Source organism: Melopsittacus undulatus, chromosome 4 (assembly GCF_012275295.1).
Source record: "Melopsittacus undulatus isolate bMelUnd1 chromosome 4, bMelUnd1.mat.Z, whole genome shotgun sequence".
NCBI classification, from domain to species: Eukaryota; Metazoa; Chordata; class Aves; order Psittaciformes; family Psittaculidae; genus Melopsittacus; species Melopsittacus undulatus.
In genome coordinates, this window is record NC_047530.1 from 54,648,002 (window position 1) to 54,759,612 (window position 111,611).

At 43.0% G+C, this 111,611-nt stretch overlaps 1 protein-coding gene across 2 annotated transcripts; it reads left to right on the forward strand.

Moving 5' to 3' along the window:
- The first annotated feature begins 10,767 nt into the window (after positions 1-10,767).
- On the forward strand, positions 10,768-73,266 carry LMO1 (LIM domain only 1). 2 transcript variants are annotated; one of them, XM_034062122.1, is made up of 4 exons: positions 10,768-10,797; positions 56,123-56,336; positions 68,179-68,304; positions 72,839-73,266. In XM_034062122.1, exons 1-4 carry the CDS (start codon positions 10,776-10,778, stop codon positions 72,942-72,944), a joined length of 468 nt encoding a protein of 155 aa, XP_033918013.1. In that variant the 5' UTR covers positions 10,768-10,775; the 3' UTR covers positions 72,945-73,266. The 2 variants fall into 2 exon arrangements, with proteins under 2 accessions (XP_033918013.1, XP_005153315.1); XM_005153258.1 differs by lacking the exon at positions 10,768-10,797 and adding an exon at positions 15,642-16,201.
- Positions 73,267-111,611: the final 38,345 nt, after the last annotated feature.

Consider the following 111,611-nt stretch of genomic DNA (forward strand, 5'->3'; position numbering starts at 1 on the left):
TCTAGTGTTTTAGCTGCAAGACCTCCTGCCTCATTCCCAAAAGCTTTATTATATCCCCTTCTCCCCAGAATTTGTCAAAGTCATATATGCTTGAGAAAAGCATTCATCAAAGAAAGGGCATGTGAATCACTACATCATGTTATTACATGTGGCAAATTAACTTGTCGCATGTTGGAGAAAGGAAATCCTGGACTTCATTGCTCTTGCCTGAAAATGAACAAACTCACTTAACATCCTTGTGCAGACTGAGTCTCTCTTGAATGAGACCCCCTCATGTGATGCCACCTGCATTATTTGGGGCTTAATTACAAGACTTTTTTGTTGCTTTTTGCAATTATTTGCTCCCGAGTATGTCAGATTTCCCTTGCGTGCTTTCTTTCTTCAGACTTATGCAGTGCTCCTGCCATCTTAACAGAGACTGTTCTCAAATCATTCTTAAATTATGATGCATTGAAATTAAGTTAACAGCAAAATTAAGATGCAAGTTTAATTTGGCAACTTCCACTTAACTGATTCCTAGTGTATAAAACATGCCTCAGTTAAAGCACTTAAGATTACATTTAATTGGTCCTGAGCATCATACTACTCTGTGTAAAAATCTCTGTACTCTTTAAGTGCTTTAATCACTGTCTTTCAGGCAGGGTAGACTTCTTAGGTATATAAAAGCTCTAAAGCGGCACTGACCAAGAAACTTGCTCCAAACTGCACAGCCGTCAGTGCTTCTTTGTACCTTTTGCTAAATCTTAGTTGGAAAGAACTCGAAGAACTATCAGGGATGGTTGTTGCAGATGTGTTTTTTAGCTCTAATTACATGAGGGTAGGGAAGCACCAGTAAATAAGCAGCTGGAGGAAATAAGGAATTATCCTTGCATCTGAGGAGACCTTTTTTAAATGTGCAACTGGTTTAGCAGACTCTTTGCTGCTTTCTGCTTATCCTGCACAGTTATGGCTCACTAAGCTGAAACTGGAGTACCAGACAAAGAAGTGGAAAGGTATCCAAAATTGCTGCTTGTTTAAAAGTAATATATACGTTATTGTTAGTCATTCCATGGCATTAGATCTTACAGCTACATTTCAGTTAAATGTTCTTCTATGGGCACTTTCTCTCTCTGTTTATTGGCAGTAGTACTCTTTTCTAGCAATATTTTAGTGCTTAGAATTGATGGCAAGCTATATTTTATCCATGTAATGTTTAATTTAATAAGGCAAAATGTGATTATTTAAATTAATTAGAGTGTGTAAGAACTCTGTGTAATGTACTTTTGATCCTCACTTTTAAACGCATGCTTATATCTATTGATTTATAAATATTTGAGGTACATTTATGCAAATTTTATATACTAGCAATACAGGGTATTATAGATCATTTGCAAGACTGTTGTAGTGTGAATTCACATTTAAGCAGTGAGTGGTGCTCATTAAATGCCTGTGATTCAGTTGTGTGTTTGCATGGTGGTATTTTTTGTTTTAAGGCTTAGCTATTAAATCCATTGTAAAATACTGTGGAGTTGTATCTCTGCCTTTTAAAGTGATCGCTTGACTCCAATGACTCTTTGGTATGGAAGACGTAGTTAAAGTATGTCTATTTAAAACAGATGTAGTTATTAGCAGGCCCTCTAAACTGTGCTTCTTCTAAGTCAAACCATCTCTTAAGCAGGTTAGGAAACAGATGATTATTGCTGCATGTCACACTGCCATGTGTGAAGTGTAGCCACACTGCTGCAGTGGCAAGGGGCTATCTAGTGCAGTAGAAAAAGGGCTTATTTAGTTAACAGACAACTTTGCTGCTATCCATGCTCCTCATTCTGTCTCCTTGATGCCATTTAAAATTGAAGCTAAAATTAATATTGCTGCTTGCTTATCAATAGGCATGGTATGGAATTTTACTCCCCTGAATGCTACCCAGGGTTAGATTTGGTTGGCTATTTGTTGCATCAGGTTGCAAAGCTATGGACTGCTACAGGGAAGAAAGATCCTTTGGGTGACTGTGATCCTGGAGAAGCTGAATGTCAGTGCCTAGGGTGAAATTACCCATAGCATGATGAGCAGGAGGAGTGGGCTGAAATAATCTGCTGTGAGAGAGAGAAAAACCAGAGCCTGGGCAAGGCCTCGCCAGTAACAGAACAGAAACAAGATTGTTTTCCAGACTGCCCTAACCGTGACCTTAGGATAGGGATTTCTGACTGACCCTGAGCCATGAAGCATTAAAACCACAACAAATGATCCACTGGGCTCTCACTTCTTGACCTCTCTGCGAGCAGAGCTTTTCTAGCTCTCACTCAGAGAATGATACCATTTCAGGAGCTATCTTTACAGCCTTCAGACTGAGTTTCTCACCTGCTTAAAGAGAACTGTGGCAACCACTACCATTTCACTCCAGTTATTTACTTGTTTTAGGACAGCAGGTCTTACACTTCTGTCATTTGCTGATGGACCACAAGAATGTGAATCTGCCCACCTGATTTCAGTAATGTTCTCCTAATTTTTTAAGGTAATTTGTCATTTTTTCAAGATATCTAACACAACTCCACTAGGGGGGTCACCACCATTGCACACAGGGAGTAGGCATAAAAAGGGGTAATTTCTCATGGGGAATGGACAAGGGCAAAAATCTTTCAGTCTCTCTGCTGTGGCTCTGTTATAGCTGTCTGTCATGGTTTGAGCATGTTTTGAGGGTGTTTTTGTTCAAGGTTTTTTCCAGCCATCCTGTGGTTGTTTCCACCATGGTAAGCACATAGCGCTTGCCTCGGCGAGTTGGTGGGAGTGTGATATAGTCAATTTGCCAGGCCTCCCCATATTTATACTTCAGCCATCGTCCTCCATACCAAAGAGGTTTTAACCGTTTAGCTTGTTTAGGGGTTAGGGTTAAGGTTAGGGTACCCTGGAAAAAACCTTGAACAAAAACACCCTCAAAACATGCTCAAACCATGACACTGTCACATGCACACCCTTCCTCAGTGGATAGCATCACAAAAGAATAAAGGCAGTCGAGGTGGGTTTACGTAGGTCTGGATAGAGGAGTTGGGTGCTCTTCCCAAAGCGTCTGTGTAGGTAATGCCCTGCATGATGCTAACAGGTGTTGCCACCTACAAATGAGTGTATAGGTATGTTACAAGTTTGTTGCTGGTGTTACTGATTTGGGTCTGATATGGATCTTCCATCACCAAGTTGAGCAAATGGTGAAACCAAACATACCACTGCAGCAGAGTTCCAGTTGTTATCCTCTTTGGGTTGTACCCATATATATGAAGCTAGAGTTTGTCACTATCACTCTGCTGGGCTCCCTGCTGCCTGGTATATTATGATTATTCTGTACTGCTGTAGTATAGGCCATTGTAATTAGCCTCTGGATGCTCCTAAATTAAAGCAGATCATCTTTTACTCCTAAGAAACCTCCAGAACCCAGCTGCAGCCATAAAGCTGCTATCAAATGCAAGCTGGCTGCAGTTCAGAATTGGGGAAAATATTTTTAACAGCATGAAACTTTGTTGTGGGTCATCTGGAAGGTTTCTGTGTATGAAACATTGAACTGGAGCAAAATCAAAACTGAAGTCCTCTGTGTGGAAAAACAGGTGAAGAAAATCTTGACTATGTTTGGGAAGACAGATGCATCCCTTGTACTGCAGATAGTGTCTGATAACATTAGCGTGGAATAAGTTGTATCTTTCTTTACTGTTGGCTTGACTTAACAATGGCATGACCTCTTGTCTGAGCTGGCATCTAGTAAAACATACTGGCCATATTAATCTAATCAACACAATCAAAAAATAACTTGATATTTTATGTTAGGAATTAAATCATAAACTCTACTCACTCTTTATGGGCCTGTCCTTCTACATGTACTTTCATATTGTCATTGGTGGCTTTTTGCTTGCATTACAGCAACCTGAGGGTAAAGGCAAAACAAGATCCAAGACAGGAAGGCAAATTGTTTTGCAAACATGGTAGAGAAAGTGTGTGAAATCAAATGCCAATATTAATGCATGACATCTGCTCCCTGTTCCAGTTCTGAGTAAAGTAATCCAGCCCTAATTACACACTGCTGTGTCCCCTACCAGCTAAGGAGAATGGTGCAGCCATTCTTAGTAACAGTATATACATTTCTTTCTGGATCTGATAGATACATTAGATGCAGGGCAGGCTTTTCATTTTTTGGCTGTCAGTTGCTTTGGGTAGCACAAAGAGAGGGGAGGAGAAAGGTTGCAGCAGGAAAAGATCAAAATCTTCCACAGAGAACTCTGCTCCTAGAATAAAAATTTTTCCTAGAGAATTTTCCCTGCAGACCTCAATCAATATTATTCTCATCTGAGTGCACATATTATTCATTAAGAAATGTTGGCAAGATGTGCACTGTAGTGTATGCCTTCATTAGAGCCTCCACCTTCCTGCTTTTATCAGATCTTCAGTGACTTTCATCTTTATTGAACTTGTTTCTGTCTTTGGATTTGGAAAGAAACCTTGTAATTTCACAGCACGGATTTATTTAAAAAATGTAAAATATTAATTTCTGGTTTGTGGATGCGTTCTCTCCTCTCACAGATTAATGGAAGAAGATTATCACCATTAGATTCAGACTGAACGGCATGCTGATGAAATCATGCGCAAAAGATAGTCCAGTGCAACAGACCCCCACTGGATGTGTGACGTGGGAGTAGTTGGAATTCCTCCACTGTGTGTTCAGCAGCCGTGACATTATCTTTTTTGTGCACCTACTGCTATTGTGTCAGTCGCCATTTTCCTACAGAATCAACATTTTTAGATGATATGTTGTTAGAATGATGCTTTGAAGACCTGGCAAATGTCACCCATTCCAAGCAGAGTCAGGGAGAGCCACAAAACATGGGTAACACTGGCAGCATCCTAGGATATTGTCATCACGAAGCAATATGAGCCTGATATTTCAATTTATCTTTTCAATTCATGTATTTCCACCTCAGGCTATTCTTTATTAATTCTGCCTGGTCTCTTCAGCAGCAAGACAGTGAAGAAAGCATCATGTTGAAGAAAGGCACTGAGATTTTTGGACAATATGCTGTGGTCTAGTTCCATGGTTGGGACCCCTGTGTGCTGCTGCAGTATAAGGAAGATCAACAGTAACAGATTATGAACAGCCAGCTCCATGACTCTGCCTCTGTTCACCCATCTCACATTTGATTAGTCTCTGCTTGACATCAGGCTGGGAGCAATAAACTCTGATCGTAACAGTGGATGTGGCAACAAGCCCGAGAGCTCCATGTGTCACTCCAGAACCAGGCACTGTCTCACTGCATTCCTCCATAAAACAACTGAAGCAGATGTCTGGATGCCAGATTTGTTTTTCAGGCGTACCTACTGCACGGACAAAGGTACGGAATAATAGGCAGGACAACCTGTAGGAAAACATTGCAGTAGCAATGAACTTTGGAGAATGATGTACAGAAAAGTCATAACTAATAAAGTTTAGGGTGGGTTTGAGGGGTTTTGGAGGGTGGTGGAGGTGGTGGAGTGAGGATTCTTTTCCACCTACTTGAAAGGACTCTGGGAACTCTGCATGGATACTGCTGTGTGAAGAGGTGGTGGACTCACAGTCCATGTGTTGACCTGCTCAGAGAGTCAGGGCTAGAGGTGCATTCCTGAGCTTTTGCTTGGCTTCAGTATGAATTGAAATTTTACATCACTGTTGAGAAATATTGACCATACAAGTGGAAGAACACATCTCACTTGATCCTGGGAAAGTTTTGAGAAGTAGAAAGGAGGCTTCTACTAGAAAAGATGTACACTTTCCCTGGAGGGACGTAGGTTCCTCTGCCTTAGATCTGCCCTTCTCCCCAGCTGTATTGGTACTGGAAGATGCTGATGGATCTGCAGTGTGTCAAATCCAACCTGATCCTCCAGTAGTTTATACTTACTCACAAGACCTTTCTCATGCCAGCTGAGCTGTTCTAGTGGGCAGAGTCTGCCCATTAAACTTCTTATGAAACAAGAAGCAGACCAAGAATTTAGGTCTAAATACTTGTATAAATAATAATAATAATAATAAAAGAATTCTTTCTAACTTTGTACTATGGAAAGCAGAAGCAAAACTTCTGAATAACTAACTTATCTGCTGTAAATTTCTCTAAAAGGTCATTACAGATTGTAAAGCCTAATGGCTTAAAGTGCCAGCCTTATATCAAGGTGGAAAAGGACTCACTCTCTAGAGGTATTATTTTTGAAGCTTTGCCATTTCTATTCTATTAAAAGAAATGCTGTGTTTTTAACACACTATTTTCTTTAAAAAAAAGAAACAACAGCTGTATTTATGAAAATATTTAACATTCATTTCATGCAAAACGCAGTAGTAGAATTGAGTGATTTATTCTTAGAATGTACAGGCAGAGAAGTTAAGTATATCAATCCAGAGTTTAGAAATAATTGAGGTCTGTAGATCTCAGGTATGTATTAAAGTGGTTTTTTGAACTGCAGCCCATGTTCTGTGTGAACATAACTTTTTACAGCACTTGTGATTTTCCTCCTTTACAGGACTGCTGAATTGTGGCACAAGATCAGGCCCATGGTCACTCTCTTCTGACACTAGCAAGGTATGTGCAAGTGATTGTGACATGGTTAATAACATGGAGATCTTTTGTAGCTAATCTAGTATAGAGCTGTGCAAACTGTCTTGGTTATTTGTGTGAATTCAAGAAATAAAACCCAGGTGTCTAAATTGGCAGGCAAAAGTCTCATCTGCTCAGAAATCTGACTCTGAAAATAGCTGCTAAATCGACCATGTGCAGCAGTGGTCTTTGCTATGGCCTGATACTGCCTTCGCTGTGGGATTCGGACTGGCACATGACTTAATCACCTTCTCTTTTTTGTTTGGATTTCTTTTTCTCCTGTCAGCTGAAAGATAAAATAAAAAACATATTAACCTCCCTGATGAAGCTTCATAATTCCCAGCACTGAAACATTAACCAACTCCTTAATTAAGAGAGACTGAAAGTAGAAAAATGCTTTTATGTCATTAGCTGGTTTTTGCTCCAGTCATCTGCCTCATTCAAGCATAGGATAATATGAAACCTCACGGGTCTGCTAAAGGCTTGACTTAAGTATATTGCTGACTTCCTTTGCAATTTAATAAGAATGGCATATTATTCTTAAGAAACTTCATTTTCTAGTGCTTGTGCACAAGGCTAGCAAAAGAAAACTAAGAAGAGCTAGTGAACAAGCACCTCAAGTCAGACCCAGAGGCCTGAGCCCTAGCCCTTACGGCAGCACTTAGGTGTTTTTATTCCTGTGTGCCTCTTCCCTCTTGCATGAGGAATATCAGGAATTAGTATGAGATCAGAAGCTTTCCTGGGCAGAGCATAGCTGTTCTCTTTTATCTGTAGTTCCTGCAGTATTGAGCATGATGACTTCTCAGAACTGCCTTGACAGGGTGAGTGTAAGGTACCATAACTGAATGAATAACAGCACACATTAATGATAAACTGGCACCTCAGTGACCGTGTTGTCTGGTCCTCCTTTAAGCTCCTGCTTTAGCACTTTGTTCCAGAGAACGGAAGGTCAGGGAACTGAGGCTTATTCCCAGTTCTGCCACCGATCTGTGTCAAGTTTTCCCAGTCACTCATTATGGTGCCCACTACCTACGTAGGCGCTTTTTGAAGGAATGATCTAGCTGTTCCTCTTGAGTGCCAAGGTACTAAAATATAAGTGTGGTAAAATCCTTTGTATGAGATTTCTAATCTACTGGGTGAAGGAGGCTCAAAAATTACTGAAACTTGCTCACTTCTCTGACATTACTCTCTGAGCAGATATAATTGAAAACCATGCAGAACAATGCTTCACCACACTGTAAAAAAGTCATTTACTTAAAGTGGGGACCTTTACATGGGGGTTCATCCCTTCATCTTATTAAAGCTGTAAAACTAAAAATCCCTACCACTGTAACTGTAGGACTAGAGCAGAGTGTTCAAACTGCAGGATGTGTGTTTGGGAGTGAAATATTTTGGGGCTTGTACTTATTTTCTCCCCTGTGTGACTCTCCCTCACATGCATGCACACGTGCAAATTATTCTCTTGCCTTTTACCCTCCATCTCTTTCTTTTTCATCTCCAGTGATCATATCTCTGTCAGCATAAGTGTGAGCATCACTTCTTAAGAACAATACCAAAGTCAACATCTGTTTCCTCAGTTTCTTCCTCATCTACTCTTGGCATCCCAACAGTGACTTTGCATGGAGAGAAACACCTGCTACTTGGTGAGTCTGTGTTGAGATGAAACTACATCATCCCTGCAGGATTAAGGGGGGCTCAATTAAGGCAGCAGAATTAAGGCTCAAGAGTTGTATACTAAGGTCCTGAGATACTGTTTGCACCCAAAAGTCTCCATGGCCACAGTGAGAAAAGGAATGGGCTCAAGGACCAAAAGCACTCTCACAAATGAGTCGATGCATGATGTTCTCAAGGGTCAGTATTTTTCAAGTACTGCTGTGTTCTTTCAGGGGAAAAAAAAAGGCAAAACCAAAAAAAGATTCATTGAGTTAGATGGACCAAGTTCCTGTGGGTGCAGTATGTGCCATGCAGCAGGAATAAAACATCAGAGAATTAACAGGGTTTGTGTGTAACAAAGCTAAAGGCATTTTATCCTTATATGCGGGTACTCACAGGAAACCATACTGCACTAATGAAACGCAATTTTATGTTCCCTGTCATATTTATGCTTGCAAAGAATGAACATAGCCCAGTAAGTTTGTTGCCAAGCAAGCTTAGCTATAGGGTGCTGCTGAAGGAGCAAAGGAGGTTTGTGGGGTTTTTCCTCCCCCTTGACTTTAAGTGATGTGACAAGGTGTGCTTTATTGTGGGTATTGTCGCCAAACAAGCAAGTTGGATCACGGTTGTCTGGACATGGGTGAAGGTGAAGATCGGGAAATGAGGAGGGAACAGTTCCCATGAGATGATCTGCAGCATTTTCTCCCCTGAAATCTATCAAAAATTATTTGTCTCCCCTCAAGGGGAAGAGGCCTGAACAAAAGTCCGAAAAAAGGCTACATGGGGGAGACCTAAATAAAAGCTAATACATGAGCTGAGCTAATATTAGTTTCCTGATATATAAAGCCAAATGGATTAATGGATCAGCTCATGCATTGCCTAAGGAAACAAAAAGAAAATCTTCAATACTCCATGCACATTGAGGACATGAACAATAAAGGTCTTTAGAAAGTAAAAACCTAATTTGGGGGAATCAATTACTTCTTCTTTTTTCTTACCCTTTTTCTATTTAAAGGAGGTTCACACAGAGGTAAAATTTGGGTAACACACAAGCCAGAAGTCATGCATCTCAGATACTATAGTGATGGTCGATCTCGGTTTGCATCAGTCTTGCCTAGGCTCTTTTTAGCATTCCAGCTTCAGCTAATGGAAATCAAGCCCATTATGGTAAATGTAGGAAGCAAGTACATTAATAGTGGGCACTGACATTAATTCAAATGGCAAACAATTCAGAACTGTTCCCTGTACACAGTAGATCATGTATCATCTTACTTGCTGCTTCAGAGGGCCGCTTCCTTCACAGGTTTTTAAAGTACAGGAGACTGTCTGAGGGAGTTTTCTGCTTTGGTAAACAAAACTGTTTTCAGATTCTGCTTCGCTCCCGTTCAGTCCTACATACTTTTTCCTTTCTGGATTTGGTTGCAAGCACTTTCACTCCAGAACTGTCACCCCTGCAATGCCCATCTGTGCTTTACTTAAGGAAAAAAGGGGTGCAGCTGGGGCAGGTTTAGTGATGGGGAGATGCGGGAATAATCTGAAGCAAAGGTAGGAAGAAAATTGAGTTTATTTATACAGTAACACGTGTGTTAGAGTAATGCTCCCTTCCTCAGCTATACGCTCCCCCATTTTCTCTCTCACACACGTATATACACACACACTTTAACTGTGCTTTTGTGTTTTGTCAAAATTAATGAGAAAAGTTCCCTTGCCCTAGGGGTAATTAGTGTCCTTGGAGTTAAATAAGCTAATACTTAGACACCTCTGGCACAGGCAATTATGTTTGTGTATTGAATAATTGATTCAAAGAGGGGGGGAAGGGGCTGCTAATCAGATCTGAGCATAATGAATTGATTTAATTAACAGGGGAATCTGAGGGTCCCTGGGAAATGTGTGCATTTATTCAGCAGCAGGAGAGAGTGCAAAGCACATAAATTGAGAGAGAGAGCGAGTGAGCGAGGCAGGCGGCAAGTGCTTTTGCTTTCAGTGATAGGTTCACATCTTTCCTCCCTCCCACCCCCCTTCCTTTGAATATAATTTTAGATTTAGAGTGAAATCAAGAGAAAAGCACTTTAGAAGCCTGGAAAGCTCTTGCAGTAGCAACAGCGAAGGGGGGAGAGGTTGTGAGCGATCACACGCGATTACATTAAGACAATTTTTGACAGCGCAGGTTGGGAAAGGACGGAGCAGGGGAGCCAGCCCTCGGTATTGTTCCTCTCCCCCCCCACCTTCCTCCTGCTTTTTTACTAACTAAACTGGCCCCCGAGCTGCAGCGGCGGGGCCGGGGGGGGGCCGGCTGCTGCACCAGCCCCGCTCCAGCTCTCCGCTCGTAACCGGCCGCAGCCCCGCTCCGAACTCGCGTCCCGGGGCAGCGCCGGGGCGGCCGCACTGCTGCCCTCGGCCTCGGCAGCGCCCCGCTCCCCGGCCCGGCTCAGCGCGGAGCCTCGCCTCCCCCGGAGCCTCGCCTCCCCCGGAGCCGCACGGCGGCGGCTGGAGGGGGAGCGCCCCAAGGAGCCGGAGCGGCGGCGGCCGCCCTCGGCGCCCGGGACAATGGTGCTGGACAAGGAGGACGGTAGGTGGGAGCGCGGGAGTGCGGCCGGTTCCGCACGGGGGCCCTGGGCAAGGGAGGCGGCGAGCGGGGAGGGAAGGACGGAGGGAGCTGCCCCGAGCAGGGGATGCCCGAGCAAGGCTCTGCTGCCCGGCCTGTCCCGCACCGCCCCGCCGCTCACCCGTGTGCTGCCTCACAAAAGGGTGCTGGGGCCCGGCGGGCGCTGTCGGGACGGTGCCGCTTCACTGCCCGGGGGTCGCCCCCTCGAGGGCCGCGTTTCAAGGCCGGGTGGTGCGGAGCCCCTGAGCCCGGGCGTGCCTGGCAGGCTCGGTGCGGCGGTGACCGCGCTGGGGACACGGGCGGCAGCGGCGGCTGCTTGCGGCGGCCAGCGGGGCAGTGCCTGACGCCGGCAGCCCCGTCACCGGGCCCGACATCAGCTCCAGTAGCCTTAGCGGGTGTCGCCGCCGGGCCAACTTCGGTGGCATCCGAGGCCGTGCCGTGCCGAAATGCCGCCGCGCACTCCCGTTGCAGTCGGTGCTGCCTTGCGTGATTGCGTAAATTGCCATAAGATGTCTCTGTGCCGGACTGGTGGGGAGCTTTAACTGGGAAAAGTGGATACCAGGTTAAAGAGGAGAGGGGGAGATGCTTTCCTTGCCTGGGGTTTTATTTTCCCTATTTCTCAGCCTCTTTCCCCTCCACCCTCCCCTTCTCTTTTGATCTGGAGTTTCTGCTTCAGAAAGGTGAGAGTCCACCTGCCACGACCCTGCCGAGTCAGATGGGGCACGAAGAGAAATCAAGGCTCGCTTGTGCGATCCAGCAGTGTGGGAGGGGGCCACAGCGCTGCCAACTAGAAGGTTAAATGCTTACTGCCCCAGAGAGGTGCGTGGGGAGGGAGCTCACTGCAAGCTCGTCACATGCCTCTGGGCCGAGATTCCGTCTCCCGGCGTCTTGTCTTTCCTCCAGTTTCTTGAAGCCCTCTGAAGTAAACCGATGTAGTGTTATTAATGGGGTTTGTAATGCTCCAGTCGAAAGCCCGTGTGCTGGAGAAGAGGGAATAAACTTACCTGACTGGTCAGCAAGACATAACAGTAGAAACACTCTCCTCATCCCTCACCTCCTGTGTGCAAAGGTAAAAGGCTTAAGTAGTAACAGAAAATCTCAGTGAGGGTAATGTCTTACTGGTATGCAGAATAAGGCTTGTGTTTCTCTCTGACCTCATTTTCGGGGGTGACCTGTGTTGTAAGGGTCCCCTGAATTTTGCTTGCCTGCTGGACAAAGAGGGAGGAAGAGCTTTTAACATCTCCATTAATGCCCTTTAGTAGTAACAATAACTGGGTGATGTCTTAATCTCAGTGACTCTGTCAGAGGGTGCCTGCCAACCTGTATCCGTTTCAATCTGATTGACAAGCTAACAGCAGGACGCTGCCTCCGTCACAGAAGTGAGAGGCACAGGTAAGCCAAGAGGAAAACCTGAGATCTGAGGAGGGCTTCCTAATAGGGGTGTTTGTGTTCTTTTAGGTATCACAGACATACTCGTTAAACACAAGGAGCTCGGGGCCTGCATGATGGTGGTGTAAGGAAATGAAACTAGAACCACTGATTACTCAGACAGCTCCCAATAGCCTCCTTCCAGGAGATCTCATGAGTGGTTGTATAAAAGGGAACGATGGTGATGATGGTAGAGGTAAAAAGGAAATTAGTGAGGGGTGCACTTAAAAAGGAGTAAAGTAGGAAACAAACCCCTGATGAGAGGGATGTGGATATCACAGGAACAAACTGCAGTAATGCCTGGGAATCTCTTCTGCTGTTGATGGAATAGTTGTGCTTGATGAGAAATTATGCTCACTTGTAAAAGTGTGTTGGGGAAATTGTGGACAGGAGGTGCAATTGAGAGGAGAAACTTTTTATGAAGAGGTTATTTTACCTTTGTATGCCTGATTCAAATGGGTGCCACTTGCCTGCTCATCTGTGAATGTTAAAAGGGGATGCTGGACCTGCACAGGTTACAAATAGACAAAAATGGAAACTTTCACTAACTAAACCAATTCCTTTTGAAATCAAGCTTGAATGAGCCTGTTAATAAAATTGGGTCTGTTTTACTCCCATAAATGGCTGTCGTTTTAGGATTTTTTTCACCCCTCGCTGAGAGTGGTCTGTTTTCGACCTTCTGAAAGTCCTGGCATTGCGGCTAATAACCAGTTCTCCCCTTGACTTCGAGAAGCTTTGCCATGCAGCGGTTGGGGTTTGAAGATTTTTCTTCTTTTGATGTCTCAGGCAGCAGTGGGGGTATTCATAGCTATTACTGCATGGAGAAGGCAGGATTTCAGACAGATCTCCCCCTGGCCAGTAGCCCTGCTGCATCACAAGGAGGACACTTGCTGCCTGGTAGGTAGAGGTTGCAATGTGCTCCTTGATTTTGCATCCCTGAAGGCTACTTGGCAAGCCAGATCATGGCTATGGCCTCAGAGGGAGCTGCCCACTCTTCTGGCTCCAGGCTGGGGCTGTGCCGGTGCCTTGGGGGTGCATGCTACCCCTAGTGTGACACCAGTATCATCCATGAAGTCTGATACAGCTTTGCGAGTGAAAAGCTTCCTTGGCAAGCATGCTCCGTGGTGCCGAGGGCAGTACAGATGCGATAATACTTTTCTGTGATTTCTACAGGTATCACTGAGGATGAAGGGGCAGACTCAAAAATAGCAACAATAATAATGTTTTTGACTTGATGTGTTGCAGCATCACGTCAAGTTATGGCAGGGAGGTAAAATCATTTCGTATGCTTGAAGTGACATGATATAGCTTGACTGATGCAACGTGATTTGATATTAGAAAATACCATTTAACAGTGGAGCTTTGGCAAATATTTTCCTAAAAAATGCTTTAGGAGCTGAGAGATGGGGGTAAGGAAGAGAAAGGTTGAGACCAAAAAACTTCAAGGCTTGCATGTTAGTCAATTCCACTGCATGTATCACTGCTGAGTTTGCTGTGGGCAAGCCAACCTACGCACCGTGCAGCGCATTTATAAGTTTCAAGATAACGACAGTTAAGATATTTGTCAAATACATAAATGTTTTGATTGCAAAGATCAGATTTCTGCTTAAAAAAGTAAACTGACATCAGGTACCATGATTAATTCCAACAGATTGTGTTAATTGTGTTAATTGACTTTAATTGCTGTACAAATGTGTTGGGGGTTAGAAAACTCTTTTTATTGTTGGTATATGGAATAAGTAAGCAGATAAAGTGTTTCAAAATACCCGTTTGCAAGGGGAGTAATCCAGCCTCTCTGACATGATGAAGTAAAGGAATAAAACGCACATTGATCTGGTACTTCATATATTTTTACAAGCACGTTATGTCTGCTAGTTTGCTCTGCTATGGAAGTCAGCTGCAACAGGCAATGTCCAACTTCATTTTTATCAAAAACCTGCCTTTCTTGCAGTTACTGGGTAGCGTTAGTTCAAATGTACCACATATTTTGGGGTAAGTTTGTCCTTTTTGAGGGTAATAGGGTTGAAAAGTATGCAATCAGAAAGATGGAACATTTTCTAATGGAGGCCAGTAGTATATTAGAAGTATAAAAATACTTTCAATTTAGAAAAACCTGTATTTCTGTTATTTTTTTTGCACTGATGCATTTAACTATTAGACTTTAGTCTTTAGGATAAAGTCCTCTTCCTTCTTAGCTTGTGATACTTCTTAAAAGAAAATGCTTATTTATGGTGGTTGCACTCTTTTGCTAAAATAGGTATTCAACACTTGAGAACTAGTATCACTAGGAAACAGGAGTTGTTGGAAGTACTAGATGAAAACGGTTCAATGTAAAATGATACATCTAACATCAAATATGCTCAAGGACTGTTAGGATTAAGTATTCGGAATGAAAGGGGAAGGAAAAACCACTTCAGCTGCGGATAAGGAATCTAATTAAAAATAGGTATTAAGGATATATAACTTGAGCCCGTTATCATGCTTTTTAGAGTACCATTGTATCAGTTGTAAAGGGAAGGAAGAAGTATCATTAAAGCAGGAAGGAAATGTTTTCTGGGATTAAAAGACAGAGATGAGTGAAATGGTGCTGTTGATCTTGGTAGCGAAGCGCCTGATCCCGCCGTCCTTCGGAGACAACAGATGACATGTCTGAATAAGGGTTGTGAATTGCAGGAAGAAGGATAAAAGATGTGGGCCCCAAACTTGCCAATTTACATATGGGAATCGATGGCATTTCTGAAAAGTGAACAAACCTGTAAGGGTCTGTTCTGCATTTGATAAATTCATTTTAGCATCAACCTAGTGAAAGTGGAGCTATAGTCTCTAGAGCATTCCCTGAAACTAATATTTAGGTGTGAAAACAAACCAAAAATATTTGTACAGAAAATTAGTATCAAGTTTTAGGTCACAACAGAGGTGTGAACGGTAGCTCTGAGTAGCAGGGCTGGTGTAAGGCAGCATAAAGTAGCCGGCATCAGCTGCAGGGGGTTTTGAGTCTCTGACCTGCCAGAAGCTACTGGCTGGTTTCTAACAAAAATCCTCGTTCTTACGATAGCAAATCTGGAATAAACGCTCTGGATGGAGGCATTTATAAAGGGAGAGGGAGCAGGGCTTGTTTCAGAAGCAGGCTGCGAGGCTCCGCTCTGGGGCTCTCCCCACGCCGCTGCTGCTCTGTCCCTAGGAGCTGAGTGCGGGGCCCGGCGCTACCTGCGGGTGCAGTTGCGGATGCGGGTCCGGGTCCGGGTCCCGGTCCGGGTGCGGGCGGCCACTCCGGGCTGCAGGTGGTGCTGCCGAGCTGGGAAGGCTGCTGCTTGCCAGAAAACCCTGACGGGAGAATGAGAGGAGAGGGGTCCCTGGGAAATACGTTCGTTTATTCAATAGCAAGTGTGCAAAGCTCGCAAATTGAAAGACGGAGGCAGCAGTAGTCGGGCTTAGGTATTGCACCCTCTCTGAATATCATTTTAGATTTAGATTCAGCTTAAATCCAACGGGAAAAACACTTTATAAGGTTGAAAGCTGTGTAGTTGCAACAGCCAGGGTTATGAGCTATCAAATGCAATTACGCTAAAATAGATTATACTGTGTAAATTGAGCCATTTAGAAGGTGAGAACCAAAGAAACAGCTCTGATCCCCCTTCTCTCTAAATTGCAGTTTTAGTTCCTTGCAATTCTGAGGCACAAAAGTAGGTGAGACTGCATTTGTATCTGCAAAGTGCTTTATTTCTGAGTGTAATTCTAACTGAGTGCAATCTAGGTTAAAAGCTGGACAACTGGGTAATTAGAGCTCACTTGCTGCTAAAGGACGATCAGCTGTACCATAGCTCATTTGTGTTCCCAGAGACTTGTTCTCTTCTCCCCTGAGCGGAGGCTGCTGGAGAAGAAGCATCTGTCCCCGGACTTTTCTTGATTGCAGAGATGATGGTGCTGGACAAGGAGGACGGTAGGTGGGCTGAGATTGTATAAACCTGTGCTCGGTGTCTTCTGTGCGCTGCTAATGTGGAAATAAATAGTTTTGAAACAGATGCACACTGTGCATATCAGCGTGCTCTGCTTTCAGCTCCTGATATTTTTCTCTTGTGTTGGTAAAAGCATGCTTGCTCTTTTTCTTTAATGTCTTCTCTGGCATGATAGAACCAGTCAAGAAGGGTTTATTCCAGGCTCTTTCTGCTGAAGGACAGCAGAAACAACTTGATTTTGGGTTGTTTTCTGGTTTGTTAGGTTTTTTTTGGTTGTTGTTTGCTTGGGTTTTGTTTGTATTTTTAAATATTTATTTAGATTTTGCTTTTTACAAGTTACTACATACATCCATTTTACCCTGTTTATTTTAATGGCTTTTATTGTAAATCTAATTTTGACAATTTCCTTCCTTTCCATTGCATCTCATTTGGGTATCTTTAACGTGTGCCTTTAATATCTGTTTTTCACAGCTTTTCTTCATAGCTATAAACATAATGACAATAAGCTAATAAGCTGCTCTGGCAAAAAGGCATTGGCTTATTTTAAGAATTTACTCCCTTCTATAAATGGAGGAAGTGGAGGTTCATTTGGGAGGTAATTTAAGGAATGAAGCTGAAGGAGAGCTTGACTTAATTTAGGACTTTGCATATACTTATTTTTTTAAAGCTGCCTATTTCTTATCAAAGATGACTAAGGAGTACGAACTGATGTAAAGAATGATAGAGTTGGTTAGTTAGTAATTTGAATGACCTGATGCCTTCTTTTGCACATTGCCTACCAGGGCACACAGCTTAACTGCGCGGTCACCAGTAGTTTCTAGGACAAATGTGGTAAGTTTAATCACAACTTTTTAATAAGGTTTTCTTAGGCTGCTTTTGGCATAGGTCTTCCCTCATAGCTTGTGCACTGAAAGCAAAGACTAAAACTGAGGCAGTGCAGAATGCTCCTGTAGCCACCCAGATGGACTTCCATTGACAGCACAGCCTCTTGCCAAGGACCTTCAACTTGGCGGCACTTTTTGCATTGAAAAAGGGAACCATATCTTAACTTTTAATGCACATTTGTAGCTATTTTCCCATTGTTTTATTTCACCTGTATACATGGATGAAGCGTGCAGTATAATGGGCATGTTTCTAGATTCTCTGATCTTTAACATTTCTTTTTTTCTTTGTCTTTTTTTTCTTCCTGAAATCTCTTTCTGCATGAAGTCATAGGCAGTTGTCATTTGGAAGTAGCAGAAATTACCGAGTATTTGCAAGACTGTATACAAGATGTACCTTTTCACGGGGAGCCAAAGAGCTTGGAGAAACTGGAAGCTGAGCATTTTGCAGTAGCATTGATTTTACTTGAATATATGTATTGCTTTTTAAAATATTTATGAGACAAATAACTTGTAATTCGAAGTTCCTGTGTCAGACTGGTGCTAATCTTGTATTATGAATAGCACTGAAAGCCGCCCTGTGCTAACAGGTTGGAGCAATATGATTTTTTTGTGCCCCAACCCATTTATGTCTTCTGGTATTTTAAAACTGAATTAAGACTGTACTGAAGAATAATTAGGAAAGAAAGCTTCACTATTGAAAATAGTGGGTGGATGCTCACTTTTAACCAGAGGTTTTCTACTGAAGTTTCTTTTCTTTTTCTCCCCTTCTCGCCTTCCAAAAAAGGGTGATGGAGGAGTACTACCCAGTATTCTGCATCTAACATTTTGACGTGTTTAGCTCATTATAAGTTTGATTTCTAAAACTACCAATCTGGTGTATTCATGTGCGGAGAATTTGAACCTAGATTCTGGGATGGATTCTGAGGATTCGTTTCATTCTAATGAGAAGCATTTGGCAGAATGAAAAAATGTGAATGGACTTTTCACAAAGATTTCACACCTTTAAAATATGAGACCAAACAGAAAGGCATCAGTGTCCTCTTGTATGCAGGCTTGATCCAGTTCTGACTAGGAGTTGATGCAATGTGGCGTCAGTGGCCATGTATAAGTTGTCTTGCCCTTTTGAATTAGTTGGCATCCTAAAACTGTGAAATAATCTTATTCAAGGAAAAAAAGATAGATAATTCCTGGGCTTTATTTTTGTTGAGATTTTATCATAAGTTTCTTTGTTAACACAGTAGAACTTAAAAAAAAGAGACATGAAGCATCTGTTACGCATCTTCTGGATCAGCCTTGGAGTTGACTGGACTGTGGATAAAAGACACGCTAAGTGGTTGAGTATTGCTTAAGCTGGGAAAACAAATGAAGCTAACAGGGTTTCAAAGGCTTTGAAGCAGTGTCGCTCTCAAAGGTGTTCAGTTGTTTTCTTTGGCAATAGAAGTTGAAGCAGCTAGTTTACTTTATTAGAGGTAAAAGGCTACTCTCGTAACCTTCCTCTAAGATGAATTTGGCTGACTGACCTGATTTCTTTCTGGACCACATGTGTTGTGCTGGGTTTGGGGGCTTTTTGGGTTTTTTTTCTCCTCTTTAGGACTTATCTTTTTTAAGGAACATTTAAATCTTCCTTTTCAATTTGTGTTTTCTTATAGAACTATGTTCTGCTATGATAGAGCAATGCAAATCAAGTAGAATAGCCCAAATTAATTCTTCACATTGCCGGCAGTATGATTGCCTGCATGGAATCAATAATGCATCATGGAGGGATCAAATTTTGGAGTATAATGTGTGAATAATGCTTGACACAAAACAAAAATTCAGTCATCATAATAGCAATTAGCAAAAAGCTGCAGCTTATCCCAGCTGTAATCTCTGCTAACAATGAAGCACAGCCTGGTAATCAGCATGTATGGTATGAAATGCACTAATAGAAATCACAGCTCTTTGTTATGCGTGTGTGGGGTGAAAGTTTCCTTTTAGCTAACTTGTACTGTGTTAACTAGACATAGTATCCTTCAACCAAATTACTGTGTGTGTGTGTGTGTGCACTTGTAAGAACACTGATCAGCTGTGTGTTTGTCCCGATGTTTGCATAGGCAGTAGCACCCCAAATCACAGATCCTTTGTGCTTTCAAGCAGAATTCTGATTAAAGAGATCTCAAGAGTAAGCCAAGTAAATAATATATCAGAGGATTCCATTAAACCTGTACCTGTATATGAACCATGGGTTTTATTTTAAAACATTTACATAGTTCATTTAAAAATGAAAAGAAGAATAGAGATAGTCTGTGGTTGTGTGCATTGGGGTTGGAGAGTGGGTCTTAGGTTGATGGGAGGTATTTAGGGCAATGAATATTAGGTAATTTGAAACTGGATTAGGAGCAGCAGTTGGGTTCCCTGTTTTGTAAGAGCACATCTTACCCTGCACAGAAGGAAAGCAGCATTTGGAATTAGAAAAGCAGTGAAATTGACTGTATAATGGCAGTTACAGGAATGGTACCACAGGGCCCTAGCCAGGACAGCAGAGCTGTGGATTGGCTTCACTAATGAGTATGCCAGCTGCCATATGGAAGTACCTATGGACAGGTAGATGGATAGGGAGAGAGATCTACCTCCAGCAAGATAGGTCCTGATGATCCTTTCCATTGATAAAAAATTTTACACACAAAAGTAAGGCACATACAGGTTGTACACAGGCCTAATATATATAGTGCCTTACAGGAAGAAGAGCCTTGCTATGAGCTGCTGGTAACTTGTGTTTTCTTTATAACATACCTCTCTTGGGTATACCTATTGAGGAATCACACAAAGAGAAAGGAGGTGAAATGGCAGGGTGGAATTTTCCTCACATGATGTGGACTTCATTTTTTTGTTGTTGTTGCCTAATATTCCTGAATTTGCCTTTTTTTTTTCCTTCGTTTTTTCTGCTTTTTGTATTCCTCTATCTTGGACCTTCTCCATGTTCCATCACTGTTTTATTTTCCATGTAAAATGAACCACTGCACATAGAATCATAGAATCATAGAATAGTTAGGGTTGGAAAGGACCTTAAGATCATCTAGTTCCAACCCCCCTGCCATGGGCAGGGACACCTCAAAGAATGTTTGATTCAGGTCACCACAGATCCTGTATTTGCCTATTTAGCTGGGTTACTGTTGATTTTTTGAGGACTTCATCTTAATACACATAGTCTTGCTGTAATTTCAGAGGTTTGGTCTGGCTTTAGTTCATGAGCCAGTGTCCTTTTGTGACTCAAATGTACAACAATGGATGAATATATTTATGAAGAGGAGATGGAAGGTTGTAAAAGCAAGAATCTGAGTAAGACCCGAGCACATTTGGCAGCAAAATAAACCACGAGACTTTGGTTTCACCAGAAATGACTAAAAAGTAAAGCTAGAGGTAGTCTTCCTAGAGGTGCCCGTGCCCCTGGAAATGGCAAATACAAATGGCATGAGAAAACCATGAGATAGTAAACTAATTGCCTAAACCTTTTCAAGAAATAAAAAGTAATGTAGTTGGAGCACTGATAAGCTAGATCTCTATTTAATGAAATCTCATCCTATGGGAAGTATGTGAGTGAAAGGAGTTAGCAGGCCTAATAGGAGCAAGCTATTTTGTATGGGAGTATTCCTGCCACACAGTCATAATAGTTCTTAGTGTTTGGTCAGACTCAACAGCTGAAGGATCTGAGTAGGTATCTGTATAAGATGTCATTGTTTTTCATTCCCAGATACTGGTGACACATGATAGTTGTCTCATTGACATAACAAGTATTAAAACACTGTAAGAACACTTTTCAGCTTAGTTAATGTGGCAAAAGAAGAAGCTGGTTCCTGGAAATTAGTTTGCTCTAATTTTGGTTTAATACAGTAGAAAGTATGCTTGATACCCTGGCAGCGGAACATCATTTGTCTTCTTTGGAGTTAGTGTTAAATTTTATTATCTTTAATAGATACAATGTGAACATGTCAGCCTGTTTGTCATAGCCATTCCAAAAATGCTCTCTTATGGTAGAATCTTCAGAAAAATTCCTTTTAAGAGCAGTGCATTATTAATAAAGTAATCCATTAAGTCTGGTGATAAAGGGTCACAGCAGAGTCTGAAATAGGTTTCTTAAATGGTTAAGAAATTTATCATGGTTGGAGGATTAATTGATTTCATTTGGAGGCTTTCTTAAGGTTTTTAGGCTGTATGTGTAGAGATGGTTTTACTGCATTTGGAAATGTGCTTGCTGCTCAAAGTTTTGTTTTGCTGTCATTAGCATGAACTATTACATTTCTGCTAAAGGCAAACTGTTCTTTTAACATTATGACTGATTGCATCTGTGAGGAGTCTTACTTAGGTGAAGAATATGAAAGTTTATGGCAAATAAGTTATTTTACTTGAAATCAATTCAAAATCAGAATAATGGTATCAAGCATTAAGTGTTGCGGCGTAAGAATGAAAAAGGCACTGCAGATGATGCTGAATGCTGAACTATAAAACTCTAATGGGTCTATATCTTTTAAAAATTGGACAGAACTGTCGTCATTTAGAATACATAGACATTGTTTTAAACCGTATAAAAATCACTGCCCCCAACTTCAATAATGTGCATAACTGTTGCCAGGGAATGATTTATTCAGTGAATGTAGCTCCTATTCACTGAAGACTTGGGGGTGGAGGGAAGGGTGAGTTAAAATGAAAGTTGCTCACTATTAGATTAGCATAATTAAACCTATAGATGGTCTGAGAACAATTCAGCGTAGCCACTGTTATTTAATTCTCAGTGTATGTGTGTTTTCTGTGTCCTCCAACAGGATGCCTCCCGAGCTGAAGTTTTCAAGCTCAATGTTGGGTGCTATCTGTGCAAACAGATGCTCAGTTCTCCAGTGAACGTTCTTGCAAACTCGTTTCTTCGTATATTGCGCATCAAAGCAGATTGTGGATGCTGTTTTCCAAATTTAGAGGGCTTTTTTAATTTCATTGAACATTTCTGAATTCTTTATACCAGTGTTCGGAGTTCCTTGCATGCTAATCAAACTGTGAAAGGGTGATTTGAGCAGTGAAAGTATTATTTGCCTTATTTTTAAACTATTGATTTCAACAGTTCTAGTTTCTCTTCAAGAAAAAGTGGATGATTGTTGCATATTCATGACTGAACTGCAGAGAACTTGGACCAGAATTAAACAATTAACCCTCTCGCCAATGCAAACATCCATTTGAGTAGAAGCCAGGGATGTTCCTACTTGGTTTACTATGGATCTCAGATATAGAAATGTATTCCAGAGGACTGTGTTTCTAATAAATAAAAAGGCATAATGAGAATGTAACTGGGAAGGAAGACAAAAGCAGCCATGCTTTAAATTGTTAATGATGGTGCCAGTGGCTGCAGCTTTACCACAGCTGTTTAAATTGATCAGCTAGTGAAAATGTTTTGTTTTGGCATTTTCCCTGCATGTGCAACTCTTTCGAAGGGACTTCTGGAAGCTTTTCAAAGGAATCACGATTTTCTTTTTTTCTTATTTTTTTTCCTTTTTTTCTTTTAACCAGGCTTAGAACACCAGAGTTTCCAGTATCTTGGAATCCTGTATTTAAGGATATAGTTCAATTTTCTTCTGTTGTAAAGTTTTTGTCTGATAAGCCATTGCTTCCCCTAATTTTTTTCTTTCTCCTCCAAAAGTATTGCAAATTACTCGCTGCCCTTAAGAAATGAGGCAATAGCACAGTTCCTAGCTGTCCTTTTTTCCTCATCTCCTCTATTTTCCTGGTGCTACTGAGCTTGATCAGAAAAGCAGAAAGGTGTGATGTCAATTTGTTATGCATCTTTTGGTCAAGCATCCAGTGTGAAATTGTTCTGTAAAATGTACTTTTTCAGAGAGAACTTGCTAGTAATTTGTTTGCTGGTTGGCTCTACCTTGCAGCTGATGTGGGTTAACCAGTACCTCTTTAATTCTTCTGTCATTTTCTTCCGTTCCAGAGAGGTTGCTATACGTTTCAAAACAATGCAGTGCCTTTGAATCAAGTAGGCAGGGGAAGGTTGAACTTTCTGTATATTGACAAGTGACATGGTAGAGATGTATGGGTAAATGACTGGCTTGAGCCAGTGTGCTTGCTGGTTGAGCTAGTCAGCATTGGTGTTTTTGGCAGAAAACCTCTTGCCGTGGGCTCCCACCTGAAAAAGCTCATGAGCAGACCTGTCTGGGACCTTGTTTGAAGCCTGTTCCTGGCACTCTTGATGTCAGGTGTCTTGTGGATAGGCCAAGCCTTAGATAATGTTGAACAACCTGGTTTATTCCTAATGTACTTGCAGTGGGGGTGGGTACTGAACATTATTCAGAATCCATTATATATTTATCTTTATACTCCTTTGTGGAAAATGATTTCTGTAAGTAGCCTGTTATGGTTATGAAAGCCCAAACAAGCATCAGTCTCAAACCCTTTGACCTGTCTGCACAGAATGGAGATCTGTTTTGAAAAGGACTCCTCTATATCTGTTTTTACTCCATGCCCTTCCATTCATTTGCCTATACAAAGCAATAAAGGGTAAAACTAAAGTAACATAAATTGGTCTGTCTTCCTGAATCCATGTCTCGCTAATGTACCCAGATTAACTCAACTGTAAATTGTCTCCTTTGGATGTCGTGTCTTGCTAAAAGTTTCCTATATGATTCATGATTTGGATTGCTTTTAACAGCTATTGGCTAAGCAATATGGTAAATGTACAAGGTGATGCAATTGGCATTAGTGAGAGGATGCACAGGAGCATGTAATGCAGTCAATACTACATTAACTACTGATGCCCAATTACAGAAACTGGAAGAGTGGCTTTTAGGAGCATTAGGACTTGCAGAAGAGCTGAGATCACCTGCCGCTCCTTGCCTAAAAGCTTCACCCTTTATGCGCTGGGATCAAAGCAAACATTTAGTTGTTATTTTGTCATTTATAACAACGAAGGTATTTTTCCCCCTTTTTTCCCAAAAAGTGTCACATTGATGCTTTTAGCACATGTAAAATCCTATCTCCATATTTCAAGATTCTACTTCTATCTCCTGGGGCAAGATTTTATTTGAATAAAAACTCTTTAACCACCCCTGCACTTACTGTTTCTCTGAAGCTTACTACTTTAGCCATTTTTTTTTATTTTAAAGAAATACAAAGTGCAATTTAGAGTGTCCTATTTCAATTTGTCAGACAAGGTTTCCCTTCGCTCCCCCCCAGCTCCTTCCATTTTCTAATCTGCGTATGCTTGTTTGTGACCTCTGCTGGCTTCAAGTCTCTAGAAAGACTGTTTTAAAATACAACCAGATACTGCATAAAACAGGATAGTTGAGTGTGTGACCTATCTGCAGTCCGCATTCAGATTAAGCACACATTGTTTCCACCATTGCTTTTAAAACCCATTTGCAGTAGACAGCAAAGGACCACATTACACTAAAAGTGCATACTTCTAGATTGAGCTGACTGTGATCACAGCTACTAAATCTATTTGAAAAACAATGAGCAATGTCACTCCTACGTGGCAAAACTAACAACCCACAAAGTTCCTTTGGACTTGGAGCAAGATGGGAAGTTAAGCAGCTCTAAGAACACTGAAATATCTTTATATAAAAGACAGCTGGCAGGTGGTTTATTGCTCTTGTAGCAGCATTTGCCTTTACTTCTAGCTATGATACTTGGCATATTGCTGCTGCTTTTAATCCTCAAGGCATTTTGCCAGTATTAATGAGTTTGTACACCCTAAGTTAGCATTCCCTAAAACTAGGGCCTGGGTTTCTGAGGGAATGTGCCTCACATCCCTGAGGGGTGAGCAGGTATCTATTCAAGTTGTTCCAGATTTGTTTTGGTCTGCTTTCTCTCTGTGCAGCCCTTGCTGCCCTGCCCAGCCAAAGAGGAGGGTGAGATCCGCACTGCTGTGTCTTGTGGCATAGTGGGTCCCACCTTGCCTGCTCCCCCATGCTGTGTTTGGAGGTCAGAGCTCCACTGAAGAAGAGGGAAATAACTTGTGGCTCTCATGTAAAGGAATGGAGCACTACTGCAACAGATGTTCTCGGAGTGTTCTGACTGTTTTAGGGCAGCTGCGTTGATCCCCTCTCAATAGGCTTTTTGCTTTTTTGTTCATTCTAATGTATGCCCCTGAGGTTTAGTCCAAGGAATTGCACATTTTTTTGAGGAAAGACTTTTGCTAGTCTATCTTCTTGCCATAATTATGAGCATAGTCACATTCCCCTGTGATTCTTGCTATGATTGTGTCAGTTGTGTTCTCCTCTGCCATTTCATGTGTGCAACAGAAGGTAAGACTGTACCATAAAACATCCTGACAGTCTACAGATGCTTATTTGGCAATGCTGTTTTGGTAGATGATGCCTTAACTTCTTAGCCAGCTGATCTGCTGGTACTCCATGAGATTGCTCTAAGGTCCTGCAGAGCTCAGCCCTGTTATCTACTGATTGTCTGGGTATCCAGCTGGTTCAAGGCTGTTTGCTGTGGCCAGGGGAAGGAGGAACTGGAAGGGCAGGGGCAGAGGCGGAGCACTGCTATTTTTAAGAGGACTGTTGCTTTCAGTTCCTGATCGATGCTCTTTTGAACGTCCGGCGGGAGGGAGCAGAAGGTAACCTGCTGGTTTTCCCCTTGCATTAATGTGTTTAAAAGGTGGCACCAGCAGTGGAGGCGTGGGGGAGCTTGACTGAGCTCTGCCTTTAGCGCAGCTTCAATGCAGACAAGTATCCTGTGCTTGATGCACTTTCCAAGCTGTACAAACAATGCTTGAAATGTCTGAAGTACCCAGCAGGGCAAGTCAAAACGTCCTTGAGCAACTTTGTACTTAGACAATGTTTTCTCTTTCTCTTTGATCAGGAGGGAACAGATGTGTCTCTTCTGCGCCTGTTTGCGCACACCCCCGATGCACACGCATTCCCTGTCCTTGTGCAGGGGGTGCAGTATTTAGGGTAGGCTGTTATTCCTCTTTGTTCCTTCTTATTGCTGTTTTCTTCCAGGGAATCTAACTTGGAATTTAGAGGGGTCAGACTAAACAAGGTTTTAACTTACTCGCATTCATCTCTTCTCTCTCTTTAATTCGGATAGCATAAAAAAAGAAAAAAAGATGTAATAAGGCTCCCTTTAAAAAAATGTATGCATATGTATAATCGATTCATTGACTAGTCTTTTGGGGGGTTTTTAAGCATTCAGTCTAAGTGGGCTGCTCAGTGAAATTTGTACATTCATAAAATAGCTGATTGAAAAGCAATATTTCAGATAAATACAAGCCAGCGATCTATCAGCAGTTGTAATAAAAGCTGGGCTTCAGGCTGTGATTTTATTTTGAAATAATAAGAATTGCTTTATTCTTTTTACTTGAGTTACCATGGTAATTCTGTCGTGTAGCAGTGTTATATTGATTTAGAAAGTGGACAGTAATATTTCTTTTGTGTTATTCTGTTTCTAGGGGTTGATTTCTAATTTCCACTTGGAGATTACTTTTATAAATTTCTTAAGTCCTTCCACTTTTTTCTCTAGCAGTGTAATTTTCCTCTCACACATTGCTATTTTCTGAGCTTATTGGTTTGCTCTTATTTTAAATTAAACTTGCTGGTTTCAAATATTGAAATGACATCTTTGTCTGTGTCTGTACTTTGGTTTAGCAAAATATTACAGTCTTCTGTTTTATGCTTAATAATTTAAGGGAAGCTTTATGTCTGCCATCAGTGGTTGTTGGTAACTCATGACTAAACCAACATAGAGCTTAAATCTCTGACATTTTAATACCGTGTAATGGTGCTTCCACCCTGCACACTGCCTCTTTTATTTTAATTTGCTCTGTGTGTGTATGCTAAAGAAAACAATTAAACTCTGCAGAGATCAGGAGGAGTTTTTAGGTGGAGCTGGCTCTTTGTATCGCCTTTGCACTTGAGAGCACCACTGGGTTTGTCCATCGCGCAGGTACCATTCCTGGTTACCCATCTTCCTCGTACAGTTAAGAAGCCTCAAGCTTTCTGTAAGCAAAACTTTGCCTTGTAGAAGTGCATGTACATACCCCATGGCTGCCAAAAAAATAACACGCTGCTTTAGCTCTTACAGGATTGTTATACCTTAGCTATGGAGCACTGCTCTTAGATTGCTGCTGCTCCAAGAAATGACAGCGTATGCAGGATGTGACTGTTCCTTGTCGCATCTCTTTCTTTTTTTTGTGAATGAGAAATAATGCTTCTGTTCCAAACCTGTGAGATGGGGAAAATGAACCTCAAGCATCAGTTCTTTCAGAAGTGGTAGTTTAGATCCTGAAACCAAAGCCATGAATTCTGCTCTCAAACAGAAGAGGATTAGTTTGCCTTTTAGTATAGAGGGTGGGAGAGCTACTTCATGAGCATTAAGTACAAATTTTCTGATCTCATGAAAACACCACTGAAAGGTTTTGCAGTGCAGGTAAATGATGGGAGGGGAACTGAACTCTTGTTCTGTCGCCTTTTGGTTTCTTTCCCATGTGAAGCTCACAACCATAAGAAAAAGGATCCAGGAGCCCTAGCTGATCTCTGCTGGGATCAGTGCTACAAGCAGGAATTGCCATTGGCTGGAAATGGCCAAAGAAGAGGGAAAGGGTGGCATGGACAGGTGGTGGTTCACCCCAAATGGACTCAGGTATGAGGTAGCTGGAAAAAAGCAAATGCAATCGTGGAATGGATTGAACAATAAACTGCTGGTAATGATAACTGTTAATAATGCTAGAAATAGGCACTGCTAGACCTTGTCTATCATGGGTAAACCATAGTAAACCTCAGGGACAGTAAATCCATGTGGAAACAGGGGCAGAGGATGCTCATGAAAACTGAAGGATCCACACTTTAACTTGTCTACCTTTGGAAAACAAAGGCTGACTGCTCTGCCCTGTATGAGGACAATGGGAGGGGAAACACCAGCCAGGAAGGAAAACAAGCTTTTTACCCCAAAAGATTTTGTTGTCATTAGAACAACTAGTTGGAAATGGCTAAGAATATTTCTAAGCTAACAATTTGGAAGCTTCTGGGCTTCAGAATAGTTGGTCTCTATATCAGCTTTCCCCAAAGAACAGTGGAAGAATAAAGCTGGATCATTTGGGTTAGAGAAAGAGATGGTATGGTACCCTCTGGCTGCAGGAGGTGGGACTCACTAGTCCTCCTCAGACGTCAGTCCATGCTGAGGCATTTATGTCACAGTGTATGAAGCTCTGTCAGTGTTTCCATATAAAACCTATATTTTCATGAACATTCATTTATGGTGAAAGTCTGCACATAAGATCCTGCCTGAGGATACCTTTTCTTTCCTATTAAAATTTTATAAACCCATCACTTGGCTGGGCTTTTTAGTTCCCTGTGAAAGTAAAATAGAAAGGGGGCCCTGATGGGGAAGCATGAAGGATATAGTGTCATTTTCTTCTTCAATGCTCCCTTAAAAATAGAGGTACAAGCTTACAGGTGAACTCCTAGATGGGAAGGGCAAAAGCCATGTCTGTGGGTTCCAAACTTCTCTTCAGTGATGTGATTTGGTTTGATCTGAGTGTGAAAATGTATAAGCAGCTGTTGTTCCCAGAAGTCTCCCCTACCTTTTCTGCATGCAGGTGTTGCTTGTGCTGTTTGGTTTGAGAACAGTGATCCACAAGCTTAAAAACCTTCAAATAGGTCTTGACCTGCAAGGCTGTAATGGCCCTTGGAGCCTTTCTGGCCCATCGGGTGATGTCTGTTACACATTAGTCTGTAATAGCTCCAGAATAAATAACTTGATTTTTTTAAAGTCAGTAATTATATCTCTCCACAATGGAGTGCAATGGCTCCGCATGCTAAACTGCAGTTTGAAAGTAATGCAACAAGAGACTCTTTAATGTCTCTGGGAGTCTCGGTGCTAAGCGCAAGTCTAAGCTCTCTTTCTCCAGCATTTTCTTTGTCATTGCTTACTCGTATTACAGCATATCCACACTACCAGGAGCTGATTCCCCACATTCTCTGTGATATGGCAAACAAATACATGATGCTATGGGTCTCTGCAAAATAATGCTTTGGTTTTTCCCCATCACACCTGCTTTTCAGGAAGAGTTTCAGCTGATAATTTGAAGTCATCTTAGTAGGGCACTGTGCTCAAGAGAGCAATCTTGCCCTGGTAGGAGAAAGGACTAGATGATTTAATAGACTTTTTTTTATAAGCATTTCTCTCTGTAGATGATCTTTTCACAGGATACAGTGCTGCTTGCATCCTAAGTTGGGATTTGGGTTTGCTACCCCCTACCTAAAATATATTTTCTTTCCCTATGGTTCATTCAATTATAACTCTAGGATATATCTTCTGGGACTGAGTAATTGGCTAGGTCAGAAGTAATCTTTATTTTCACTAGAGAGATGTTTACAAACTGATGCTGTAGTATCTCTTTAAAACCCACTGAGAATCTGATTAAAGGCCTGAGGATCTTCTGCAAAGATTGCCTGCTCCCAGTTGACTTGAAAGGGTCAGCATGCTGTCACAGTTTCGACGACTAAGAATTAACTTAAGGCTGATTCAAATGCTACTCTCTGTGTACAGCATTGATTGGACTGCTTTCAGATGGCAAGAGGTAACTTTATACTGTAGCATGTGTGAACTCCATTTAGTTAAATAGGAAAGCTGAATGAATATGGTTTCTTGTGGCACAGGAGCTCAAAGGTGAATGTGTTATACCCCTTCTGCCCTGAATTAAATACTTTGGGGAAGGTGGGAGAGAAACATAATGCTCTCCCATAGGTAGCATGCTTGGGACAGTGAGTGCTGCAGCTGTTCTTTACCAAGTGCAGCAACTAAGTTTCACATAGTCTTCTTCTTATCTTCCATTACACAGGGTCCACCCTGTAGGCTTGACCATAATGAGATGGGATTGCTTGTAGCGGCAACAGCAACAGTGCTCTTTTGAATGGCAGAAAAGATGCAGACCAAGTAAGATTGGTTAGATGCAGTATTATCACTGCTCCTTTTTCAGGAATTAGTAGTAGCACTGAGGTTTTTAACCTGGGTTCATGGAAGCATCAGTGCTCAAAGGCATGGTGCATTGATGTGGGAAACAGCTGGTTCTGGTTCGCACAAAGCTGTGGGGTTTGTGGTACCGCACTTCCAGTTGCGAGCCTTGGTGTAGCTTTTATAAGGCCCTGCTGACATAATGATGTGCTCTGTGAGAAACAATGCCAGGCTGCAGACTGGCATATTTCAGCACTGTCAGTGTGTGGACCAAAGCAGCAGTGCTACTGTTTTTGCTGCAGCTGAGTCCATCATGTGGAAGTTCTGCTGAGCACCTTATGGAAAGAAAATGGGCTGAGCTGAAGTGCACTCATGAGGGCTGGCTTCTGCCTTCTTCTCCTTCTTGCTCCATCAAGCCAGTGGGTGCCTCTAGCTGATGGAGCTACCAGGGAAGGTGCCCCACCAGCATCCTCCTTCAGGGAGGATGCAGGGGCCAGCTGGTCAGTGAGCATCTTGCTGCTTAAAAGCAAAGATGGAGATTCCTGATTTCTTTCCTCATGTGATGTATGGTCAGCTAAAGGCTCTTTTGGTGGTACTGTCACAGCATCTAGGCTTTTCTCTGGGTTTCATAGGTGCATCACTGCTGTCCATGAGTGAACAATCTCAAGGGGTTAGTGCGTCTATGTTGAAAGGGTTCAGATTTCCTTGGGTAATTTCTTCCTAGTCCTGCAGTGAGTGTGGTGTAGCTGTAGGCTGAGATCTTAGGCTAACCTAAAGCCTTGGTGTGGGTTTTTGCTCTTTCTTGCCTTTTATTTCCTTTGTCTTGCAACTGTTGTAATAAGCCCAGGAGGAAGAGGTGCTGGAAATGATGACAGGCTCTGAGTTAGAGTAACCAGAGAGGCTATGCTGCAGTCACATGATGCTCAGCTTTAATTGTGCTCAATGCAATTTCTGCATCCTCATGGGCAGTTACTGTGCAGTGTTCCTGTGTGGTGGCCACACTTGCATCCAGAGTTGCAATTTGCCACTGGTCTCTCTCAGAAGAAAAATATGCACTGGTACGGTCCTGAGAGAGCTGAAGGCAATAGCAACTGTGCCAGCCAAGGTGGACCATTTTGATATCTCTTGTTAGACACCAGCTATGAAGTCAGGCAATTTCTATCTGTGAGAACTGGTAAATGACACCAGAGGCTGACAGTCTCGTCCCTTCACCATTCCCAGACTGGAGAAGTTTAGTTGTGGCATGTTTCACTGTACACAACTGTATCCATTTTCTATACAGTAAACAGAGCTCTGATTGCTTCTTGGGATGAATATTTTTTGCTGTCTTTTGCCATAATAAATTTTTTATCAAATTAAACAGTGCATTCAATTAAAGAGCTATGGATGTGTCATGGTAGTCCCTGTGCTACACTTGATGGATACTTCTTTTCATCCTGTCTCCTTTCTGCTCAGAGTGCATGGCTCTTTCCTCATGAATGATCAAGCTCCATGTGCTTAAGTCTGAAATGATGACTTGTTTCCCACCCACGCCTCTCATCCCAAGGAACTAGAGAAAAAATTGAGCTCAACAAAATCTTTGCCAAACCCTGACCTATACTTAAGGTTTCTCAATGTGTGCTGCTCTCATTTAGTTTGTAAGCTCACAGCAGTGACTCTCCAAAGGACACTCCTTGGTAATGCGTAGTCAAAGAAAGCAAATGTTTCTTGGTCTTGGTTTCAGTTTCCATTAGATTTACAGGGCAAGCCAGTTATGAAGATTATTATGCTGCTTCCTGCTACAGGAGTCATGTGAGTTGTTACTACAGCATCAGCTGTGAAAAGTGTGACAAGTCTCATTTTGTTTCGATTAAATGAATACTCTTCAAATGGTATTAACCTAGTTAAAATGCTTATCAAAGCAAGATCTGTAAAGCAAGCTGGGTAGGTGTGTATTACTGTTTGAAGCTGTATGAGAATGCAGGAGGAGGAGTTGATTTCAAACTTTCCTCACGCTGCATATCATGATCAAGTGCTTGAGGCAACTCGAACATCTGAATTAGTTTGTCATTAAAGGAGGAAAGGAGGAGTGTTGATAGCAGGGCTGTGTTTACTCAGCATTTCCCTGCAAGCTCTCAGAGCTCTCCTTCCACTTAAGTGTTTACCCTTGAGTTTAGCAGAGTTGCCTACCCGGTGAAGGAAAGGTCTTACACATCCTGTGGATGCTGACCAACAGTATTTACATGAAATAAATGCTGAAGATGCTTTTTATGTCCTGGAAGAAACCACTAAGAAATCATGTAGGAAAAAAAGCAACAAACCCCCAGGACTTGACCCTCCATGTGTTTGTATTTGTTTGATACTGTGCTATGTAAGACAGAGTACACATGCAGAATAGCAAAACATAATCTCTTAAGTTTAAATGTTTGAATTAGACATCCAAAAAAAGGTTGAGAAGGGTAATATAAGTAAAGTAGCTTTACTAAAATAGCATTTTGGGATCTGTGGTGGGATGAAATTCTGGTCTTCACATCTCATCCCTTAACGCTATGTGCTGAATTGCAAAATAACATGCGAGTTCATGCCATTCTTGCTTCAGTACCATACCCAAGGGCAGATCAGTGTGGGTGCTGGCTGTCAGTCTGTTTCCAGTTTACTTTGAGAATAAGATTTCATGTTACACTGTGTCAAATGCTAATCTGGCTAAGGATTTCTGTATCACTTATGCAATTTAATATGTCATCCTCACCTTTCCCCTTGCTGGATTTACGCTACTGTATAATACGTAGTATGGCAAAGTGGTTTTCCCCTAAAATAGAGAGAAACAATTTAGGAATAATGTGCAAACCAAATGAAACATGCTTTACTGGAAGGTTGGTTGACAGAGATGTTTTTAAAATGTTAGCAAGGAGATACACTATAAAGCATGTAAGTATCTTTGGAATTAAAGTAAACTCGGTCTTCATGTATGGGAGAAGTGTAGTCCCCTGGTAAGGGAAGAGGAAGAGAAGGCCATGCATGATTTGGAAGCAGGACAAATACTAGGAGTTTATTTGTGGGTATTACTGGCTCCAAGTGGGAAGAACTGATATAGAGGTAAACTGAACTTGTGTGGAACCTGCCATTTTTTAAGTGTGCACAGAAAAATATTTCAAACTACTTAAGGGTTTCTCAATGTTTAGTCTTTATTCTGCATGATGACTGATCAGCCTCTCTTCTCATGGGTCTTGTGTGGTTTTGTCTGGTTTTGCATAGATTGCCCCATTGGCACTGGATCCAAAGAGAGAAATGGAAGGTGGTGACTGATCCTCTTTGTGCTGCAGTCCTGTGCAGAAGGCTCAAAAAGATGATTTCTGTGGCCAGCTCTGCTGTGGGGCATCAGGGTGCTTGCAAGCACTCCGTGTCTTAGGGCCATGGTAGCTGTTCTGCGGGACGCAACCCAAAGGGAGCTGATAGTACTTGTTAGCACAGAGCTGGAGATAGGACCTGTGGTTGCAAGCCATGGGCAATTGAAGAGCCACCATGGGCAGACCCAAGCCTGTGTTTCTAATGCTCTGACCAGCTCTATCTCACCTGAGGTGCTTGGCACAGAGGCTGTGTCTTCTTCAGGTGTGAGAATGCATGGCTGAAAGGCATGGTTTGATGTGTGGAATGAAGAAATGAAGAACAGAGACCTCCTGTTTGCCCATGTACTGGTTGTGGTACAAACCTACCATCTGTGCTTCATCTGGAGTTGCAGCCATATGCCTTCTGCATCTGCAGAGCACATCCTGCTTTATGCCTCCATCTTCCTGATTTCTTTCAGGCATCCATGTGGCTCTGTACTCATCCTGCCTCTTAAAAAGATAGAAATCTTAATTTCTGCCCCCCTTTTTGAAGAACTGAGATTCTTGAGTCCTTGAATCATTTGACTTTCCCTCTGCTATGCTGCCTTTGCAGCATCCCTTTATATAATCACCACTGCTCACAGTATTCTATGATACAGCCCCACTCTGCTCTCTAATAGACTGCAATGATGTCCATGACTTACATCCCTGAATTTTCATTACTGCTACAAAGACTTTTATGCACTTTAAAGGGGAACAGATGGATTCTTCCCTATTTTGGAAGAGATCATTCGTGCCTGTCCACCTTCTCAAGTTCACCTATTTTCATTACGTTAACTTAAAATGATTTGTGGAGCCTTCTGAGCTCTCAAAATTAAGCTAGAGCCTGAATAAGATTTGAACCTAGATTTTCCTCATCTAACCTGAAGTAGATGATCGCTTCAAGGGAAGACCTAGAGAACAGTTCATTTTGGGTATAGTTCAAAACAGTAGTCAGTCTGTTCTATCCCACTGTGCTCTTTCAGAGTTGCTCCAAGGAAGCTTACAAAGAGCCCTTCTGAGATTGAAGTGGGAACAAAGTGCTAATTGTTAAATTATCTTTTGTCCCCCCAAACCTAAGGAAAATCATCTGAAGGATGTTAGTTGCATACAGAGTATTTCTGTCTCCATCCAGTGTTAAGTAGTCTGTTTTAGAAAACCTTTATGTTTTGTCCTTTGCAGCTCTCAATAGGCTTTTGCACTCAAACAATATGGACTCTAGCAGGTGGCATTTTTGGCAAATGACCTCTTCTCAATGCCAGGATGTTCAGAAGTTGGCCTTTCTCATCTCTTTCAGAGCTATTCAAATAGGAGGTGAAGGGCAAATGTACTACTAATAGGGTGAAGATGCACTAAGATCTTAGACTGGAAGAAAATCAAAATATCGGTTTCCAAAGAGCTCAGTAACTGGTGAAGAGCGTGGTCTAATAGCTGGGTACAGTAACTAGCAGCACTTCTCTCTAGAAATAAATGATGCAAGCTCACAAGAGCAGGTCTTCTGCTGTGGCAGAGGTTAATTATACAAGTGGTTCTGCAACTTGAAGGTTTTTTCTTCTGTGCGCTGCTCACATTTGCCTTTCTGACGTGAACTGCAGTAATATGCACAATTTATGTGTCTCTGTCTGATTTTGGTTAATTGTAGTAGTAATTACTAATTTCCAACCCTTGACCTGCTTTTTTAATCGCATTTTTTAAATGATCTTTTTGTGCCATTTTAGAATTTGGTGTTTGGTTTTTAATTTAGATAAATTACACTAAAATGTTCTTGAGAGAGCTGCACGCTAAGGTCAAAAGCTTTATCTGCGCAGTGCCGATTTTCTTTAACCTATTTTAATAATCGTAGCTGCTTTCTTTAATGGGTAGCTTTTGTCTGAACTATGCTAAATCTGTCCTGTTTAGACCAGTCTGCTGATGTAGCAGTAAAACAAAGTGCTGCGCAGTGGCCCTGAGGCTCTGGGTTCGCCACGTGGGTCTGGGAGATCTGGGGCTGGATTTCCCTCCCTTCCTCTGCCTCTCCAACATACCCCTCAGCCCCACAGCTCCCCTAACCTGCACCTCTACGAAGTGCCCAGAGATGGACCATGGGCCTGTGGTGCTCGGCAGCCACACCAGATGGTATCTTCAGTATCCCACCATCAGTTCAGCTGCACTTGCACCTTGCCAACCTTGCTTGAAAGCCTTTCTCTCCCTTTTTGCCCCTAAGCTGTAGGCAAATGCCTGTTGCTGCTGGCACTGTCCAGGGTCCCTTCCTATGCCAACTGCACCATGAGCACATGTGAGCTGTGGGAGAGCTGTCTGGGATGGCCAGTAACATCAGCAGGGTGAGCACCTGCCTGCCCCACAGACTGCTGCATCCTCTGAGCTGGGGGGGTTAAGGGAAGGTGGTACTTCACCCCATAGTAGAGCTACAGCTGGATCTCATCACGGACAGCATTTGGCAGCCTTCTTGTGGGAGGGTTGTCGGTGTCTTTAGGAAGGACACCATTTTAATCCCTCTGATGTACGAAAGGGTCTATGTGTTTGCAAGTAGAGAAGCAGTTCGCTTTGGCTGTTTGTAGTAAAATAAACAGTGCTGATTTTACACAGACCAGTTTTTCTGCCTTTCTCTCCTCCTCCTTTTGCTTTCAATGGGAAAAGTTTAACAAGGTGTGACGTTTTCAAACTTGGAAACAGGTATTAAAGAGCAATTAGCTGGCCAGCCTCCCTGGATAGAACAGAGAAAGCTTGCCAGAGATGATCTTGTCTTTAAACATTTGTACAAATCTTTTGTCAAACACAGAAGTAATTGCCTTTTCCCTCCTTTCTTTTTCCTCTCTCCTCAACCACCTTCAGTCCCCTATCTGGTTTAATATAATGGGTGTTTGCATGAATGGCTTAGTTAGCCAGGGTGGTAATAAAACACTTTAAATTTATTGTGACATTTGGATTTAATTAAAAAGTACACACTTAGAAGAGTAAAATATAATGTGTAGAGGGAGTCAGGAAGGTTTTTCTCCTTTTCTTCCAAAAAGCTAATTAGAGTTGTATTTTAAATTGTTTATGTGCTGCTAATCATTATAATAAATCATTTATACTGAGAAAGACACACTCTAATGTGCTTGTGTAACTGTTTATGTTCTCAAGTTTCTATCATGAACAAATTGATCTGGAAGTGAATTTATTAACCACTAGGGAAGGAATCATTAGTGCTTTCTCTAAATATTCCCTAGGTACACTTTTATTATAGTAGTTTACTGTTTTAACTAAAAGTAACGTTACAAGGCCTTGGTTGTAATTATGATGCAAATTGACTTTCCGTCATTTAAAGGGAGGGAAAACTGCCTTTTTGTGGTAATATATATCTATGTTGTGTATTCCAGAGCACCTCACAGGTTCCAAAGGGGTTTTCCTGAAAAGAAATGTAAACTCCTGTGTTCAGAGGAACTAATTGTGGGGACTTTATGGAAGTTTAAAAACAATCCAGTGGAAAGTTTATTCTCTTTAATCTACCTGTCTGCCTGGCCTTTGCTAAAGAATCTTAGCACAAGGTAAGCATAGCCTGTCACATTAAATCTTTTGCATCTGGCAGCACACTTAAACTTGTACAGCAACGTGGTGCTTTCAGAGTGCTGGAGACCACAGAATCAGAACAGTTTGGGTTGGAAAGGACCTTAAGATCATCTAGTTCCAACCCCCTGCCACGGGCAGGGACACCTCACACTAAACTGTGTTGCCCAAGGCTCTGTCCAACCTGGCCTCAAACTCTGCCAGCGATGGAGCATTCCCAGCTTCCTTCGGCAACCCATTCCAGTGCCTCACCACCATCACAGTAAAGAACTTCCTCCTTATATCTAACCTGTACTTCCCCTGTTTAAGTTTCAACCCATTACCCCTTGTCCTGTCTCTACAGTCCCTAATGAAGAGTCCCTCTCCAGCATCCCTGTAGGCCCCCTTCAGGTATTGGAAGGCTGCTATGAGGTGTCCGCACAGCCACTTGAAATCTCTTAGAGATAACTGGCACGAATGGTTCCCTGTCACCAGTGGAGGCACCAAAGCAGAGATTTTCATGTGGAAAATCAATAGCAGAACTGCATTTCTAATCTGGGATTTTCTAGTTCATGATGCAGTTCTTCATCCAAACTGGGTAGCTGCTGGCATCAACCCTTGGGTTTTTAAGGTGAGCTTGTCCTGTGAGTCTGGAGGTGGTCATGGAGCTATGTGTGAGGGCATAGGGAGCTGCAGTCCATGAGGATTTGCAGCCCACTGACTGAGGCTGAGGAACAGCTTTTATATCTGGAGGTGCTGCTGAACTAGTTTTCAACACACATACTTCCCCCTTGGTGGTAAGTTGCATTTCCCACCCTGCCCAAGAAACCCTATCTGATCATTGAAACTCCAGTTAATGCTAGTAGGTTTTGTGGGTGCTTTTTAAATTTAGCTGCTATTATTTGAGTACTGAATTATTTATTTACAGGTCTAGCATCAGGCCACCAGGCGAGAATACCCACAACATGTAGATTTATGTAGCTCAATAGGTGGTTAGGCATTTTTATTTGAACTCCTCAAAACTACAATGTAACTTGACAGGGAGGTTTCATTATCCATGGGATATTCTTAATTAAACAAACAAAAAAACCCCAACAAAGAAAGAACCCAACCAACAAACATCCCACAAAACTAACCAGTGTTCCAATTTCTGCTAAAGCAAACAGTCTGCAGCTCTTTCCAGCAGAGAAAGGAGAGAAATATGAGTAAAATTGTTCTTTTTAATACATATATTTGGAGGAGGTGACGTAAAATGGAGAGCTAGGAAGATGCATTTGAAGTCCATGGGAGGCAGCTGCAGAACGCGATGGCACCAGGAGAGGAACAGAGACAGGAAACCAGAAACCAGAACTGCTTCCACCTTCAAACAGGAGCTTTCCAAAATCACTTGCTGTAGAAGCTGCAAACCACCATGCTGAATTGCATCTGTGATTTCAGCTTGGTCCACCTGTGCGCTCCCACCCTTCCCATTTAAAGGTTATGTTGGTCCAGGTGAGCTGTCTCTGTGCTAGGTGGAGGTGTATTGACTGCTTAACAGCTCACATCAGCATTTCAATGGATGAGAGTGTTTGAAGGGCTTGATGACTGTGTGTGAGTGCAAGTATTCGAGAAAGACCTCCTGTTGCCTCGGGGAGTTAGGCACTGGAATAGCTTTGGGCATTAAGTGTCTGCAATTTTATGTTTAATTATTTGTTTTTAAACATGGTCCTTAGCTTCTCACGGTTGAGTTAATGTCATTTTCGATTTTTAGCCTTAGGGGGATTTAGAAGTGACAAACCCTCGTAACAGTCCTGGCCATATGTATGCAATGCCACCAGCAACCTGTGGGCATGCGTGTGTGTGTACAAAGAATTTATTGGTGCTTCAATTACAGAAACGTCACTGAAGTGGTTTCCATTTCGAGGTTTTCCCCCAAACAGATAGATAACCTTGTTTCATGAGATCGAGATGTATCCTTTCAGACAGTACTTCTGACGTGTTGGTTTAAAGTCCAGAAACAATATGCACATTTTGCTTGCAAAGTGTGATTTTATTATTTTTTTTGAGATTTCTAGCTGTTAATTTTTTCCCAGAAGCCTACAATACAGTGTTCTGCCACATTAGGTTTCCCTAATAATCCATGGGAAGATGCAATCAAGATCTATTACTGCCTCTCGATGTGGAAGTCACTGAATTCTGTGAAGGAGCTGTAGTGGCAATTCGCTTTGCTGTTTGCAGGCGTTTAAATCTGTATTTGGAAAGCCTTGTTGTACTAACCAGGCTTCAGAACTGTAAAGAATATCAAAGGACGTCTTGTGTCTTCTGGAAAATGTAGGGTTTTTTTTCTTTTGTCATCTTTAGATCCCTTTATAGTGATTTTCAGAGGTCTTCAGTCATTTTGTATTCTGCTGAATCTGACACTTAGAAATGTAAACGTGTCTATCAGAATGCCATTAATTGAGAATAATAAATATCCCTTTATATGCAAAGTCTTTATATAGAGGTGACTCCTGCTGCGATTCCTGAATGCATTTTTCCTTCAAAGCACAAATATATCAGCACTTAAAGCAGCATTTGATATCCCCTTGCCATTGCTGTGGCTGCTGCGGCTTATTTTTCTTCTCTCGACACTTTACAAGGTGTGCCGGATCGAAACGTGGACTTTCCCTGCAGAAGTGTCCATGAATTAATGGAGCTCAAAAATAGCCAGTGGCAGTTTTACAGAGGCACAAAATCCAGAACTGGCTTGTTCTTTGGCAAAGAGAGGGAAAGAGGCCAGCATGGCCATGTAATGATTATAGTTAGAGGAACAAAGTTGGTGCCCATTTACCCCAATAGAGCTGATGAGGACAAGTTGTTCTCTGGCACCACTTGCTGTGTAGGTACACCTTTTGTCTGCAGTCTGTTTATGCTGACTTCTGAGTTTGTGTAAAAGTGTTGAAGCATCTTGAATGATACAAACTCTATCTTCAAGCTACTTAAATGGAGAACCAGGTGTGTATGTTTTTAAGTAGAGCTCTGTTGCAGTTTCAGACTTTCCTAATAGCCTTGGCACATAGTGGGCTTGTAAGATTTAATACCTCCTGTATAAGTTTCCATTTGTCTCCTTGTTAAAAACTCCTTGAAGCTGGGCAAGAAATTACCCAGGTTGACCCTTCTACTTGTAAGACTTTTAAGATGCTAGCATGCTGAAACAGGGGGACAGTGGCTCTTGTGTGATGTGGCAGGTGCTTCTCCTGGGTGTGCAGGAGTGGTTCTGGATTGCAGAAGCACCAGGGGAAATTGACACTTCACAGTTCATGATGAAAATGAGTTAAACCCTGTTCACTGTTAGTAAGAGAGTAATGATTTTGATAAATTAAGGCTGTATAAAAGGTGGGGGGATAGGGGTTGCTCCAATTTTACCATGTGGAATGGGAAGAAGTGGTCCATTGGTTTAACTCCTCGCCACCCTCAAAAGAGGGTAATGTGCAGGTACCCGTGCTGATCCAGACCTCAAAAGGGTGATATATTGTGTTGCAATGTATTGGTTCAAGTAAACCCACCAAATTAAACTGTGATGAAGCCATCCATGAACTAGATATCAAAGACAGATCGTTCTCTGGTGTTGATAATGCAGAGCATCTGTCTTAAATGCTAACTTCCAAAATATTTCTCTGTGTGCTGATAATGTGATGCTAACTGTGGGATGCAGCTTTACTATTTTTCATGCTCTGTAACAAAAATAATGAGCTCAGGGGTATATTAGTATGATCATACATTAACATAAAGTGCAACTTCTTCCTGCAAAAATAGGCATTCTTCCCACCACAACTGAAGAGCAGAGAGGATATTGTCTGTGGAGGTTTGCATATTGTACTGCAAGTGTATTTTGACACTAGAAACTGAAGAAATGGGAAACTAGATATGTCTGGGGAGTAACTACTAATCTAAGTGTCAGGTTTGATACTGTCAGACTCTGTGGAACCAGTAGGTCAACTCCCCAGAGGGATGGCAGAGCCCTTGACCTTCGTAGCAGCAGATGAACTGTTGTTATTGCTGAGGGTTGATCTTGGAGAGAGGGATGGGCAAATCTTAAGCATGTAAGTGGTGCCTGTTTTGTGTACATAAGGATGTCTCAGAGCACTAATACATAGGAAGGGTTTCCCCTGTTTTCGTGGCTGCTTAAACAGAGCTCTCTGCGTGCTCTCCATTGGCTTCACTTCCCTCTGGAGATGGCCATGTTTCACCCCTCTGGTTGTCCATGGTTGCAGGATGGAAGTCTCTAGGCGAAAGACATAAAGTGTCAGTATTGGAAGCATATTCTTAAAATACCAGTTTTTCTGATTGCCAAGGCTGTAGAAATAGCTTGTGAAGAACCTCATAAAAAATAAATAAAATAGAAAAAGTAAGTATTTTGGAAGTGTCTGATTTGTATCGTTGGTGATATATAAAAGTGACAAGCTTTTGCTTCCCAGAGGTGAGCGTGTCAATTGTGAAATCAGCTGTAGGCCTTTGAACACAAAGGTAAGTGTTCATCGCTTGAAGTTGGCCAGATGTTCTACTGGAAGACTAGAGAGAGCCTAGCAAGTCCAGTGTCAGCCCAACACCATCTTAGTGGCAGTACTTACAGGGAAAGGCTCAAGGAATTGAGTTTTCCAGCCTGGAGGGGGAAAGGCCACAGGGAGTTTTTATCATGTGTGTTGAGAGATAACCGAGCCAAATTCTTCTCAGGGGGGAATAGAGTCTCTCACCTGGGAGACGAATTCACACCAAGCACTTCCATGGGAGAGTAACCCACTGGATACAGTGATGGTCTTGCTATAATGCTGGGAGGAGAAACAAGCCCTGGCTTTCAGCACAGATCTGTCACTCTTGTGTTGCCTGATGAACCTGTTCGGGACGGGGGCCGGATTTCAGCTGTGGTAGGTTTGGGAATAAAGTGAAAATAAGGCAGAACCTACATAAAAAGCGAGAAGTCTCTGGAGAAGTCTTCTGCTGTTTAATTCTGCAGAAACAGAGTGGCAATTGCACACCTGGCAGTTGCTGTGAAATTGCTGCTACGGATAACACAAAATGGGGTAGCTTTTTTTGCTTGAACATTGGGGTGCCTGGAATGTAGATATTTATTCTTTTTCACACAATTCCTGTTTGTGAGCAGGTCAATTAAGGACTCAAGTGAATCTTGGGTTTTGCAAATACTCGTTCACATACTTCTATTAGATCTGGAACAAATGTTGGTTTTGCTCATCAGATTTTCGTTCACTGTGAATTGGGAAGAAGTACACTAGGTGTATATAAAGATGAAGCAGGATTAAATTAAGATGTTCACATTACCACTTCAAATACTGTTTGCACCCAAAAAAATAAAAAATAATAAGAAAAAGACCTCCTAGCACTTGAAGTAACAAATAACTCATCTCATGCTTTGCTGTGGTGGATCATGGATTGCTTTAAAGTAACATCCTTTTTTCCTGAGCTTAGATAATTTAGACACTCCTCAGAAAACAGGTACCACATGGAGTGCAGTACAGTTGAGGTAGATTGGAGAAAAGGATTATATTTTGCATGTGGAAACAATGAATGTAAGCTGTAGATAAACAACATGGGTTTAGAGCAATCACTGCTGCTACAGCTTGATTATTTTTCTCAGGGACAGGTGCTGCCTCTCTCCTTCCTTTGAAGAACTACTGTACTTGTGTCTACACCATATTTTATATAACATTCTGTTCTTCCACTTCCTTTCTGCTTCCCTTTCTCACCCAAAAATAGGATGCTGTGATCCTGTTTGAATTTTCAGCAGTGGCAACAGGCTGCTACAGCAGGTTATGGCATCCTATGGCCTATGGAAATAGCCATAGTATGTACTTCAAGCATATAAAAGCATTTGTTCCCGAGCTTTAAATATTAGGGTTACAGGGAGGCTGATGTGGTCTTGGTAGCAATCGGAGGTAGGAATGACATAGGAGTTGTATAGGCATGCTTTAGGTTAATAGGGAAATGTTTGTACCTCTTTCTTCTCTGAAAGGTATGCTAAGAGTGAGCTGGGATTGTTCCCTTGACCTGTGCAGCAGAGGAGGTCGTGGCAGATCTGGAGATGTGTGCTGGGAAACCAGAGCTTGCTTTTTGTGTCCCAACTAGATGTCCAAACACATTTCTCAAATGCTGCATTCTAGGAAAAGCTAAGCCAGGGAAAGAAGGCATCTAACATGATTTGGAAGTAATAAGGTGGACTTTGTAGCAGCCCTGCCCTTAATGACTTTTATTCTCACAAACCTGGTTTACAGATATTTATAGTCTGTGAGTTTTTCTTGAAATATCAAAATATTTGTAGCTATTTTCCTTTTTTCTTTTGAGCAGGCATATATTACCTGGTGTCATTTGACATTGGTGGATATGTTTGTTTCTTTGATAACAAATTTTCTTTAGATTCAGCTCCTTGAGCTCATAGGAAAATTGCATAGGTTGAAATGTTAAGACGTAAATCTAAATAGCCAGTGTGAGGTGAAAACGCTCCCTCTGCTTTAATTGGTGTGGCCTGGTGAAATCCAGCTCTTTGGCTGCCTCCCTTGTGAACTGCCCAGCCTGGTGGCAGATTGACATAATTCCCCATCCCTGTGGAACCATCATAGAGCACTCCCTGAAGTGCTCAAAATCCTGAAGGAATATAAGGACTTTTTGTTTTTAATGGGGTCTCCGAAGTGCTTGTGTTCATCCAAAGCACTGTGGCTATTAAATAGAGGGGGTTTTAAAGGTTTTTCTAATTGCCGCACTTCCTCCCTCTCTCCCTATTTAAGTGTCTTTGGACAGTTGCAGAACTTCGATTTAAATTTGTCTAATCTCTTGAGATATCTGGGTAGGGAAAACTATTGTAACTGAAAATGCCTCTGGTATTTTTTTCCCCCTTTCTTCTATTTTAATAGATATGTTTAGTCTACTTTAAAAGCTTTCTAGAGAACCTTTTATAAATGGCTAATTTAAGCTTGTCAGGTTTTAATTATAATCTCTCTACACACAAGTTAAAACGCCTAATGCTAGTGAAAAGTTCTGAATACAAAGCAAACCTGTGTCAAGTTGCAGAGCATTCTTACCCATCTTAATTGCTTCTGGTCTGAACTTTAACCTTAACTCTCCCATCTGTCTTACAGATTCCCTTCCCTCATCACAACCACTTTCTTTCTGTAGAGTGCTGAGGATCTGTCTTAATTCTGCAGGATTTTTAGTCCAGCAAAAAGTGCCATCAGCTCCTTCCTTATCCCACTGCAGCATGATACATGGTCCTGGAACGCAGCCCTACTGCCCAGAGCATGTTCTTACCCCTGCCACAGTGATACTGCTTGTGGAAGATGGGGGACCTCAGCTATAGAAGTGCCTTGGATCCCAAATGTTGTGACAACTTCTGGTCTTATTTAAAAATCTCTTCTCAACAGCATCCCCAGAGCTTTTGTTTGCAGTTTTACAGGGATTTCTTGTTTTTTAGGTCGTTTATTCCCTCTTAGGACTGTTGTCTGTCTAATTTTCTAGCTATGACCCATTTTTTGTGGCAAAGGTTAGTTCCATCTTTTTCTTAGACAAGAATGAGTTTCATTCAAGCTTAGAAAATTAGCCTTGAAAATACTAAGTCAGTGCAGATTTTTTTCTGGAGAGTGCATTTAAAAGTTTGAATCCAAAATTGATTTGGAAGTACTCTAATCTAAAATAACCCTGATGTTAGCATTGCTGTCTGCAGCTCCTGCTAGCCCTGGCGTTCTGGTTCAGTGCGTTGGCACACAGTTCCCTGATGCTGTGAAATTGAGACTCATCTGGAGATACAGACTTGTCTAAAAAGGATTGCAAGGCATTTAAGTCACCTTATTTCATTAGTTCAGTGAAGGAGTTCTTTTCAGCGGGCAGGAATCTGATGACGAGGTGGACAAAACCTGAGCAAATCAGGCCATAGAGACTCCCATGGAAAAGCTGCTCGGTAAGTTTGTTGGCTGAGAAGTGTAGGATTTTTGGAACTGAAGGTTACTGGTTTAGGATTTCTTTTTAGTCTGAGGTTTCAGGCAAAGCATTAGTAGATGTATATCCAGGCCAGGCTTCAGGAGGTGCATTTCAGGAGCATTTCAGGTCTGCTCACTGGGCTAGGTCATATGATTATTGTTTTTCCCATTGTTTTTAACCAAGTGCAGCCATCAGCATCTTCACGTATGTTGGTGAGAATTAAATGGAGCATGAACAACTGAGCTGAAGAGCAGACTTCCGCTTTAAGGGGATTGGTTGCTGCACAAAGCAGTGGTAATGATCCTGAGGTGCAGGACGCATTGAGGAAGAGAGTAAAGTGTGAGTACAATCCAAAGTGCAGGCAGCAGGTCATAAATTCTTGTAGTGGTGGTGGTCTGAAATTCAAGGAATAGGATTAGAGAGCTACTGTAGGTTAATGAAAACAGCTCCCTTAGGATCAGCTTGAATTCAACTCAGTGGTCAACCATAAGAAGAGAAATGTCGTGTGCAATTCCAACTTCTCATCCATATTCTGTATACTGCATTGCTCCTGAATGCTTAATAGAGTAGAATATGCTCTGTTACAGTGTATTTCATATGACTTCCAAGACGCTTTAATGCAAACTAAATGTCATGCTAACTTGCCCCAGACCCTTAGTGCTCACTTTACTCTGGAATATATGGTGAATTACAGCAGAGTTTTCAAAGCTTTCTGGGGCATTTCACAGAAAAAAAGAAACAAAAGGGAAAAAACCAAAAAGTCTTGCAATTTTACTTGGGTCTTTCCTGTTGTCCAGAGTAATAGTGCTCAAAACCTGCCTCTATACGTCACCTAAAAGGAACTCATTATAGAATGAGCATGCAACAGCTAATGCCAAGAAACCACTTTTAATTCTTATCACCATAGTTTTCTTGTAAAGAGGGGTAGCATTAATAGCCAGCTGTGGCTTGTGAGCCCTGACTTAATCAGTTGTGGATGGTGAAATTAGTTTGAGGCGTATAGTTACTAGCCAACTGCAGCTATAACAAATGTTTAATGAACAGTGTTGTGCTGGGGTCTGTATGCCTTTCCCTGTGAATGAAAGAGGAAATGCCCAAGAGCAGGACTTTCTCTGTCGTAATTGTACTAGTGAATTGCAGAGTAAAATCTGTCCATGGAAGCAAAGTGTGGCAAAGTAAGGCTTAAGCTAGAACCCAGTAAACAGAACAGTAGCAATGGAAGTATTTAGCCTCTGTTTTCTCTGTCTTCTCTGTCTTTGTGGTATTGAGAAAACAGCAACTTTGGTTGATATTATTTTCAAGATACAGCAAGTTCTTTCTGACAGACTTCACCCTATCCTTTTTCTAGTCTTGAAATACTAAGCTGCCTTTGCCAGAGTACTTGAGTGAGAAGGGTGCTGTGCTTTCTAAGGTCAGTGGTGTGGGAAGGATTGTTCCAATTGTTAGTGGGTTATGCTTTGTATAAACATCTAGGGTCTTTGTTAAACTGCACATCAAGCCAGGATATCCAGGAACCTCTTATAGTCTGAGCATCTGCATTACAGAAGCCACGGCCTTTTGTCTGGTCATTCTCAGACAGGAGCTGAAACTGAGCAGAGCACACTCTTGTCCCCTTTCTGCTAGAAAAGGTAAAACAGTGCTGGCTTACTGTCAAGCTCAAACTGTCCTCTCTGCCTCCTAACCACCTCTGGGTGTGCAGAGGAGTTTGGAAAGGAGCACAGCAAAACCTTTAGGAGCTGGTAGTAGAACTTTCAAGGTAATTTCTGACCCGAAGCTTTGTTAAGCTTGTGTTAACTGCACTTGTGGTCCAAATAAATCCAGTGAAGTTGCACTAGATGTGAACTATTTTTGGCTCCTCTTCTGCGAGTTGCACATGTACAGTTGAAGCTTACCAAAGCAACTCCACAAATTGCATGGCTTACATTGCCAGCTGTTCAGGAGGTTGCATACTGTCATTCAAAACTTCAGGGCTTGCAAAAGGTTAAGGTATTGCATATATCCACAATGATACAAATTCCACTTCCTAAATCAGTAACTATTTATTGGTTACTTGTGCAGTGATCACCAGTACAAAACTGAAATTGAGAGTGTCCACAGCCAGAGACTTAACACAGGCACTTGGAACTGTGACCACCCCAGGCCCCCTCTTATGCAATGGGAAAAACATACCACTTTGAAATACTGGGGCAGGAGGGGTGACAGGATGCTCTCTTAACCTTGGTTTTTCTGCACTACTTTCATGAGACAAAATTCCAGTCTGCTTTATTTTTTAAGTCAGCAAACTGATTATATATTGTAAAAGATCAGTGTTTTCATGGGTGAGTAGTAATTACTGAGTAATGGCTTAAAACATTTCCTGAAGGAACATAAAGCTGTTTTTAAAAGTCAAGAGTACATTAAAAGGATTACCATGTAGATTTGATTTTTAGATAACACTAAAATGGATCCCAAATGGACTTATGAAAAGGGATGCTATCTCTTTAATGGAAAGTGCATGGTCTGACAGCTCAGCATGCAAATGGTCCTGCAAAAGACTGTCTGTTGTGTTTTTTCCTTTCAATAGGAAGAGAAGGAAATAGCTCTCCTTGCCCTTCTTTCAACTTTTAATAGCAGATAGGTTGGTCTGGTTTTGCTAGGAAAGGGAGAAGAGGATAGGTTTGGGGAATAACTGCATCTTTCTGAATCACTAGGAAGGTGTATTTCACAACTTCTAGAAGGTCAGCAGCAATTGCATCTCTTACATGTATTGCATTAAGTAGAGTGCCTCTGAATTCTCTCTAAAGCTGCATCTTTACTTGTCTCTTGGAAATGAAAAAATATGCAAATAAGCTACAGTCCTTGTATATTTATTGTATTACACTTGTGCAGGGCATGAGCATCAATGCTTGGCTTTGCAGCAGATTTGGAGGGGGGCAGGAGAGGCTGTTATTTTCATACTACAACAACTTGCCATCACTTTAGTGTTTGCTATTTCAGAGTTGCCAGCACAACTTTCTGGTGATTGATGGTGTAAAATATGCTTTTGGCCTGAGTAGGATCTCTTCTAGAAACATTTAAAAGAGTCTATTCATTTTTCATTAAATACAGAACACTAGGATTCCAAATTCTTTTGTGGTATTGCACAAATTATTATAGGCTCCAAAAGTCTTGAAAAATTTCTATAAGCCTGTGAAAGCTTTAGATTGGATAGTCATCATTGCCTGCATTAAGGCTTGTGACAGATTGCTTCATCAGTGTACACAGAGCAGAACATCAAATGGCCATTTGGCAGTGGGCACTGAAATTCTATTAAGGTTGCCGAAAGCTTAGGTTGACATTGTATATGTCTGCAAAGAGGCAGAAGAAAAGATGATGATTATGAGCATGCAATGATATAGTTCTATTCTCCTTAAAATATTCACATATATAGCAGACCAAATCCATCAGGGTGATGTTAATGTTTCACTGCTAAACCTGAGCTCTGCTACATCGCACATCTTTGCCTGTGTCTTGAATACTCAGTAGTAATATGTTAAACAGTGCATTTTAACTGGAAGATGAGAATTGTGTAGTACTACAGGTGCACCTGGAAAGAATTGACGTGAGTTTTTACTTCCTAACACTCTTTGGCATTTTCAACTTGATACAGAGTCTTTCTGATTTATTTTCTTTCCTTTTTGGAAAAGGGAAGGATGGAAAACTCCCTGTAATTTAAAATCAGAAAATAAGTTATTCTTAAATGTGCTAAAAAGTAACGGATGAGTTCTTACCTTTCTGACCATTTAAACTCAGAGACTGTTCTCCCATTGGTTTGCTTTGACACCCAGACCCCCTGATCATAAACCTTTTGAGCTTAGTGTCTTTTCAGTGGTCACCTGCAAATTGGTGGAATATTGAGAAATATGGGACAAATTCCAGGCTACTCATCCATAATAATGGTTTTTCTCATCTATGATGTTCTTGTACTACTGGAAAGGTGGTTTGAGGGTAGTCTCTCCATTGTGAGATGTTTTTGTAGTACAGACACTGGAGGAGAGAACTGGCCACCTAAAATCAGAACCTTTGCTAGGCTGTAGGGTGCTGAATTGTGACTGATTGAGAAAACCTGATCAGAATCTTCTCAGACTAGGTTGAAGGTGGAAGAAATCTGTGCGTCTTTTTACTGTTCCCAGGGCTTCAAGCAGTAAAAATGGATTTTACTGAAACACTGCTAAGAATAAGCCTTGGACAGATGCCAATTATGAGCAATTAAAGCTCAAAGAAGCATATTTTATGAGCACAGGGAAAATGCTGCTTACTAGAATGATTTATAGAAACTGTTTTGCAGCAACAATTATTATGGTTTGTGTTTGGTCCTGCTGCCATGTGTTCCTTTATAGCTACAGGTTGTCCTCTGGTAAAAGCAACTCTGTAATAGAGAGTCTTAAAGCAGGTAGTGGCAAACTCAACACTTTTTGGAAATTAAAATCTAGATTCTACCTCTAAACCTTATGTGCTGAATCAGGACCTATGTTACCACAGATTCAAATGATGGGAATGCTGGTTTATCTGAGCCAATGCATTGAAAACAGAGTCTCTGCAATGTGAGATTGGAAGGGGGTTTAAGCCACTCATTAAGCTTTGGGTCACTTTTAGGCAGCTAAAACTGCCAGGGGACACTAGACTCTAAAATGTGTTTCTCTAAAACTTGTTCTGAACTGTAGGGTAAAAACACTGTGTTACTGGGAGCAGGACTATAACATAGTTGAAATAGAAGAACTGATCAAAATGTTGTTTCTCCTACTAACTGCCCTCTCCAACTACTTTTTTTGTCATGCTTGGGAAATATGTTCAGTAATGATTCAGAAGAGAGAAAACCACAAATAAATTGCTAGAGCCACTGTAAAGATCACCTGCTGTATATTGCAGCCTGAAACAAAAATGAGAAGATTGTTGTTACCCATTGAATAATTCTGATGAATGATCCAAGTCTTGTTCATAAGCTTTTAGCTGCAAGTACTCGGTGTTCCAAATGTAACGTTTTAATTGGATATACAGATGATATGATGAGTTTTACCCTGCTGGCTGTAATTCTTCAGATTAAATTCTTGGTGAAGATGCCTCAGACAGTGTACTCTCAGTTCAGTGGAAGTGCATGGTTTAACTTGTTTCACAGGGTGTAATATTCATAGAAGGTGAGTAATAGAATACTGGGAAAGCAAAGTGAGTTTCTTTTTAAGGGAATAAAATTCACTGCATCTCTTTGGCAGTGACTGTCTGCATTTACTTAAATGGGTGATGCAGGACTGTAATGCTTTTAAATGATATCAGATCCTCTGATAAAAGACATAAGACTGCAGCTTATTTATTGTGATGAGACAGGAGTTAATAAGATTACTCCTACTCTTCAGTTACTTTTTCATCTTTTACAGCCAAAAGCTGGGGATTTTGTTAGCAGGCAAAAGGAGGTCAGCTCATTTAAAGAGTGTTGATGCTAGAAATAAACATTTCTTCCCTCAAGTGGAACTCTGAAACCTATGCTCAATTTCCCAACTGCCAAAAATCCAGTCTTCACACCGGAACTGCTTCTAGCACTGGAATCCCTACAACTGGGGTCTTTGGCAGAGAGGCTGTTCAAGACGTGTGGTAGCTGTGTCTGAAAGGCATTGCTCAAGAAACAATTTGTGATAGAGAATAAAAACACTATTCCAATACTATGCTGTGCAAGGTGCCATACAACTGCACAGGAAGCGCAGTACTGGAGTAGTTGTGGCAAACCTTTTGGAGAGTAGATGCATTTTGTGTGTGTGCAGTTATTTGCGTTGTTGTTGAGCAAGCTTTTATGGTGAAGGTAGCTAATCTGAGGAAAAAGTTTGGGGTTTTTTTAAAACAACAAAAAAGCAATCCCCCCAGAAAGCCCCATCGAAAAACTTGCAGAGGGAAAGAGTTAAAGCCATCTGCCTGAAAGCATTGTGTAAAACATACACACAATGTTGGGGAAATAAGCCAATTATGTGTGCTTCACAGGAGGTGGGGGACTGACCTTTGTGTGTAATTAGTTCTTTTATTTAAAGCAAAGATTTTGAATAGAATAACTAATTAGCTGTCATAAATGGCAAATTGAAGATTTTGGCCAGATTCCTTGGGGAGTGTGGGAGGACATCCCTCCTCTCAGCCCATACTGTATGCTCTGGCTCTTCTCCTCATTAGGGTTGTTTTTAGTTCTCTGCAGTGGTAATGAGGAGTGCAGTGGCGGCACTTCTCAGGCCCCCCTTAACAAGGCATGAAATGCAGGTGGAGGAGAACCACCTTCAGCTCCTGCCGCTTTCACTTGGCACATGTGGATATAAGCAGAGGGCTTGGGTGGGAGAAAGGGAGGCCAAGGGGGGCCTGAAAAGTCCGGGTGATATCACCTGTGTTTTATGCTCTGGACTTGACTGTATAAAACACAGGCAAGCTGCAAAGCCTCGAGGCATGTATCATTAGCTAGCAGTCCCGCATTACTCTTTCAGACCAATTAACCTTTAGAGTTGCATTAAAGAAATTAGGTGGTGAGCTTCTATGCTTTCAGAGGGGTCCAGTAGCTCTCTTGCAGACCAGAGCACTGTGGAGCTGTACGCCATAGGACCACTGCAGATAACTGTTATTTAAAAGGTCTACCATTTATAAAAAGTTCCCAGGCTCTCTTGGAAACGAGGCTTTATGAACAGAGCCCTTAGAGGAACTGCGGCTGATTGCCATGTGAATAGAAATATCAGTAAAATGGCTTAGAAAATGGAGAGGTGTACTTAGTGGACACTTCTGTTACAAAGCCAGCTGAATAATTTTATGGAAAGACCCTGACTGAGAAGATACAGGCTGATTAAAGCTTGTTTGTCTGGCTGTGAATAGAGGTAAAGTTTAGATTACTCACTACAATAACAGCCTCTTTAGACACAGCCATAAATTTCAGTATGTCCAGAGGTGGTGTCTATAATTTTTTAATGTGCATTGGAGCTCCGAGCACTCAGAACAGGTTTTGTTTTGTATTTACCAGCAGCAAGTCTATTAAGTTGTAAAGGGCAAAGAAGGGACTGTAGGTAGCCAAAAATAGAAAGGCTTCATCTACTGCTAAGAAAAGCTAGCAATATGGATGGCTAACAACAGAAGAAGAGAGAGCAACTTGATGGTACTTCCAGAATTTGACAATCAAATAGCATTGAGTACTGTGTTCAGCTCTGGGACCCTCAACATAAGAAGTACATGGGCCTGCCTTAGTGGGTGCAGAGGAGGGCAACAAGGATGATTGGAGGACTGGAGACAGGCTGAGGGAGGTGGGCTTGTTCAGCCTGGAGAATACAAGGTTCTGTGGAGACCTTAGAGCAGCTTCCAGTGCCTAAAGGGGCCTGAAAGAAATCTGGAAAGGGACTTCTTACAAGGGGATGTAGTGACAGGTCAAGGGGTAATGACTTTGAACTGAAAGAGGGGAGATTTAGATTAGATATTAGGAAAAAAGTCTTCCTTGTGAGGGTGCTGAAGCACTGGAACAGGTTACCCAGGGAAGCTGTGTCCACCCCATCCCTGGCAGTGTTCAAGGCCAGGCTGGACAAGGCTTTGAGCAACCTGGTCTACTTCAAGGTGTCCCTACCCATGGCAGGGGGGTTAGAACTGGGTGACCTTTAAGGTCCCTTCCAACAGAAACCTCTCTGTGATTCTGTGATTCCCTTTGTGATCATGTATTGAAACAGATGAGTGTTCAGATGTTACTTTTTCTACTTCTGCAACACTACTTCTCATTTCCTAATCCTCACCCACGCAGCACACACAGAATTTGCCCGTGGTGAGCCTTTGTTTCTTGACAGCCCTGGTTAGGTGTCACATGCCTTTGATCAAATGGAACTAGGTACCTTAGCAGTTTTTGTAAGAACTGGGGGAAAACCTACATGGAGAAATGAAGCAGCATCGCAGTCCTACGGTCTTCCAGTAGGGAAATTTCCCATCAGAAAGAGATCTTTCCAGGTGGTTGCTGCCTGCAAACCCGAGGCAGAAACCACCTGGCTGGGGTTTGCTGGAAGCAAGGCAGGAGGAGGCAAATGGGATTTGGTGTTTGTGTGCCCTCTCTGTGCAAGCCTCTGTCGATGGAAAGGGTTAAGCTGAGATGCTGCTCTCTTGTTGCTTTGAAATGACGTGGCAGGCGTTGGAGGAACCTTGCTGATCAAGTTTGGCAGTTTTTGAGGTTTTGTTTCACGCCTTGCCTGCTGTGTCACCTCACCAGCTAATTGCAGCTGCAGCCTTCTGTAGTGGTGTGTGTGCTCCGTGCAGACCGGTTGGTTGGGATGTCAGAGGGAAGCCTCGCAGCCCAAAATGTAATTTCAAAACACTGAACCTGACCAGCAGAGGCTGACCTTGCTCGTTATTATCTGAGTGGGAATAGCAGCTTTGAACATTATATGGTCTCTGAAATGGTACCTTTTTTCATTAGAAAGCCCCCTGCTGAACACTGACCAAATACATAGCTTTTTTCCTTGCTTAAGGTACTGTTTAAAATATATATATCTGTTCCTTTGCCAGTTATTAGAAGAAAATCAAAGTGTTACATTCTCCTTATTCGTGGAAGCCTCTCATAAGACAACGGTGTGCTTGCATCCATGGGGAACTGAGATGGCTGCAGCGAGTGAGGGCTTCCAGGGCCACAGATGGAGCAAGAACCACAGCTACAGCCATCCCACAGCTGTACAGGTCAGCTTGCCACCTCAGCAGACCCTCCAGACCTGCCATCTTGCCCTTACTGCTCACACCAACCTCTCCTAATGGTACAGTAAGGGTTTCATAGCTAGGCAACTGCCCTTGTGCTTGACCATGCTGCTGTTACAGTGGATCTCTCACTCCAGATGGGGGCAGCTGTAATTCTGTATGTGCACTGGTTTCAAAGGCACTCGAAGGTCTTGGGAAGTCCCATCCAGCTGAAGATCTTGTATTTCTGAATCACACAGATAATCTCAAACCTCACCTATGCAGCAGTTCTCTTGAAAGGGCCTTTAAGGGGCTCTGGTTGTCTAGAATCTGCATTTTGAAATCCACAGCTGCTCCAGATGCAGGATCCTCAAGTTACCTAGCTGAACCTTGCAAAACCATTGTATGATGACCCTCCTAGTAAGAAATCCTCTTCTGCCTTTAAGGCTATGCAGCTCACATTTAGAGAGGCCGTTTGGGGGGTGGGTAGTGACTCACTGGTGTCTAGTCCTATCTTAAAGTATAATTCGCACATTTAGGTCTTAGTTTTCATAGGTGTGAACTATTTTCTTTCATCACTGATGCTGGATCTCACACAGTTTGCAAATGCAAATTCACGTATTCACCCTTTCCTGCCTCAGAATAAGCAGTATCTTCTCACGATGTGTGGTTTCCCTGGCATGGAGCTGGATTGAAGGCTTTAGGTTTTCTGAAAAAGGAATCACTCAAAAAATGAAGCTTCTCTTTGCTCCTGAAATGTACCTTAAAAATGAATACATAAATAAAGTGGTTCTGTGTCCAGAACCACGGAGCTGCTTCCCTTCCTCCTAGAAGAAACTGTCACCAGCATCACAGGACTTGTGTGATCTGACCCCCAGCACCTTTAGTACATTACACTTCTGACACCTCCCTGTCTTTTCCCTCTTTCCAAATGTGTGGGTGTTTCTCTGTGGCCGTGTATGTAGAATTTCTCTCAGAAGCGTTATGAGTTGCATATGTGACAGTCAAACAGAGATTTAAGTTTTCACTTAATTATCGCATATTTGCTGCTGGCATCAGAAGTTTGCTTGTATTGACTTTGCAAGTGGGTTTTGAGTGTGTCACAGCAAAAGGCAGGGGGCTCTTTAAGCCTCAAGAGTTTTTGAATGTTGCTTGACCTGTCTCTGTGCTGCTGAGACCACTTTGATAAGAAATGGATCAATACCTCACTGTTTGTGTAGAGGTGTCTTAAGTGCTATTGTCGTCTGCTTGAAGCTCTGACAAAGCAATTATTACTGTAGGAGTGGTGGGTTTTACATGTGCCACTGTCAGGTCACCCTGGCTTTTAAGGAAAGCAGCAAATGTCACCTATTACAGTGGCACTGACTCAGTCCTCTCTGGTTAAGGACTGTTAATAATTCCATTATCAAGCTGCTACTTTCCAGGACAACCAAAGCTTCTTATGGAGATGGTGGCTTCACTTGTGCACGAGTATATAACCAGTAGCACCTGCTACTATAGACAGTGTTCCCTCCCCTCTGCATTGGTTATGCCCAAGGCATGCTTGTTACAGGCCCAGCATTGTAAAAATGACACTAGGAAAAGTAAAAATCAAGGTTCTAGAGAAAATGGGATTCTGGCATCTCAGTGAGTTTGTGTCTTCCTTTCTCATCTTCTGTCCCCTTCCTCCCTACAATACATCCTTGTTAATTTTTCCACCTTGCCTGTTGATTCCATAAAATCATTCCCTACCTCGCTCTTAAACTGAGAAGGGTGGGAGGTCTCGCAGCCATGTAAGTGCCCACCATGGGAGGCACTACCTGCTTGGAGGAAAAGGCTAGTGATAGCAGTGGACAGCAGGAAGGTGGACACAGCAGGTCTGCTCCAGCCTACTGACTTCAGTCCTGTTACCACCTCAAGCCTAGCACATGTTTGCTTTGCAGTCTTAGCAGGGGTTTCTAGGGAGGAAAAAAAATGGCTTTTTAGTACCTTCTCCAGTGGTACAAGATAATGTATTGCTTTGTTTAAGGAGCATGGCTTCACTAGTGGTAGTGGGGCACTAGTTGGGTTATTCTAAGCGATCCTCATGGGCTTTTGAATGACATTTCTTTTAGAGCAGCCTCTGGGCTGTTCTAACTTTCACTGAGGCCTCTATGACCCTTAGATTTCACAAGAGAGGAAAAACAGTGGCATACCACATCTTTTTATATCCACTCCTCTCCTTTCCCCATCAAACTTGATCCATCCAAGATGTTGGACCGGGGGTACGTACGGTGATAGCCCTTCTGATCTTCGTAATTGCCTGTGGCAGGTAATTAACCACACAAGGGTACTGGTAATGAGGGAAAAAGCAAATGTTGAAATTGCAGCTAGTTTATTCTCCTGCAAGATGCTAATTAAAAAAAGAAGTGTGGTGCTTTGTGTCAGTCCTACCTTTAGGGAAAAAAAGGGCTGCGTTCCCGATGTACTCCCACTTAACCTGCAACAGTTTCTTGCAGCGTGAGCTCCTTGTAATGAAACCAACAGCAGTGTTTGCTCACAGATCTACCTATAGCTCACACAGCTACCCCAAATGCAGGCAACCTCTTCAAGCTGTTTGGATATCTTCTAAAGAAAATGCTTTGTTTGCATGCAGGTGTGCCAATGTTATCTGTACAACCCAAAGGGAAGCAGAAGGGCTGTGCTGGCTGCAACCGGAAGATCAAGGACCGGTACCTGCTGAAGGCTCTGGATAAGTATTGGCATGAAGATTGTCTAAAGTGCGCCTGCTGTGACTGTCGTCTTGGAGAGGTTGGATCAACTCTTTACACAAAAGCAAATCTCATTCTTTGCCGCAGAGATTACCTGAGGTAAATACAGGAACGTACTGTGGGCTCTTCCCAAAGCCTCTCAGTGTGCTGCCAACTGTTTGTCTTTCTAAACCTCTACTATGAAACACGTACTTGTGCATGGTCAGCCCTGTCCAGAAGCGGCTGGGGTTTCTCCCTCTGTCTAAGCAGGCTTCTTATTTGCACTTAATGTATTTTGTAGTCAGGGAGGTTGAATCCTATTTTTAGGGTAAAGGTAAAAGGAGGAAGGCATGACTTGTTTATTATTATGAACCAAGAAGAACAAACAGTGCTTGCTGAAAAAATTAGGAAAAGACTGTTAATTCTTCTTGCATACCTTTGATGTTACACTTCTGTATATTGACTGAGGCCTGACCAAACATTTACCTTTGCTAGTGATAGCTTTTAGATGGATTTCCAGTGCTTGTATTGAGTAAAGTTCCTCCCAAGGGGCTCTTGTTTCTTCACTAAGTAAACAGAGCAAAAGACTACAAAATTGCAGATCAACTTCAAGAATTTTTTTCTGCATGGGGAAGACTGCATAAACCATCACTAACTGAGTTAGAACTGCTCTGTCAGTGTGTGTCTGCAATATGTAACAACACGTGGCATTGTTTGCCTGGTGCGTGTGGGGTTCTGTGCAAAATACTGCATATAAACGCAAATGGATTTTGATAAGACAGCAGGTTTAATGCAAAGCACTTCAAGTTTGGCTTTGGTTTTCCTTTGGAAGAATGTACTTAATTCCAGCTAATGTCTATGGTTTGGTTTTTTTTACCTGAGGCACTGATAGCAAAACAAAACCAGCCCGCTGTTTTAAGACAGGGGGGTAAAATGTCATCTAACCTTGAAGTCTCAGTGGTCAGATGCTTCAAGTGTTTCAATATAAAACACATCTCTGAAAATATTTAGTATCTTCTTAGTAAACTTGAACAAACAAGTTTATCCCTGTAAAGACGAGATACTGAGTACTGAGTCAAATAGAAGTCTATTAGTGCCATGTGGGAGCTGCCACCTTGCCTTTCAGCCAGGCAGCGTACAAGAGCTTCCTGCCCATGTGAGGGTTTTTGCTCCTGTTTGAGATGCAATTCTCCAGGGCAGACATGAAATGTCTCAGCTGAAACTGCCACACAGGCAGCAGTTGCAGTCCGTACCTGCTTAGGTGGGATGCAAAACATAAGTGAGGAGGAGCTTCGATAAGGGTGGAACAATTCTGAGGGGAAAAAGACAGGAGAAACAGTCTTTGGAAAGGTGGAAACAATGCAGTGAGAAGTTAACTGTCTTCACTATCATGAAATAGTTTTTGTACCTTGCTCAAGTCTGGGTATTTACTAATGCTACAGCTCACTTGCTGTAGAAGTATCCTTAACCCTGTCTGTGCTAAGCTGAAAATCCTGAACTTCAGAAAGTTCTTTAACAACAGATTTCTAACTCTAAATTAGAATATTGGTCCTTCACTGAGCCTCCTTCAGTTCATCTGTCCTCTTTCTGTGTTGTGGACATAATTCTGACGTGTCATTGAAGAATATAACAGTTCTTGATCTCTTGTGAAGGATTGCATAATTTCTTTTCATTGTAGTATCGCAAGTGGGCCATGCTAGGTACTAATCACAAGGACACAAAAATCTCTCAGTTTTTCATCCACAAATAGTCTTTCTCCCAGAAAGCATAAACTGGTTTTGTTTCTGGAGTGTTTCTTTATCTTGTTTGTACCTTGTTTTTCTCTTTATTTTTATCGTGTTTGCACCCAGCTTGCCAAGCAATCCAGGTCTCTCAATCACTCATCCTCCTCTTCATTATTTATCACTTCTCTAGACTTGTCGTTTCTGCACTTGATAAACAGTGTGGTGTTTGTTTGGGTTTGATGGGGCTTGATGGAGTCCTTGAGGCAATCAGACGACCAGACTTTCTGAATACTGTTGAACTAAAACCAAGTCCTACTCCTCCTTCAAGATCAAAACCAAATATTGGTCAGGCTTCCCCTTTTTCTTTTGTAATACCAGCAGAATGATCTCCTTTTCCTCAGGAGGTCAAGCGGATGCCTAGCTATTGAGGTGCTGGGTCAGGTCCAGAGAAGGGCAATGAAGCCAGTGAAGGGCCTGGAGCACAAGTGTGATAAAGAGTGGCTGAAGGAACTGGGGTGGAGAAGAGAAGGCTCTGGGGATCTTATTGCTCTCTACAATTGCCTGAGAGGATGGTGAAGCCAGGAGGTGACTGGTCTCTTCTCCCAGGACCAGAAGAAACAGCCTCAAGGTTTAGACTGGATATTAGGAACAATTTCTTCACTGAAAGGGTGCTCAGGCATTGGAACAGGCTGCTCAGGGCAGTGCTGGAGTCACCATCCCTGAAAGTGCTCACAGACTTCGTGGATGAGGCCCTCAGTGGCATGGTTTAGTGGCAGCCTTGGCAGTGCTGGGAAATGGTTGGACTGGATGATCTAAAAGGTCTTTTCCAACCTGTCTGATTCTATGACTTTATGACTCTATGACCTGAAAGATAGATATTCAGTGTTATTCTACATGTTACAGAGCTTAATTAGACATACTAATCTGGGAAGTGATTCCCATTCACATTTGCTTTTTGAGACTGAAGAGCTACCCCATGTTTAATAAGCACTGTATTGATTTTTGTTTGCTTTAGTTTCATAACAAAAACAACGGGTGGCATCACATGAGACACTTCAAAGTGCCGAAGGAGAGCAGTGTTGATGCTGTTAACCTTAGACGAAACTTTTTATTACTGCACTTGTAGAGCATTTCTTTCCTTGGTTTGTCCTGACAGTGCTGCTTAAGGTAGAAAAGCTTAATCTGTGATCTACTCACTGGTCTCTAGGTGGCACGACTCTGGGCCACACCAGAACCCTGTGCTAGAGATGGGAAAGAAGCCAGGAGTGGTAGACCCCAGGAAACGTTTGAGAAGAGAGAGCAACTCATGACATAAAACATGGAAGGCAATAGTTTGGGCTAGTGTTTGCCCGTGTCCATACAGCTTCTGTCACCGCAAGCAGTTAAGCATGGTCTCTGAAACAAGCCTGTTCTGTGCCTGAAAGGGGTCTTATAGCCCCTCTGCCTCTATTTGTTGGGTTAGAATAGTCCCTGGCCCACCATGGGGGAAGTCTGTTGCTATTTGTGCAGCATGGTTAAATTGTGGAGGGAAAACTTATGTGGGCTTTACTTCAAATATCTGTCCTCTATCTGAGTTTAGTCCATTATAGCAGCTCTGTCCACTAGAAATATTTCTTACTTGTTTTGTTGGAAAGAACAATGTAATTGTCATATCCCAGGAAGTCTGACCAGGACTCGGCTAGGAAGTTGTTAACTAGCATTGGGCTCCTTAGCCAGCTTTACAGCTGTGGTGTTTTGTGTTCTTGCTAATGAATAAATTTAGCTTTACAGTATGTTTGGGTGGGTTCTGCTAAAATCCTGAGTTCTGTTCTCCTGATGCTAAAGAGCCCTTTCAGGTTAGGAGTAAGGGCATTACTATGCAGTCCCATATTTTATGGAAGTATAAAGCTATGTTTTTACTTTAAAACATCTTCTGTTGCCTTCTACACATAATATTTCTTTCTCAATTTTAACTATTAATTCTATTAACAGAAGGAGTTAAAGTTGCCATTACCATTTCTCTACTGATTGTTCACTCCTGTTAATTTGAATTTTTCTTCTTGGAGAATTACACATTCTCATCATTACATAATGCCTTCACTTTAATAGTTTTAGAGCCCCTATCCACATCTCTTTTTTTCCTCATTAAACAGCTCATGGTATTTGTTCTAGTAGTAAATTTTAGTAGAATTCATTCCTAAAAGTAAGTTTTCATACTTCACACTGTACTTGCACCAGAAAGGGAGCACTTTACCGGGAGGACAGTCAAAAGAATTTATTGTTGGCCACTTCCTCTATATGCATTTGAATAAGAACAGGGTTAATATCGCACTGGTATTTAGTAGGTCAGCCATCATGTGAAAATTGAAAAGCTAGACTGATTCTGCACCCATAATTGTAAATATATGCATCTTTTATACCTGAAGCCCAAAAGGAATATTGCTGTGTAATGACCAGGAGAAAAAAATGGTGTTTCATGATATCTTTGTAGACTGATGTTTCTTTTAATTTGGCTGTGAGCTGATTATGTTGTTTGGGAATACGTGCTCCATTACCTGGTGAGATGTGCTTTCTCCCATCTAGCAGCCTGTAGCAGGCCTATTCCTCCCCACAGCTCCGAAGACCTAGACGTTACCTCTCAGCACCAGGCTCCATTTGCCTCATCACTGTGCAGGCAGCAATGTATAAGTGCTTACCTATAGACAGAAAGGGCTCCTGGATTATTTTGGGCAGCTTAGAAATCCAGCTGAAGTTGATGCCAATTTACAGGTCTGGGACCCTCCTTGTGCCACCCCTCCTGCAGGTAGGTGCTGTTGGGCTGCAGCCACTGCAGGGACTGGGGACAGGGATGGACTTCTGCACTTCAGTCAGTGGTGTGGGGCAGAGCACTGGGATGGGAAGGCGGCTGACTCCTGCTCCACTGTGCCAGCGTTGCTTTGGAGCCAGCTTTGTCTGCAGCACTGGCAGCATGGTGGGCTGCTGGCTGCATGCACTGGTCCACAGTGGGTTTTTAGAAGCCTTTCAAACGTGTTTCAGGAGCTGCTAGCAGACCATAGCCTGATCATTTGTTTCAAAAGATAAACTGTCGTCATTGCTTGTGAAGGAACATTTGTTAACCTTCACATTTCATAAAACACTTTCTTGCTCATTTTTTAATCATGAAAGATGAAATTGGATCTCGAGTTGTTATCCTTGCGGTATCACCTCGGTCTCCAGCTGTGTCTAGATGTATCTTTCGATACATTTCTTCTGAGCAAATAGATTTACCATTTGTTTCATAATCACAGTTCCAGCATTCCTACCCTAATTATTTTTGATAAGCAAATGCTATTGAAGAAGCTGCTTCTGGGACTGAGCAGCTTAGCATGCAGCTTGGATGGCTCCTCGCAGCCCCCACGCAGCAAAATATGTGTTTGTTCCTGGGCATAATTAAACATTCACCAAGCTCCGGTTCACAGGGATGGTTTGGGTGTTACATCAGGATTTCCCGTGAGGAGCTGACAACTTAAATTTCACTGTGAAGTGCTGATGAAGAACGTGATTTTTCCTTTTTACTCAGCATGGTGCCCTAGCACAAGCAAAGGCGAGTCAGGATCGCTATGACAGGAGCAGAACTGTCACTTCTGCATGCTTGATATGCTGGTGTTGGGAAGGTTTTTCATCATTCAAACTGATTAGGGCTTTAATTAGACTCCAAAGAAAACCCCAAACCTGTATTAAAAAATGATGGTGAATCAGGAAGAGAGAAGGGCTTCTTGGAGAGCCCTAATGCTGTTCACAATGGATTTCATGGAAATTCTTTTTATCCAACTTCCCACGTGTTTTGATCAGTCCCACAACCTGAGCACAGTGTTGTTGCCTCTGGTGGGTGGATTGATCAACCCTCTGTACCCTGTCTGAGGGACAGAGAGGTCCCAGCAGGACTGCCATCCCCTGACATTGGCACCCCTCAGCACTGCTTATATCATGGAGGCTTGAACTCCACCCTTAGCAGCTCCTATTCCAAGTGAGTCACATGCCTGGTACTGGTCTTTCCAGTTGTTGGATACTGGTTTTTTGCTCTGCCCCAGCAGGTTCATTCTGTTAGCCCTTCAGATGAAGTGTTCTGTGGCTGGCAGATGTGCAGGGTTTAGTTTTGGTGTGGGATATGAAAAGCAATCCTGCCCAAACACAGGCACTATGCTCTCTGGCATATGAGGATGCAGGCAAATGCCCTCCTAATGGGCTTCCCCAAGTCAGAAACAAATGTCCTAAACCAAGGCATTGAATCACAGCTGGATGTGTAAGCACAAGTCTTCAGGAGCTGAGAAGTGCATGCCACAGCTAGCAGAATTCAAGTTAATCTACCAGGGACATCACTAATACTCTTGAGTGCAGCTCTAGCCTGCGGAAGCTGTGATTCTTTTCCACCAGAGGAGAATAGTGTGCATGCATGCACTGAGAGCATGTCCTGCTTGCTTTTCAAGGGCAAGAGAGGTATACATGCAGTGTAGCTGAACAAATGGTGTCTGCTCAGAACCTAAAATGTTGCTAAATTGAAGTGCTGTTCTTGCATCACAACAGGGAGTGTCTTGCATGCTAGGTAGGATACCCTCACTTCTACACTTAGTATCTATACAGATTAAAGAGGATTAATTAGACTGAAAATACAGTGTGTCTTGGCAACATTGCTGTGCTTTGTGATGTAAAAGTACAGATTATATTTTCTTTTTGCATAGTAGCTGGTCCAGGAGTTTCTCATGGCCCATGCTTTTCAGAGCAAACAAGAGATGTTTGGCTTGTTCATTTGCTTTTTCTACCCTCTTTTTCCTTCTCTACAACCTCCCAGAAAGCTTGTGGGGAGTAATTCAGCCTGGCTGTGGTATACTAGCATGCCTCTGGCACTTTCAACCTTCCAGTTTTATGACTGCTGCTTTTAAAGTACCCTAAGAGGATGTGGTCGTGTAGGTGTTCAGCAGGGTCAGAGACAGCCAAGTTGGAGTTTCAGGTCAGTGGCTTCAGTTGCACCTTAAGAAAGACTGGAACAGGTGAGGAAGACTTGGACTTCTCCCTCCTAAGAGTCCCAGCCCCACTGTAACTATCTACTGAAGAAATGGAGGCAGAGACCACACAAGTAAAACCAAGCGAACATTCAGATGCATTCTCCAGCTGAAAACAGTTGCCCTTGAGGAACCTGGAAGTTTATTCCCAGTAATCTCTGAACTAGTGTGGTCACCCAACCAGAGGGCTTTTTTGTGCCGCACTGGTTCAGCTCCTCCTGCTATGCTATCCATGACTGCCAAACCCTTTGGCGTGCAAGATGTCAATTCTTTGGGATTGAACTTGAAGGCTTCATGGGAGGACAGCTTGACCAACTTCATTAGTATCAAAATGTGTTTTCTTTCCTTCAGCTGACATGACTTCCCACTGCAGTGCTGACAAGGGATGGTATCCTGGGTGGGAGGGTGCACCAGCTAATATGTATTTACCATGCTGAAACATCTGTCAGCTTTCTCTGAATATTACACAAAGGCTGATTACAGGGAATTTGGGAACCTCAAGTCTGAAGTTGCTTTTAAGCTTAATCTTTTTATCTTTTTAAGTGATGTTCAGGCTTTCCCTGCAATTATTGGCATATTCAGTACCCTAATGGTCAAATCAGACTTTCAGCTCAGTGTATTTCTAATATCCACAGATGGGAAAGATAATGATTGCAAGCTGTTAAGAGCCATCCTGACTCAAAGACTAGTTGGTTTGTTTTAAACAGCAAGGGCAAAACCCTTTCTTTTGAAGTCAGTTAAGTTTGAGGTACGTAAAGCAAGTCTTGTCCTACAGCAGGTCCTGATGGAGCTAGGAAATATATGCAGCAGGCATATAGGGAAGGTGTATGGTGTGTATGAGGAAACTTATTTCATCTACAAGCTAGTGAGGATATGAGCATGAGGTTTGGTAGCTCTTCCAAAACTTGTATATCCAGTATATCTGGGTATACAAATATAGAGAGAAATATGTAGCTGTATATAATATGTACAAATGTAGAATCATAGAAGAGTTATGGTTGGAAAGGACCTGAAGATCATCTAGTTCCAACCCCCCTTCCATGGACAGGGACACCTCCCACTAAACCATGCCACCCAAGGCTCTGTCCAGCCTGGCCTTGATATTCATCTGTACATAAGTGCCTAGTCCTTTTTCAACTCACAGTTCTTACCCTTCAGTGTTGATGAAGCCTCTTGTTGGGGGATTTATCAATCTCAACTCAGCTGTTTAATTTTGAACTTATCTTGTTCTTGTGCTGTTTTAAGACTCCTGACTTCTCCTTTCTGTACCACTCATTATTTATATGTGCTTGTCCTGGTTCCTCTTTTTTTGTCTCTTGTGAAGTCAACAGCTCCAAAATTTTCACTCTTTCTGTGGATTTTCTCCCTCTTTCTTGATTACAAGCTGCTAGCTAGTCAGACAGCAGGATAAGGAGAAAAAGAGATGGGGACTCTCTCCTTTGTAGGCAGTAATGGAAACAGACTGTTGTTTCTAGTGTTGACAGAAACAGGTAATTTAGTTCCCAGTTTAGCCACCCCACACATTTTGGTTGAAGAAGGAGAAATCTTTTAAAAGGTGGTAAACTTAATATGTTCACATGAGAAGTTTCTTACTGTTTTCCCAACAATAAGGACCCTTAACCATTCTTTTTTCAAAAAAAAAACAAAAATGAATCTGCAGGATGCTGTGATTTTGCTATTGTTTGAATTAACTTCAGGTGTATTCACAGAGCTGGTGAGGCCTGGGCCATCATGCAGAAGACTGCTCTTTAGCCCATACAAGACTACGTAAAAAGCATCCTTCGACAGTTGCTTCCTGCTTCCAGGAGTGCTCCCTTCTTTTCCCGTTAATTCATTTGCATTCACTGCTGCTCCTGTATGCCAATTAGCTTTAATTTTTACTATACACACTGACATCAATGGCCAATGAGAACAGTGCATAGCGGGGTTTTTAGTGTGCCTATAAACTACAGAAAATTGTCCTTGGACAAACTCCTGCTTTTAGACTGGCTGACAACAATAGGCATGGTAAAGTTCAGGCTAAGAGCCATTAAACATAATTACTACCACAGGGTAAAAGTTTAATTGTGCTGAATTTTAAATCTGCATAGTCTATGCCTATTTGCAAGCTGGCTAGGTCTTCCTGTTACGTAAGGGGAAATAAATCTGTGCTTAAAAATTGTTGCCTTTTAACTTCAAAGGGAGATGAAAAAAAGGGTTTTTAAGAAGCAGCAAAACAACTCTAAACTGAAACATTTCTGTATTTTCAGCTTCTTTTATGTCAATGGCTCAAAGCCGGTAAGTAGATGCTGAGCATCTTCTGATAGATTTCTTTCTAATGTGCTTTAACTTTGTGTGCGTGAATGTGCAAGGGAGTATTGCATCTGTTATGAAGGTGTCTGGAGGACAGAATGCAGATCAGTTTGTTCTTGTGGGGTTGTTTTAAATGTAACCACAGATGGGGCTTGGGGTGGAATATTTTCCTCCTGTGTCTTGTCTTCTCTCCCTCCTCCAACAATGTTAAGCTCCCCACCAAAGGAAATTTCAGCTCAAATAACTCCTGGGTAAGTGGGTATCAGAGGAGGCAGGTTTCTTTACAAGCAAACAAGAAGAGGTAAAAGTCTGTGTTCATTTCGCTGTTTCTTCAGTAGACTAAAAAAGAAAATCATGTTCAGTGAGCTACAAGTTACAGTGTATTTTTAGAAGTATAGTGAATATACAAGGCTCTAAATCACTCCCTGAAAAGCAGATTAAAATTAGGCAGTGCTAGAGTAAGTGTGAAATGTTTGTCTGTTGGAAGAGGGATGGTATGGAGGACTGCGAAACTTGATAGAAGAGAAAAAGATTAGCACGCTGACTAGCTGGAAGCTACGTTTATGTAGACATTAGAAGGCAACACGATTTCATCTGGACAGAACATAAGCTTCAGATCTTATGCAAACAGTCAAAGCTGTTTAACAATTGGTTTACCCCCAAAACCCCTGAAAGGAGACAGGTGAATACGATGCCAAATACATTTTTCATGTTTCTTAAGCTAACTGTTTAAATAGTTAAGTGAACATCTGTCCAAATTTCCCCATCATTTCCATTTAGAAAAGTCTCCTATTTGAAGGCTGAAGAAAAGCGCCTGCTTAACAATGCAAATGGTGCTGTCTGGGGCCCCTTTATTTTGTTTAATCTAGATTGAGCTCCACACTACTGTGATGCTAATGAATAATGGATATTTTATACTTGTGCATGTAGCAGTGCTGGGCACAGAGCAAATCTAGGATTAACCTCCCCGTTTCCCTGCCTAACGTATTGGACTCATTCTTTTTTAGTTTACTGTGACTTAGGTACTCTAAAAACAGATGCCTGGTTTTATGGAAAACAGCAAAACGCTGCATGCCCAAGTGAGGTACTGTGGGGAGCTGCACTGGGGAAGAAAGGAGGGATGTCTGTATTAATGACTTGATTTGTAAGCTGGTGCTGAATGAGAGCCAGGGCGTTTGGGGTGGAGACCTGCTCACTTTTCAGTGCCGCATTTTTGCAGTCCAGTCTGTTGATGTTAGACAGCCAAGTACCATGCTCAGCTGCCTCCCCTGCCTGCCTTGTAAGCCCAAGTCAGCTTGCAGGGAGAAATTGGTAGTGGGGCAGCCTCTTGCATGGTCTGAGTTTGCTGTATAGCAAACTGTATAGCCAGGATTTTCCTCTGCCTTTCAGCCCTCATATGATGGAGTCATGGGGGAAGAAATTCTGGTAGTCCCTTTGCGACTTTTTCAGTCCTGCACAAATGTTTCCTATTTGGTTTGCATTGTTTGGCTTTCGGGACGAACATAGTGCTGTTTCTCCATAGGAAGTCTTGGGGTTTTCCAGCCAGGCCTAATGAAAGACCACTGATACCACTTCTAATGAAAACTGATGGTAGCCTTTTTTCTAGTTGAAGAGCAGGCTGACTTCAGGAGCACGGCGCTGTGGGAGGGTGGGAGAGTTGAGTGGAGGTTTCTATAACATTGCTGGGTGGTTTAATTCACAATTACTGGGCAGTAATAATTAGTATTGATTAGCTTGGCAAATTGCAGGTTTAGAAATTGGTTATAGATTTTCCTGATGCTTCTCATCTGTGTTGTGGAATCAGCCAGAGCCAATGGCTTGAAACAAACCACGAGCCCAAATCTGTCTGCAGGCAGTGACGCGTTGCATGCACAGAGGTAATGGTCAGCAGGAATCGTATGTCTTGAGGCTCATCCCCCCACAAGTACAATTTTTATCATCTCCTAAGCAAAGTAACTAACCACATGTGTACTGACCACAGCCTTTGGTGAAACTTGGCTTTGTTGACCTGCTGATCCATGCCCCAGCTGGTTCACGTGGCTTTAACATTGCAGTGGCGTGCTGCCCCTGGCGTGCACAGGGGTCTGCAGAGACATTTTGGATAAGGCGCCTGGAGGAAGGATGCTGCAGTCTTGGTTGAGTCCCCTGGCGGGAGCTGTAACAGCAGCAGACATCTGGGGAGACAGATAGTGAAAGCCAAGATGAAAATGGCAAAGCTTCCAGTGCTGAAGGGCTGTCCTCAAGGACCAGGGAGCTGAAGTGGAACGGCTGAGCATGCTGTTCAGGCCGCAGTGGAAGGGCTTAGCTGGCTCCCAGGAGGGACATGGAGGTGGGAGGAGGGGGACTCAGCCATGGGGGTCTTGCTCTGAGGTGCTGTGCAAAATGGTTGTGTGCTCATTGCAAGAGAAACGGTGTTTTTTCATTGTAAAGAGCAGGTAAGTGAGGCTCTCCCTGGGCTGTATGATAGCATTGCCTGCCAGGGTTGGCAAAGTTTGCAGGTCTTGTGCCTTGCTGTAAGAGGCAGCCAGACTATCCCTCTGTTAGGTTTCCACTGAGCTCAGATGAGACAAGCACCTGTGGAGGAGGATGGGTGGCTCCGAGCACCTACCCCACTGCTGCAGAGGGGCAGATAGGTTTTGACTGAAGTTTTGTGAGCCCCAAAATAGTGCTGTAAGTGTTTAATGCTTTTCTCCATTAGACAGCAAATTAGCCCTAGGCTCGCAAACCAAATGAAGTTTCATCTCGACAATCAGAGCCTGCTCACCAGGCAGTTTTATCCCAAGTTCCTGCACACTGGTTGGTCAGCGAAATGGAGACTGCAACTTCTATTTATTGGTGCAATACAGTATTTGATACTGCTAATTACACTTAATTAGTCCTTCCACCATTTAATTAAAATGGCTTCTAATGATTGTGCTTCTTTGGCAGGCTCTTTGGTACCACCGGGAATTGTGCTGCCTGCAGTAAACTGATCCCTGCCTTTGAGATGGTGATGAGGGCCAGAGATAATGTTTACCATTTGGACTGCTTTGCCTGTCAGCTCTGCAACCAGCGGTAAGGACACAGTTATTATACACACAAACACAAACTAATTTATACCTTTGCCCAGGAAACAGGGGAAATGTTTGATTCATTCTACCTGTCTGGGGCTCACAGCCTGCTGGTGTGGCTCAGGCTGGTTTATTAGGCTGACTTGGGTGATGTATGTAAGTACCTGTAGCCCCTTTACTGCAAATCCCCTTGGAGCTGGTGGGAGTTGGAGGAGCGAGGGGTAGCACACAGACTGCAGATCGGGCCACAATTGTAAGCAGCACAGCTGCTGCTGAATAAAAGAAACTGCTTCAGTGTCCTTTCAGGAAATACTCTCCTTGCAAAACAGAGACTGTGGAGAATGGACTTCCTCTGGCAAACTGATGTTATTTTGCTTAAATTAGGTTTCTCAGAGGCTCAAAACTGGGGATGGCAAAGAAGGAAAAAAGAAGGGACAGGAAGGAGAAAAATACTCTAGATAAACCGTTTTCAGCACTGAGAACAAATGTTCACAATTAATAGGGGATCTCAGTGGCTTAATATTTAATGGGGCTTGTGTATTTCTTCTGGGGTTTACCCAGTGGAAAATGCACATCAAGGGATATAATAAAGAGTCCTTCACAAAGTTTCACTTGGGTTACCTGTAGCCAGCTGAATTTGGGAAGGCTGTGAAGAAATTTCCCAGCCCCCAGAACCAGAAATGAAACCAGATACAGTCACTGCTGATGCATCCATTCATGTCCAAGACAGATCTGAAGGTGCTTGTTGTTCTTACTGCTTGTTTAGTCAGGCTTTAGAGACTACCCAGGGCCCAAGGGCTATTCTGGGGTATTCCAGTTCTTAGCGTGTGGTTGTGTTTCCCAAAGATGAAACTAGGAAGCAGCGCTTCGTTGTGGAATCACAGAATACTTTAGAACGGGCATTAAAGACCATCCTGTTCCAGTCCCCCTGTCATAGGCAGGAATACCTTCCACTGAACAGGTTGCTCAAAGCCCTGTCCAGCCTGGCCTTGAACACTGCCAGGGATGGGGCAGACACAGCTTCTCTGGGCAACCTGTGCAGTGCTTCACCACCCTCACAGGGAAGAGCTTCTTCCCATGTGAAGGCATGAGAGATGACAAAACTCGTGGGAAAATGGATAACCCAATAATGGAGAAGCCTGTAAATACCAAAAGCTAAAAGCCTGACTTAAAAACTCACTGCCCACCCGAGACCAAAAGACACAGTGGAGTCTATAATGAAGTAGCCATGCACGGTGTGTGTGTGAATGCAAACCCGTGCCCCCTCTCACACTAAACTTAAGAGAGTGCAAACTGGGGTCTCATTCTCCTCCCATCCACAGGGATGAATGGGGCTGGAGCGAGCTGGTGCCTCCGCGAGGAGGAGGAGAACCAGTCCTGCCGTTATTAGCGGTGGTAGCGGCTTCACCCAGTCCCGTTGCGGAGGGCACTGGCGGTGCTGGCTGGCGGCGGTGGTGCCCGGGCCGGCAGTGACATCTAGTGGCTCCGGTCCTTGGCCTCCTTCCCGCAGCCTCAAGCTTGCGGTTGCCCACGTCTGTTCTGCCTCCAACAGCCGTAGCTCCCGATCAGCAGCGTGTGACTGTGTGCAGAGCTGAAACACCCACGGGATGGTGTCTCTCCACACCCCTGGAATCGCTGGTGGTCTGTGGGGTTTGCCTCCAGACTCGGGAGCACATCTGGATGCTGCCAGGCTCAGCCGTTTGCCACAGCTTGCTTCAGTCTAGAGGGATGCTCCCAAACTCCACGTTGATACCAGAGCTAGAGCAAACCAAGTGTCCCTTGCACCCCAAGACCCTCGGCTGTGCAGGCAGGAGTGCTGGGTTGGCCCTGGAGTCTGTAGAATGAGTATTGGTCAGCAGCAGCGTAGCTATTGGTGCTAGCTTGTCTCATGGAAAAGCCTAGTTCCACCTAGTTTTCGTTTTCAGGAATTTCTTTTAAATGTCACTCTTTATTACAAAGGCTCCAAAGAACCTCCTTTCCTCTCTTCCCTCTGCGATTGCTAACACTGTTAATGTGCTCAGTGCTAAGTGCCGTTCTACTCTCCCTTTAAAGTGATCTGCAGCCACTGTTGCTGCCTGGCTGGAAAGCATAGGTAACCCTCTGTTCTGGCAGAGGTGCACTTTGATGCACAAGGGATCTGCATTTGGGAGCTGCTGAATTTTTCTGAGAGATGGACTGAGCAGACAGCATAGAGCTATGTGGGCATTGTTATTTCGGGATGAGGTTAGAAGGCTACAGACTTTTATGACTTACCCTCTTACCCTTGGATGAAAAGGGCAGAATGGAAGTGCTCCTGTTACAGACAATATTGGAAGCTGAACTGAGAACAGTGAGTTTAAGTAACCCTATTGTCAAAATTGCAGAGGTAGATGCTAAAACTAGTTCTGATTAGAAACACCACTTGAACCACTACCTTGTTCTCCAGCCACAAAAATATTTGATTATGAAAACTTCCTGTAGTTCTCTTCCAGCTTATTTGTGCTTCCACAGCTAGACTGTGTAGAGGGTTAAATATCAGAGCAAAATCTCTGCATATTTTTACCACATGTGCGGTGTTTTCATTAGCTTCATTCAGGTTTGCAGCAAGTCCTACAACGTTATTCAGCCTGCCATGCTTTAAATGTTATGAAGTCAATGTTGCTTATCACAATACTGAATAAAGGTTTGTCACTGCTGTAACTGGCTAATAGGATAGTATTACAAGGGTTGCAGGAAATCCAGCTGCTTGTGTTGCCATTATCTAAAATGTAGTTTAGCTCAGAAGAAAATTCACCCTGTAGAAATGGCAGGGTGCATTTTAGTTCCCATGTGCTCATATATACACAGACACCCCTCAACCCCCTAGTTCTCCAGGCTCTTTCTTGGGCTCCTTTAGGCTCAAGCTGGGTTTGGCAAGAGACAGCTGTCGATGACGCTAGTGGCAAGAGTAATGTTTGCATTTCTCTTCCTAGAGATTTGTATTGTACTTAAAGTAGATATAAGTAGCAAAAAGCAAGCATCTGTGTTTATATATTTATAGTAAGTAAACCTGCTGGTGGGCAAGGTGGTGTTAAGGAGAGTGTGCACTACAGTTTTTAGCGTAAAAGCTCTTAATTTAAATTGAGATGAATTTTTAGCTTTTTGAATATACAAAAAAGGTTGAGTTTCAGAACTACTGCAGCATGTGCCGCAGAGGGAAGATGATGGACAGTCTCCAGTGAAATCACAGAAAGTGAGAACCAATGCCCAGTTCTCTCTGTACCGACACGGCAAATTAATCAGCGTATTTGCAGATGTCTGGCTGGAGAAAACTTGTGGCCATGTTGGACCTATAAAGAAGCTCTAAAATGATCAGTCCTGTTATTATAGCAGAAAATACTCAGTTTTATGGAGATGCTCTGCCTAAAGCTGCCCGAGTTACAAATCTAGAAAGCATTTTAGACAAGGAGTAGACAGTGTCCCTGCCAAACCTCTGCCAGGGAGCAGAGAGACCTTCTGCTAAGGTCTGCTAAGCCTCCTGAGGATGGGGTCATCTCCACTGATCTGTCTTCAAAGCCCAGTAAATATTCGTCCTTACCAGAGGTTGGTACCTACCTGTTCCCCTCTATTCAGAGCTGCCTTTTGGTGTGGTCGCTGGGGTGCCTCTCTGCTTTAGGGATCTGGGCTGAGTTATGATTCAGTGCTTGGAGCAGGGAGACACAGACTTGTGCTCTGGTTTGTCATGGCCCCACTAGTGAGATGGATAGAAAAAAGGCCCTGAATTGGGTGCAAAGAGCATTATTTGTTCTCTTCAGAAATAAAGATTACCTTCTGATTCTTGAGCAAGCAGGAAGGGCAGAAAAAGCTATTGGCTGTCAATTCACACCTCTCAGATCTTATATCTGGAACTTTTTTGACCTTAATGGTCAAATAAAATTGTTAAATATCACAAGCTTCTCTGTCAACTTCAGGACAAACAGAACAATTTACATGGTATATAGAGAGCAGTGCCCTTCGCTCAATGAAGATAAAGGTTAGGAGTCCAGCCACCAGGAAATGTCTATTTATTGTTCAGCACTGTACACAAGGGGGTGAGGAAGGACTTAATAGCCAGTCCTTGCCTGGAAATTAGTGTAAATACTGCCTCACCTGAGGGAACTGTGGAAATGTGGATACCAGCAAAAAACCTCAAACAGACTCTGTGTAATATTGCCTGTTTGATTTCCTGGTTGTAGAGCTGGGACCTCTCTTCTGCAGGGACAAATCCCTTAACTGTTCCTGGTCTCCTCCTGCTGTTGGCTCAGGACCTGGCAGAGACCTGCTTCCCAAGCTGCTTTGTATGACCACAGCCTAGGAGCCAAGCACCACAGTGCCAGGAAATGTGACAGCAAAACCAGAGCATGTGTAGGGAAGGAGAGAAGGGGGGGGGAACATGATGGCTTTCCTGGGGTTCTGCACCACTGGCAGAGCTGGAAATCAAACACCGGTCCCCAGAGTCACCTTCAGACCCAAAAGGCCTCAAAGTTCCCTGTTCTAAGCTCCATTCACACTTACACCCTTTACCTCTTTCTCTCTTCCAGATTCTGTGTGGGAGACAAATTCTTCCTGAAGAACAACATGATCTTGTGTCAGATGGACTATGAGGAAGGGCAGCTGAACGGGAGCTTCGAGTCCCAGGTTCAATAACAAACCCTGCTTGGTGGAAGCACTGTGGGATGGGCACTTGCTGCCTGTCAGCTTGCCTGCAATATTTTTGTAATTCTCGGTCCAGAGAGGACTATATACATTGTAGTACTTCCCCCCAACACAAAGCAGTTACGGTTTTAGATGTACAGTTGTGCCTGCTTAGCTGAGCACTGCATTGCCTGTATGTTTGTGAGTTCCTGGGGTCTGGGGGAGGGCTCTGTACAGTCTGTTTTCTGTATATAAACTGGAACATTTATTTTATGAAAAATGTAATGCAATTTTATTACTGGTGTGAATTAAAAATTATGAATGTTTCCTGGTCATCTGAGCTGTGGTTTGTTCCCCGTGTGGTGACAGCCTGTATTTCATGTGCTTGATGCTGAGCAGGCTATTAGAAATACACACACACCCCCCTGGACACCACATGAATAAGAGCAGAGCCAGGAGTGCACACACACAAACTGGGGGAAGACATGCTGCTGCTGTTAGACCTCTCCACCTGAACCATGCAGGGACTTGTGTCAAAACCCCTGCTGCACATACTGTGGGAGGGAATGAGATGTGGGAGGGTGATGGCTGGGACGGGTGATGGCCAGTGTCGGTGACCAGGTCCCAAACAGTGCTTCTCCACTGGCACTTGTCTCTCCAGTTGAGCCACACTTGACACAGGAGAAGTTGGGGTGTGCACCCCCATGCTCTCTGTAGGCTGTTGAGAACCAGGTCAAAGTATTCCCTGCATGCCTTGCTGGCTGAGAGGCATCTCGCTTTGCACCTCTATGGATTTAGACAGAGCATCTCCACAGCCAGGAGCACTTGTGGGCCGGCTGATCTGGTGTCTCCAGTCTAGGCTGTAAGAAACAGGCTCCCTCCAGCCCTGCCAACAGGTGCCCAGGCATTGATCAGAGCATTCATTTCAAGGCTTTGATGGGCACAGGGGTTTTCCTGTGGGGCATTGCTTCTCCAGGTCTGAGCTGCTGCAAGAGCTGATGTCAGGGTTCAAACATGGCTGAGTGCTGATGCAGCATCCCTTTTGCAGCCCTTTTTGCTTAATCTATGCCAGGTGCTTTGACCTCCCACATTATGAAAGCGATCGGATTTGGAAGTGTCTCCCACAGACAAGCTCTGAACTGCGTTCCTGCTGCGATGCTTTGTACAATGATTTTCAAGGTTATGCAATTCATGTGCAACCCACTGGACTGTACCAAACACATTTCTTTGCATGGTGAGTGTCACTTTAATACAGTGCACCAGTAGCTGTAAAGGATGGCTTCAATTCTACTTATTTTGTCTTCTTGCTTTATCTTAGATTTACCTCTCTTTCCTTTAATAAATAGACACTGAGTACTTTTTCTCTGATGGGACTTAATCGGTTACTGGTCCTAGGTCATGTACGTGTTCTCTGAAGTGCAAATGCCAAATGCAGTGCAGCTGGTGCTGCGCTGCCTGTTGCATGAGATGCTTTTATGTACATCTGTGTTGAATAATGGCTAAACAGAAGCAAAACACCACTAAATGCTTAGCATGCTTTAAAATATTACCTGACATCTGAAACTACCTCAGACACATGGGTTAATTGAGTGATTTTTGTTCATAAACAGATGTGTTGGGTTGGGAGACCCATCATAAAATATGTGCCATATGTGACCCCATCTCCTTTTATTCCTGTAAAAATGGACTAGCCATTAAAAAGCCACCTATCCACCTATGGGTAAGTGATAATTGCTACTCCATTTCAGCACCTGTTGAAGTTGGGGGGGGGGGATGTCTTTTGAGTTGGTATCCTCTTTGTAGAGGCTTCTGCAGGCAGCCATGCTAGGGCTACTGAAGGAGCAGCTTGTTGCCTGCACCTTCTGATTCCTTGCTTTGAAATGGGCTCTTGGGTGGTGGCTGCATCTGCCTGTGCTCCACAGGAATGGTCTAACCACCTGCCCATGGGGGTCTGAGGGTGTGTTGTCCCATGGTGAGGATGGGAGCTCACCAAACAAGCTGAGGGGGTTATTCAAATTTAGTTCAGATTCTTAAGGAGTGTTTTGGTACCAGTTTAAAAACTAAGTCCTTTGGAGAATGGTACTCAGAACTTCTGGAAACATGTTTTTATTGGCTTAGGAGGTCTCCTTACTTCAGAAAGAAGGGAGGAAGAAAGTGTAACTTTTCAGAGCTGCTTGGCTAATGTAGCTAAAGGCTTCGCAGTTGCCAGATCACTCATACATACACTGGCTCTGCAGGGGAGGTGTATCTGAGCTGGGCTCATTTGGATGTGTCTTGGGATAGCAGTGGTTTGATGGGGTTTTTTTTGCTATGTGCAGCAGGCTGAGCCAGCAGAATAATGGACCAGAAGATAGGCTGGGAGACTGGGGAAAAAATGGGTGATGGATTGGTAAATGGGACAAAATAGGCAGGAAGTTAAAACAGCTGTGGTAAAGTACAGTCTTAGTGGCTGCCATCTATATGGTACTGGCAGCACGGTGGTGTGGTGTAAAGGAAGCCAAGGATGAAAGATTAGCAGCATTACCTGGGAGCAGGTAGCACATGTGAGAGCAGGGAGGTCCAGAGATCACAGGGGATGTAGTCACAACAGGAGTCTCTCCTGGGGAGGTAAACGTCAGGGTGGTGTATGACCAGAGACTGAACCCCCCCTTGAAGAGTACCCCTGCCTTCAGGGCAAGGCAGGAGCTGAGCCAGGGAGGTTCAGCCAGTACCAGCCGTGTGAACTGCAGGCAGTGCTCTCCCACCAGGGTGAAGGGGCTTCTGATGGGCAGCACCCTTGTTTTGTCACCGTGGCTGTAGATCTGACTCCTGACACCTAACAGGGAATTCCATGAAGCTGTTTCATGTAAAAGCCCTGGCTGATGGATGGCTGGTTGGGGGGAAAGCCTGGGGCAAGATATGGTTTCTGGCTGTTGAGTGGAGTATGGCAAATGTTCAGTTGTCTTATCCTAAAACAAAAAATACAAAGGAGAAAACGTGTAGCATCTGTATCCCTCTTTTCAGTGCCTGAACAGCAGACAAGTCCCACCTGCCCCAGCCCAGGCCCCAGACAGCACTGGAAGTGGGATCTCTTTAAAAATGAAAATCCCAGGAGGACAAGGCAATCAGGAATTTTTGTCTGAATGCTGCAAATTTGCTTAATAGAAACAAGTGCTGGAGTGCAGACCTGCTGTTGAATAATCACTTCCACTCTACAGAGCAGAGCACGAAAACCTTTTGATGGTGTTATAGTCATCACTCGGCATAAATATTCATTCAAAGAATCAGAGCAGAGTAAATGGCATTTTAGACTCTAATCATTTAGTATTAGCAGATAGCCTTTTTACTGCTAAAGATAACCACTGCTTAATCAGTTTAGTGACCACTGGCATATAGTATGACATTTAAGCTTGTGCCTCAGTCCCTGCATTGAGGACACGGCTGTCGGTGACCTCTCTGCCCTAGTCTCCGTCGTTCCCAAAGTCAGCCCAGCCACTGCCAGCTGCTAACCGCACGCAACTGTCTTTAACTTCTGAATTATCTGCCATTTGCCTCCTTATCTTAGATCAAAGCAATATTTTAAGTTCATAATAAAAATGCTAAAATCTAGGATCTCTTCTCTCTTTTTTTTGCAGTCAGGGCTAATGGCTGATCACAGTGCAGTCTGATTTTGAGATTAAAAGCCAGCCAGTATTTAGAGGCAATCAAAATCTCAAGCTGCTTCTCCATTCATCTTTAATGCTGGTGTAATTGCTGCACAGATCCTGGCTCTTCCTCCAGTCTTAATTTCATTTTTTTCTGGTGTGTGCCTGTCTTTCAGAGGATGTTATCCTTCCCTGAGCAGCATTAGCGCTATTGAGCACTCCGCTATCGACGATCCAGCTCACCCGATTTCATATCTTGCCAAACAAGTTAATCTAATATTAACAGCGGCTTGTTACCTCGCTGTTAGCTTAATTTACTTTACAAGAAGTGCGATATTTGCATTTCATCCCTCTGTCATTGGCTTGCAAACTGTGCTTCCCAACGCCAAGAAGGGATGGCTCACACGGCTTTGTGTGAGCCTCTCAGTGTGGCATTGCCACGTGGAGGAGGGGCCATCACCCCAACCAGGCATTTTTGCTAATTGGCCAGGGCAGATGTGGATTGGAAGGAGGATCTCAAAAGCCATAGAGCAGGTCCTGGAAATGCAATATTCAGAACAGCACAAATACCACTGCTGCTCTTCCAGTAATATAGCTGAGTCGTAGACAGTAGTTTTCCCTGGTGGCAAACATATACAGTAAATGTCTTTAGGATGGAAATCAGCAGACATATGGGCACAGCAGCAGACGTTTGCAACACCAACAGGTTCATCAGGCTTTTAGGGGGTGCTTCCATGCCAGACCCTGTGGCACACCAGGGGCTTGCTGAGGTCTGCTTGCCAGCACAGCGGGGGCCCTGCACCTCACTTCCAACTTGCTACAATGGGGGCACTATGAGCAAAGCCCTCCAAGCAGTCTCTCAAAAGGCATTTCCCCGAATAGCCAGGCTCCAGACCCTCTCAGAGGGGAAGGCTGGTCCCTGGTCCTCAGTCCTACTGTGCCCAACTCATCACATCACTCCAGCTTCTCCTCCACTGGCACTTGTCTCTCCAGTTGAGCCACACTTGACCCAGTGAGGAGAAGTTGGGGTGTGCATCCCCATGCTCTCTGTAGGCTGTTGAGAACCAACCCCCAGGTCAAGGTATCCCCTGCTGCACCCTCTGAGGCACCAGCTTCAGGGGAAGCCTCAGTTTACACCACTCAATTTAGGTATCACAGCTTACAGGAACTGACTGACTCCATCTGTCTGTCCGTCCTGCTCTGGTTTTAATAGCAAAGAACTGAAGGATGCCAAGGATGACTCTGGCCAGGCTGAGATGCCTGCAGGGGTGGCTGCTTTGTGATGCTGAAGAAGGTTTTTAGTGAAAGTGGAAAGTGGGGCTGGAGGAGGAGCAGTGCTGGGAGCAGGGTTTGGTCCTGGAGAAGCAGCAGGAGCCAGAGAGATGGATCAAAGCAGGGGATCAGCCGCTGACAAAGCAGTGAATGTTGGGAGATTATTGTGAGCAACCAGAGGGTGTGTGCCCAAAACAGAGATCAATTTTGCCTCCAAGCACTCTGAAACATCCCAGAAGTAATGTAACCATTAGTATAAGAAACATGAATATTAATACATTGCAGTGACCACCAGTGCTGGGATGGGCAGCATTGCCCACAGTGTGCTGCCTGCTGGCTGCCTGCAGGCAGGCAGACAGGACTTGCTGCTTGTTTTAGCCTTCACTGGTAGTACTCATGGAAAGAAATGTTGCTAATGCAATCTGAGCTTTTATGGGCAATTTTACTAAGAAAATGACCTTGGGAATAGCTTTGTTATTATTAAATAGAAACAGGTATTTACTTAAAGGTCTTGACATCCCTGTAGAAAGCGTAGGAAATTGTGTTTTTATTTAATGAAAACCTTGCTATTCAAAACCAATGTTTCAATCTTATCCACGGGGCTCACACTGTGTCCCCATGCGCATCTGAGCAGTAGATGCCTATACACATGGCAGGAGCACCAAGGGAGGGAAAGCACCTATTCCTTCCAGTCTGTCTCTGTCTCCCTCCAGCTCACCTGTTTTTTTCACCCTTAAAATGCTTCTGTATGCACTTTTCCATCCATGCCCACATTAGTTACACATAGCCAGGTGGTGGTAATAAGGCTGTGATCAGTAGTGCTCAGAAATGTGCTGCCACCCTCCAAGGACAGCTTGGCAACTGATGGGTCTCTCTTTTCCCCTTGGCTTCAGGTCCCATTACAGCTGTGACTCCTCCAGCCACAGCCTCCGCTCGGTGGCTCAAGGGCAATGGATGGCCACAACACCATCTGCAGCATCCCTGTCCCTGTCCTTTGGCAGCAGCTGTATAAAGGGGAGCACTGGCCCTGCTCACAGCTGGCTGTCGGGGTCGAGGACAGGCATATGGCCGTGCTGCAACACCACAGTGCATTTGGGCACACATGCCAGCCACAGAGACTGTGGCGCTGTTATCACCAGTCTTTGAGAATGGATTTCCAGTAAGTCTGTTATTTAACCTAAGTAACCCGTGTAATGTTCAATGCTCAGGTTTGTAAGGCAGAGAAGTGTTTTTGCAGTTTGTTTTTCTGAAAATAGCATATCTTTGTCATAATTTAGGGTGTTTTAATTATAATTTCTTAAATTCTTGCCAAACACATCCCAGAGATGCAGTGAAGTGTCTTGCCTCGGTAGCAGATGGGGTTGCAGTAAGAGGAGCCCTGGAGTGCTGAAGGCAATGCCCTCCCTTCTGCCTGACACAGAGGAGGGGGACAAGTGTCCCAAAGGCCGCAATGGGAACACAAAGGCTCAGGACACAACATCCTCCAGAGCAGGATATCTTGCCTCTGAGCCCCAGGGAAGGCTTTGGGAAACCCCAGCCTTTGGCAGGAAACAAACATCAACTGATTACTGCTCATCTGTGGCCACACTGGCAGGCCCAGGTGCTTCTGTTGGCCTCACCACACCATGTCCCCTCATACCTGAGTGGTGAGAAGCAGCATCATAAATAATTCCTCAGTGTAACAGCAATGCTCTAAAACATGAATATTTAGTGCATGTGTAACAGTTGTTTATTCATACTTAAATGTCAGCTGGGGAAGCTCCCTTCCTGGGGTAACACAAGCCACCAGAGGAGACGGAGAAGTTGCACTGCTTCTTGCCACACTGAAGCCCAAGGCTGCGGTGATGGACCCCTGCACTTTCTGGCTCCATCATATCCCTGCTCCCTGTGGACCATTCTGCTTTTAGCAGGTCCATTTCCCATCAACGGAGGGGTTTGCATTTGTGCCAGAGCAAAATTTGGCTAAAACTGTGCCGGTCCTCTTGGTCTGCTTCTGCAACCCACACAACCAAGCCATGGGGATGCCAGTGGGGTGAGCTGGCGGTGTGTGCACTATGGGGAGGCCAACACTTTGCTGGGCAGGGCTGCTGTGATGGTGGGTGTTGGGATGCAGCTGAGGGTGCAAACATACAACACTTGGGAAGGATGAGGGTGAAGGGGGGGAAGAGAGAGAGAGGGAAACAACTTATCAGTAAAGTAACACAAAGTTATGAAGGACAATTTTGTTTTTGCTGTCAATATGCACAAAGAGGCAAAAATTGGAAGCTTTTGAGGAAAAGAAACGCGTCTGAACTTCTGAGCAAGAGAGAAAGTACTGAAAAGCCCCACGTTGCCGAGCTCCTCTGAGGTAACTTCTGTGCTTGGAAAGAATATTTCAGAAGACATTTTATTCTTTAGAAGATGCCAAAAATGCAAGACTTGGCACTTTAACAAAACAGAGAAAGGAAAACACATAATCTTCTTAACTAGTAAGTCTTTGAGCCCAGGATCACATTGTTGCCATATAATAAAAAGGGATGTTATGCAGTAAATTGGGCAGTTAAGAATTCTGTGCATACTCAAAATCATGACATTTCAAGGACAATAAAGTTGGCTGGCTCGTGGCCATTGGCCATACGAAGAGAAAACAAAAACTGGATTGTCAGCTGGTTATTCATACCGCATTAAAAAACCAGCCTCCCAACAGGCAAGCGCTCTTTATTGCTTGTGGTTTTGCTCCAGAAATATATTTTTTTAATTAAAAAAAACAGCTCTCGCAGCATCCATCTTACAAATGTTAACCCCTTAAAAGACAATTGTGACACGCTTTGCCGCTGGCTTTTCCGCTTTATAAATGCTCTACAGACAAGGAGAAAATCAGAAAGAAATATTTATTTCTCACATGGCACAAGCTGTCCCTTTCTTTTAGGGGGAAAAGAAGGGAATCTAGACATTCAAGACAGCTTTTATGTTATTAATCATATGGTGTGCAATTAATCATGTGGGATGTGTTGATTTTTGGGGTGTCTGGCTTGATATAATGCCTGTGGAGTCATTTTCCAGATAAAATGTGAAATCCATGAGTGTGTGACAATGGTGCCCCCAGCCTTGAGCCAGGGTTGAAGGCAGCCCCAGTTTTGGGACTGCGGCACAATGGGTCAGCTCCTCCTTATTCAGAGCTGGTGTCTGGGCAAGGCACAGCAGGGAAGGGCACCCACCATGAGTAGGGCCTTAGTTTGGTTTATGGTTGTATAATGTCACTTCACCATGACCTGCGGGGTCATTCGGGCTCCCCTACTGCTGTATTGTTACTACAGGATGTGCTCATCCAAAAATGATGGCTTTTTCACAGATGCTTTACACACTTTTGTCTTTTACAGATGCTTCATGCACTGGCAGACAATGCCACTTGCCTGTGATCTGCCCTTCTTTCCAGAGGCCCTGCTTCGTTGAATTTAGCCAGTAGGCAAGAAAGGCAAGCCCTGAGCCCGCACTGCTTAACCCCACATTTGTATCCATTCATGGCTCTTTACTTCCATGATTTAATTTCTCCCCAAAGAACTTTATTCTGGTTTTTAAATAAAGAATGAGCTTCCTAATAATTTATCTCCTTGCAGTGTCACTGTTCTTTTTAGGAACAGCTGAAGCTCCATGTGTGTTACATTGCTGGGTAAAACTGTGAAGCATGAAATCCTGAAAACCTACCTCGAGCTTGCTACCTCAAGACACCAGTGAGGGTGGAGGGCTTCTCCAATGCACATGGGCATGTGCTGAGGCATGCTCAGAGCCACAGCATGAAGGTGAGATGCTGCTCTATTGGTGTGACAGCCCATGTGCTCCCAGTCACTGGTGGGTCTCATTGACAAGCATTTATAAGAATAAGAGCTATCAGCAGTACAGCTCACCCTGATGATCCTTGAACTGTATTCATTCTTTTATCCTTAGAGAGGCAGGCATTCCAGGGAAATGAAAGAGATGCCTTCCTTGCTGATGGAGGCAAAAGGCAATAGGCAGGTTTCTGACAAACTGCTTCCCAGAGATGGTTATCCTGTCTCCTTAATTGTCCTAAGGGGCTGTGCTGGAACAGCTGTAGGTTGTTTGCAGCAAGATAGTCAGGACTACTTATTCTGCAGTGGTGGGGATGTGCTGGCTTGGGGGTTGATGCTAGAAGCAGCTTGTGGAATGGCAGTGGGACAGTCTTGGCTTTTGTTTAGGCTGAAGAGAGTACAGAAGATGTCTGCAGTGCTTCTGGAGAATGGGGTGAGCCTTGTGAGGAGGGAGGTGGTGGGCATGTGGTATGTAAAGGTGTTATGTAATTCTGATCTCTTGGTAAGAGCTGCAATTGTATTTTGGGGAAATAAATGCCAAATCATTGGCTAAAGCAAACCCCCTTGGTCAAAGGACAAATCTTTTCTGTCTCATAGCTCTTCTTCCCTGAATTTCCAGGCCATCTATCATTTTTACCACTTTTAACTGTGGCCAGTGGAAGATGATGGTGCTGGGCCCTCTTGGCTGTGCTCATCACTGCACTAAGCCTCCCTGCAGCTCTGGTGAACTGGGGTGAGCCCTTCTCACCTGCCTTGCACTGTGCAGCAAGGAGTGGCACCCTGTTTGGTTGTGGGGCTCCCTCCTCTCCTCCTGGGGGTAGGGGCTGTGGCAGAATGAGCCTTACTGCTGTCATGGGAGCTCCCTCACTGTTTAAGTGTTTCCTGACCACAACTTGGCCAACAAACTTTCATAAGTTTTGGGAATTGCTTGTCATTTGTGGAAATTTACCAGGGTAGATCCTGAACTGATGTGAATAGGCTTATCTCTTATCAAATCACTATGTTTCTCTCTCTCTGAGTCCTGGGTTGGCTCCCTGCTCCTCTGTACCAGCTCCCATTCTGTATGCTGTTGGTTTCCACCCACTGTCATGCTTGCTCATTGCATTTCTCTGCCTCTTCCCAAGTTCTTGAGCATCTCTATTGTCAGTGTGATCTGCTCAACTTTTGTGTTGTGTTTTATGTCACATAGTTCCCTTCCTGGCTCTGCCTCTGTACCTGTTGTTGCCCATATTTACCTTGTTTTGATCGCACATTCTCTGCAGCAAAGTGCAGTAATGCTATTTTGTGGGTAATTAGATCTTCCTGGTTGCAGTCCAGCCAGCAGGATAACCCGTGCAGCATCATGCAGGAGGGCATAAACTGCCTGAATTTGCTTGCAGAGTCTGTCATCTGCTGTGAATCATTTCGGGATGTTTTTGCATGAGTGAAGCTTTTTAAAAGTAAATTGTATTGTATTAGACTAATGGAAGACAATAAATTCCACTGGTCTTTTAGCTTAAAATTCATCAATGTCTGGGGCTGGAAGGGGGGAAGGAGCCAGAGGACATTGAGCCACTGGGCAATTAACGGCCAGAAGCTCAGCACTTGCCAGGCTGCTGCAAAGCCTGGCTGTGTCACAGTGCTCTGACAGCATGAGGACAACGCGAGCATTAAACCCCTCTTGAAAAGGCAAAAACCACCAAAAAAAGCCCCTATTTAAAACATCAGTTAATAAGATATCACTTAATCAAAGTCTGCTCAAAGTGGCGCTGTGCAAAGGGATTATTGCAAGATCAAACCCCTTTGATTTACTGAAGCCTTTCAACCCTGATGGCATTTTCTGTCCCTTCCTTGTCCCCTGTGCTACTGGGTTTTGGGTGTGTAATTTCCCCAAGATCAGAATGTGCTGGTTCCCTGCTGATTTTGGCCAGCTGTGTGGGAGAGCAATTGAAGAATCAAGCCCAAAGCTTATGCAGACTTTCACTGGGCAGTTTTGGGGAGACAGCACACAGTGCCACCTTGTAGGGCTTGACCTGCAGCCCCATCCTGGTGGTGAGGGTACCACAGGGAATGAACTCATGGTGGGGATGATTCACATCCTTTAGGAAGAAACACAGTGGTTGTAAAGTCAGTGTTATGGTTATTTCTGAGCATCACCACCTCTGTGAGCTTTGGTGTCCTGCTGCCCCATCCCCTCATATCCCCCTGGCATATGCTCCCTTTGGTTTCCCACTGTTTAACGCTGCAGACAGACTGCGGCACCAGGTGGCTCCAGGAGAGCATCCCTGTGGCATGACAGTCCAGGAATGCTAAGCCAGGGCTGCAGCAGAGGCTCCTTGCTTGCATTAAGTTCTGGGGTTTTCCCCTCAGCCGCCATGTATGGGTGATGCCTCCTCAGCACTGTTGTAAATTTTGGGTGACTCTGGTAATATCTGCAAGGCAAGGCCTAACTGATACCCATGTATGTGTGAGGAGAGGTGAGAGCAAGATATGGAGGGAAAGCAACTTATTAGTAGAGCAAATAATTCAGAGTGAGCAATTACTTTAACAAGCACAGCTCCTTCTTTGAATGCCTGTGAAGGGGTTATGCTGTTCTCAAATTGGTTTGGGTCCAGAATTAATGTATTTTGCTTTTTTTCTGCCTGGTTTGGGATAGGTGAGAGCATGCTGGCTGTGCTTGGGCTATCCTGGTGAGCTGTGACAGCTCACACCAGCTGCCATTCTGGTACCTCATTGAGGCATTCTCCCTCTGCCACTGGTGTCTACCCCATCCCAAACAAGGATCCCAACTTGGGCAGATGCTCATTCAGCAGGAAGGTGTCATGGGTGATACCTACTTGTGTATATGGTGATGGTCAGCTACACTGAGTTGGTAAAATAAGCTCAGATTTCATCCCCATTAACAACAGCTCAAACTGGTTCAGCTTCCCTGTGGCTGGTGATTCCTTTTGTGTCCTTGAACTTACACTGCTCAGAAGTTCAGTAGATTAACTTCCTAGTCATCCCAGGCCTTTTAAAGACATCTTCTTTATTTATTTATTTATTATTATCCCATTAACTATACATGTTAATAAGTTTTTTTTTTTTTTTAATGTAAAACTAAACTTTTTTCTCTGCCTGGAGTGACATAAATAGACCTTTTCACATATAGCTTCAGTGTCCTGGGACTGATTTGTGGATATATACTGCTGCTTAGAAAGGTTGTAATTTACAGGTGATTGTTTGGAGGACTTCAGATTGCCACCACTTATATGTATGGATGTACAAATTAAAAATGAAGCTTCTTGGGACATTCTGCATAAACAATTTGCTTGGTAAGAAAAAGGATCCCCAATAAGAAAAACTCCACAGCTAATGGTATTTTTTATATCGATGCCACTGCAGAAAGTATGAGTAGAATATTTCAGTCCTTCATTTCTATTTCAGCATTTCTGGACCATTTCCTCTAACATTTTATCTTTTTTAGTTCCATCACATAAATCCTCCTATAGTCTACTCCCAGAGGAACAGGCAGGTGTGGGGTCTGTCTGCCCATGCTGCCTCAGAGAAGAATAGGGATGGGAAGGATTAGCTCTGGCTACTTTAATGAAATATCACTTCAGCTCCTAAGTCTCTCTCACAGAAAAATACACACATGCACGAAGAGCAATTCTTCTGGAAGATGCTTCTCATTTTATTACCTTGCTGCTGGGGAAGCCCAGCAGGCAACAGCTCACAAGCACCTCTGCTGCTGGGAGCTGCTGACAGTGCCTGCTCCGAGGAAACAGGCTTTCGGTTAGAACTGTCTTCCCTATGTCACTATTCCACTTTGGAAGGTATTTATACAAAGTTTGTTGGCTTTCCTACCCCATGACAGAGCTATGGTTCACCCAAAACAGGACTGCAGCAGCAGCTGAGGGCACGTTTGTAATGCAGCCTTGCAGCAATGCCAGACAAGTGCCCAGGGCTGTGTGTCACCTCATGATGCTTCTCCATTCTCCAGTGTCTCTGCTTCAGGGGCAGCTGTAAGGGAGAGTCGTGTCTTAGCCCTTGAGGGACCTTTTCTGCCATACATTTGTCCAGGCATCTGCAACACCCATTTTTTCAAAGTTATAAACAGAATAATGCAAATTTAGATGACTTTACGTGACCTGAAAGTAGACCAGTCAGTGATGGTTAATGCTCCTCACCAACAGAAATTGTCATTTGTAGTCCTTTTATTAAAGCTAGCAGCAAAATCTGCCTTCAGCTGCCACTGTGCATCTCCAGCAGAATTAAGGTGTTTAAAAATATGCATGACTTGTGTGGAGGAAAAGGCATCTGTGTGTAAAAAAGACATGCTTTTAGTTGTGATTAATTGATCCATATTCCACTAACAGATCTTGGCCTGTGGACACTGTCCCCATGCATTTGGGTGGGATTCATTGGCCTTGGCACTCTCAGGCTCCCTTGTGCTGCTGCTCTCCCAGGGAGCCGCAAGAGGAGCTGGGACTGGATAGGCTGCTGTATATCACCCATCTCTTGGTCGCCAAATGATGATTCAGATTCACACAGAGATCTATAAAAGTCAGTGGTTTATTGCTGTCTTGTATTTCTGTATTAACCACCTCATTATCATCCCAAATGGAGTATAAATCCAAGGGTATCCAGTTGCTCAGGCCTGTGCGCTTGTGCCCCCCCGCCTCTTGCCATATAAATCTTGGCTCTGGGTAACGGGAGGGATCCTGCGGTTTCCCAGCTCTGGAGCAGGCAGTGTTTATAAAGGATGAGTTTCCTCTGCATGGGGGCAGCCCAGACAGTGTGTTATACTTCTGACCATGTGCTTCTGCTCCCACAGCTGAGAGTGTTCCCTAGGGAACCTGTGGGCACAAAGCTGTGCTTGCTGCAGAGCCACGTACCTTGCCTCTATATGTTTGGGAGATGTGCTGGTCTCTTGGAGAATGGTCTGTCTTTGGGGTCTTGTCTTTTGGTGGTGGTGGTTTTGCTGAGCCCTGTGGTTACTGGTTCAAGATCAGTTGCCAAGTGGTTTGGAACCAGTTGAGGTAAGTCCGTGTACTCTGGCCTCACACCATCTTGCTCTTGTGGTGGAGAAAGCCTGGAATAATTAATTAGGCTGGAGAAGGCTGGGTTAGATCATGTCACAGGCAGCTGCTGCTAGCTAAGAGAAGGGAGCTCTCCAGGATGCCCCAAGGTGCACAGGGGATTTGCTGCTTTGGAAAGCCCTGAGGATGGCCAGTCAACCCTGCCCCAATACATTATAAAGAGCTTTTATGCCAGGTCCATAGTTCACTGTGTGTCAGAGTCAGAAATAATTGCCAGAAGAGGTGCATGATCTTTTGAGCTTTGCTGTGATCATGGGGTCTCATCCCTGGCAGCACGTGCCATTAGCAGGAGACAACTTCTCCTGTAGTTCAAGGCTAATAACATGCTCTTAAGCATCAGTGAGGAATAATTTTCCTAAAATAAATCAAGAAAATAATTAAACCTTTGGACTAAGATGTCCCAAAGGCAGCAGCTCTGTTGGCCTCAATAGGGTGACATGAGTGTGCATCAGCCAGGACACTTGTCCTGCAAATGAGAGTTCATGCATTTATTGCTCAGCTGTAAACTTTCTGAGCACAGGCCAGCTTACACCATTATGAATTGGGGCAGCTCAGGTGGAGTTTATGCAGTCTGGCATCCCTGCTTTGTATTTCATTGTCTGATGTCAAAGCAGCAATTCCACACATTTTAATAAATGAATCCTTTTTTTCTGTCTGGTTTTCACTATGAAATAACAAATGAATTGTTTAACCTTTCCAAAGCAGTTCCACTGAGCTACCACAAACCTGGTACAATGCTTAAAACATTACTTCCTAAATATTCCCCCTCTTCCCAATGAGGTGTGTGGCCTTTCCGTTCAGGTTAGTGCTAGCTATGGAAAAGCTCACATCTGTGCAGGAGCTTCACTGTCCCTCCTTTAGCCCAGCTACTTGATGTTTGCATCATTACAAACTGATGTGATGGAAACTATAAGCAGAGAGTAAGGCTAAAGGCTGAAGTTGTTGGTATAAAAACTACACAAATCTATATGATACTGTAGGTAAATAGTGGGTCAAGGTGTGTTACTTTTCCTTGTTGCTTGTCTCGTTCACTTAGTGGGAAGGGACCAAATGAATGATGGGGCAAGCAAAATTAGTTTTAAAATTATTTCATTTCTCTGTGTAACTGAGGGCACTTTCTGAGCAGCTGCATCTTTTAAAACATGCACATCAGCACTAGCTGGTTTTGCTGCAAGTTCCTGTCCAACGCGACATGCAGAGCTTCACAGAGTTTGATGAATTGCACCCCTCCATCCCAAATGATTCTCCTTCAGCCGTACACCATCTCTGCTCCTGACACATGTGCTGGAGAGGGTGACAAGTTTTTAAAGCTCATTTTATGCTCATACCCAGAGCTGCAGTTTTCCGGGTTTCTCAGAGGTCTGGTGCACTTCCCACACTCTGCATGTGTGCCTCTTTTTTAATTGTTATTATCGTAACCTCGATGCTGCTGCTCCTGAGCTGATTCATGTACCCGGGTCATGCACACTCTAAAGGAGGGGGGAAAATTACAGGGACAGTCATAAAGAAAAGCCTGTTTGATGCTATGCCCAATGCTGAGGCTGCCATGAGGAGGTGCAGCTTTTCTCTTCCTCCTCCTCCATGAGCTGCTGAATGCTCCTTGTTGCTTTCCCTCTAGCACCTGGTTACCCTTCCTCTGTTCTTCACCGTTGGGCACTGAAACATCATTCAGCTGCACAGGCGGCTTGTTCTGTGCCTCTCTTTTAGCCCCTTTGAATCTCTTTCCCTCACAGAAACAGTCGTTTCTCTTGTTTTTTGTGTTCTGGGCTGTTGGCTTCAGGCAGGTTTTCCCTTGTTAACACCCTTTGAAGATACATTGGTAAAATGTCAGTGTCATACTTCATCATATGATGAGCACTATTAAGTGCACATTGTTATTCCTGGATTCATACCTACACCGTCTCCCTTTGTCTCTCTGGGAGCTTCATGTAAAGATCAATTATGATGTTAGAGATGATGGTTAAAGTGAGCAATGTTCTTCCCCTCCTGCTCCTATTCCATTTTATTATTTATTTAATATCATTCCCCCCATCCAGCAAATTTTTTTCCCCCATCCTCATTATACCAAAAGCAACTGGGACACCAGCTGTGTGGGGATGTAATGGGGGAAATAAAGTGCTGGTGGTTGTGGCCATCCATGGCTTGTTTCAGGAGCTGGGCTGCCGGGAGGGCTGTGTCCTGGTGCCTGCAGACCAGCATGGGGAGAGGTACAGCTGGAGTCCATGCACGGCAGCTTTTCATACCTGAAGCTGGGGTCTGTGGCACTGACCCTGCATGTCTGTATCATATGAAGCAGCTTTAAGCCATTACTGTACATCACCTGCTAAGGTTTGTGTTTAACAGAGTAAACTGCTCTTGTGGTGGCTGGGATTGCGCATGGTTTGGGTCACTCCGATTGGTAGCTGCCAGCTGGGATTTTGTGTGGGGAGGACAGATAATCCTGGCTCTGAGACTCCTGAAGAAACCTCTGCATTACCCTCCTGCAGGTTGTAACATTTAATTTGGTTTTTATCTGCATAGCTCTGTGCCCCATTCCCTTTCCTTGCTTCCAGAATTGCTGAGTAGCCTGTGGGGCTGTCAGAGTTGGGATCCACTTTCTTGTTTGCTGCAAAATGAGCTGTTCAGGAGTGTCCACATCCCTGAATCTGAGAGAGGATCCTATGGGAGGATCCTGTTAGCTTGCACTTATCCCATACAGTCTTCAGGGGAAAAAGGCTGAGATTGTAAATACAGGTGGGTTTTGTTCTTCTCATATTAAGAAAAGTGTTTAGTCAGAGGAGGCCAGCCAGCCTTGGCAAGAAAAAGCTTCTGCAATGCATGTGCTGGAGAAGGGTGCATGTTGCTACTGCACTCCTGCAGACAGATGATCACATGTGTGACAGCACTCTATCCTGGAAATGCAGGGGAAGGATGAGAGATAGAGTTTGAGCAGGAGATACTACGTGACAGAGGTTTTTTGCAAACTCATGCTCACAGGTACAATAGCTGCTTTTCAAAGCCCTGGTCTGGCTGCTGTAATGTAATTTTAGGCTCCCGAAGGCAAGTCAACAGCAGAAGAGGGTGAGAAGAAAGGATTTAATCAGAAATGAAGACATTTCCCAAAGCCTTCCTTCATTTTTAGGCTATACATTTGCTGGAGTGTCCCCACCAGCATGCTCAGCACGGCTTGGGTCACTGCAGACTCCTTCAGATGAAGGCAACTTACCCTGATTTTGGAGCTGCCACAAGTGGAAGACACTTAACAAATGTTTCTGAAATGAGAAAACCTCTGTACTCCTCTGCTTGTCATTCATTTTCGATTGGGAAGTTAAATACTGTACTTCAGCATAAACATTTCTCAGGGACAAAGTATAAACATTTCTAAGTGGAGTGCACTTAATACAATTTTGTTTGCCAAGTGGCACTGTCTCCTCCCAAGCTATGGCTATGAGAAGGTTTTATTTAAATGGAGATATAAATTAATTGCACTCAGCACAGCCCCAGCTCTTCCCTACATCCATACCCTTGGACTCTGGGAAGGAAAGGGCAGGTGGGAACTCCTGCAGTACAGCCTTGCTGAAACGCTGGCAGCACATGGCCGCAGCCATTCCCCTGTCTGCTGCCTTTCCAGTCGTCCCTAGATACTTTTATTTCCATTAGAAGAGACATGGCAGGATTTGCTTTAGTCAGACAGATGCAGATACAATTCCGGAAAAGACCTCCTTCCCAAGGCAAGGATTAATGCAATGTTTTGTGACCTGGCCATACAGTGATGGGCTACACCAAGTCTTAAGACAGGTGGATTAGATGAATACATTAGATATTTGAAGGTTTCATTCAATAGAAGAAAGCCTAATTTTAGACTTTGAAAGCCCATCTTGGTAATAGCACAGCTAATTTCCTTCCCAAATTGGCAAAATTTAAGTTTTGACAGTGTGTTAAACTGGGCCCAGCTACTAACTGAGCTTTCTGATCTGTCCATTTGTCTGTCCCTTCCCTACCTGAAATCTGTTTTACGTGCAAATTATGCAGAAACTGGTGGAATTTCACTCTCCTCCAATTCCTACTCTTCTATGTATTTTGCTCGTCCCTGAAGTACTTTGAAGAAAGTGAGGAAAAGTGCCTTCTTGTGAATGGAAACCAATTTGGTGCTCTGGAACAAGATTTCCATGTGAAAGCCCTGCAAAGCCTCTCTGCCTCCAGAAAGGCACCCCCAAAAGAAGGCAGATATTTGTGAGCTCATTCACTGGTTTGGGGGTTGTTTTGTTTTCTGTGAGATGCTGGAATTCCTACCTGGAGTACTTCAACAAAGAGGTTTCATCCACAGCAATTTGATCTGCTTGTTATGAAAGCCAAGGGGAAGCTTGGGGCTGGGGATGGAGGTTTTGGCTCGAGCATTGGAGGGTCCCATGGACCCCAGCCTGCTTGAGGCCCCTCTGAAGGTCTGGCCAAGCCAGGCCTGCTCATAGGGAAGAACAGGGCTGAGCAATCTGTCAAGTCTGTAGAAACAAACTTGTTCTTATAAAACACACAGCAGTAATTTTATGATACACAAGGTGCAGCCAGGGTCTTGCTACTCATCAGAAAAAATGGCAGCTACCTTTTGTACAACTACTGCTTTCTTTCACTTTCTGTTTTTTTGCCTTGAAGATTAAAAACCTCCCAAAGAAGGCTTACAAGGTTTATGGCAGAGGTATACAAGAAGAGAATTAAAATTCCATAAATATATTTGCTGGCTAAAATTTATATGCCCTGTATTCCTTGGGTATCTAATTAGACCCTATCCTGCAAGGGATAGGCATTTTGTTCAAATAATTTTTAAAAATTGAGCTAAATAATGGCCATTTTATACTGCATACAATATAATTGTTCTTCTCGTATTGGGGAGCAGTTATAAATTATCTGGGATCCCATTCAGTCTCGTTGCCACGCCGAGTACCAAACAATTGTGACTGCAGTTACTGGGCATGTAAATTCACGGCTTCCTGACAGCCATACCGTTATTGCTGCTGCTAACTAACCTTCTGCATAAAAAATGCAATCCCTAGGAAAGAAGGAGCATTTATCTAAGTGCTGACATTGAAACATTCTGAATAACTCTTTGAATCATTTGTACTATTATGGGTAGAAAATGCAATTATTGTAATCAGCCTTGAGTCTGAGGCCATGTTGTTAAAAAAAAAGGAAAAAGAGGGGAGAGGAGAGAGAGGGGAAACCAGATCTGAACAACGAAAATAAACCTTGATAATGGAGCAGCCTTGAATTCCACTTCATTTATCACACTAATGGATGTCAAGATGACCTCAATCAAACATTTTGTTTTCCAGTTTTAAGCAATGGAAAACGCTTTCTTTTTCCTTTTTTTTCTTCCTAAGGAAAAAGAAGAAAGTTATTTAAATTGTTCCGAGTAATTACATTAGAGTAGAAGGTCAAAGTCAATATGAAATAATATCCACCAACCTTTTGATGAGTCTAGACCAGGCTCTTTACTGGCACAGTTCACATATCTCTAATCCTAGTGCAAGCTTTGTGTTTCTCCTTCCCTATTCCTTACGGTTTTAGACTTAAATAGAAATTGCATTTCTTGGTGTTTTTATTAGTTTCCATTTGGAGCCCCAGTAGTATTTCACATAATACTTTTAAGAAAATGATCATGTGGTTTAAACACTGCCTCCCTGACTAGCGTATTTCAGGATAGGTTATAGCTGTAAAACAAAAAGTAGTTTATAACAGCAGCACTTCATTAAAATGTCTCAATTCACCTAGGCCAGTCTTGTGAAGAACATCGTGCTGGATCTGGAATAGGTCTCTGTGATGACCAACATCATCCGGATACCAGCACTTCTGCTCCCCATGACTGGTAAAACTGATGGCTGGATCCAGATTAAGCCAGGGTGGAAAGCTGGCTATGATGGCTTGTCTTCTTCTGGGTTGTACAACACAGCTGTGGGCATTGACTGAAAGCATCTGTCTACCCCTCAGAAACGGGGTGATAAGCTGGTTTTTCTATGTCACTGCAAGCATAGTCCATAATCTGCATTAGTGTCACCTTTAATGGCTATGGGATAAGTGCAAGTCACCTTTAATGCAGATACATGATAGATGAATTTTTGACTCATTTAATTTGGCAGGTCAGCATTTCTGTGCATCTGCAAAGTGTCCTGTGAGCTATAGAAATCTGAACAGCTGAGAAGCTATGAATGATTTTTTGTTTTTCTTTGAACACGGGTAGTTTCATTTAAAAAAATACACCAAACAAGCAAAGAAAAAACCCACAAACAACACAAAAAAAGCCAAAAAACCCCCAAACAAAATAAAACAAAAAAAAAAAACCAACCCAACAACCCAGAAAAATCATTAGTTTGAGGAGGAAAGTGAGGAGGCTCTATCTGTGACCATTCACCATCTTAGGACCCACCTGTGGCTGTGGCAGGTACAACCTTGTCCTTGTAGCCTTTGCTGTCCAGTGGGGATGAGGTAAGTGCGTTTTCACTTCTGTTGGTGCCAAATCTTTTACAGCTCTCTGCAGGAGGTCTCTTTTCATAATTTTTAACCTTATTTTTAATATGTAAATGTCTTGGTGTGTTTATATGACACTGGGAGAAGGAGGATATGTGCCCTATAAGAAGACAATGTTAGAAGATCCAGGTCTCAGTTTTGTGCTATGCTTCCTACAGCAGATTATGCAAATCCCAGGTTTGGCACAAGAAGTAGCCCTAAACCCAGGTGTATGGACATAGGAGATCTGCATGCTCTTTTGCACCATATAAATTGCATGTTTTCTGTTCCCTAATGCAAGATTATTTTTGTCTTCTCTACTTTTAAAGGGATAATGATGGTTCTCTGATGACATTTTCCACTACAGCTTGTAGCATCATAAGAATATCTAGATTTTTCTAATCATGGAACTTTAAAGAGTGCTTACATCAGTGTCTTTGGACAGCACTCACAAAAATACCATGGTTTATTTAAGAGACAGCCTGCTTCTTTAGGAAAAGAGATGATGCAGGAAATGATTTGTAAGAAATCTGCAACAAACCCTTGGCCACAGTAATAGCATCGTGCGACAGATCGCCGTGGGGCCTTGCTTACTTAAGTGTGAAGCTCTTGGAGCAGTCTGTGCCAAGTAAACTTCTTAGAAACTGTCAGCAATCATATGGTGAAAAACCATCTTGCCTCTCTCTTTACTGATAATACAGTGTTCACAAAACGCTTTGCAAAACCATGTGAACTGTGCAAGGGACCCTCCCGTAGAAGGGCAGACACTGGCTCACTCGAGTTCCCTGTCCTCTCAAAATGGGCAGAAAGTAGTTGCACAGCAGAAAAGAGCAGGAGCAAACAGGTTTCTGTTAAGGAAGGATGCATACTGCTTAAAAGGCTGTATAAAGAGAGGCAGGGCACAGACCTCAGGGTCATTCCTGGGAATAATAGTGCATTGTATAGTAACCTCAGGCTAAAAGATAGACCAGTGAATCACAAGGGGTGGGGGGGAAGAAGTGTGGACAATTTTAAGTTAAGCTTTTAAGAATAAATAAATCTGTAGAATACAACATAAATCAGCTGCCTCTTTCTCCCTCCCTTCCATCCCCACCCCCAAAAAGCGGTTGGAAACATTTGGGCCTGGAGAAAAAAAAGGAAAGCTATAAGTGCTTTTTCTTTCTTTTTTTTGCCAAATCATGCAGAAGATGCTGGCAGCTGCAAAGATTCAATTATACACAATGCAAAAAATAATTTAAAAAAATAATGGCACTTGACAAAAAATTGCCTCTCCAGAAATTGCGTGGAACAATAAATCTGTTAATTAGCTAATTAATATTCAATTGGGGTCAGTGGGCTTAATAGAACCTTCTTCTGAGACCCAAGAAATTTTCCAATCACAATGTTAAGTCAGCCCACTTTCATTATCATCTAAGCACAGGCAGCCCTTATCTGGCCGCCAGGCGCCAGGGAACAATGCAGCACCATTATCATCGCAGCGCAGTGGGTGCGGGTACCACCGTCGGATGTTGCAGGCTGTGAAGTAAAAATGCTTGAGCATTTAGGGTAATTGATATATGGGTTCTGCCCTATTGTTTAGGGCTGTTTGTTTGCTCCGCTGGTATTTAAGGCAGCAGAGCATCAGAAGATTGCTTTTCATTGGTTGCCATTTTTTATGTTGTTTTAAGGAAGTCAGTGACAAGTTGGCAGTGCAGGACCCTGACCAATAGCATCCAGCAAGTCCTCCCCATATGCAAGAGGTGCTGTTGACTGGGTGCTTATGAAGGTGCCAGGGCAGTGAGTTCCCTATACCTTCTGTTGGACCTTGTTTGGCAGATACCCTGCGGGAGCGCTCACCTCTAACAGGACAGACTTTTAAACCAGTATCACTATAAAAAAGGACACATTTAAACCAGTATCATTTAAAAAAAGACAAAATGCAAGATCTATGTTATGAAGTGGTAGCTGCTTCTATTTATTTTTCCAAGAGGTTTTACTTTTCTGCTGTAAGACCTACTATCCATTTCTTCCCTTGTTAGCAAAATATGGAAGTGGGTCTGTTGGGTTTAAGTCTCCCCACTGCCCCCCAGGTTAAGAGAATGCTGTAGATTACAGCTTTTGGAGTTCAGTGGACTGAATACTGTTGTTTATGGTATTCCACAACATTTCATAAAACAGTGTGTGACCGAAATTACATTTGTTGTTTAGCTGGCAATAAATCCTCCAGGTTAGCTCAGAAAGGCCATCTAGGTCCAAGCAGTTTGACATAAACTCCTTAAATCACTGTGCCAGACCCCTGGCGTGTACCATACTCTTCTGACGATTAGCTTATAAATGAAAAATATGGTTGGCATTAACTTTACAGAATGGGGACTTGATCTACAGGACCCACCTTCCCCTCCACTTCATCACCAAGCTTCATCTCCATGTGCTATTGCAAGTGACACCAAAGAGCCTAAAAGTTGCCTGGTTACTTTGCAGATGCCTAATTCAATTCTAAAGTTTCTCCAAAAAGTTCTCCATCAAGGAGCAATTCTGCTTTCTCCCCCAGCTCTGCACTGCTCCCTCGTAGGTTTGTCTAGGAGATACTCTTGGAAAGCTGAAGAGAGAAAGGTTTTTCACTGGGAATTTGGAAACTGGGAAATCCTTTTGTTGCCATTTCTAGGATCCCTGTTGCTGGTATTCAGGGGAAAATATAATTACTTGAAGAGAAATTTGTAAGTATTTCCCAGGTGATGTGCCTGTTGGTTATTTGTGTACTTAACTTGAAATTAGAGACTCCTGGTTAAGGATGGCTTATCCCTGAATCTGCTGGAAAAGAACATGTCAGGCAATTTCTTGCCAGGAAAGCTGTAAGTTAAACGATTTACGGGTGCTGGTCTTTTGGGGTGGTGGCTCCTCTGCCTGATGCACCCTGAAGAATTCTCCTCCTGAAGCTGTCAGGAGGATGCAGTGTTTGTTGGACAGGGAGGTTTTGGGAGGAGACAGGAAGGTGCTGCATGTGGTGAGCACTGGTAGCCCTTCCAAGCCATCAGCCAGGTGCTTGTGCTTTGACTTCTGTGTTTTTTCCAGTTGGCTTTTTCAGCTTGACTTCACAGGGCTCACACGCTTTGTTTCAGGGACACGGGCTGGTGAGGGGGAAATGACTTTTCTTCTTTCTCTTCCAAGTTCCTTGCAAGTCACCGGACTTTTATACTTATTTCCTGGGTATCCTATGTGCAATTACTCTGATTAGATCCTGCTCGCCACTTTTCCGCTATAGCGCTCGCATACCCTAAACCTTAAAAGGAAAATAAAAGCTGCTATATCCTATTTTCATAAATGAAAAGATGTTTCAAGTATTGGGAGACACTGAAAGAAATTCTGCAGTTTGAAGATACTTCAACTTAACTACTAATTGCAGAGGACCAGTGGGCGTAATTTTGGCACTATATTAGCTTTGCCACTCCATGAATAATTTGCATACAAAATGCTTTATTTTGGCAATCTATTAAAGAGCTATACGGTATTTGTGGCTTATCGCATTCACGCAGGAAGCAGGATCCTTGGCCATCTCGTTAAATTCTGTTGATGCATAACAATTTAAAGCATGGCACAAGCTGGTATGACATTTAAAGATGCCTTCACTTAATTATATTACACAAATATTGGGTTGTTTATCCTTGGGAATAAAGTCTTTTTGAAGTCAAAGTTGGCATGCGTATAAAGGAGTAAATTTTAACTGATCCCTCAAGTGGGCCTCCTAGCTGCAAATTGGGGTTCTTGCATTTTTTAAATTGTGATAAGAAGCATTACACTTTGAGTACAGCCACTGGAGTTTGTTCAGTACTTCCCTCCTGCTTCTTCTCCTCTAAAGCAAAATACGCTCTTCAGCAGTAACTCATCATATGAAACCAGGGGGGTAAGTGTAGGCTGGGGTGAGAAACGGGACAAACAGTGGCAGTTGTAGCAGTTTGTGTATGCAGAAAGTCCTCAGTTTTGTCTTCAACAGAAGGAAAAAGTCTTGTAACAATGTCTAGAGATTGTTTGCATTGAAGCAACAGGGTAATGGGGGTAAAGGAAAAATTGGTGCTTGGTTTTTTCTATCCCCAGGCATAATTGTCATGAAGTGAACACTGGAGCTTGGGTAAATCTAGAATTCACATTGTTTGCTTTAGATCACATTTTCTTCAGTGGTAAAGATACTTTTATATATACCACACATAGAAGCTGAAGGGAAAAAGACTGGAAATGGGCTGCGCTGAGGGGTCTCCAGCCTGGTAAAAAGCACATATGTAGAGATCCTTCATGAGGAAAATGACACCATTTGCCAGTGTTGGGAAGAAACTGTGATCATTTTGTTCTGTGAATGTTGTTAATAGAGAATAGAACAAATTTTGGCTGACTGGACAGTAAAATGGAAGATTGCTGTGTGATTAAAACTCTGGAATTGAGCTTTCCTTCATTTCCTGCCCCATTTTGACCAGAAAACACAACAAACCCACCAAAACTAGAGAATAGTCTTACCCAATCTTACTTGTCCTAAAGATGACCTTCAGATGCAGACAGACCATCACTTGGAGAGGAACTGCACATCAGCTGAGCTACATAAAATGGCTTTCTGATCCATTTCTAGACTTCTTTCAGAAGCAAAATGTGGTGGCTTGAAATGACTTTATGTTGGTTGGGTAATAAGAAACATTTAGTTCGCCCAATTCTTTCATAATCTAGGAAAAATGTATGGTATTTCACTCTCACCAAAACCAGTCATTCCTAAACACAGCATTCCCTAAACACAGCTTAGAGTGCTTGTTTGGGTAACTAATCTTTTTCTCCTTTGGTTTATCTAAGATATCCACTAATGGAAAAATAAGATTTTTATGCCATTTCTCAGTATACTCGTTAGCTACTTCAAAGTGTTGGTTTGGGTTTTTTAAAATGGTGTACATACATTAATCTTAACGCTGCAGTTACTCAGCCACAGCTCTTCCTGCTGCAGCTCTGAACTGCAGTTCACCTGGGAACTTCTTTGCCCCTGAGGATAAAGTCTCAAAAAGCTGAAAAGAAGGGCTTGTCCTAGTGGTGTATCCTCGTCTCCCTCTTGGTGATACTTTGCAAGCTATGTTGCTCTGGATAAGTATCTTAAAACCATGCAGGCCAGTGGGAATTAGCTCTGCCACTGGTGCAGTGGTGCTATTCCTTTCACTGAAGAAGTTTACATCCTCAATCCACTTTTGGCTTCATTGTGTGTCCTCTCTATCATTAATTAACTAATGATCTGATATGAAGTAATTTTATATATCATAGACTATTGATAAAATCAGTGAAATCAGTGTTCAGTATATTAGCAATTAGGAAACTAAGAGGATGTTAGGAATCCTTACGTTCAATTAAGTACTAGGATTTAAATTACTGTCCTCCCATTATCCTCTATTTCAATCTATAAACTGTCCCTTATTGATGATGGATGTGTACAGATGCACTCCTGGAGAAGCTACACCACATCTTGGAGTATCTGCCAGCGCAGCAGGATGGATCCATGCACAGGCACTATGTCCCAAGCCTCGACAAGCCTCCTTTAGCCTAAATCCCATTGATTTTTTGCAAGATTTAAGAGCCCCAGTTTGTCCTTAGATCACCACAGCTTTGTAAGCACTGGCACGTCTGCTTACTGCAGTGCCCATGGCCAAAAACGCAGGGCAGTGCTCCCAAAATAGGCAGACATGGAGCAGAGTCTGAGTCCTGCTGGTGCCCCTGAGTGGTACAGCCCCATGGAGATGGCCTGAAAGCCAGCGCAGGACTGCCCTGGGGTGCTCTGTAACTCAGCTAGGTGTATCAATAGCTTTTAGAATACGGCATCAAGGTTTAGGTCCTCAAAGTGTTGTGGCATCTGCCTTTAACTCATTACAGCATTTCCAGTGACTGGAGCATGGGTGAACAACTCCCATTGGTGTAATTTTTTATTGGAGTTGGACACTACCTCACTTTAAGGATGTGCACTAAAGCACTATCTTAGGTTGCTGTCTGAAAGTACAACTATCAGTGCACTAATCTGTTATTAAAAGGAAAAGGTACCAACTTTAAGTCCTTCTAAGAAAAAAAAGAAAGAAAAAAGAGAGTAATTTCTGCACAGAAACATTCTGAAATATCACAGAGGAAAGCTTAATGCTATGTTTTAGAGCAATGTAGTGAGGTCTCCTCCTGCAACTACTTCTGACACAAATTAAACAGCCTTCCTATCTACCCTGGTAAATAGCATATTCTTTACTGTTTCTACTAAGCACAGCTCTAATATTTATCTTATACTTTCTATTCATTGTGAGATTTGGTTGGATAAATTTTAGCTTCATAATAAACATCTCTCATAGTTAATGGACCAGCAAAGAGGCTGCTGAGCTCCAAGCTGCACCAGCAAGGCCAGTGACTCCTGGGGAATTGCTTGCAGGTGCAGGTACTTGCAGTGCCCAGAGCTTGCCAAATGAAGGCAGTAATGACTGGCATAAAATGTTTGGCTGGTGTGTTAGTTGAACTGGGCATACTGCAAAGCCATGGCTTGCAGAGCTCCTGCTCACAGCTCGGCAGTGGTTCCACCAGATATCCACCTGCAATCAGGAGAGGCACCTCATCACTGTAGTTGTACCACCCAGAAAAGCAGTCTGCAGCACAACACAGCAGTCTGCTGCACAGCCCAAGGACATAACGGGCATGACTGGGGAAAGTAAGGAAAACCTGCAGCATCATCAGCTCATACTCCTTAATAACTCTTCGGGTTTTTTCCTTTCCCTGTTTCCTTTCCCCATTTAGTTTCCTTTTTTTTATCAAGTTAAGAGCATTGGGTTTTGTAGTTACATCAATTTTTAGTCACAAGAAGCTAGGAAACACAAGATACACACACTCACATTTGTCACTGAGGTGTGAATCTGTAATCCCAGCCCTCACAGCCATAACTAACCAAAATGTGAGTGGCCAGCCATTTCAGGTTTTCAACAGCAGTTGTGTAAGGCAGATCCATGCCATGGTGGTGCAAACCTTGGTCCTCATGGATCACCTAACTGCCTTTCATCTATGCATTTTTCAAAGCATAACTGCACATGTGAGCAGAATTTTAAGCCTGACAGTCTGCTGTCACAGTGGCTGGATCAGAGCAGCACCAGAGCAGCAGGGCTGGACAGGCAGGAGGTGCTGAGTGGAAGACTAAGTAGGGAAGACAAGCACAGGATGACTGCCAGTCCATGCAGCTGGGCTGATCTTGTGCTCTTATGGGGATTTTTAATTTCAGCGCATGATGCCTGATTTGCAGGTAGAATTTGAGCCTTTGGGCTAATTTTACTTAATCTTACAAGATCTCCTGAGAGATTTTTAATGGGAATTCAGAATTAACTGTCCCTACAGCTGCACATCCAAAGATTATTTAAACTTGAATGTCTTCTCAACCCTTATCATTGAAATCATGAGCTATTACTTCTACCCTTTTTCCTAAGCCCTTGATTCTTCCTTCATCCCTGTGCTGTTGCAGCTATAGTGTCTCTATTTGAGGCTGTCTCCTCCTCTTCCAGCTTCTCAGAGTGGGACTTTCTACAGTAAGATGTACCCATGTCATCCTTCTTTTCCTCATTTGTGGGAATCATCTGCAGTAGCAGTACTGTTGTGCTCCCAGGCTTCAGCCAAGCTCTAACATATGAAATGGATACCACAGCTGAAGTCCTGGTAGCCATTGGAGGAGCCCTACCAAGCAGAAAGAAAAAGGCACAGAGGGGTTGAATGACTTACATAAAGACACATAGAACTAACAAGTCCCCTGTGACCTTGGTTAATGTTCTGCTCTTTGATCCACCTGTTTTCTGGTGACTAGTCCTACCTGATGCTGAGGAGAGACGGATGTGTGCATTGGGCTGTTCATGCACTTCTTGTATGAGAAGAATGGCATTTGAGTCACACCCCAAAGTAATATGCACTTGAGCTTCTGAAAGTTGCCTTGGTGATAACAAACAAAAGTGGCTACAAACACCCTCTATCAGTCTTATACTTTGAGGAGAATTCCCTCAGGATCTGGTTGGAGTTTTACATTCTCTGCACGTGTGTGCTGTCACATATGTGCATGAGAAGTGTTTTATCCCTGATATTTGGCTGTCTCTCATGTGTGACAAAAAATTGCTGTGCTTTTTTTGCTAGTTCTGATGCCTCACACTCCACATGTACCTGGCCTGTTTAGTTATTGCACTGAAATGTGCTCTAGTATTAGCTCGTCGTTGTTCGTATGTACAGAGTAACACCTCTGAACAATATGGTTCATGACATGTATGCTGGCATGCTTGCATTAAATGACAGCATTTCATGCAAGTGCTGAATTAAATCCTGAGTGGATATAAAACAAGGTGTCTCTCTATTAATTTGCAGTTTTCAAGTCCTGCTTACCTGTATTCTTATCCAGTAGCAGAGTCACACGATGGACTTCATAAGGCTGGCTGGAGTGCTGCTTATTCAGGAATCAGTATGATTTATGCTCTTCTTTATCCTAAGATGACGAGTGTCAGTTATAGCTCCTTTCTGATTAGCTCCTTTTTTATTAGCTCTTAGTGTTGACCTGTCCTACCCATCCAACGCACAGCTTAATATATGGAATGTTATATTTGAAAAGTTATTGTTTAAAGATCTTAATTATGTGTTTTGTCATAAAGTCTCTGCAATAAATTGAAAGGTATAAATAATGGGGAGATTCTCGAGAACACACATTAATTTCCTAATATTTTTATCACATGTAATGCAAAGTACCATTAAAAGTTACTTCATAATCATCAACACTGAGATTTAAAAGTAACTGATATATAAAATGTTATTATACAATAACTGCATTTCCTTCTCATATCTTAATCTCCATTATCACAAATACTGTATTCCCTTCTACCAGCACCCACCAGTGAAATTCGCAGTGAGTGCTTTGTAAGAGGTTCCTGTGTAGTACACGACAAGGTCTGGCACCATCTAGGAGGGATGCCAATGGTATAACTTGCACTCTTACGAGGCTCTAAAGAGCATTGGGGTGGTGCTGCTGCTGTTACAATAAATGAGATTGCTGTTGACATGACTTTCCATGAGTTCTTATGACTTACAAAAAATTATGTTGAACAGCCAATTATGTTATATTACCAGTGACTACGAAACAAGGATCTAATCTGAATCTCATTGATGCTAATGAACATTTTTACATTTACTTCAAAAGGTGCTGCTGGATCAAGCAGCAAATTATTTTCCTCCAGGGTATTTAAATTTTGATTATGTCCTGCAAAACTAGAATCTCTCAGCTCTAATGAGCAGTGCATAACTCTTGCCCTGGTACAAGGAAAACATAGAGGGTGACATTGATGAAACAAGGTGGATCTTTCCTTCCACCAGCTATTTGACAGTTGAGACAAATTGTCTTCTGCTATAAGGTCCTACTAGAGACTGGGTTGCTGGTACGGAGGGCAGGGTCAGCGGTAGAAACTTTCAGAGCTTCAAAAACACCTCAACCACAAGGTGTTTCTATAAAGCACATATTTCTGGCCTACTTGAATCCAGCTGTGTGACTTTCAGGTCAGGAAGAGGAATTACAATACAATCTTCGCTAACTTTTGATTCTCCACAAAAGGTCTTAACAAAATTGGATGAGTTTTATATGAATATGTTAGCAGGGTGTAGAATAATTCTTTGCTTGCCTTCTTCTCACTGAACTGGTAGGTAGCCTTTCTAGTGTGAATAGAGGACTCTTTTTTTGTAATGAAAGACCTATGAAAATATAATAAATGAATGGAAAGAGAAGCACAGCAAGTTCTGCATCTTTTCATTGATCTGTTATTTTTAGTAAATCACATGTAATCACAACACAAAATCCTTGAAATACAATGTGGCAAAAATAATCAGAAATCAAGTTCAACCTGAATATTAAAGGCATCAGCTCACAAAGAAAAGCAATAATGTATTTTAGATGGTCTAGTTAGCATATTGCAATCTATTTAGCAATGTGTTTAGCCTACACTGCATCTGGTGCAGTGCTGTGGTCAGTAGTTTTCAATACATTTATTCACCTGCTTTATACTTCAGGTGTGTCAGGCACTGCCAGATGTGTTAAGCCATTTCCTCAGACTGAATCCAGCGTTCAGCATCTACCTGCCTGTGACAGCAGCTCCTTCAATGCTTACCCCAGGTAAGGGCAGAGGAGACACACGTTAGGAGGACAGTTCAACATCCACTGTGAACACGTGAAGCAAAAATTAATTATAGCATATACTGTATGCGATAGAAATGAGTTACTGCCTAATTATGTCTCCTGTTTCCATTCAGATGAATTAACGTTTGTTGTGAGCCTTGGGAAACCAGACACACTTTAAAGTTGTAATGAGTGCTATCATTATTGCCTTTGACAGTCATTGAAGTATAATTATCTGATAGTCTATTTAAAAAAAAATTCAAAACTTGTTATATATGAGTTCTGAGCTGGCAAATTACAGAACAGTCACCTCAGGAGCTCAGCTGCTGAGCTGGTTTTTGTAGTGGCACTGCCATCTCCTGGAAAAACATAAGTTGTGCTTCCAAATTCTTCACCTTGAAAGAAACTTTTCAAGAAGAGGTTAAGTACAAAAGCCAATAACAACTTAAATTTAAGGCATTCAAACTTGCTGAGATACATAGTTTCAATGTCAGGAATGGCTGCATGACTCTTATTAAAGGATTTTGCTGAGGAACAAGAATGTATGTGATGTTTGGAGTGTTGTGGGCTACTCCGATCAAAAGGAGATGGTGATGACAGCTTGGTGTTCCAGTACCTTGGTCTCCTTTACAAAACACAAGTTCCCTGAAAACATTATGAATTGCCCAAGAAGCGATGTAGTATTACTTTACTTAATGCCCCCAGCAGTTAGTGACCCAGAAACAGAAACTTGGAGATTATGAAATTTTATCAGTAAAGAGGTTTATACTGTAGTCTTCATTTGAAAGTTGATGGTACTTTATCTTTTTGTCTGCTTTTGTAGCCTCTCCTGAGCCACCCTGTGGTAATTAGCATTGGCTATGTTACCAACTTACTAAGCAGTGGTTCTGGCTGCCACTGCAGGATTTCCCACAGCTCTGAACACTTATGTCTCTAGGTGCTATGTCAGTTTTGTTACTCAGACACTACATTTGTCCATATGCCCCGTTGTCTTCTGCCCCCATGCCAGCTTTTCCATTAATTAGCTTGGACCTCTGGCTTCTATGTGTGACCTTCAGCCTGAGGAGGAACTGTAGTAGTAAGAGCTTCTCACCCCTTCCAAGGCTCAGCTTTCCCAGACTGGGTCCAAGACCAGCTGGAGGATGAAGCTGTGGCTCTGCCCACAGCGGAAGGGGACTATTCTTCCTGTCTCTATTCACTCTTGCAGAAATAGTGGGAGATTGGCACCCATGTCTCACGTGGGACTGCCCTTCCCCATGAGACAGAAAGGTGAAGCACATAGCTGGCCAGCAGCGGTATCTTGCAAGCAGGGCTGAAACCTCCCTCCAGGCCCAGCTTCTTCACATATGCCTTTTCTGTCTGCATAGTGACAGGGCTGGGGAAAACCTGCTCTTGTAGAAGCAAAACAGCTTCTTACTGCTTCTTCAAATTATGGAATTGCATTCAACTATAAAATCCTTCCTTACTGGCACTTATCAGGTAACCTGTGAGACCATGCATTTTATACCCTACCCAACCCTCCAAATTAAAATACAATTCTAATTACTTTAAAATTTGCCAAGCCTTGTTTTCAGGGTATTTTAGTATTTCCAGTTACAACCATGGATATTTTTACCCAAACTCCTTTTACAATTACTGTCTCTCTGCTGGGGAGAAGCTATGCCTGACCTATCCACACATTGCTATCCACAGTCTCTGTAATGGCAACCCATTACTCCCACACCTGCCTCAGCTGGTCTCATTCCCATCTCCACAGTGCTGGAATATGGGTATGCTGGCTGCTCGGTCAGCCAGTCACACACAGCTCCAGCTGAACAGTTCCCCTTCCTATCACTCTCCATATGCTACAGGGCTGCTGGCCTCATGGATGTCCAGAGATTGCACAGCCTTTCACTAATACTCTGGATTCAAATATTTGTTTAATTCCTGTGATGCAAGATGTCAGAACGCTGCAAAAGAAGTCACTAGCACAGTCCAACCTGTGCATTTCTTACCGTGCATAGGATCATGCTGCTCTCTGAAATAATCCTGTGGATAGTAGGGCTGTGGAAGGTGGCTCCCATTTAGACTGTGGTCAAAGCAGGAGGTATTGCTGGTCTGTTGAGGATTTTCTTTTTAGTATTCCTAATCTCCTCTGCAAGATTTTTATATCACGCTTTGTCACAGACTTGCTACAATTTCTGTAACTGCAGACTGTGCTTCCTTTTTAAAATTATGAAATGGGATTGGGATTTTATTTTCTTTTAAATAAATTCCATATAACCAGTTGATACTGGTATCAGTACCTAAGAGGATATTTTTCCCAACCTAGAGGAAAGTTACAAGTTTTCTAGAAAAGAAAACTCTTCCTGTAGTATTGTAGGATATGTGCATGCCAAGTTCGTTACTTGGCAGTCTCTTCCTGCAAGTGTACCACTGAAGGATGAGGAACATTTGTATGTCTGCAAAGAGAAGAGAGGCAACAGACTTTGTTCCCTCCCTGAACACATTTATTCCCTTCAGCTGCCAATAGTTCTCTCTCATGCTTAGGGCTATGTTTGATATTAGTTTTCCAATAAGACTATCTGGAGAGAACATAAGCAATGCAGAGTTTTTACCCAAGACAGATTGCATAACCAAATTGCTTGTTTTTCTAAGCATTCAGATGGGCATCTACCAAGATTCCTCAGTCACAGAGTACTGCAAGAAGCATAGTTTGAATTTGCCTCATAAATAGCGACGAGTATTCTACAATCCTCCAAAAATTATTTCTGAAGAGCTCAGATTTTTCAAGCTGGCCTTTATCATCCCAGCTTCTCTGTACTGAGTAGTCAATAATGAACCCAAAGCAAAAGCACTAACTAGAAGGATCATCAGCTCTGAAAATATGACAGTTCATGCAGCTGACCATTACAACACTCCCTTTTCCTCACCTACTACAGCATTCCTGAAGTACTGCCAAACCTACAAACGCCTCTGTTGGATGGGTCAGTGTTACCTCCATGCTTAATTTCTATTTGGAAGCTTTAAGCTTAATGAAGGCTAAAAGATGATTTGATCAATTTGATAGGTGGACCACTCAGTGGATACAGAACAGGCTGGATGGCCACATGCAGAGTTGTGGTCAATGGCTTAATGTCCAGCTGGAGACCAGTAACGAGTGGTGTCCCTCAGGGATCAGTGTTGGGACCGGTCTTGTTCAGCATCTTTGCTGGTGACATGGACAGTGGGATTGAGTGCGCCCTCGGCAAGTTTGCTGATGACACCAAGCTGTGTGATTCAGTTGATACGCTGGAGGAAAGGAATGCCATCCAGAGGGACCTTGACACACTTGTGAGGTGGGCTGATGCCAACCTCATGAAGTTTAACCATGCCAAGTGCAAGGTCCTACACCTGGGTTGGAGCAATCCCAGGCACAGCTACAGATGGGGAGAGAAGAGATTCAGAGCAGCCCTGCAGAGAAGGACTTGGGGGTGTTGGTCGATGAGAAAATGAACATGAGCCAGCTTCAGTGTGCGCTCACAGCCCAGAAAGCCAATCATATCCTGAACTGCATCAAAAGGAGTGTGACCAGCAGGTCAAAGGAGGTGATCCTGACCCTCTACTCTGCTCTCGTGAGACCTCACTTGGAGCATTGTGTGCAGTTCTGGTGCCCTCAACACAAAAAGGACATGGAACTGTTGGAACAGGTCCAGAGGAGGCCACGAGGATGATCAGGGGACTGGAGCACCTCCCATATGAAGACAGGCTGAGAAAGTTGGGGCTGTTCAGCCTGGAGAAGAGAAGGCTGAGTGGAGACTTCATAGGAGCCTTCCAGTATCTGAATGGGGCCTACAGGGATGCTGGTGAGGGACTCTTCATTAGGGGCTGTAGTGACAGGACAAGGGGTAATGGGTTCAAACTTAAACTCAGGAAGTTTAGATTGGATATAAGGAAGAAGTTCTTTACTGTTAGGGTGGTGAGGTAGTGGAATGGGTTGCCCAGGGAAGCTGTGAATGCTCCATCCCTGGTGGTGTTCAAGGCCAGGTTGGACAGAGCCTTGGGTGCCATGGTTTAGTGTGAGGTGTCCCTGCCCATGGCAGGGGGTTGGAACTAGATGATCTTAAGGTCCTTTCCAACCCTAACTATTCCATGAGTATGATTATTTCTTGATCCAATGTCTCAGGTTACACAAAGATATCACTTTGGTAAAACAAACTGATGGGAAATGCCATGCTTTTCAATATTCTCAGTATCAAATGTTTTCACATGGCAAATATTTTTAGTAAGTTGAAGACTACAGTTCAAGACCACCGGAACTTCTCAGATGAAGCTTGAGGTTTTTCTTGGCACTTCTGGTGCTGTTTTGAACTTATGCACTCATTTTATGCTCAACTTTTCCTGGTAACTGTTTTTAATTGAAATACTTCTTCTAGTAAGTGCTAATTTCACTCCAAAATTAATGATTTTTTTTCAGTACATCAATAGCTGTTTAAGAAGCCTCTTTTGTATCAAATGTATTATGTACAGATTGGTGCTGAAACATAACATTTCAATCACTGCATCGTTTCCATCCTCCTTTTCCTCAGCTCTTCTGCAGTCACTGCTACTTTACATCATGCTCAACAGAACTAGATGCATATTTATTCATCAAAAAGTAATACAATAATACAACCAGTTCTCTTTGTTCATTAGCTGATTGCTTGCTGGAGGAGGCTACAAGAGGGCTGAGCTCAGCAGAAACTTTCTGGGCACAAATCACAGCTTCCTATGGAAACTGTAAGGCTGGTGCTTCAGGTCTATCAGCTCAGACTCCCCAGGCGCAGCAGCTGGGCAGATGTGAGAGGCACAGGAAGCATTCAGAGGCAGGAGCACAGATTTTCTACTGAACATTGCCAGAGCTATCCTGCAAGTGGGTCTTACTGTAGCAGATACCATGATGTGGAGCTGAAACCCAAAAGACTCTTCTGGCAATTGCATGATTCCCCAGCTGGCACTGACTTTGGTTCAGTGCAGGTACCTCAGAAACCAAGGGGAGGGGGGTGATTTGGCACAGTCAACACAGTTTTGGGTGGGTTTTTTAGCAATCACTGTGTAGATGCAGATAAATATTTTTCTTAGTAACCAATGATTAGTTCCTCTACTGAATATCTCTCATTGACTTTAGTCATGTGAAAACATGCTTCCAGTAATGCCTTTTGCTAAAAACAAAGACCATGAAAGGTGCAGCAGCTTTATAACAGATCTGCCTCCACATATTTCAACCTGAAGCCGTGCTCTCCAGCTCATGATATAAGTTGTGCTCGCATTGGTTCAGTCTGATGGCTGGATCAAACAGCATGTCAAAGGCTCACACCAATACAATGACAAAGTGTCTTTGCACACAGTGCCATCTCTGTAACATCACCAGATATGGGTCAGTCATATTTGCTCACAGGAATTTCCTTTTCTGTTTGTTTTTCCAGATTTACATTTGTTGAGCTCATCAGGGAAGCTCTTCCCCAGTTTTGAACTGTTTCACAATGACAGTTCAAATCACACACTTTACCACGGATTTTAATTTCTCTCTCAAGATATTTTTTCCTTCTTTTTTCTTACTTCTTTCAACCCAGCCTTCAGCTGGGCTTCTGCATCTTTAGAGATCCAGAGAGCAAAACTTTATGAACCCCACCTGGCTTTTAAGGCTGATATTCTCTTTTGCTCTTCCTGAATGAATTAGTGTTCTCCACAGAAAGGGGTTTGAGTTGCTTCTCAGTTGGTGGCATTCATCTGACTCAATATTCACATTTACAGGGTGTCTACCAAACTCTAGGCAAGGTGCCCTCCACACCCTTTATTGTCAAGAAATAAAAATATAGTGGGATCTATCACAATTGAAAGTAAACTTCCACCTGTGATCAGGTCAATCACATCTTAAAATATCAATTTCTCACCAATCAATCAAACATGTCTAGCAACATAAATGTGTATATCACAGGTATCTGACACTAGCAACATGAATCCACTTCTCCAGTCTCATTCTTACACAGCTCCCGGCTTTTCCAATGCCTTGTTCTACTTGACTTCTCAAAGTAAGGGATACTCCCTATACCTGCAATGTGGACTCACTTTTGAACAGTGACAGTCCTGCCAGTCACACTGTGCAAGTAAATGCCTTTAGAGGACACACTACAAATGCTGATCTCAGGATCAGCACCCCGGAGGTAATCCAAATGACCTCTGTGTCGGAGTTCTGTCAAATTCAGTGGGGATTGCCATGCATCCTAAGCTTGTTGGGGTCCATCCGTGTACACCTGCTGGAGAAAGTGGAGCTCATCATACATGGGAATGTGTCTACAGCCACCAACAGAGGCTGGCTTTATGAGGTTGGCAACCTCCTCCGGAATTTTCTTTAAGGGAAATTTTGCATTATAGCACAATAAACACTCACTAAATTATCTGTACTTGAGCCACAAAGAAATCGATTCTAGATGAAGATATTTTATTTCTAAGTGAAGTGAAAGCCTGGTCATGGATAAAATCATAGTTTAACTGGCCCTGTAGGTGGTTGGCATGTAGTAAAGAGGCCATGTTCTCTGGTTCCTACTGTACTAAGTGCATCCTCTAGCTAAAAAAAAACAGTGATTATCAGAAAGTCAATTGTCATTCTGCCTCTTTAGAAAAATTCCTATTAAAGATAAAGCCAATTTTAATTAGATTAAGTATCCAATTACTGTAATTACATTTTAAAAAAATTCACATCATGAGGATGACCCTTTTAAAAAGGGTTACAAGAATAATTAGTGTATTCATATTAACCAAAATGTATTGGATAATATTTATACCCAGAAGGCAAAGTACATTACACATATTTCACCTTTGGGGAAAGCTTGCAAATGTTTTGGCAGTAGTATGAATATTTATAGGGAAGAGCGTGCTTTAGCAAGATTATATGAGAAAGCATTTACATGCTCACAAATTTTTACCCAAGGGTAAAGTATACATAAAATGTAGTGCAGAGATTATGGATATGCAAAGTGCGATTTAAGTGGGGAATTTATATCAGTTTGTTTAATTAATTGGAGCAGAATACTACTTCTTTTATTTATTTTTTTTTCTTTTTGTGACAGAACAGCCCATAGAATTCAAGTCTGAGCTTTCTTTCTGCTGATCAATGACAGCAAGAAAAATGCAGGGAAAAGGTCTTCCCTCTGCAAGGCATCACCTTGTCCATAGGTTATACCATCCCCTTTATTGTGTTCCTGATCACACTGTGTAAGCAATCCCATCTGTTACCTGATGTTACCTTATCAACTCGCCACAGAGTTGGCAAACACACAGGCAGCCTCTAGTCAACACTGCTCATTTAGGGGCAAAGCCTCCAATTCTCAGTGTGGGAAAGATTTGAAGATATGCCAAATAGGTTTGCTCATGTACAGAAGACAGGAAACCACATCCTCGTTCCAGGCTACCCACAGAAGGCACAGAGGATGTGACCTATTTTTAGTGCTTAGGTATAGCACTGGCTTAACTTGCTGCAAGGATGCTGGCTGTGCAAGCTCTTGTGCTGTGCACTAAATCCTCGCTGCACAAGACACCACATATACAACAACACCCCACAGAGGTCCTACCAGCAAATATGGGCAGTGCAGCCTAACCACTGATTTTTGTCTGCTCCGCAGCTAATTAACAGATTTGGGAATTACCAAGAAGTTACATTGTTCCTCAAAAAAAACTATCCGGCTTCCTATGCATGTTTGCATTTACCTAATACTGTAGCACTAGGCCTTTTACTACTAAAATAATCTGCAATGAGAAGTATGTTTGCGGCATACATGTAGGCACCTTCCTAAGTTAGGTGAGGGAAGTTGTGATGGCACAGCTTTTGGCAAGACCTAGACAGATGGGAAGGCTCTTGATATTTGTTAGTTTGTTCAAGAAATTTGTTCCTAATTTTTATTTTATCAAAGATTATTCGTTTTTATAGGCTTGAAATTAATTATTTAAAATTCTTTCACATTAATTTTCTTTTAACTGAATTATCAGCAATCATACTCCAGCATTTGTGCCTTCCTGTTTTTCAGCATTGTTGAATATTGTTCTACATAATCCATAGTTTCGTATTCATTAGGCCATAGACTACAGCTTGTGAAGATCTTTACCTACACATGTGGAAAAGGCTTTAGCTTCTGAAGACAACACTTCCCTTATGAAAGGAAAAAGTTACAGTCAGTTGCAAATATCTGTGCAAATGGATGGTTGGTTCCGTGCCAATACTGCCAGTCTAAATAGTGGCATGAACATGTACAATTTCCTCAAATCACACTATAATTTTCCTGGGTTTTGAGCTTTCTTGCAAA

Bases quoted from the DNA above. Each gene is read 5' to 3' on its own strand.
- LMO1 (XM_005153258.1), top strand. From the start codon at position 16,177: ATGATGGTGCTGGACAAGGAGGACG. The intron at 56,337-68,178 runs GTAAATACAGGA...CTTCTTTGGCAG, and splicing joins TGCCGCAGAGATTACCTGAG to GCTCTTTGGTACCACCGGGA. The intron at 68,305-72,838 runs GTAAGGACACAG...TCTCTCTTCCAG, and splicing joins TGTCAGCTCTGCAACCAGCG to ATTCTGTGTGGGAGACAAAT.